General features: G+C 40.8%; 5 protein-coding genes across 8 annotated transcripts; 4 read left to right on the forward strand and 1 right to left on the reverse strand.

Moving 5' to 3' along the window:
• Positions 1–2,354: 2,354 nt before the first annotated feature.
• LOC110965928 (tubulin-specific chaperone cofactor E-like protein) lies at positions 2,355–22,326 on the forward strand. Its single transcript, XM_022215129.2, has 11 exons — positions 2,355–2,440; positions 3,843–3,966; positions 4,099–4,169; positions 6,264–6,443; positions 7,305–7,444; positions 8,072–8,253; positions 9,820–10,076; positions 12,941–13,067; positions 13,250–13,366; positions 13,479–13,590; positions 17,141–22,326. The coding sequence occupies exons 4-11, from the start codon at positions 6,296–6,298 to the stop codon at positions 17,345–17,347; spliced, it is 1,290 nt and encodes a 429-aa protein (XP_022070821.1). The 5' UTR covers positions 2,355–2,440; positions 3,843–3,966; positions 4,099–4,169; positions 6,264–6,295; the 3' UTR covers positions 17,348–22,326.
• A 1,438-nt stretch (positions 22,327–23,764) lies between these two features.
• On the forward strand, positions 23,765–74,501 carry usp2a (ubiquitin specific peptidase 2a). Of its 4 annotated transcripts, none has more exons than XM_022215125.2 (14): positions 23,765–24,008; positions 26,402–26,525; positions 38,085–38,904; positions 62,894–62,944; positions 64,210–64,333; positions 64,662–64,773; positions 64,868–64,978; positions 65,910–65,974; positions 66,150–66,253; positions 66,646–66,726; positions 67,696–67,774; positions 69,064–69,168; positions 69,991–70,111; positions 73,126–74,501. In XM_022215125.2, exons 3-14 carry the CDS (start codon positions 38,149–38,151, stop codon positions 73,208–73,210), a joined length of 1,794 nt encoding a protein of 597 aa, XP_022070817.1. In that variant the 5' UTR covers positions 23,765–24,008; positions 26,402–26,525; positions 38,085–38,148; the 3' UTR covers positions 73,211–74,501. The 4 variants fall into 4 exon arrangements, with proteins under 4 accessions (XP_022070817.1, XP_022070818.1, XP_022070820.1 ...); XM_022215126.2 differs by having other exon boundaries at positions 66,649–66,726; XM_022215128.2 differs by lacking the exons at positions 23,765–24,008; positions 26,402–26,525; positions 38,085–38,904 and adding an exon at positions 48,563–49,138 and having other exon boundaries at positions 66,649–66,726.
• Positions 74,502–78,792: 4,291 nt separating this feature from the next.
• On the forward strand, positions 78,793–86,134 carry LOC110965930 (TLC domain containing 3A). Its single transcript, XM_022215131.2, has 5 exons — positions 78,793–79,082; positions 80,996–81,079; positions 81,221–81,440; positions 81,525–81,620; positions 85,251–86,134. Exons 1-5 carry the CDS (start codon positions 78,967–78,969, stop codon positions 85,536–85,538), a joined length of 804 nt encoding a protein of 267 aa, XP_022070823.1. The 5' UTR covers positions 78,793–78,966; the 3' UTR covers positions 85,539–86,134.
• On the reverse strand, positions 85,782–97,254 carry gemin4 (gem (nuclear organelle) associated protein 4). The gene is made up of 6 exons (XM_022215130.2): positions 97,031–97,254; positions 93,444–95,504; positions 91,920–92,076; positions 91,540–91,810; positions 87,974–88,690; positions 85,782–86,750 (listed from the first exon to the last, which is right to left on the reverse strand). The coding sequence occupies exons 1-6, from the start codon at positions 97,041–97,043 to the stop codon at positions 86,529–86,531; spliced, it is 3,441 nt and encodes a 1,146-aa protein (XP_022070822.2). The 5' UTR covers positions 97,044–97,254; the 3' UTR covers positions 85,782–86,528.
• Positions 97,255–97,399: 145 nt separating this feature from the next.
• On the forward strand, positions 97,400–104,827 carry LOC110965937 (tapasin-related protein-like). Its single transcript, XM_022215137.2, has 8 exons — positions 97,400–97,806; positions 99,861–100,037; positions 100,937–101,212; positions 101,440–101,769; positions 102,810–103,157; positions 103,563–103,652; positions 103,848–103,867; positions 103,982–104,827. The coding sequence occupies exons 1-8, from the start codon at positions 97,761–97,763 to the stop codon at positions 104,012–104,014; spliced, it is 1,320 nt and encodes a 439-aa protein (XP_022070829.1). The 5' UTR covers positions 97,400–97,760; the 3' UTR covers positions 104,015–104,827.
• The last annotated feature ends 5,701 nt before the right edge of the window (positions 104,828–110,528 follow it).

Raw genomic sequence — 110,528 nt, forward strand, 5'->3', positions numbered from 1 at the left:
CATTTTTTAGAGCTTGTTTTTGAAAATAGCACCACCTAGTCCATGGAGTCATAATAGAAGGGCGTAGCCCTTACTATTGGTACTATGGCTTGTGCTTTACCTCCTGATTACTGCTGGACTTGTGTTTTTTAGGACTTTAGTTGGTCATTGATCTACATTAGTTAATGAGTAGAGCTCCTAATGAAATCTTAGAGAGTAGCTCAATTGTCAATAAGTGCTTTCCCAATAATTCCTAATGGCAGACTTTATGGTAAGTAGTAATGAGTCACCACTTGTGATGCTCAAAACCACTAATGTTAAAGGAATGAATGAGTCACTACTATTTTTGTGCTTTTTGGTCTTAAACAGAAACCTCTTACTCAAAAAGACATCCGTATGATCGATTCACAGATATTCATGAGCTAATCATTACCTAACGATCCATTAATATAGTATCTTCCAGTCTGTTTCCTAGTAGCTATATCTACCATGTAGTCTTCCATTGGAATTTAATGAGGAAGTACTCCTTGAAGATTCATTAATTAATTAATGTCTCAATTCTTTTTAAACCAATCATTATCTGCTCTATAGACTTTGATTAGAAGTTATTCAATAACTAATGGTTAACTACCAGTTACTTCCTTATTTGTTCCTCAGTAACTACTCAAAATGTGTGTCCCTTATTGTAAAGTGTTACAGTGTAAGTGATAGCATTATAAACAGCTGCTTCCATTACGCTTGTTTCAGGACATTAGCATTGTACAGCCTAGAAGACATTTTATGGGATGGAGTCTCACCTGTGATTTTCTTGCAGAGACTTAAACATAACATTTAACCCACTGGTCCATTACGTCTAGCTTTTCCAACATTTATTTTGAAAAACACACTTCTACCCTTTAGACACACAACTTTTAGCTTCATCATCTCGCATGTATTACTTTAAGCTCCATTTATTCAACAAATCGTTCCTGATTCATTCATCACTTCTCTTTTGATTAGTGACTTTTGATGGGAGATTTTCACAGCTAATGATTTACTAGCTGTTAGTGCCTCTATCATGCCCTGGCAGCCATTCAAAACCATCCATCCATCCATCCATTCTCTATACACTGCTTTATCTTCACTAGGGTCGCGGGGGGTGCTGGAGCCTATCCCAGCTGACTCGGGCGAAGGCAGGGGACACCCTGGACAGGTCGCCAGTCTGTCACAGGGCTACATATACTGACAGACAATCACACTCACATTCACACCTACGGGCAATTTGGAATAATCAATTAACCTCAGCATATTTTTGGACTGTGGGAGGAAGCTGGAGTACCCGGAGAAAACCCACACATGCACAGGGAGAACATGCAAACTCCATGCAGAAAGATCCCAGACCCACCCCGGGATTTGAACTGGGGATGTTCTTGCTGCAAGGCGAAAGTGCTAACCACTACTCCACTGTGCAGCCCCCATTCAAAACCAGTATCTGTTACTTTAAAATGTTTCCAATTACACCTATTTCGTTCCTACAATGACAAGCCAAACTAGCTCTGTTGTTTTAAAACAGGCAAGCTCCGTGTGAAAGCAATCAAAGCTTTAAGCATTTAAAAAACATTTCAACCTTTAAATGCTCCCTACAGTACATCACTAATTTGGTAAAAAAAAAAAAATCGTGCCAACAACAGGCCTAATAAAAGCTGAATAATGTTCAATTACTTCATCTATGATATTTCGACCAATCTAATATGTAACCCTTGGTGACTGGTCAAAGATGGTATATTACTGTTTTTAATGCTATACATAGGCTGAAAAGGGCACATACATCTCAAAAATTCATTATTTTTGAACAATTTGTCTTTTCTCCCAAAGCTCTTGCATAAAACTGAAAACTAACCATTAAAAACAGACCTCACAGTGGGAACTCAGTGCAACAAAAGTCATTTCTGAGGATCAGATCTCCTTTTTTCCCAATAAAAATCCAGGATTTATTTTTAATGACAGGCCCACACGGAGGATACAAAATTTGTGTAGATTTGATGATAAGGGCTTATTGTTGACAGTCAGGGAGCAGACAGTCAAGCTAAGACTCAGAGACTCTGACCTCCCAAACATCTATCATAATAACATCATATGAAGCGCAGCATCTGCAGAGTGTCAGGCAGCAGAGAGCAGACAACTCACACCATGAGGATTCTCATCAGTAGCTTAATGACATCATAGCTCTGCTGCTCTGAGCAGGCTGTTTCCTTTTTAGATTTCAGTAAATTCATTTATTTTGTACATTTGCTAGTGTTAAATAAACAGGCCTTGTAAAACACCCGTTGCATCAGCAAAACATATAAAATAAATTATTAAATTAAAATATTTTAAAAACTCGCTTTCGGCTACCAAGCTACGTCACTTCCGGGCAGTAGGGAGAGAAAATGACAGCTGGTTTGTTTTCATCAACAAGGAGAATCCAAAGTACACATTGAAGGTATGTAGAACCGACGCTTTCTGCTTTATCAGTCTGTGACACGGTCTTTCAGCGTGTTACCATCATCTAGTGGTAATTTAAAGTATATTTCCATCGTTGTCATCTGTAATCCATGTCGGGCTCCATCGAGCTGCTTCTGCTGGGGGTCAGACTCTGAGTCTGGACTGTCTGCCGACAACTGACGGCCACCGACGGGCATTCATTCAGGACTTCAACGCTGTCTCCTTCAGCTGCTGACATAAAGGAAAATGATGTTGTTATTGTCTGTGCAGTGTTCGCAAACGTCTTTGGTGATGAAGCCAAACTCCATTCAAAAATCTGCCAATTTTCAAACGAATGTATCTTTTCGGCCTATTTATAGCAGAACAACACTATTACAACATATTTGTCCAATCGCTGAGAGTTACACATCAGATCGGCGTGAATCTCACAGAAGAAGTGGCTCCTGTAGCAATAATTAAACTTTAATAGTCTGTCTGCCTCTTGTTGCCAAGACCATTTTTCACCAAATTGATGTAGTTGGTAAGGCACGTATAAAAGTTGACATTTTGTCTAAATAATTAATGTTTTGTCGAGTACATTTGTGCCGAATTTACATAAACTTCGTGCTCAATCGCGCACCTGACCTATTTTTTTCAAACTGTGACGTGTACGTTGACGGACGAGCAACGAAGAAGAAAATTACTAGACTTTTCAAGGGCGTTTGGTAAAGTGTGCTTCCCACAAAACAGATGAGCCAAACTCCATTCCAAAAGCAGCTAATTTATAGGAGCTTGTGCCTTATGGGAAAACCTTTAATGTTACAGCTCACCAAACGTTACACATCAGATCGGGGTGAATGTCATAGAGAAAGCAGCACTTACTGCAGTCAAATACTTCCTTTTATATTCACTTCCCCTATTAGAGGGACGATCATTGTTCATCCATTGACAGTTACTACCTATAAAAATAGTCATTCCGTCCAATTTAGTGTTGCTTTGTCCATATGGGGCATGCCGAATTTAACTAAAGTCCTTGCTTGTTCCTTGGCCATATATATTTTTTAAAACCTTTAACACATATGTTCACAACAAATAAAAAAATATAAAATTGTCAGAATTCTCAATGGATTTCGGTGTAGCAAGCTTCACACTCAACGAAACAAGCCAGAAGCTCTTTATCCCCCTGAGCTTTTTCATCATTATTTAAATGTTTTATTCAGTTCAGAAACATTACTCACTGAGTATATTTATATTGTCTATATTGAAGTTTCACTCTGGTTGTATCTTTGCTCCAAATGAATTCCAGCAGTTGCTGTCTGATTTTAAGGAATCCAAATGTGCTTCCAAGTTCTTTTCCTATATTCGTATTGTCAAGTGAATTCATATTCATAAAGTGATCTTTGACCTTGTTTGTTCTCCAGTGTCATGTGGTGAACGTCATCCATGTCCCTTTTCGGGCCTGCCTAGAGCAAATTCTGCCGGCTGACCAAAGAGGGACCAGCACTTTTCCTGCAGACGCCTGTCAGCCCTAACAGCCACTCTGGAGTAAGACCATGTAGATGATGCTATGGGGCAGTATTTCATCTCCCTTACCATTTAGTCTTGGGTAAAAGTTATAGTACTTAGTTTCAGTGGTTACAATGGAAACAAAATGAATCAGACCTCTCCTGATTACAGGCCACCGGTACAGAAACAGAAGAGGATAGTGAGCAGTGATAGCGGTCAAGTCAAGGGAAACTTCTGTTTGGGTAAGACGATTTCTGCTACATCCTTGGTACAGTTTAGAGGCAGATCTGACTGCTCAGTGAGGACTGGGTCAGACACATATATGTCTGATGCGTGTCTTACATCTGTGAAAATCACTCTGGTGTCACAGCACAAAGCTTGATTTATTAGCTAGAGAATAACAAATTGCTTTGATACATTACCACAATTTACCGCAGCCCAGTTTTGTCAAATAAGATATCGTAACAGGATCCTTTTATTTTTTATTTCAGCAAAACCACTACATAATTTATGTTTCCCTGCAGCAGATTCCTCTGCGAGGCTCTGCCCACCATGCACTTTAAAGCAGATGCTTGTCATTTTAATTATAGAAATTTAAGTGAGGAGTTACTTTAGAAGGGACTTCTTTGCTTTGTGGTTTATTTTTTAAAGTCCATCAGACAAAGATCAGCTTCATTGCTTCATCTCCTTGGACAAATACAAAATTTATAAAAGGAGCTGTGTCTCTGAGCACACATTTTGGTGTCCATTCCTTATCCAATTATTGTTATTCATATTTTTTTTATTTTAAAAAGAAATAGACACATTTACTACACTGGACAGCTTCTTGTCATTAAGAACAGACTTGCATTTGTGTGTCTGATGTATACGTGCAGTGATTATATTCTTCTTGGAACATATGTTCCTTTATGTTCCTCAGCTATGATGAAAGTAACACGGTAAATAAATTGCTGAAATAATTAGATCACTGTCATGTTCATCAGTTAGCACCATATTAGTGTTCAGTGACAGAACAATAGGGGTGTAAATAGTGTTTGCTGTGTGAAGCCTGTGGGCTGCAGTGAACTGCTGACTGGGCAGTTCTGGCATGTTAAGGAACAGACAGAAGGAGGAGGATTGTTGAGCTTTGGGATGTCTGACATAAGCAGTTGATTCATCAGACATCAACAACATTGCAGTTCATGGGGTTAACACTCACAGCAAGATGGTTCTGGGTTTGATGCTGCTGGCTGCTTTCTCTGTCCAGTTTTATGTTCTTACTTTGCCTGTGTGTGTTTTCTACAGTCTGACAATGTGCATTGGTGCAGTAGCTGCTGCTAATGTGGCTGTAGGTGTACATGTGTGTCTGTCTCTTTGTGTTAGCCCTGTGACCCTCCAGGGTGCATCCAGCCCCTCCCATGACCCAGATCAGTGGGTGTAGCTGAGGTAACTGGTTCATCCAAAATGTCTTAAAATATACCATCTGTTAACATAAATAGAGCTGAAGCAATTAGTAGACAGAACCTTTATCAAAGCAGTCTTGATGGCTGATTAATTGTTTGATTAAAGGTCAGTTGTCAAACCAGACTTTGTTGAAGCTTCTTTTAGGTGAGCATTTGCTGATTTTTCTCAGTAGATGCTTTTAAATTTTTAGTGTTGGTGAACATGAAATATTACTCACAAAAATCACACAGTGAAATTACTTTCTACTTTCTCTTCTGTCTGCTTATATTTCGGTCAAAAAAACACAACAAAAATGCCCTGCTGTGGCACAATGCTCAGTTCTTGACTTTTAAAATGAGTTTTTAACTGCTGTAGAGATAAACCTCAAGCTGCAGTGAACTAAAATCTAGACATGTAGGAAATGTCATTAACCATAATGTTTTTGCATTCACTGATTAAATATGGCTTTACCTTAAGAAGAAAGAGTTGAACTTGTACTTCTCAGTAGATGTGAAGGATAGACATGTGGAAAGATAGCAGAGGAATTTAATGCACATCATTCAAGGAGGATTCCACTTGTCTTTTCCATGGTGGTGAAGGTGGTTAAAAAGTTTAAAGAAATGGCCAGTGTCCTGGACAAACCCAGAACTCAGAAGTTCAATAACTCGCTGATTAATAGATAAAAGTAGTTTTTGGTGAGTAATTGTTCATCTAAACTACTGTTAATTAAAAATAAATGTTAGTTACAGTACTAGTCTTGGGCCATATTTGTCCTGTGCTGTCATTTGGCTCAGCTGTGCACAGTGTATACGCTCAGTAGTGCACAGTTAGAATATATACCAGTTAAAGTAAAAACATGTCCGTGCTGACAGCTGATCACTGTGGGTGTATGTTTCTTTTCCACGCTCGGTCAGCTGAAGGGGAGGCTGCTCAGCTGGAAGGAGCCATGGAGCCACCAGAGGACAAGGAGGGCCGTACGTTTGTGGAGGTGATCAGTGAAAAGTACAGTCCAGAGAACTTCCCGTACCGCAGAGGGCCTGGTATGGGGGTGGTGGTGGTGCCCACCCAAGGTCCCCAGGGTTCCCCTATGAAAGGTGAGCTAAGGAGGAGTGGTGACTGTTGTTGTCCGCTATCATGTAAATGTGGACAAAGGCTTCTGCAAAGTGAACCCAGGCTTGTTACAGTATTACTGTTTCATGTGTAGGTAGAGAGGGCAATTACACTTTTATTGTCAATCCAGCCGTGTATTCATCACTTTAAAATATAGCATTGCTCTGTTGTGACTGTCCTCGTGACATTAAACTCACAGGTCATACATCAAAAATCCTATAAACTATATATTGTGTCTAGTCTTACTCACTGATGTAGGCTCTGGGTGGACGCCTGCCGTTGGCTGCTCCTGTCAGTCAGCTTTCTTCTCTATCTGGATGTTACCGTATACAATCACAGTGAAAGTTTCAACTTTTGCTGTGTTTTTTCTGTGGTTTATCTATTTTAATTAGTGCTGTCCTCCTTGCATGCAAATGTTCCACCTTCCACTAGTTTAACAGAACACTGCTTTCTTTGCTTAGCTCCGCCCACTGCGACTGTCATTGGTTAAAGAAATACAAAGAAGCCAGAGTGTTTTTTCCCAACATGAGAATGATAGTGCAGCCAGACCCTTCTGTTCTACAGGATGTAGAGCTCATACATACTGCTATGAACTGTGGGCAATCTTAAATGTAAAGTCTGACAAGCAGAGACTGTAGTGACCCAAAGCTGCTGACATTAACACTGTTTATTGCCAAGTGGAGTTACACTTTATGCTGGGAACTGGCTGTTAATCATTTCCTAGAGGAATGTCGGGTTTTTATCAAGTGCACGCTCATTTACTTCCTGTTTCATCGACTTAATCGACACAACCTTTGCTTCTGTTGCATTAATTCTTCTTCCGTTGTCTCCGTCCTTCCTCTCAGACCGTCTGAACCTGCCCAGTGTGCTGGTGTTGAATGGCTGTGGGATCAGCAGGGCAGGAGACCAGGCTGAGATTTCTGCCTTCTGTGCTCATGTCATGGAGCTGGACCTCTCCCACAACAAGCTGCAGGACTGGCATGAGGTGCTGACTCTGGACTTATCACAGCAGTGTGTTTGATATTTATCTCAATGACAGTGAAAAGATCAAAGCCAAAAATGAGCTGATTCCACTAACTAAGTATTTTTCCCATTGAGGGCCAGTGATGTTTACAGTGAGCCACAGTGGTGTTCAATGAACACACACTGTACAGTTAGACTGTCCCACAGACACTGTCCTCTGCTGAAAACACTCATTAGGATAACAAATATGTTATTCCACGAGATTAAAAGGTCCTAACCAAATCACATTTCCTACTGTTCAGAAATATTTGATAAAAAGTACAATGCCCAACCACTATAAGAAATGACTGAGCATTTAAAAAAGGGACAGGACTATTTGGTCTTCACATGGTGATTACTTCACAAAGTAAAACAGACTGTCTTATGAAATAAACACGCCAAACAGAGAATTACAAACCTGTGCAGGCTGTTTATGATGGTGAGTTACTTATTCTGATGATCAGCAAACATCTGTGGCCACATTGTTATCCAAAACAGTGAAATTATTGGTCTAGTTTTCAGTTTCAATCCACAGTCGTACAACGTTTTTGCTGAAAATAAAGCATCAACCAAACCAAACCAACTAATAAACATCATTGTCTCATTTCAGATCAGTAAAATTGTGTCCAATATCCCCAATCTGGAGTTCCTCAACCTGAGCTCCAACCCCCTGGCAGGCATGACCCTGGAGCCGCGGTGTGCTGAAACCTTTTCTCGGGTGCGGCGCCTCGTCCTCAACAACACTCAGGTGTCCTGGGACACCGTACTGCTGCTCACCAGAGAGATACCTGAGTAAGAACAACTGTCACACTAAATCAGGGCTGCTGAGACTCAACAGTAAGATGGCTTTAGTCCTGAGCAGATGCTGCAGTATTTCATTGGCTAACACAAAATGCAGCCTATTTCTCAGTAACATGGACGCACAATTGAATACCTCTGACCATAAAGCAACAACTATAACAAACATACACTCAAACTTTTCTCACTGACCTTACTGGTATCCAGCCACATTACAATTTGTTAGCTTTATTTTTTTAAATATGTGTCCCTCTGAAATGTCTCTTACCGTGACAGTTTAATGGAAGTGAATAGAATTTTGTTTGTTTTGTTTGCATGGCAATAAAAGTTACTTTTTTTATATTTAACATACACTATTGCTCAAAGATTTAGGGTCATCCAGGCAATTTCATGTTTTCCATGAAAACTCACACTTTTTTCCATGTGCTAACATAACTGTACAAGGGTTTTCTAATCATCAATGAGCCTTTCAACACCATTAGCTAACACAATGTAGCATTAGAACACAGGAGTGATGGTTGCTGGAAATGTTCCTCTGTACCCCTATGGAGATATTCCATTAAAAATCAGCCGTTTCCAGATAGAACATTCATTTATCACATTAACAATGTCTATAATTTATCATTCATTTAATGTTATCGTCATTTTAAAAACTGCTTTTCTTTCACAAGTAAAGACATTTCTAAGTGACCCCAAACTTTTTTCCACCACTGTATGTCTTTACAGAACTGTGTCCCTGTTGTTCAGGGTAATTCACAGACCATGCAGTAAACAGCTTCACTGGAGCTGCTTTCTCGTTTGTTTGCAGTTCCTTGGCACTGAAAAAGAGTTACACAGATAAAAAGTAGTACCTAAAGGTTTGGAAAAAAAGCAAACATAAACTTTTTCCCCCCAGAACACTTTCAGCCAGAACATAGATAACTGGCACACATTTAATTTAAGATAAGTCTTTACTGAAGAGGGGAAATCTGGGTGTTGGAGCAGCACAAAGACAGAAAACTAATTTTAGATAAATGAAGAAAGAGTAATACATATTAAGTGAAACACAATGATAGAAGAATAGAAAAAGAATTACTGGAAGCAATAGACATTGTTACTTTTGTTAAATTACGTATAAACTCACTGAATGTATTCGGTACACCTGTGAAATGTAATGCAATCCAAGCAGGATATGGTAAATTGTACTTTTAAAAAGCTTTTACAGGTGTACCTAATAAAGTAGCGGGTAAATGTATAATGTATTGTAATACCTTTATAAGCAAGCATAAGAGCAATATATGATAAGCCAGAATACATAACTGTACACTAATATGCTGGTAATATAAATATAGAATCACATTTACTGTACAGTCATATACACAGTATTATAGCACAGTATGGTGAGGAGGACATACTGTATGTGCATTTTAAGTGGAGGAAGACAGGGCATGTAAGTGGGAAAGGCCCTGCTCTCGATTAAAAACTGTCCCTATGTTATTCTCAGAGGGACCCAGCCACTCTCTTTATGTTCTACCCAGCTGTGAGCTTGTCTTCGTCCTGCTCTCTGCTACGTCTCTGCAGGCTGGAGGAGTTGTTCCTGTGCCTTAATGAGTACAGTAGTGTGAGTGCCTCCAGCGTGGCCTGCCCCACCCTTCGCCTGCTTCACATCACCGACAACAGCCTCCAGGACTGGGCCGAAGTCCGCAAGTTTGGCTCCATGTTCCCCAGCTTGGACACTCTGGTTATGGCCAACAACAACTTGGCTTCCATTCAGGACGGCAAGGATATCCTGCAAAGGCTCTTCCCCAACTTACGCAGCATCAACCTGCACAACTCAGGTCAGCGTTGGCTTGTGTGTGTGTGTGTATTTTAGGTAAAGCTATTTCAACTGGGTGTTAAGTGTACCATGATGGTTCCTGGTTTTCAGCACGCTGTTTCGGCATCTGTCCCAAATTATAGTATCCGCATGATAACAGCTGATAAAATTAGCGCAAGCAAGCATGTCACTGTATCCTACAAGCTTTGTGTTATTTGTGGAGTATTACAACAGATTCCTCTCCTCGTCGGCTTTTATCTCAGGATTGGTTTCTATTTGGGGGTGTATCAGTGGTGGGTCTATTTTTAGAGATCTTTTGAGAGTACAGGGGATAAAAACAAAACCAAAGACGTGCTCAAATTGACTTCAGAGCTTCCATTTGTCGTATCCCTCCGTCTGAGGCGCTGGAAAACATTTTGCATCGTCTTACTAGTCATATTGTCTCAGATTCATCCTTTAACTCGTATTTTTCTTAAAGTAACGAAAATTCTTTGCTGCAGCCTGAGATAATTTCACGGTGCGTTTTCCATTATCTCAAGAAGTTGTTTTTAGAAGTGCCAGAGTCTTGGAGGCAGCAAAAGTTAGAACCTAGAATTATGCTTTCAACACCGCTAAAGGTTTTCTTTTTATACTGTCAACCAACTTTTTCTTTTATAAAGGTTTTAATCTTCCTTCAGCAGTAAGTTCTTCCTCTTGTCGCTGCAGGTTTTAGCAAATGTTGCTCAAACTGAGGTAAATATAAAAATGTAATTTGAGCACGACTTTCAGCAGTGGATTAAGACACCTTTGGTGTTCTACTGAGTACTTCCAGCAGCAGTGTATGTGTAACTGAGCGTGTGTTCATGGTAACGAGGTGTATTGTAACTCACTGATGTGTATTTAATAGTTTTTGGACAACAGTGGAGCTCTATGGCAAAGAGGAATACAATGATTGTAAGATTTGTTGAGAGCAAAACAAATATAGAAAAATATCCCCAGACTTATTTCTTAGGCAAAAGTTTATTTTCACTTGCTCCTGCTGAGACATTACCTGAAAGGACAGTTTCTGATGTTGAGCTCTGTCTGGGGGAAAGTTAATTATTTAAAGTTTCTTTTTATTTCATGGTCAGTGGGAGTCTTGGTCACTGTTGTGATGTTGTGGTAACCAGCTGAATCCAGTTCAGGCTGCCTGGGTTAGCAAGGAGTTCTGGTTAGAGACATTCAACATGACTGTGGGTCATCACCTAAGTTTACTGCCTTTTTATCTATCCTGTATCTGGTAAATCTAGCAGCAAGAGCAGTAAATCCAACAACCACATATGCTAGATATTAACTGTACAGCCTTCAAATCTGCACCGATCAGCACAACATTCACTGCCTGCTTAATATTGGGTAAGTCACCTTTGTACCGCCTAAACGTGGACATGGCGTGTCTTGGTGTGTTCTGTGGCATCAGGCACTGGGACGTCAGCAGTGGATCCTCTGCAGGGTGGGGTGTCCATCCATCAGGCTTGTTTCGGCACATCCTGCAGATTCTCAGATTGGGATTTTGTGACTTTGGAGGCCAGGGCAACACCTTTGGCGGTTTGTTGTGTCCCTGGGCAGAGCAGTATTTTCCTGCAGGATGAGGCTGGAGCGCTGTTGTCTTAATGAGGTGTGCTTGGTTTGATAAAGTACTTAGATAGGTGGCGCCTACCAAATTACCATCCACATGAATGCCAGGAGCCAAAGTATCCAAGCAGAACAATGCATTGTCATGACATGATTAACATTATACACGTCAGCCATCAGTGAGTTTAACCCAAGGACGCTGACGGTCACGAATTCACAACAGACTGCTTTCTGTCAGACTGCAGCTGAGATAGCATATCCATTCCTCCAGTGCCGGTTTGTGCATATTTAATACGTACCTCAGAACCTTTTGCACTCACTGGTTTCTGGTAGGACCGGTCGAAGTGGGACCTAATTATTATATGTTTGTTATTATTAATATTATATATCTACTCTATGCGCTACAGACAAATCTTCAGTCTCCGCTTAATTTAGCATCAGCTGGAAAGCAAAAACACAAATGATTAATTTTTAATAGATTTGTAAATAAATTCATGCATCAAGGCCTTAATGTACGAATCAACAGTAGAAAAAAGAATTTTACAATTGGCTTATTTCACATTCTATCTAAATCTAGTTTGTTTTCACAGTTCCCCAGAACAGCCTGGAAGATACAGACATATTCAACCTTACAGCTGCTTTAAGTTCTCATTTAGAGCCATGTTAATTGTGTGGTTCTGGGATTGCAGTTCTGTCACCTCACAGACTGAAATATCTCAACAGCTAATGGATTTGCTGCTATTAAATCAACCAGTTCCCAGCAGCTGTGCTTGCTTATGTCTGTATTTTTGTCCTCAATGAGTACTTCACTAATTTAGCATCATGCTCTTAAAGCACAGTCGGACTGTAAAGAAAGAATAAAGTCAATGTAGAAGAGCTAGAGATCACTTGTCTTTGTATTTCGATAAGTTGCATCTTTCTTGTCAAAGCCTGGTGCCTTCGTTCATTACCCACAGTACAACTGAGTAGTTCAGGTGTGGGTTGAGCTTGGTTTAACTTTAAGTGCACTACAGTGGTTTACTTCTTTCTGACTGCATAGTTCTAGTTTTGCTTTCATTTTTTTAACTTGTGTCTTCAGACTCAGTTGATGCTGATTCAAAAGGTATCACTTGAGGACATTTATGTGACTTCACAGCTCCCTCAAAAGGGGAATTTGTACAAGAAGACAGGTCAGCATCCAACATTTTCTACATCTGCAGTCATACTCCCCAACACCTGGAAACAGACTATAATGTGCAAAATTAATTGAGTTTCCTTGAACAGTTCAAAACACGTCTCGTCTTTGTGTGTTGCCAGGTCTCAATCAATGGGAAGATATTGAAAAACTGAATTTCTTCCCTAAACTGGAAGAAGTGCGACTGCAGGGCATTCCTTTACTGCAGACCTACACCAACGCAGAGCGACGCAGCCTCATGATAGCACAGTAAGTCATATCGCTGCCATTAGCACACGGAGAGCACCGAGGAGAGCTTGAAACTGAATTAGACATGGATCTAAGTGTGCCTTCTGAACTGTAGAAGTCAGTAATGTGATACATCTTGTGATTCATGCTCTGTCACAAATATCTGCCACTTAACTGATTAATGCATATATGCTTCCCCTCAGGCTTCCCTGCATATCAATGCTGAACGGCAGCAGTGTGACCGACAGTGAGAGAGAAGACGCAGAGAGGTTCTTCATCCGTTACTACTTAGACTACCCAGAGGAGGAGCTGCCTTTTAGGTGAACTGTACTCCCTGTTCTTGCTCTAGTTACAGTGGGTCAAGTGTTGGTGTCATGTGGAAGTGTGTGTGCTGTTGAAACACACCACTCACCCTGCTGTTATCCTCCTCAGATACCATTCCCTGGTAACCAAGTATGGGAAGCTGGAGCCGCTCGCCGAGATTGATCTTCGACCTCGATGCCGTGCTCAGGTGGAAGTTCACTGTGAGGAGAAAGTAGAACAGGTCAGTGTTTAACAAGACACTGTTCAGGACAGTTCCCAAATGCAGAAAAACATGTGCCAAGCCTTAAAGTGTTATAATTGAACCTTATTTTCTGTTGTTTCTTCTCCAGTCATACTTGACCTTGCAGTTAATTTCACTCTCCTACTTTTAAAAATGCACCACCATTCAAAAGTTTGGGGTCACCCAGACAATTTCATGTTTTCCATGAAAACTCACACTTTTATCCATGCGCTAACATAACTGCACAAGGGTTTTCTAATCATCAGTTAGCCTTTCAACACCATTAGCTAACACAATGTAGCATTAGAACACAGGAGTGATGGTTGCTGGAAATGTTCCTCTGTACCCCTATGGAGATATTCCATTAAAAATCAGCTGTTTCCAGCTAGAATAGTCATTTACCGCATTGACAATGTCTAGACTGGATTTCTGATTAATTTAATGTTACCTTCATTGAAAAAAATGTATGTTTATGCCTGATATTTTTCTCAAAATGTGGTCCTGGCAGCGTGAGCCAGTAGTAGAGCGTTTAAACAAGTGCTTAAGGACACTTTGTTTGTGGTGTGATTTAAAAACAAAGCTGTGAAATGAAAAAAAAATCTAAATCAATCACTCTGAAATCAATATCAAATATATAAATGAATAGCAGGACTAATACTGGCTAGTTTGTATTTGATTTGAGTCTTCTAAACCCACTAATTTGATTGACAAATTAAGTCTGCGCTGATTAAACAAAAAAAGCCCTTTTCTTGCTGCTTTCTTACAACTAATCCTCGGTTAGCAGAATGCTGTTGTTGTTATCAATCATTTGTTTGCATCTCTGAGCTTGTGCATAAGCTGAAAGGTGTGGTTACCATGACAACAAATCAAAGCCTAATCAGACATAATATGTAAAGATAGAAGCCCAGTTTAGAAGCATGTGCAGATTGTGTGTTGGGGTCAGTCTTTCAAAAATCAGGACATTTCTAAGTGGCCCCAAACTTTTGAACAGTAGTGTAGATACATTTAGTTTAGGAATCACCTGCCATAGATTTATCAGTAAATATAGCGTTTTGACGGTATGCTTAATATTGGTATCAACACAAACCCACGTCTAAATTACTCATGGTTGCACCAACAGATAAAGCTGTCCTGCTCCACCTTCATATATGTGCTATGGTAGGCTGTAAATATTTCTAGCAGTTTTCTAGTTATGCTCTGCACTCCCAGTTGCAACAGTACGGCAACCTCAGGAAACCCTTCATTGTTAAAGATAGTTCAATAAAACATGTCATGGAAGTCCCCATGCGGTTATTATTTCATATCAGCAGTCAGTGATTGATGTCAAAGCAAAGCATTGCTGTTTGTGGCAAATTTATTTGATTCAAGTGTCGTTAACCAACTCTGTCAGGCAGGATGCTTGTTAGAAATTTGTGCAGCTGATACACATAACTTTAGAAATATGTCTTGGGTCTTTAGTTTTCAACCAGAAATGAGAATGTGTGCATGCCTGATGGAGAAAATGAGTGATCATGTGTAGAAATATGAAAGAGTTATGAGACAAGCAAAAGGTGGAGCTCAATAAAACGCTTGTCTTTGAGCATTTCTCTCAGTACAGACACTATATGGATTTAATGAAAGTGGCAACAAACCAATATGTCTGACAGGAAGAGTGGAACTGAAATGAAGTCAGATTGTATAGACGTCTATAAGAAGATTACCCTATCTCTCATATGATTTGTTACCTCAGAAAACATGTTCCTAAAGAGTTCATGTTCTCAATCACTAGTTTCGAGACTTGTAGAATACGACATGATGCTCATTTAGTAAACTATGGGCCTGTCTCTCTAAAGTCCTGGAGCATAAGTAAATCCTGGTGTGCTTTGAATGAGAGAACGCCATCGTGTACGGTCAGCAGCAGCTCTTGTAGCCTTCAAGTTCCTGTGATCTCTTTGATGTCATCAAGCCCACTCGCTGCAGGTCTACCTCTCTTTCTCTTTCCATTAACCATCCCTTGAATGATTGTTTCCTCAAGGCAGTGATTCCCGATGGCGTGACCAAAATAGTTGAGTTTAGTTGCGATCATGTTAGCATGCAGTGTTTCTTCGACTCCTAGCTCCTTGAGTACAAATGCATTTGTTCTCTGGTCTGTCCTCGGTATCTTCAGGATCCTGCGGTAGCACCACATTTCAAAAGAGTCCAGTCTCATTTTATTTGCTGATTCATAGTCCAGGATTCAGAGCCATATGATGTCACTGCAAAGGCTGTTGATTGAGGTCTTTGTGCAGGATTTACTGCAGTCATTGCCATAGTTGTGACTGATATGGTTGTAGGTTGCCATGACACTGTATTCCACACAGTCACTCAAAATTGTGGAGGCAGCTTCTAGATACAGTCTTGGTGTTGAGGTCATTAAGCGTTGACATGTTTTTGACGATTCAAATATGCAGTTTAACCCTTGTGTTGCCTTAGCATCAAAAATGACCCGGCCACTATGTTTCATTGCAGAGAAAAACCCCTAAATGACTTTTTTCAACTTGAAATTGGATGATTTGTCCTTGTGTTCAGAGACTATAAAGGAGCTCCAGATGACAGTACCACCAGTTCTCTCTTTACTGAAGCCATGAGGGCAGTTTTAAGTTTTTAGTACCCAGCAGGTCAGAGATCAGATTTTTAAGAAGAAGGACTGTAGAACAAATACTGTGTGCTGCACATATGACAAATGCATTTGCAAAATCCGTTCACACACATTTGCATTCTAGCCTACGTACACTAATTAAAGTTTAATATGTTCTTCATATTTTTGTTTTACATCTATTATCATATTTTATTCTTAAGATTGTTGCAGGTTTTGCACCTTGTGGATGGGAGCAATGATTCAAAAGATGTGAGAAGACGAGTATTTTGTAGTTGAGTTCTTGTAGATGAATTCCATTGCACAATCTACAGTACACTGTGGTTGTTTCCCTTCAAAAAATACATTTAAAGTCACTTTCTGCACATTTGTGGTACTTTCTTAGCATATACAAGTACTATCTCTTGCTAAAAAAATAATGTTGGCATCCATGCAGTTTCTTTAGCAACAATAATAGTGATAGTAAACCTCTATTTTAGTAAAGAAAACAGTTATAACATGTGTGATGTAAAAAAAACAGTGGCGTCTACTGATTAAATACAGTCTTTATGAGAGGAAAAACTAGACATTCACAAAATGTGTGATGCATGAGAAGTTTTTTCTTCATATAAAATAGATTTTGGTGGAAAATTCAATTAAGCTGCTTTATTTTAGAAGCTCAGAGGAAGCTGGTCATTTTTGATGCTGAGGACAAGAGGAGGGTTAAGAGGATTCCCAAGTTTTTCATCCCTGACTTCCAAAATAACAATGCCAAAGACTCACAATGACCAATGTCTCCACCAGTGATTGAAGCAAAAACCTTGCACACGTAGACTGATAGTCACATCCAAACACAGGGAAACTGTAAACACAACAGCTTAACAACCACAATATACAGTTAGAACAATGCTAAGACTGGGTCTAAAATCCGTGTGTGACTGTTTGTCTTTGTGTCAGCTGAACATCCGTTTGGACCAGACGGTAGCTGAACTGAAGAAGCAGCTGACAACAGTGGTCCAGCTGTCTGCGAACAGCATGAGGCTCTACTACATCGACAAGGGCAGCGCCTTCGGCCCGGAGGAGATGAAGTACAACACCCGGGCCCTCCACTCCTACAGCATCCAAGACGGTGATGAAATACTGGTTGTGCCCAAGACCAAGTGAACAGCAAGCGTCCGGCGGGCTGACGAAAGAGAATTGATTAACTGGATTATTTGTTGATTGGTTTACTGACATTGCAGAATAAATTGGAAAACACATACGGAACAGCAGCACCCCACTTTCTGGAATGGAGAGAGAGGAAAACAGCAAAAGGTGAAAGTGATGCGAGCACCATCATAGAGACTGGACAGTGTGCTGCTGGAAATGCAGCCCGGAGAGAATTTTGTCTTTATTTATTTCAGCTTTATTTGAGGGAAACCACTGCAGCTAGTGGGCAAATCTGTCACACTGAAGAGCAGGCTGAGAGAGCAACTCGCAGTCAGCTAGCAGCTTTAGCGGAGGGGAAGGCGCTGCTGTACCAGCAAAGCTTTGCTGCAGCTCTATCTCTTAGCACACGGCATGTACCATAGCACCTGCATAGGCAAGTAACCAACACCACTCGCTTGCCTACTTCTCGCAAAAGCTACCCTGATCAGTAGTGACGCAGTGCTGCCGAGTGGAGAGGGGCTCTCATCTGCACTTTTACCTTAGGCACAATATCAGGAAGAGCAGCAGTTGTTAGAGGAACACTCTTGCCTAAAACACTGTTAAATGCAGGGCTGGTGATGAAACTTGCATTTTTTTTTGTGGGTCCATTTTGTTGTTAAGTGGTGTTAATTCCATATTTCTGTGGCAAATTGCCAAACTTGGAGGATAGTGCGTCATTTTCATATAGAACAGGTGTTCTTTCAGAGCCATAATGACACTTAAAATTAGAGTAAAATGTTAAGAATAAGCAGATTTTAAATCCCCTACAGACATGTTAAAGCTTGTGTGATATAGGTTTTCCACAAGATAATCTTTAAATGACATCATCTCCTTCTCTCTTATTGAAAAATACCAAATTTATGAATATGCAAGTATTATTCATTCTCATCTGAGCATAGGATGTCAGCTGTCCACGTCCCACTTCCACAGTAGTCATAAATCACTGCTTGTACAAACATGTGAAACTGAGAGTCAAGGTGAGAACAGAAATGCTTCCCCTTCAGCAGATGAATGTGAAAATGCTTCTCTACAGTCAAACTCACACAGTGAAGCTCAGACATCCAGGTGAAGTCATTATGAATGGAGGGAGACTTTAAATACAGCAAAAAGGCATGAAGCAGGTTAAGGGAAAACCGGCTGTAGAAAAAGCAAAATTAGGCCGCTTCATGGCAAAATAACTACGGCAACAAAACACTCACAAACTGATGACATCTAACAGAGAGCAGGCTCCTTATGGGTCTGTGATTTCCATTATCAGCAACTAAATTCTGACCTTACTGTCTTTCTCATCACATGTATACACAGGCTACCTTTAAGCTGCTGTTGTGTCGTGTTATGTGCCGCCCCCTACAGGCTTCATTGTGTCTTTGATTGTAAAAACAAAGTGCTCTGCCACCGCAGGTACCTCACTAGAGGAGATTCTTTGTGAGGAAAGAGTGACACAAACACACAGCAGGGTACCTACAAGACAATCTCCTAGGGAACAGTCTGCATCAGAGCGACAGCATTGTTGATTATATTCGGACCATGTTGTTTCATTTAGAACGCTCTTGGGTGAACTTTTTCATGGACTATGGTAGCAGTGTGGTTTTAGCCCCTGATTTTGAGCAAATGGTGTGGTAATATTGTCACATTATCATCAGGCATGTAAGGTAACCACATTCCTTTTTACCTTTTTTTTGTCATAGAAATTATGAATGCATAATGTCTTTAATTACGTCTTTAGCGATCCTTTAAATGCTTAATCAGCGTACTTTCTTTATCGCTTCTTTACACATGTTGAAGTATGTAATCATCCCTGAACAGATGCTGATCTCAGTTAAGTGCATTTATATGTGTCTTTGAACTGCACACTATCAGTGAAATATCCCCTCAAGTCATCTGACACATGCTACTCTACTATACATTTCAGTCCATCCTGCACAGAGATAGTTTCACCAAAGATAGCTCATTATGTTGGTATTGTTGTTATTATAATGTGGAATATATGCGGTAAGTATTGATTTTGATATTGAGCATCCATCTCGTATAAGAGGAGCATTGATGTTAGATGTCTGGTGCTATTGATTTTTCCTATAGCAAGCGGTTCAGCAGAGTAGGAGATTCTGACACAGTGTTACTGCTATGGAAACAGCTCATACATCTTTGGCTGTTTGGAAACAAATGTGTGTTTGGGCTGTAGCTCCAGTTCATCCACTGTCAAAAGAAAACTCGGCTCATTGTTCTTGAGCCTCTTTTTACCCTCCAAAAGTATCAGTATCTCAAGTATGTAAATACCACAACTTTTCCCTCCTTAACTATATTTTACCAGTGTTGGTTTTCTAACACTACTGCTATACTTGAACAAGACTATATATGAAGGTATATACAGCAGGTTAAATGAGAAGAGTTACAGTACTGAAGCCCTTTCTACCCATTTTACCACAGTAGTGCTGAATAAATGTTAGTGTAGCATGAACCACAGCCATAGAAACCAGCACACAAAGAGGCAGCAGTGCAGTGCTGGCACCAACATCAAGTCTGGACTGAAGTACTGAGCTGAAGTGTCTGTGCTAGTCAATGTGGGATTTGTTAGGAGTGAGAACATATAGTGTGTAATTGTTTGCAGAGTGACTGATTTAATGGTATGCATGTTATTTAGTATGTGTTTTCGAAGGAAGTGATCACTATGCCTGCTTAGACTTACGGAATAATGCACTTGATGGAACATTTGAAATCTTTTACTTTCAGTGCGAGAAAAATATTGGAAGTCTTGATGTAACTATTGTTGATTTCTTTTAGATTCTTATGTTATTTATTGTGATTCCTGCTTACTGTCCAAACTGCTATAATCTGAAAATCTTGGCTTAGCCATTTTACAGCCCTTAAAGACCCTGAAAATATAATGAAATATTTTAAGTATTTCTCTGTAACATCAACAAAGATTCACAGCTAATACATCAACCGAGTTAAAGTCAGGAAAAGAGCGTTTTTATTTTTTTATTTATTAACGATGTAACAGTCAAAAACTGACAAATCTGCTTCTTCGGGACTGTGTGGGAGTTCTTTTTAACAAATGTGATTGACAGTGGACTGGCAAAATAAACAAACAAGCCCAACACGCATTTTGATTTCAATTCTGATTGGTCCAAATCAGCTTTTTCTAGCTCAGACCCACCCACTAGCGAGAAGACACAAAACAGAAATAGTTCTAATTCTGGCAGAAAACGTGTTCATGTAGGATGCACTCTTTATAATCAGAAGCTGACTGTCAAAACAGCTTTTCAGGGCCTTTAAGGGAAAAGCCTTCCTTAACCTCCTTTAACCTTTTGTTGGCCATTTGGTCATTTGTTTTTGCATTATTCATTATTCAAATTGACTGGACTGTTAACTCTAAACACGAGGTTTTGGTGTCAGTCCTGCAGAATTATACTGTGAGTCTTTGTAGAATTGCCTTTTATTCGCCATCCAACAGTTCTCCAGGGAGACATACATCACAGAGACAATAAATCCACCAGCAGTAGCCTCAATAGACGACAATGCAGTACAGCCACAAGACATGCGATGGTTTGAGTAAGAAGTGACTCTCCTTTGGTGTTCATTTCTCAAGATTTTGCTGCCAACTTTATCATTGTGTTTTCTGCAAACTCGCATATAACCCAGAGATGTATATTACATGTAGAAGAATACTTGGAAAATGTACTCATCTGAATTCTGGTGAGAAGATTGGTACCATCGGTGTGTGTGTATGCTAAATATGAAGCTACAACCAGCAGATGGTTACATTACCTCTACAACGGGACTAGAAGAATCTGGACTGGCTGTGTCTAGAGGTTCAAAATATGCCTGCTAGCACCTCTAAAGTTCACGAAATAACTTGTTATATCTTGTTTGAGTGATCAGCACAAACAGTAAAGCATAAATATGACATGTTGCGGTTTACTGTCCAGCAACAACCTCTCAGACTGGCACATAACTCTGCGTAAAACTGCAACTTCATGTACACACACTGCTGTGTACTGTATATTTTACTACTTCTCGATGGAGCCATGCTAACTGTTTGCTCTTGTTTCGAGTTTTTGTGATAATCTAACCAGCTGCTTATGACTGCTTCTCCTTTAGCATACAGACCAAAGAGTTGTATCCATTTTCTCACCCAAGTGTAAGAAAGCTAATACACGAATATCCAAAATCTAAGGCCATAAGATCAAGGGAGTTCTTGGAGGGTGTCAGTATGCAACATTCCTGATTGAACACCTCCTGAAAAGTAACTGAGGGTGGATTTTTTCCTTCAAATTCAGTCACATAGAACCCATTCACTCCATCGACGCTCCTAAATATTCAGTCTATATTGTAAGAAGCAACTGAGGAAACTGAAGTTTAAACACTGCACAAATGTGATGAACTGATGTCGTGTCTTTTTATTTAACAAACTAGGCCTTGCCTGCTGAAATGAGGATAATTAATGCATTGAATAGCTCTATATTTCCTTTGCTTAGTTAAATACTCAACACATAATGCTAGACATCTGGCAGCTTTAGCACGGCACATCCTGTCTGAATGGGAACCTGTGAAAACTAAATAGATACGTGCTACTCTGGATACATCTCTAAATACACTGCTTGAGTCATCTGCCTCTAAAAGTAGTGCACCAGAGCTCACATGAATCTCAGAAGGCTATATTTGTCTTTGATTATAGCAGTATAGATTTTGGTTGGATTAAATGTGCAGGATGTCCAGGTTTCATCCCTGCTCATTCTTTTACACCAGTATTTAAGCTGATCAATTCACTCATCTATATGTAACACGACACTGTTCATAATCTGTGGCATTTAAAACATAGTCATGTTTTTTTGTAGGAACCTATATAAAGTTTTAAGTGGATCAGAATATCAGAATGAGTCATCTCTCTTGTAACAGTATATGCAGAGAAAGATGCGTCACTTAAGAGTAATAAATGGCAGTCTCCCTCCTCAGTGTGTGGCACTTTGTTGCGTTCAAGGCAGCAGCTTTGGAAGCATGTCAGAGGTTTCAGATGTGTTTCATTGTACAGATGGTTCTACTGCAGCATGACTTTATGAGTCATTCACGCAGTGCTCGCACACTTCAGTATGAATAACTACTTGAGTGCTGGTTCTTGGAGTATTTCAAAGAAACAGGCTTCGACGCAATTTATTACAGGATCTTCAATATTCAACCCAATTAATCACAGACAATAATATACAGTAAAAATAGAGTATTATAGGAGAACTGAAAGTCAACGTTGAACACAGTTGCAACTGACTATATGGAAAACGAAGTTAATAGAGAAAAAAATGTCAAATGCTTAATTCTTTGAAAGCATTTTCTTTTTATTGTTTTTCACATTTAGTTCACTAAAATCTCAATCTTTATTCTTAATGAATCTGTGTAAAAGAGCAGCAGTGTAGCCTGTACAGATCAAATGTATTTTCATTTTAATGGCAACAAATGATCCTGAGATATTTCTCTTTCTTTGTATTTGCTAAATTCGTACAACTTAAATCAAAATGACTACTGTTCCTATGCTTCTATTTAAAAAATAGCAATGCTTTTTCATTGACAATTAATTACAAAAGTGGACAAGGACCACAGTTTCATGTGTCTTTTTTATTTATTTTTTAAATGTTTTATTGTAAAGAACACATTCTCGTGAACACTAGGTACACAACTGTTCATACAAAAAATAAAATAAAGAAAAAAGCAAAGTAGTACATAGTCAGAGTAAAATAGGATATGTCTCTAGTAAACTCAAATGAAAATGTAATAAATTTTACTTTTGTTTATTTTGCTTTTCTTTTTTAAATGTATTTTAAAGAAACGGTCTATACTAGGGGAAAGCATATAAAAAGGAAACATAAAAATAAATAAAATCAGAAAGTAACACATAATTCAGAATAAAATATCAGCAGACCATAAGAAATCGATTGAAGCCATAAAACAGTTTTATTGTCTTATTTACAATTTCTTGTGCATTTTTACAGGGCAGATCCAGTTGCTAACAGTTGCATTTACTGTCCGACCGAAGCTTATGGTTAAACAATTTATTTGGCGAAATGAACTGAAACTGGACTTTTCCCAGTTGTTTCTAATAGAACAGATGCAAGATTGTTTTCTCAGTGACATTTTCCGCTGGACAGTTTGCCTCAACAGTATTCCTGGTGATAGTGAGCCTCCCGCCACAGAGCACTAGTAAAACTGAATTACTGGATTAAAGTCTTCATCTCTCCCACATGCCCGAACGTCGCAATTTTTCAATGAAAGAAATCTGTGGTGTTTACGTTCGTCACCATGGCGACGGTGTAGGAGGCGGTTCGCAGGTCCGGCCGCTGACGTTTACGGAGAGGAATGGACCAATCAGAGACGAGCTCTGCTGCCGGACTGACGTCATCGTTAAAGCGAAAAGAACCGTTACTTGGCTGCCGAAACTCTACAACTGCAAAGAGGACAGAAGATATGTCCGAATAGCAGCCCGGTTTGGATTAAAACACCCGGAGAGTAACTCTACTGTGTAAACAGTAGTGCTCATCCTGCTCGGTGTTTTAGGCAATGGTCTAAAAAGCAGCAGAAACCGGCCAGCAGGGGACTTTTGGGGGGCGTTTCGCTGACCGTTTGGATCGGGATGATCACCAACTGTGAGGTGAGTGAATGCAGTTACCTTCCACCACCATAACCCTATAGGTGCTCTCTGATGCGGACACAAGCACTAACCAAACTCCAGCAACGTTAAGTTTTCTTGTTAACTGGAATGAAAATCCACTTTAGTTGACTCGGCATGTATTAGAAGTCACAATGTGCCATTTAAATATTCGTTGACCGCAAAACCGCTTTTCATTTTGGTTTAATTCCAAATTTTAAATCAGCCACTTATTCTACTGTAAGGCGATCTGGACGAAGACATAACAGTGAAACCAAGCAACTCTAGAAGTTCGGTCCGCGTCGAATTACGTTTTGCTTATTCTGTTGGAAATAGCTCTGTCTGGTGGGGTAAATGTCCCCAGCAAGTTTACATTATTGTGTTATTACCAGTGAAATGTGTGGTTTGTCTGGAAGCAGAGCCACAATTTGCTTACACAGGAGTTTGGCGCGGTGCTCTGACACACCGCTGCTGTCTTGGCTACACCGAGACTGTTTACTGGCGTTAGCTAGCCAAATAGCTAGTTAAATAACCGACGTTCACTCCCGTTACACACACGAAATAATGAGTCCTGTTTGCTAATAAGCGTTTTATTCACTTTACGCGTCTCTTTCTCAGTCCAAGGGACTTGAGGGACGGTAAGTTTTCGCTGTTTCAACCCCTTCCCCGCCCCCCTCACGGGCAGCGCATAGCCAGCCTGCCCCGCTCCCATTACCAAGCAACGCTCCTGACTGGGTCTGAACGGTTATCTAATCATGCGTGGACTAATATTGTCTTGATACAGTGTCAGCATCATCTGAAATATCTGGATATTTGCATCAGAGCCGTCCGTTTTAAGCCACACAGACTGGGCTACACCGCAGTGCATCGAGTATGGCTCCTGTACCAGTGTCGTCCCATCTCCTCTCAGTGTCATGTAACGCTATACCCTCACACAGCGTCCACCACACCGCTACGTCTGTCTTTTTCCATTGTCTTGCACACATACGTCAATTGTGTGCCTGCGCTAGAAAATGCCCTACTTCATTTGGTAATTTACTGCTAATATATGTCGGTATTGTATCATATACATGTATGTCCAGAATAAGTGAGAGAAGGGGGTTAATATGGAAGAAATGAACATAATATGTAGCAGATTGAGTCACATGAAGCTGGACTGCATTTAGTACAATCTGTGTTAAAAATAATGATACATCTCACTTTGAAATGCTCCACTCCAGAGCCAATAAATCATTTTGTATGACAGTAGAGATGTATATAATATCTATACCATTTGCTACACAGTGGTACTATTCCTGAGGAGCTCAGACATTCCTCTGGATGAATCATGATCCAGTGAAGCTTGTCCCTGACTTCAGACTTTAATTTCTGGCAATGCAGCCAATCTGCTGGCTACAGCAGTGCAAAGGACTTGGTGCTTACCCAGCTTGGCTTATAAAAAACCCTAATGCTAGTCCTTTAAGAGCAAATTGGAATGCCAGTGAGTGTTGAGTGACCTGTAGAGGTCATAGGCGTCCGCTATATTTACCAGCTCTGTAACTTGATCTGTGGCATTCTGGATCGCTGTGCTCATACTATCCTCTCGCACTCTGGGGCCACAGCGTCCCAAGTAGCACCCCATTGCTTTCTGTCTGTTGGCCTGGCCGCTCAGAACAACAAGGGTGAGCCTCTTAAAAACCAACTAAACTCACCACTCTTGCTCCCTTTTTCTTCTTTTAGGTAACTGCTTGCCAGTTGAATGCATATGGGCTGTTTGCTCAGCTGTAGGATACGTCTTCCTAAGGAGACCGGGATAGAGGACATGAGGATAATGTTTCAGAAAGTTCAGGATGTTTTTAGCATGAGTAGAAGGACAGCTTTACAGGGTAGTGCATACACTAAAAGTTTTCATGTGACAGTGAAAATACAGTCTAAACAGTATGGTAGTAGCTGTAGTAGAAAAATATCAGCTTAGAAACAAGTGTTACAAGACCTACCTCGACTTCAAGCAGCTTTTCTGGATGTGATAGTGCAATCTGAAGGACACATCATCAGTGTTTAATGGTCGGGCATGAAATCCTGAGAATGGGTTGAGCAATGTATGCCTGTACATGCATTTCATGCTGTACATGTCTGCTGTAAAGTGGAACAGTTTGTTGTGAGAGAGCAATAAGATGTTTATTTCTGCTGTCTTTGTTAATGTAGAGTCTTACAGGCAGTATGATGGTTCTTACATGCTGCATTCGTTGTCTTCTGGTCCAGATTTTGTCACAGAGTTTTGTACCACACTTGCATGTTTCATATAACAGTTATCCAAACATGTTTCATCTGCCAATAGAAAATGATATACATGTGTTTTCATGTTGCTGCTTCAGTGTGTGTTGAATGACATGTGCCGTGTCTGTATGTTTCCACAGGAGTGATCAGTGTGACGAAGCCTGTGTGAGTCTGTGCACGCTGTGGGGTAGCAACAGTAGGATGAGCTGCCCCAGAGCCATCACTGTCTGTGGAGACTGACACACACCGCTACAAATACAGCAGGTAACTGTTTCACACATGCTCACACACACAAATGCTGTTCAGGGTGTCCGAGCAAACTCCTGAGTTCATGTCAAGTACATAACAGTCATAATGCATTCCTGTTGCCGTTTTAAGCCACCAGCTGCTTGTTTCAGATGTATCACAGTGGAGCTGATCAGCCCCCTTCTATCTAAAAGAAAGTGAGAGAAAGTTATAAAAATAAGTTATGTGGTATGTTTTATCAGCTTACTCAATGACTCACAGAAATGACTAAACTGGAGAATTGATGCTGCACGTCAGTTCGTTCTCAGTTTACAGCGTTATTGCTTTGTTGACATTTAGATTATGACACTTAGACGTTTAAATTGCAGCTAAAAGGTTTCGATGAGACAATATTCAACAGTTTTGTTCAGACACAGATTTTCAACACATATCCATTACATTAAACATTAGAAATAGCAGAGAAAATATGGGTATTCATGTGCTTTTAAAAGATGTGCAGTGATCTGTCTTCTTTGAGAAAGGGATACCTTTTTGACAGTTGTGAAGCAACAGCAAAAAGCATGATTGTTTTTAGTTGTCAGCCTTGACCTTGGAAGAGCCAGAGGTCCCTGCTGTGGTGAGATGTCAGAGAACACGACAATTCCTTTAAATACAGAGGTGCCCGACCATGTAGTGAGTGGTATGTCAGGGAAAATTCTATAATCAATCCTGTGATGACAGGGAGGCAATGAAGCCAATCTAGAACTGGTTAAACTGGTGAGCTGTTCAGGTGGTCAACCTGAACTTTGGTGGAGAAAGGTGAGCAAAGTGTTACAGTAGCTGAAACATGGTGTTTTGAAATCATGGATAAGGAACAGTCAGGTATTGCTCCTGAAGAAACCATGCCATGCCATTTCAGAGTTGTTTGTTTTTCAGTTATGGACAGTCTGGCCAGTTTAATTTAAGCCGTTGTACATCGGCGTATCTCATAGAGCTAGACCAATGAATCGATTAAAACAATGAATCAGCAATATTAGCGTCTTGCAGACATACAATATACCAATGGTATACATGTTGGTCGGTGAGTAAAAAGAAAATGCAATACAGAGATGCAAAACTAGTTTTGAGGTAGATCAATGACACAGTTCCATAGTTTACCCATAAGAGAGCACTGAAAAGATGATTTTCTGAAAATGACAAGTCCTACTTAGTATGTATTTGGTTGCATTTCTTTAAAGCAAGGCAAGTTTATTTGTATAGCACAATTCATACACAAGGCAATTCAAGGAGCTTTAGAGTGGCAAAGAAATACATTCAGAAAAATGATTTAAAAGTAGACATACATTAAAATCATAGAAATAAAACATAAAAGTAGACATTAAGACCTTAAAAGTGCATTAAAAAACAAGAAAATAAATTAAGCATCTAAGAGAAAGCTGCAGTGAACAATCTGGTTTTCAGGCCTGGTTTAAAAGATCCGACAGTTTGAACAGACCTCAGGTGTTCAGGAAGTTTGTTCCACAGGTGAGGAGCATAAAAGCTGAATGCTGCTTCACTGTCTTTGGTTCTGATTCTGGGAGCAAACAGTTAACCTGTCCCCGATGACCTGAGGGCTCTGGATGCTTCGTATAAATTTTATTTCAAAAAGCTGATATCAGTTACAGTCTCAGAAAACAGGATCAGTGCAGGATTCTCTACTAAAAATAGTTTGGTCTCAGTTAAGTTGGAGATATTATTGAGAGATCCTTCAACTGTGAGTTGCATTAGTACCATAAATGTGGAACAACAACCCATGTTCTAATGCACGACCTTCAGGCCATTTTAGTGCAGCCCCAAACTTTGTGTGTGTTCTCAGTGAAAGAACTGTCCCTGTAGAACCATTTTCAGGGATGTTTTTGGGGAGGAACAGCACCTACTCCATGCTTATTAGTTACACTCAACGAAGACAATGCTGATTGGCTAAATTCAGAGAAGACAACGAGTGCCAGTCTTTCTGCCATGTCCTTGTTGAATGCCAGACAAACCCTGTATTGTTCTATTTGCTACATAGAACTAGAGTTGCGTCTAGCTGTTGTTTTAATGCACTTGGAATTGACATCCCGGTCAAAGCTGTCGGATCCTATACCACAGTGGACATACTGAAAACAATTCTACAAGTGGACCAAGAAAAGCCTGTGGTACACCATGTGGTACAGTGTTTTGTTGTTGTTTTTTAATTGATTCCAAAACAGTATCATTCATGAAAACACAAACTGTTTGGTTGAACAAGTAAGATTTAAACTATACACAACAAATACAAGATTGTTGAGGCAGATTTGATAAACACAAAACTTTTTTTGTGTGTCTTTTTGTAATTGTGTGATACACTGCATAACACTGATATAAAGCAGGACACTTTATAGTGGAATAATCAATTTGTCAGTGCTCTCTGGTGGGCAGCATACGTAACAGTAACAGTGGCATTCCTATAGTGCAATTTGATGCTACTTATTGTCCAATATACATGCTGATATCATATATGTGCTAATATCAGCTGACATGTATCAGCCTGGCGTGCTTGTTGGATATATATAACTACAGGTGTCTCTGAGAAACACCAGTGTAATACCATGATTAGCAGTGTCAAAGTAAGTGCTGATGTCAAACAGGAGGGCCAGACAGAACAGTCACTACAGCGTTGATTTTGACACAAAGATAATTGAAAAACAGACGAGAAATAATCAAATGTGGAACAAGAAAAGCCCTCAGAGAGCACAGCGCTCCGCCAAGGCTGCTCTGTCGTATGATTTGTCTGAAAAATTAATAAGATCATCAGCGATTAAAGGGAAGCGAGATCAGTGCTGGTGTTTGTGAATGAATAGCAAGCATTGTGTTGAAAAGAAAAACTGTTCCACAAGCGTGAGTTGATGCTCTAAACGGCAGTTGCTCTAAGCCACCACTGTGTACCTAATGGATCTCTCAGCATCACTCAGCAGACTGGCAGAGATTGATAGGTGTTTGAAATGATAATGGTGTCTAATTGACCAAATGATTAGCTCAATGAATAAAGAATTATGCCAGTCAGCTGCAGAGGCTGGAACATCAATCACTGAAGCCCACAGATCCAGTCCTCTCTGAGGTCACTGCTGCGTTACGGCCTCTCGTGTGAGTCACCAACAGATGGTGGTAGTGATAAATGCTAATTGGCTGCTACTCCTCAGGTTTTCATATTGTTGGAACTTGATTGTGCAATGAACAATTGCAATGAGTGGTGGCAGAAAATATGAAGACATTAGCATTGTAACTGTTGAATGCAGTTATGGGAATGTGGCCTGTTTTCAAGAGTTCAGTAAGGTATGCTCAAGAATGGAAAATGAAAGGTGACAGAGTTGTAACAGTGAGGGTTTGAGAGCTTTCATAGCCTCTACTGGAGGAGCTAGGATTAGCAAAATCATTGATTATAAATCTCTTCTTTCATAGCATTTTTATGAACCAGATGTTTTTAGTTGCTACTTGACGGTCTGAATGGTTTTGTGCCAGCACTGTGCATCTCTCTGTTTTGTTTGTTTTTCTTCTTAAGGTCCGGCTATGTCTTGTCAGAATACAGAAATAGTTGAGGGTAGTTTTAATATACTTGGCATCGAGTTGTAACGGGCAGAGAGGGGGGCAGAGGCGTCAGTGTGGCCTTCAAAGACACCAGCAGTCTCTTTTCTGCTCACATTTCAGGGTATATATATGGATGCCTGTAACCCAGCACAGCTCAGAGATCTCATAGTCTCCATGTTGATTTCTAACATCATTCCCCGTGAGAACAACACTGCGTCTATGTTGTGTTAGTTTTGCCTGGTGGTATGAGTTCACTTGTGCTGCTCCAGCTGTTTTCTTTTATATTAAGGTGATGATGACAATGGAATGTGCTGTGGTTTATTTATATATTACAGGGAAGGCTGAGCAGATGTCAGACAACATGACTTCACATAATTACAGTTACTGTGCTCCTGCATGTTTTTTGAAGGTACACTGCCTTTCAAAAGTTTGGGGTCACTTAGAAATGTCCTTATTTCTGAAAAAAAAAGCAGTTTATTTCAATGAAGATAACATTAAATGACTCAGAAATCCAGTCTAGACATTGTTAAGGTGGTAAATGACTATTCTAGCTGGAAACGGCTGATTTTTAATGGAATATCTCCATAGAGGTACAGAGGAACATTTCCAGCAACCATCACTCCTGTGTTCTAATGCTACATTGTGTTAGCTAATGGTGTTGAAAGGCTCATTGATGATTAGAAAACCCTTGTGCAGTTATGTTAGCACATGGATAAAAGTGGGAGTTTTCATGGAAAACTTTAAATTGTCTGAGTGACCCAATCTTTTGACTGATAGTGTATGTGGTTTGTGGAGTCTGTCATGGGTCATTTTTAAAGCTTTGACAATTCAATTCCAATGCTCAAAAAAGTCATCCCCTGATGGCAGCTAGACTCAGAGCTGCACTAATGAACATTCCTACATTAACAATGAGTTCGGTGTATATGTATAACTCCAAAAAGTGTACTTGTTGTGACAAACTCACACAGACTTTTCATACAACTTTCAAGTTGCCCTGAGCTGTAACACTATGTTTTATTGTCTTCCAGCTAATTGTTTTCGTAGCCATTAAACTGATTGTTTGGTTGATGTTTGGTTTCAATGCCACCATATTCCTAGTAGAAGCAACCTGCTGTTCACTACCTAGACAAAGTTGGTAAATAGATGGTTAATACAAAGGCAAATTTAGCTACTGAAGAGCTGGATATTTCAATCAGCATTTGGTGGAGACTAAAACAGGTAATAACCTCGTTATTGACCAGAAGCAAGTGAATGCCTGTGTGAAAAGAGAATATTTTGCTGACATTTTTGGCCCATGAACTTTATAAGTTGATAATTTGTCAGTGTTCTGTTTGTTGCCTCCAAGTATCAGAAAAAATCAATAAATAGAGGTTTAACTGTCTCTACATACTGTTTAGCAACTCTATTGCATCTTGTCCTGGGTTTAATCTCTCAGTAGAAAGTCAAATCAATTATGTGACGAAACTTTAACATTTGTTCAGCCATCCGTCACGTGCTACACTCGATTCATAATTTGACTTCTGTAGTCTGAGTTTGCATGATGGCATAGCAGCATACTAGAAGTAAGCTGTTGCACAGGTTTTTGCATAGCCTTCTGTATGAACATTTGACCCAGAAAATGCTGAAATGCATTTCTGCATACCAGCTTTGTTCCATTGTGAGAGCTCCAGTGATGGTAACCTCACATACCTAAAAAACACCTTCAGGAATATGATGGAATTGGACTGTCACAGCTGATTAAGTGGCTGTAAATTGACTTACAGAAATAAATAGTCATTAAACAAAAGCTCCCATTTGGTCTAAAAGTAATGGCAGTGGGGGAGATATGTTACTCACTTGTGATTGATTTGACCAAAACAAAACTTCTCCCCTCCCCAATGTGAATATTGTAGTCTGACTATGATGTTAGGCTGAATAAATGAATAGTACTTCACTCTGATTATCAGGCTTTTTATAACATCTGGTGTTTTTACTTTTTTCCTTGAAAATTAAATGTGTTGCACTCCAATTTGGTGCCATGTAAACATGGCATGCACTCTCGGGGTGTGAAATATTCTGCTCTGTGTTGCACCTTCATTAGGCTACATGCATTTCTTTGCATCTTTATATGGAAATAGGCGTATCTAAGCCAGCACTGGACTTGACTTTTACAGAGAATCATAGTAGTCACCTCAGAAGCACACTGACTCGAGGCAAGATTGAACAAACTATTTACTGTAGTAGAGTATTTCTCCACACACTCACAAACACACACACAGGCGCATCGCTTCTCACTCAAAATCACCAGAGAGCATTCATGCTGATGTTACATTCATGCATTGTCACCTCAGGGCACGTTGGCTGTGGCATCCTGCGTCATCACACACTCGCCTAATGCACTTGAGATGGGCTCAAATCTCCAATAGACCGTGGAGGGTGGGAGGACAATATGTACTGTAAGAGATCTGACTCACTGACTCATTTAGAGGAAATGATTTTCAATGAACCTAGTGAGAAAACCACTATTTATGCCTTTTAAAAGTTCTTTAAAAAATATTTTTCTGTGTTAGAGAGGCTTAATTTCAAGGTTTGTTCATTGAAGATACTTGAGGTGCTTATAACTATCAAGTCAATCTCTTATCTAGCTTGTTTTTCTAGGCCATTCAAAGCTAATTAGTTTTTGCCACATACTGATTAAGCAGAGAATTTAAGTCCAATATTCAGTAGCCTAAGAGATAACCAAGACATTGAAGCTACTGCCATTGAAACCAATCAATGAGCGGAAAGGTGCTAAAATGTGCGACATAGTTGTATGATACGTATCTCTGGTCAACAAAGAAAATCCATTTTACATGACACATTTACTTCATTCTTTATATATAAGTGTTGAAAGTGAAGCTTTAAAATGTAAAGAGAGTGACATCACCAGTGATAACCTATAGCATTACTGGTGAATTATTATTTTTCTTTTTATTGTGAATGCTGGTCCTGCTGTGTAAACTGCTGCTTTATCCACCAGGTGCTAGTGTTTTGTCTTCTTGATTTTTTTCGTTGTTGAGTTGCTCTTTAAGGCAGTTCCACGTATTGAAAGTGAGGTTCCTAAAAAGTTTTTCACTTGGTTGTCTGAAACCTGCCCCTCAAGTGAAACCTCATCTGTTGAGCTCTTTGCCAGCAGGATGCCAACAGTCAGCTGCTAAAATCTTCTCTTACACTGCACTCATGCACTCACTTCTCCCACTCTGTTGACAGCTTTCTTACTACAAATTTAGTAGAAACATGTCACAGCAACCAGCTCTTCACAGTAGTACAATGTTGTTGTCATCTGATCTCTCAGATTTGATTCTGTCTTATCCTCCTCTGTCATTTTCCAGTTGCTCAGAGGCTTGTTAGACAGATTTTTCATTTCCTTGATGGTTCTTTTAAAGGAAGAAAAGGAAAGCTGAGCATGAAATGCAGCCACCACTCTCTAGCTCTGATAGTAAGAGTAAATTGGCTTTGGAATATGCCCCGCTGCTACTTTTAAGTCCTTTATGCGTTGGTAGCAAGAAAACAAATGCAGCTTGTTGCCACGGTAGCTATGGTAACTACTGGTTAGCACAGCCTCAGGGGAGGCCGAAAATGCAGAGTAGCCAGAGTGTGTTTGTGTTTGTGGCGCACGCTCGTGCCTGTGCGTGTGTTGTTGTTTCCGTGGAGACATCTCCTCTCAGATTGGAATCCGTAGTTCACCATCATCTTATCAATCCATTGTGCCCATGTTGTATGGTGTTACTCCCACGGGTGTGACTTGCTGTTTGCACTTCACTCTTAGCAGCCCGCCCACCAGGCCAGCCTGAGCTTGTTTCACTCAGCTGCCCTTTGTCTTTGGCCATCACACAGCTGTGGGAATACAGAGAGGTGCATGAATGTGGCAGCTGGGGTGAGGCTCTTTTCAAGGTTACACTGGGAAAAAAATGCCCCTCTCAAAACAAGAAAAAAAAAGCTTATTTCAAGGAAGTTTTACCTTAAAATAAGTGAAAAAATCTGCCAACAGAATAAGTGAAAAATGGCTTGGTCAGATTTCTTGAAGTAAGATGTGATATTCAGAATACTGAGATCTTAAAATTAGCTGGAAAACTTATTTTGAGCTCTATCTCACCAGGATTGTCAAGCTTAGGTGTCTTTAAATAAGACATGCTTAAAATTAGCAGTTTTTCACTCCATAATAACTTTTTTTTGCTTTCATGTAACCTCCTAATTTGAAATGTATTAAACTTATTTTGAGTTTTCTTGTAAAATTCAACTCAAAACAAGATAATTTCAAGATTGTTTGACTTAACAAGATATTTAAGATGCGTTGTCTTAAAACAAGTCCCTCTGTCTTGCTGATATGTCGCTTGTTAAGAGAATTTATCTTAAATGAAATGAGATGAGACATTTTGACTAAAAATAAGGCAAATAGACTTGGTAAGATTTTGCGTTTATGCAGTGTAAGAGGGTACAGCTAGGGGTTTAAGTACATAAAGCTTACCCTCCTTGAAGAATTTAGAGCCACGGATAAACCTAAGAAAACCACAAACATCTATTTGATAAGAATTTATCTTAGATGTCATGATTGGGTGTTTTAGAACTGTGAATTTGACAAGCGCTACTTGAGCGAAGAGCTGTGTTTATGCAGTTTGTCTTACTCCCAGTATTTCAGGTCATCCAAGATTTTCACTGCAAATTCACTCACATTTTTTAATCTTTGTGTTCACATAGTGTGAGGGGTCATTTAGTGAAGGTTGGAGCTACTGTGACTCAAACTCTCACGCTGTGGCAGTCACTGGTTTGCCCCTCTTCAGTTCCGGCTTGTCTTCCTGCCACATCTAACTAACCTGGTAGGAATCTGGCTCCAGTATCGGACAAAGTTGGTGTTGGAGAGTAAATCCAGACCCAGGCTCCATCCTGTCGGAGAGCTATTGGGTGATGTCAGACACAGTGTCCGTGTTTTACTGCTGCTATCTGACTTATACTGCCAAAACCAAAATAACCCCAAAACACCAGCACTGCTAAAGTGTAGAAACAATCCTCTACAAAGTCTGACTTTAGCTGTCTGACTTAGAGTGAGGCCAGGCTCTTGATGCTACTCGTCCTGCAGGCTTAGCAGTACTCAACTGAATGGTTGCAGCTGCCTGGCCTGCCTCTGTGTGTTTTGGCCAGCGGTGTGTGTTGGCCTGTCTCCAGCACGTTGCCTGTCTGCCTACTCCAGATCCATATGCTGAATTATTGATAAAGCTGTGGTCACAGAAAGATAGAGAGAGAGAGCAGCAGAGGGAGAAAGCGATAGAGACCCAGAGGGAAGGGAAATTACACTGAGGAGAAGTAGGAGCACTCAGAAGAGAGGCGGTGTGCTGAGGAGGAAGAGAGAGATAGAGACTTTAGGAGGGAGTAAGAGAGAGGGGGAGAGAAGAGGGCAGAGAGACAGATTAAAGAAATAGGAGCCTCCCTCACTGAACTCAACACGGATCAGCAACACCAGATACTTTTATTTATTCAGACGCTGCTGTGCATGTGAACAAGGGCCTCTCTGCCTTGGCTACAACAGGAACACACTGTGCCGCTTGCCTGGCCTTACCTCCAGCACCCAGCTGTACTGTCCCATTATAGCTGTGGGAGACAGACGTTATACCGAGAGAGACACTGGAGCGGTGCTGCTGGGGCCCTGCAAGAGAGGGGATTAGTAATTAGAGAAGTTAAAACAGCCACAAGATATTCTCTTCCATATTTCTGCATGTCTCGATTTTTTAGCCTGTGTTTAAAGTTGCCAGGAAGAGGAGGGTTCCAGTTGGTTTTTCGAGTGAGTGGGTTTTAAAACCTGTTTGAGGATGTTGTGCCTTCCATGAGCATCAGATCACCCCTACATAGTGTATCAGCAAAAGTGCTAGCTGGTGTTAACTGTGTCGTCACAGATCTCCTCTGGATTGGGTATCATGCTCGTTAGAGTTACGTAATGTAGAATCATGGTATAGTTACCATGTTGCAGGCTGCAGCATGCTACACTTGATAATCTCAGGCCTGGGTAACCATCCATTCACTGTAAAGCATGTAGATGCATTGTATAGGCCGTAATGCAGGGCCTTTTATGTCACTGTGTCCTAGATAGGCACACAGTGTTCTTTTCACGTAAGGGGAGTAAAAGTGGGAACAATGGCACCACATATGATTATATATATATATATATATATATATATATATATATACACACATACATATACATACATACATACATACATATATTTATATTTGTATTTATGTATATGTGTGCATTCACATTTCCCACTGAGACGGCCAACATGCTGTTTCACGTCTTCCATTTCGAGCTGCTTGGTTGGATAGCCAGAGATGTTTCAGTGATTTTGAGTCATCCTACGCTGCAAATGAGTTTATTGTGTTAAGATTTTTAATTAATCAGAAAAATTTCTGATGATGGATTAATCCACGTTAACGCTTTAATTACATATACATCAATCAGCCTCAGCATTCTGACCACTGACAGGTAAAGTGAATAACATCAATCAATCTTGTTATAATGCAATGTTCTGCTGGGAAACCCTGAGTCCACAGGTTGGTTCTGTATATACTACAAGCAAATAACATAAATCAGATAGAATCTTTGTAGCTATTCTTTCCAGAGTTTGGAATGCCTTGCCTAAGGAGTTTGCTGTTTCAGTCTTTTTCACTTTCAAGGGCATACTTTTATTAAAGTGCATTGCATTAGTTTTCATCTTTCTGTTCTTTCTGTTGTAGTAGTTTTTTTTATTAAGTATTTTCTTTCTTACTTTCCTTATTGAAAGTCTAAGGACAGAGGATGTTTTCTGACTAATGGAATAGACTTTGTAACTATGATTTGAAAAGTGCTATGTACTGTATCATTTATGTTTTATTAGCCCCAACACCACACCAAGCATTGAAGGAAAGCCTGCTTCCGCACATATATTCATCTTTAAAATAGAGCAAGTCACTTCATACAGCGACTAAACACAAATGTGATGTAAAAAGAGATGACAAATTTAAGGTTCTTCACTGTTCACTCAAGAGAGTTCCAGCTATGAGTTCAAGCCAGACCTCATTTGAAATCCACCATCAAAACTCCAGGTTGTATAGCATTGTTTTAGGCTTCTGGTCGTTGTACGACAACATTTTTTGGTCTTAAGTAGATACTGTTGAACAAAAGTTTTTGTTTTTTTAATCCAGTTGGAGCAATTAAAAACAGACAAAATCACATTTGTCTGACTCTAGGAGCAACATATCAGCAAACTGCAGATTTTTCTCAAATGTTCAGCTTTAACAATAAAGACTTTTTAGTTCAAAAGGTGTGGCCATTTGAAATATAAAATCCATGGATATCAGCGCGTGTGGAAGTGTGTACTGCTGTGTCCTGCAGTGATTTTACTCATAATCCTACTGAGAGATGCCAGGCTCAGAAATGGTCAAACATGTACACACAATTGCTTTAAAGTTTAAAACATTTCCATTTTTTTGTAGGTTAATAAACTGGAAGTATTTCATATTAGTTAGCACTTTCTATTGCATTATGTACCATGTTCACTCTGAACTGATTCAGATTATACAGTGCATTGAATGGAAGCTAAGTGCTGCCTGTAAGTGTGAAAAAACACTGAAAACACTACAACATGTTTTGAAACTGGGTTGCAGTAATATAAGGGAAATGTTATTTCTAGTGTATTGGTTTAAAAACAACAAAATGCTGATATATTACTGTAAAGGGCACGTGGACAATGAGTGAGTCATTGTGAGTCTGTGTTTGCTAATGTGCAGTACAGTAATACCACCATATCACAGACTTTAGTGTAGTTTTTTCAGTATTATGCCTCAAAAGTTGATCTTTTACAAAAAATGATGCACATTTTTTAATCATTTTGTCTCTTTAAAACTAAGTGAAGACTTGGTGAAGCACAGATAGCTGCTGCCTACATTGTTGCTGTAGTGTAAGTATTGATTTGATTCTTGCTGATGAACTAATACAGAGCTCGTGTCTCTTTGCTGTGTCTGCAGTCGATGCAGTCTTCCAGAGATTCTCCCTCCCTGTGGCTGAGAAACCAGCAGCAGCAGCAGCAGCATGTCTCGCGTCTCCTCCACCGCCAAGCGCTACGCTGGCCCCTCCTACACCAGCCACTACAGCTCCTACAGCTCCTCCCTGACCCCGGGCCTTAGCTCCTACGGTGAGCGGGACAGGCTGTCCTCCTACAAATCCCCCACCTCCTCCTCCACCTCTTCCTCAGGTTACTCTTCCTCCAGCTATCTGAGCAGCTCTGCCGTCCGCAGCCGTAACTACAGCACCTCCTCAGATCCCGACCGCGACAGGGGTCGAACCATCCCACGCACCGACATCCTTGGAAGCAGCAGCAGCAGCCGCCGGAGTGAGAGCCTCAGCAGAACCCCTGTCAAAACCTACGGAGGGTCGGGGCTGAGTGGGGGGTCAGCCTACACTGGCTACAGTTCCTACTCTTCATCCTCGGCCCAGTCCAGCTACCTCTCCTCTTCACCGGTGGCCTCCAGCATCTCGCTTAACCGACGAAAATCTGTATCCCAGAGTGACTTGAGCAGAGATCTGGCCTCTCTGGGTCTCAGCGATGCCTCCTCCTCCTCCACCCCATCTTCTTCCACCAGTGCCCTGCGGAGCTACCGCAGTCGGACCAGCGATGTGGCTGACTCATATGGCAGTAGTTCCCGCCCCGGCTACTCAGGCCTGTCACGGAGCTCTACTCAGGAGGCCTTTAGCAGCAGCAGCAGCAGCAGCAGCAGAGCATTCAGCTCTTCGACTTGGGAACCAAGCAGCAACGGGCTGTCCGACTCCCCCACCCGGGACTCCACGGTAAGACAAAGTCCTCTGTTCTTGTTCTGCTTTTATTGGGGCGGTGCTGCCCCAGAGAGGATCAATAGCCAGGAGCTGAGTAAGGCTGAATGGGATCAAAACTGCAGTCATCACCACTAAGGCCCACTGGTTTCATTTCCTGAAGTCCACACATGGAAGAGAACCACAGTGCTTTCCTGCTGCTACTGTTCTTTACCATATGGGGGCACTATTGCTCAAATTAATGACAATGGACTAAGTCCAGTTTACAATCATCAGCTGGACATGTTACACTCTCTCCCACTTTCTTACACTGACTGATCTATTTAGTTAAAATCAAAACTACAATATGGTCATTTTTCTACCGTAATAAAAACAGTCCCATCATATGCAAATCAGACGTCAGTATTCCAGTGTGTGTAAGTAGTTCCATGGCTATGTGACAAACGAGCTCTTAGCATGGTTATCTGACCCCTTCCAACCCACCAGCAATTAGCTAGCTTATACCTCTGTGAGGGTGCTGCTCAGCTGTGATTAGCTGGGTCTGCAGGTCACTAGCCTCATCTCTAAGATCAGTATTAATGGACCTGAGTTTCCTCTATGCAGGTCAGAAAGCACAGCTGACCCACTTCCCCTCTGGATTAGCCCTGATAACCGCTTACATGAATGGAGGAGGGAGGGAATCGGGGAGGATAGGGGGGAAGTGGATGGTGGCAAGAAGAGCAGGAAAGAGAATTACAGACAATTTGTGAACAATATTTGCTTTAATGCGTTTCAAGTGAATTCTCTATTTCATTACAACATTGATATATATGCTTTAAAAAAAATATAATCTCCAAAAAAATCACACACTCTACATTACACCCCCTGTCAAAAGTTTTGAGACGGGTTCTCATTCAAATGAATGAGAACCCGTCTCAAAATTTTTGACAGTGGGTGTATGTGGTACATTTTATTCAATATGAGTTGTTGCTCGTCATGTTCATTGCTCGACAACCTCCATGTTTATTAGTTAAATAACTAAGTATTTTTCAATGACTTTAGGATAAGAATCATAGTAATGTGCTAGCATATTAGATTACACCAAAATAATGACACAAAATGTCATTATTTTGTGACAATACATTTAGAACGAGACTTTCAAGAAAATAGTCCTCTGATTTATTAATAATCTCAACAAAACAATGTCCTAACTTGACACAGGTCCATCTGTTTCCAGCCAATGCCGCCTGTTGTTTTTCCTCCGAGATATGACATAAGTTTAATGCTCCGTGGATATTAGGAATTTCTAATCAAACATTGCTTTCTCATTTTAAAAATACATCCACACAGGTGTTTTCACTTATTCTATCTGATTATAGCTTAGAAATGTGTGTTGCTGTACTGCAGAATTTTAGCAATATGAACTAATTTGTGTTTGTTGGGGCTACCTGCTGTCATTAGGAGGTCATTTGAAAAACTACAACACTGTACATTTGTAATCAGTCTCATGAGTTTGTTTAGCTCGTGTAAGTCTCTCTTCAGAAACAGATTAAACAGATGAACTGCGATGCTCATTAGAAAATCCTGAGCTCTCCTTAGTCAAAGGTGAAGATCACTTTTGTACTGTGGGACCAGAACTAAACTAAAAGGACAGTGTCTGACATTCCACTTAACCATGGACCATGGGCTAATGTCCACATATCAATATTAGTGAAGCCAACATCCTAATTTCATAATGTCTTAGCCACTTAAAAACAATTCACTCGTAAGTGGGAGACAGCAGAGCAGAAGTTACCTTTTCCCTGCAGTGGAACTATCAAGCCTGAACTTGACTTTTATTCTCATTAACCAATGATGTAATCAACACCTGTCCATCACACATGCACTGAGAGGTCCATGGTTTTAAGTGGATGTCACCAGCTGGGCTATTTGTACTGTTAATGAGCCAAAGGCCTCTGTTGCTCCGGGCACACTTAATCACCCTCTTCTCTCAGGGCTGGGTGTCTGCACTGGCAACACACTCTGCAAAAGGTCCAGAGTTTGATGTTTGTTATGTTTGTTATTGTGGAAATGTGTGATACTGTCAGTTATAGAGAAACTATGCTGCTTTTGCTCAACAGCCACTACTTTATCCACTGATGAAAATTATGGGATAGTGTTAAGAGAGGGGAAGAAGTATTCCAGTCAGTGAAATGACTTAGTGATGTCTGTCCTACGAGTCGATCAACCATAGGTCTGCTAGCATTAGGTAACACGTCGTAAGGTGTTGTGTGTTTAACTGAGAAAGAATGCACTTTATTTCAAATGAATTTGCATTTGCAATAATAAAGGGTTAAATGTGTCACATGTTCTTTAGCAATGACATACTTGCGCTTTAATAGATTACCTGATTAATGTCAAACATATTGTCACTTTACTAATGTAATTATCAGCTTATCATCAATATTAAATATGAGGTCATGTGCTGAGAGCAGCTACCAGGCACCTCCAACTCCAGGAAGTAATTGATGCCAACTGAGAAATAGTGTCCCCTTAAAATGAAGATCACCAGCTGCTTGTGTATTTAACCATATTCATCTTTGTCTCTAACACTTAAAAAGAACATACAGATATGTTTTCAAAATGTCAGACAATTTCTTTTCGTAAAAATAACTTGAAACTAGTCAATATTTAAGATGTTTCAATGAAAACAACAACATAGTAGTAAGAACAGTAATCAGTACAGTTTTCAATAGACTACCTATTAACTGTGGACCTAGTTTGGCGTGTTAGCATGGATATACAGTGTGACAGTCCCCTTTCACATGTACTTATTAACAAACAGAACTTTGAGTGAAAAAAAATGGCACGTCAGACGTGTGTGTTTTTGCCTGTACACGTGCAAGTACAGTATATGCCTGACATTGTCTCACCCCCGATGAAATGAGGTGAGCGTGCGTTGTTTCCTCTTTCCACGTAGGGCGTACCCAATGTGTGCTGCGTGACACAATTTGGAATTGTGGGTGGTGTCACACATGATCTCATGACTGATGAGCATCACGATGACAGCAGCTATGATCATTTCCTGACCCCACATCGTGTCATTTTAGCTCACCAGCCTCAGGCAACGGAAGGGAGGGGTGTGCTGTTTTCCTGAACTGAGGAAAGTTAGAGTGGAGAAAAACTTCCGTTCGTTGATATTGATTATAGGAATCCACCCACCACCGAGCAGTGGACCTCAGGGCTGCAAGTGTTCGTTATTTTCAATATCAAGCTACCAAACATTGAATCATTTTGTCTATAAGATGCGATCAAATGATACATTCATCCATCATCTATACAATGCTTTATCATCTATCAAACAGTTTTTGATTATTGATAATTGATTGTTTGCTGTTGATATAAACACATTCATGACTGATAGAAAAACATTTTACAGGTGATGACAACTGGACAGCTGGAAAGAAACGTATTTTTTCCCCTTTTTTCTGCTGTAAACTTATGTCACGTATGTTGAAACAATGGCAAAGAAGCGAATAAGGTTGCGGCTACAATAATAAATGCATACACAGATAAAATACTCTATTCCATAACCTGTGTCACTGGTCTTGTTTAGTATATGAACAACAATATATCCATACTGCCCAGATTGATTCTTTTTTGTCCCACTTGCTTTCTGTTCTTTCCAGAACAAAAGTGACAGAACTGTGTAACTGAGCACAGTGCAGCTCATGTAATGCAGCTAATGCAGTGTAAGGCAATCTTTTTTTATTGTTCTGACTTAATTTTAGCCTGAAGATGTAACTTATATGTCTATTTATTTCTAATTGTTCCACTTTCTTGGTGTCATTGACAGCAGTGATACCAGTACTTCAGAATGACTAGACAGCTGCTTAAAGATCATTCCGCCTGTTGTTGTTGTAATATGATTATTAAACCTTAGTTATGTCAAAAGGTCTCTTGAAATAGTGTTGGCAAAGCAAGGTGAATCCTGATATTTTCTCAGAAACTTGCAACACGCAAATAGCAGCTGCTGTGGCCTCATGGTCTTGTACATCTTGTGCCATGTTTGTGAGTAAGGCAAGCTGGTTAACAGGACTGTCATCATCCTTGTTTTTTTTCTGTTTTCACATGTGTCATATTCAAATCAAACCAAGACACGTTAAAGGGAAACAAGCACATTGTAAACATTTCTGTGGATTCCATCTTGTTTATGACCTGTTGTGCTCCTTTAAATATAGAACTTTCTTAATAACAAACTGCAGCTTGTTTGCTGCTGGTAGGTTGTCTTGCGTTAGCAGGTTTTGAATCATGTAGCTGACAGACTATAGACTCTGACACAATGCTTCATTCAGATAACAATGAACAGGCCTTTGTGAGTTGGCCCAACACTTTAAGTTATTAGTATAGAGATAAAAATGGGTCAGGGTGGCGCAGTGCTGTTGTGTTTACCACCGTCACCACAGCTGGAAGGTTCTGGGTTTGAAGCTGCTGGTTGACCATTTCCTATTTGTCTATTAATGTGAGAATCATTAAAGGTTGAACAGTGCAAGAAGATCCAAGTACCAGGTCATATCCAGGATGTAAACAAATTCTCAGGTTGATCATTTGGAAGACAACTGTAATTTTACTAGCCACATTCTGATCTTGTGTAGTTGTCATTGTTTTGTGTGTTTTACTTTGCAATGTGATACTGTTAGCAACATTAAGCATTCACTGTACTTTAAATCATCCTTTCAAACAAATGCTTTAGATAATCTTACTAATTAGTTGGCTTGTTTGCAACCTTTGTCTTTCTGCATAAGAATGTGTTAATAGTAGCATTATTCAGACTTTTCAAGGTTTTTTCAAAGTTTACTATTTGTTCCCTCACCTTGAATTTAGAGCCAGCTCTTTAAAGAGACAATAACAGCCTTCACCCACATTTTTCTCCTGCAAACAAACAGCAACAGTCAGGCCAGGTGGTGTGCCTGGGTAAAACTTGTCTTGATTTTACCCCAAGTAGATCTGTTCATGCTTTGTGTCTAGACTTTTTGTTGAGTCAACAGTATTTTTAGACTGTCTGGCTCTCCGTTTGCCACCTTGGTCAGACAGCTTATGGTTTGATAACAACAAAAAAACAACAAAAACACACACACACACACACAGTCTGGTATGAGATGGAGCTTTTCTTGGGTCTTTGGCAAATAAGGACTAGTACTTTAGTAGTGCCGTTTTGTAAGCTGTTGTGGGCCTGTGTGATTGGTAGGGTTTGTGGGTCAGTGTGTGGCATGTCTGCCAGGACAGCTATTTTAACTGAGCACCCATTCCATGGGTGTGCTATTCAGCCTCCAATCCATGATGCCCCATTATCATTTATACTTTCAGATGCACAGAGAAACATTTGTGCTTTGAGGTATGCTGTACAGTATCTGTCCATACCTCTATCCATTTCATTTTCAAGCTACCTGTTAATGTTAGGGTGACAGCAGGGTGTGCCTCTCAGATGTTCTCTTTTGGCTTCCCCCACTTTTTCTAAAGGTAGAGGCCCTTTTTTTACTTTTGCTTTCTGGCCATCTGTGCTTGTTAAATGTTTTTGTCTGTCCCCCAACTACTTAAAGTAATTTCTTAGATGAACAAACTGAACCCTGAGTTTCTCTGAAATAGCGTCTTCACACACTTGTGCACAGTGAGTCTAGCCAACAGCTTAGGATTCTTATCTCATCCTCTTTGGGGCACTTCTCCAAAGCTCATGGCGCTACTCAAGAGCTGATGAAGGTAGCCCAATAAACCAGGAGCTTTGCTTTGTAGGTCAGCTTTCCTTTCACAACAAACAGCTGATGCCGTCGATACAATACACCTAGATTTTGTTGTTTTTGGTCCTAGCCATAGTGAAAATATTAAGATTTAAAGTTTATCTTTCACTCCAGCCTCACGTACTATATTCTTTGCAGGCTTTCAACCACATTTTCATTTTTATTATTGCAGACAAACAAATGTTATGTCCATTATTTAACTGTAATTTAATGTGCAGTTATTAGCTATTGCTCGGCCCTCTAATGATATTTAGACCCTATACACCCTAGTGAGGACTAAGCGGTGTATAGATAATCGATGGATGGATAGCTCTCTAACTTGTAGCTTAATAGCCGCATCTCTGCCAAAAAGTAATCAGGTGGTCCTTGTGTCATTTCTGACCTTCCCTCAAAATTTGATCTAAATTAGTTATTGCAATTTTGAGTAATGTTGCTAACAGATAAGCAGACAAACGTACACCGCTCATCACATAACTCTGCAGTATGCCTTGACAGAGTAATAAAAATCATAAAGTCCATTTGCATTGTACATTTTTTTTCCATACTATGTATTGGAATGGCTCATCAACATGATTTTTATATCCCTGGAGCACTGACATCCCCCTCTATCTGTTACACTTGTTTAAAACCTCTGAACATACAGAAAAATGAATAACAGGGCTTGATGGGGGATGTTTGTAATTATGAGCAGATCAGCGTCTGGTCTAAGTAACTAAAGGTCAGTTAAAAAGGTCTTTTGATAGCTGTTTTGTCGTAAGCTTTGGGCTTTATCTTCTTTCTGCTCCTGTAATGACTGTACAGAAGAGTCTGTCCTGTTCTAGAACAGTGACACTGAAGGTTTCATTTTGTTCTGAACCTCCTTCCTCCAAAGATACCCACATTTAGCATCATGAGCTAGCACTTCAGAATGCTATGTGCTAGGTAAAAAAGTAGGAACAGCAGTCGATCAGCAATGAATTGTTTTAATTGCCCTCTAAAGGAGTATGTTATGTGTAGGTTAGATTTACACTTGAGTGAAGAGATTGTCAGGCTAATGTGCCTAATTTAGCATAGGGAATAGAACAGCTGTCCCAAGGTAATTGTACTCTAACTTCTCCTAGATAACGTGGCTCAGAAACAGCTTTTGGCCCATTTTATACTAGACTGCTTAGCCTTTTGCATCAGACATCAGACTCTTTGCCCTCCTCTCCTGTTGTAGTTTTCCACCTCCAGGATTTACACACTGAGGCACACACACACACACACACACCCACACACGTTTAGCCTCCTGACGGAATGTGCTCCTTGGTTATTTGTTGTGTATACATGCTTGAGCCCGGGTCATGAGGCTGCTGGGAACATGCTGCACTTCTTTTGCTTCACACATCAGTTCAGCTAAAATTGCCCACATTCTAAGCCAGTCATGTCTCTGAAGAAACTACAGAAATGTACATTGCATTGACATACCTGATTATTTAAGGTAAAGAAAGCAGAGGGCTATCTTTGATTGAAAGGGCTGGCAAGTTGCATTTTTGTTGTTGTTGTTGTTAGTTTTTTTATGTTTGATCCTATGGTGACTGAGGTATGCTGACAGTAAGTGGGATGTGAGGTATGCCACGTTCTGTTGTCTCTTTTACAAATTAGCTACATTTGTTGGGAAACTTCTCTCCAAACCCACTGCAATGCCATGTGTCAGGCCTATCAGTCGTTAAGACTTGTGCAGCCAGCAGTACTATAAAACGCTACTCTTAATATTTCCTCAACAATTCTATTTTGGACTGTGTGAAATGCTGAAACATCACCATCATTTACTAAAACTGTCCTGTCCTGACTCAAACAGCTTAAATCACACCTTTGTGTATCACCAGGCCGTGGTCAGGGAATTTAAAACCACGAATGCAAGGCCTGTTTCTTATCTAAAATTTTGCTTTCAGGAGCTCTAGCGATCAACAAGATTTATGGTTTTGTTCTAACACTGGCAGGAAACCCCTGTCAACACACTGTCTTTGTTTCCCTCAACAGTGAATGTTTTAGTCATTGCCACTGATCTTTATATTAAATTTTATGTTAATTTTTTTGAGTCAACCAGGAAAATACCTGAACATTTATCCCTTCACCTGCTGAAATCAATATTTTACATTAACAATGGATCTAAAAGTCAAAAGTGATTTGTTTTTCCGGCCTGCAACTTTATTATTTCATTTCAGGCACACAGCTTTCATTAATGTCAGCAGCCAGACAGCAACTAGCTGGTGAACATAGCAGAGTATTTATCAGGAGCTGTGGGAACCAAAAATGGACATTTATCCAGTTTCCAGAGACACAACTCTCGAATAACTTCAGTGTTGCTTTATGCCTGTGGGATGCAAAAAGGAGCATGTTTGGTAACTAGTTTGCTATATTTAATTAAAGGTGATCGTACTTGATGATCAAACATCTGGTTTTCGCTGTCTGCATGAAGCAAAGAAAATGTCATGCATGATTAAGATAACCAAAAATAACATAGGCCTTAGTCAACATTATTGTTCACATTTAAAATAACTTTCTGTAACTTTCCAGTGTCTACTGTTGTGCAGTATAAAAGGGAATCAGGAGCTTTACTTAACGTTGACTGGAAAAGCACTCAGAGAACGCCGTACTCCGCCAAGGCTGTTCATTCCCCCATATGACATTGTCAGGAAAACAGCTTTTGTTTGTTAGTTATTGATAATCAGAAATCATAACAACATAGAATGCGGCCATTTGATATAGATGTAACCACAAACAAAATGACCTTGCGCTGAAGACAGACGTGTGTTATGCATGTGTACGTTATGTACGGATACCGAATCATGTGACCTAAATATGTAGCAGAGGCGGGAATTGATGGGACTCAGAAACACCTCCACAATTTAATCAGTTTTTCCTTGTGTGATTTCCAGTGGATAAGTCCTGATAAGTCCTCAGTGGTGGATTTGTAGTAGGATCACAATCATGTGATCGTCAGCAGGCAGCTGATGTAGTGTTCACTTGTTGTCATGGTTACAGTGACGCCATGCTGCTATCTCGCAATGATACAGAAATCTTTAACAAATCTGTGGATCCAGACTATAAGCTGCATCACTGTCAAAATCTGATCACTTGGTCCTTGTGTCATTTCTGACCTTCCCTGAAAATTTCATCCAAATCCGTCAGTCTGGTTTTGAGTAATGTTGTACACAGACAGACAGACAGATGTCACATAACTCTGCATATTCCTTGGTGTACTAATTACTGTTGACGTTTGTCTCTGGTGCAACAACAAAATTCCAAGAGCTTCAGTAAAAAGCAACTGCATGAGAGGTGAAATGTCTTCAAGAATCAAAAAGAGAAGTCTGTTTTTTGACTCTCAAAGACATTTCTCCTCTGATCCACGAGGCTCAAGAACCCTCATGGACTAGAAAGTGAATTCTATTTGCTTTTTTCTGAAGCTCCTAGGATTAAATGACCTGAAAAAAGTGAAAATAGACAAATATAGTCAACGTAATGATATTTTAGCGGGAAAAAAATTCAAATGATAAAAATAAAAAATAGCGTTACAAACGGTCAAAAATGTTCAGATTTTCTAGTTTGTGTTCACTCTGCTGTTGATTCATCAGATCCTCATTAGAACTGTTAATTTTAGATCCAATGGGCCTAGCTGTTGTCAGCTCCTATAGTCACAGTTAAAGCTGTCCTCCCCACACAGCATGTATATGTCTGTCCTGCAGCTGTAATGTGCTGTTAGATTGTGCTTAATGTGCTCATGCTCCACGCAGCCTAGCTGTGTGTCCTGATGATTATGGAGATGAGAGTCTCCTTGGGGCGCAGTTAGTCCTTCAGAAGATGTGACGGCAGCGTGGCGAAGGATGATGGGGTGTGACGTAGACGGCGCGGCTGGAGGCGGTGCTGACGTTTGTTGTAGGACGAAGAACCGAGCCAGAGGAGGCGGAGCTCCGCTGCTGTAAAACCCAATGTGAACTCTATATGCAGTTATTGCCATTTACAGAGCACTGAATGGAGCCGCGGTGTCCACCTGCCTAGAATGATACAGCAGCTGGAGCGTCTTTCATCAGTAAAGCCTCCGTGTCCGCTGCCGCTCTCCTTCACGGTTATCACACAGCAAGTAAGCGTTTTACCGGGAGAGCCACAGGTCCTCTGTCCGGCGTGATTTGTGAGCTCGGTGTCGCTCTGTGAATGAATGAATGAATGACAACAGGCAGACAGCCTATTAGCAAGCAAGCAAATCGTCTAATTGTCCTTCCCGCAACAGAAATCGATTGAGTAAGTGAAGAGCAGGAGCGCTCAGAAAACCTCCGCTGTCGTCCGAACGAGTCGCTCCGGTAGTCCGCTTCATCGCCGCCAGCATGCCGAGCATGCGACAGTCGTACACGGTGACGGTACCCGAGGAGCCGCCGGCCGCCGCTTTCCCGTTTCTGAAGCAGGAGATGCGGAGGAAAGGCAGCATGTCTGGCTCGGTGCTGGTGTCAACTTTCGTAGGGCTTCTGATAAACCAAGCCAAGGTAAGAGACAGAGGAGCGCATCTCACCAGAGTCCATTCAAAAAGCACACTATTTAGTGTTTGTCTGCATGGCTTTAATTTTAGCAGCGCTGTGGACGGACTCTGTGAATGGATGTTAAGTGTGACAAGCTCCAGTAGCAGCAGTTAGACAATGGCTGGTGATGCGTGGTATCTACTGTCTTATGTAGGAGGTATCACGGTGTGTGAACGTACAGTAACAATAAACCGTCCAAGTGCTGCTTTACAGTTCATACTATACGACATTTATTACATGTTTAATACTTGTCTGTTTGAAAGCTTCTATTTAGTGTTTCACGGGGTTATTGTCAGCTCACATCCAGAATGTGGACAGCGGTTTATAGATTTGGCATTTGAGTTATTATTGCCTGCAGGCAGAAATGTGGGGGCTTTGTCATTAAAATGGGACACAGATGTTTGCATCACAGACAACGTTATGTATCTTGTGAAACATGAAGTGAGTTTAGTGTTGAAGTGAGTCATTTGCAGAGGTAAGCCGCTCTCTTAAGCCGCTGTACTCTGCTGTGCCAGGATCAGTAGGCCTGCACTGGCAGGTCACTGCTTATATAACCAGCCTTTAATCCCCTCACACACTACAGCTGCTCTTACTATACTGCTCTTATGTATCCTACTGTAGGTTTATCATGGAAATAAATACAGAAATAATCCACTGTGACAAGGCTTACTGTGAGCATTATCTAGGATATGCATGTTGCCCCTGGCTGTTTCCATATGGACATAGCTACATATTCACATATATGTAGGTCTGAGTACATAATGTATAGAAAACTACTGCATGTCAGGGCATCATTTAGACAAAGGACACAGGGGAATGCTTTAACATGAAAACAGCCATTGGTTTTTGGCAGTTTAAATTATGTTTGCATTATTTGGCTGAAGGTGTGCGATTATTTCTTCTACATTTTGTTTTAGACATAGTTGCAATTTTGATAAATTCAGGACATTATGGCAGATTTTGCTTTGGGTTTTATACGTAGTTTACTGCTCCTATAATCACATTATTTCTGTGTTTACAGGTCAAAAATGAACTAAATCGATAGATACATTCACTACATACTTTAAGTGTTCACATATGATAAAAACAAGTTTTACCAAACCAACATATTGACCCAAACCAAGTGATGCACTCAATGCAGCTGACAATGACAGACACTAAATTTCAATATGTGTCCTTTGCCAAGACTCTTATTATTATCTTCAACCTTGGTAGATAAATGGAGGTTGAAATTACCCATGCATTGTTTATAAAGTGAGATTTAAAAGCCTGCGTGTCAGCCACATTTTTCCTGATATGACAAGAAGAAGAGGAATGACATTGTGTGCGTGTTCCTGGGCTGCAGCGTGGCTGGAGCTGCTGTGTGCCAGCTTCTGTTATGTAATGAAAAATCACATTAGAATACACTTTAGAGCTGGCCAGGCCTGGCAGCTTGGCACACTTGTCTGCTTTGTTGTCACAGTCCACCTGCTCCTCCTGTCCTGTCCTTCTCCTTCTGCTCTGCCTCATCATCTGTCCTCTGCTCCTCCCTCTCTACAGACCACCATGACAAAGAAGCATGTCTTTCTCTTAGTGTGTGTGTTTATAAGTTTGTACGCAAGTGAAATGTGTGTCCAAGCGCGCATAAATGTTTGCATGAGCTTGTGTTGGGCTCTGTATGTTTATCAGCGATCATGCACATGTTTGTGCACAGCAGGCTCACGGTACAGCAGTGCAACCAGCTGTAAGGTTAAAGGTTGTTTTCTGCTGCAGCTTTCTAACTCATCCTCAACTGCTCACTGGAATCAGACTCATTCTGAAACAGTTACTTTAAGAATGAACCAGTCATTTGAATCATTTATCAAGCAAAAATTCGCTAGTCACAGCTTCTCCACCTGTGGTGCCTTTCACTGTTTTCTACATGGGCTAATTTATCTGTAGTGTTTTCAGCAGTATCTGTGAAAGATATTTCAGCAGAGAATTGTAAAATTAGAGGAAAAGCTCTCGAGTCCCAATGCAAACATCTGACACACCACGTCTTGACAGGTCATATTTAGGACAAACATACATAGGAACAGCCGTGCTGTCACACAGCACGCTACGTCTGTGTTGCTTCAGTGTAAACCATGTTTCATTATAACTTTCTATTGCTTTCATTAGCCAGGGTATGTTTTTAGCCCATTGCTGAATTTGTTCAAAGTGCACCCGGATATTGCTTCCATGTCACGGGTTTTACTCAAGCTTTGGATTCTATGTGATATAAGTAACCTACCACGTGGGTAAATCCTCACAAATCTCTCATTTTGGAAACGCTCATCTACATCCTGCTGCTGAATTCATTTTAATCTGTTTTTGTTTGCTGAAAACTACATCCTAAGCTAGTTAATATTAGTCACTTTGGAGCAATGAAGGCTTTTTGTTCCATCTTTGATTGGCTCTGAGTGAGTGAGAGTTATAGACGTTTTCCACACTGTTTAATCCGACATCTCTCTCTGGATCCACAGATTTGTTTGACATTTCTATATAATTGCAAGATAGCAACATGGCGTCACTGTAACCATGACAACAAGTGAACACTACATCAGCTGCCTGCTGATGATCACATGATTGTGATTCTACTACAAATCCACAACTGAGGACTTCTTGGGACTTATCTGTCAGAAATGATACAAGGAACAACTGATTAAATTGTGGGGGTGTTTCTGAGTCCCATCAATTCCCGCCGCCTGCTACATATTTATGTCACGCTATTCAGTATCCGTACATAACGTACACATGCATAACACACACCTGTGCTCAGTGCTAGGTCTTTTTATTTGTGGGTACATCTATATTAAATGGACACATTGTATGATGCCGTGATTTCTGCCACAACGTTTCTCAAGATTTCAGCTGTTAGAAATGATACGACTGAGCAGCTTTGACAGAGTACTGCGCTCTCTGAGTGCTTTTCTTGTTTTTATATTTGATAAACTCAGTGCTTAGAAAACCATCAAAACATATATTATGCTAAAATTCATCCTTAACCTCAACGTGTAAATAACTTTTTCGTTATGGTACCAGTTCCAAACACACCAAAAACAAGGCTTTTGCAGCTTGTTCAATTTTTCATTTAAATGTTTTACAAGATTATTCTTACTTCAGTCAGAAAAAGTGTTCATTTACATTTGACTTATTGGTGTATTAGACTATTCCTGTTAATGTAAGTCGTTCCTTTTCTGATTTTTCAGTGACAGAAAAAAATGTGATATGCTCGATGAGGATTCATTTCAGAGTCTAATCTGTCTACACAGCGTTCTTTACTTTTGTGGGAGTAACTTGGCAGCAGATCTTTCACACAAGTATGTCATGTTTTTTACACATGACTTTGTGGATATTTTCAGCACATTTGTCAAGCCTTATGGAGTGAACGTCCAATGTAGCATGTTGTGATCAGACACAGGCTGACCTAGGATCCCAGGCTTCAGTATCATGTAAACATTAGCCTGTTTGCTACCTTTGCTAGCACAGAGGGTGAATATTTATCCTGGTAGAGAATTGCATACCAGTGGAGATGTGTGAAGGAGAACAGAGCTGTTACATAAGAAGCCAGTGGATTGCTTTATGGTCACATGTTCTCTTGCTGTTATCTGAGCAATGTGGGATCTTAGTGCGATACCCCCAGTGGGTGAAGAGAGTGTGTGAAGAGTGTCTTCTCTCACTCTTTGACCTGACTAAACCAACAGGCCAGTTCAGAGGATCATGGGCAGTATTTATTTATGTTTCGCACAAAGACAGAAAGACAGCCATTGTTCTAAGTAGGAGGATCCCACTCTTTACTTGTTTGCATCTAAGTGTGCGTGAGGAAGACGTGGACGGTGACTCAGCCAGCTCTGATGACTGATTCCATCCCTCTGCGTGCTGTTCAGAAGGGAGAAATAAATAGATTGTCTCTCTTTCCCTATCAAGTGCCAACACTGAGCATGCATCTGTGCGCTCTCACACACGTTTGTACTTCTATCTTAGTGAGGACATCCATAAGCGTAATGCATTTCCTAGAGCCTTACCCTAACCTTAACTATCACAACTGATTGCCTAAACGTAATCCTTACCCTAACCCTAACCAAACCTCAATTCATACCTGTTCTCTAAAAACAAGTCTTCACCCTCAAACATGGCTGTTTCAAAGTGAGGACCGGCCAAAATGTCCTCACTTTGTAAAAATGTCCTCACTTTGATAGTTAAATGCAGAAAATGGCCCTCACAATGTAGCAAGTACAAGAACACACACACACACACACAGCATCGTACGGGAGCCAACACGTCACTCTTGCTCACATGGGACAAACTCGACGGTTGCAAATAAGGTAACTCATAGAGGGTGAGAGAGAGATTGTTTATGAGAGTCTGCCAAACACAGACACAGGTCAGAACAGACTGTTCTGCTGCTCACTGTCACACTGTTTTGCCAGCCAATCAGTAACTGGCATTCTGCGCTGCCAGGTGGACCAAGGCATCCTGCTGCTGGTAGTGTGAAGTTTAGTTTACAGCCCCAGGAGATGCAGGCGGGGGGGATGGTGGTACTCATTATTGCCTCAGTGTTGGAGGCATGCTGTAACAGTATCACCAATATTGCTAATTAGATATTAGTCATCCACATTGATTTTGATTTAGATCTCATTTGGGCTTACATTGTTGTGCATGAATATTGTGTTTTTATTGCTATTTTGTCTCACTGGAATGTCGCGGTATTCTGTCCTACTGTAATAACGTCAGAGCTCTCAAAACGGTTATATTTCTGGAAATGTAATGCCATGAAATTCAGGCGATAGAGCAGTACACAATGTGAGATGCTGCAATTGCATCGCTGTACTGTGGCAACTATCCCTTTTAATATCTTCTTGTGGTAAGTCACTGGGGGCAGTGTTGTAAGTCAGCACACAGGGCTGCTTTGTTGCAGTATCACATATTTTTAAGATAGTTGCACGCAATGAAATAGAAAGAGTGAATTTAATTTTGCAGGATTATTATTAGAAGCAGATATTACTGGCTTGCTGTTTTATCAACAAATAGTTTCTAAGTAGATTGTCCAAAAATATTACCATGTCACAGTAGATATTATGAGATTAAATTCTATATCATGTACAAGCATACCTCTATTTAGAAGTCAAAGACAATGTAAAGGTAAGGTAAAACAACATCAGCAAATGATTTCAACCCTGATAATGAGTAGCAGATTGTTAAAATATCTAAATTGTCTATTTTAGTATTTTTAGTAAATCATTTTGTGTTTAAATTTAATTACAGGCAATACAGAGGACGTCAGAGTGCTCCTGTGCCTTCTTTTATAGTCTGGAATATATTCCTCAGTGGGGCTTCATTAGGCTGGATCGCTGGTGCTCCGTGCTTGTTATTTCCTGACACCATCTCCAGCCTCCACAAGGTTTGGATTACAGAGGAGCTGCTGCACCAACAAGTGTTCAGAGGGTCGATTAAGGCAGTCCTTCTTTAAAAGCCTTAGTCTAATATTACCTTTGCCTTTATTCCAGTGGGAAAAAGAAGTTTTTCGTCCGCTGGCCTTAGTGGGTATTACATCCTAAAATTCACGAGCCAGTGCATTTTTAAAACATGATCGGTGCTTCTGAATCATCCAGACACAAACGCTGAATGGTAAAGTCTTTTTGGTGAAGTAGCCATCAAAGTTCCCCTTTAGAGTTTTATTTTTTTGTAAATTAACAAAACTTGTTTGGTGCATTTTCACACATTATAGCTGCCAGATGTCAAGCAGCAGAATAGTATGAGCCTGTAGCAACAGTAGATGCACAAACAAATACAGGGATTCTCCTAGACAAAATGGCCACAAGTTAACTTGATCCTAACCCATTGTATCACTTTCCTGAACTCATATGTCCTTGTCCAGTTCTTCTAATGAGTGATTGGATGCATAGGTATACAATAAAGGCTTTCCTCACAGTGTTGGAATGGCTTCAGTGTTCATCAGACAATTGTACATCCATGAACACACAGACAGTCCTCAAACTTTAATTTATTATTCTCATACAGTTAGTTCCTTATGATAAGAATGTGGCATTAAACATCCTCCCATCAGCTGAGCCTGTCCGCCTCGTCATCGCCTTTTGATCAGTATCAGCTGACGTCCGACGCTAAATAAAAGCACGACAGGCATTTGTTCTGCTGGATTGCTCAGATTATGCCTGATGTAAACACAGAATGCGTGCAAGAGAGTTTAAACACCCTGCTGTGGAGCAAAGTTCATCAAGTGGCCAGATGAACATTTGTAGGAGGAGTAGAAACCATTTCAAAAAGATTACGGTTTCTCTTTCTGTTGTTGTCTTCCTTTGCTCTCCTATGAAGTCACCCTTTCCAGCAGTGCCAGAATCAGGGATTATTCTTTCCTGCCAGCCTTCTCACCTTGCTTTGACCCATTTCCTCTGTCCCAACACCACCCTCCGTCCCTCAGGCCAGCAGTGCCACATCTTTGAATTAATTGAGCACAGTGGATGGACAGATTTTAGCTCCACCAAGCTGGGTACACGCCAAAAGAACATTTCCCCTGTCTCTTATTTCCAGCTTTAGGGAGCAGCTCTGCCTGGCCTCTGGAATGCTATTTATTGCGGCCTCTCTGTTCCTGATGCTTTCTACCCCCAGAGGAGTAGGGTTTCAAAAGTAGCTTGCACGTTGCCTGAGCTGCATCAGACATTTATGAATAGAGCATTTATCCAAATATCCCCCTGGGCTGCTGCTTTTGTGTGTGCGGTGTGTATCAGTCCGCTCACATGGAATAACTGGGAATATGTAGAGCGGACATATGCTCACTTTGGTGACTGCTGGTTTCAGTTGTCTTCTCTTCTTTACTGTCTTTTTTTCATCCTTTTCATTCTCCCTGTCCTATTAATTCTTTGGTGAAACCTCTTAGTCACGTGTCATTAGTACACCATCTTACTGCATTGTAAAATACACGAGAGAGATGCAGGGAATTGGTAACGTTGGAACCTAAATGGTAACCTAAGGATTTAATGTGTTACTTTAGAGAGTGAGCAGGTATTCAAATGATGGGATTGTTTCCAAGCAGCATGTGATGGAATACAAGGAAAATTTAGAGGAGCATTGTTGGTGGAGTGTGACTGAATATACTGTACTTGATTAAAATGACGTGATGGTTTGTAGTACTAAGGGGATTCGAATCTTGTAGCTGCTGCTTTTGCTTTGAAAAGCTGAAGTTTATACCCAGCGGTATGTAAAGTGCGTAGTATTTCCAGGCAGTTTTTTACAGAATGCAAACACTGGACAGTACACCACCTTAAATATCCCAAAATGCAGCATAGTAGTGATGAACATAACAAACAGCAACCAAGGCAGCTCAGCTCTAGTCTGATACTCTTCAGTTTATGTCTGTTTGTAAGGTTTCACTTTACCAGGATGGAAAGAGAGTGTAAAGATTTGTCAGTTTTATCTGAAATCAGGCAATCAGATGCACCTCTGACAATGAGACTTTCAGGGAGTGATGGGTTATTATGCAGAGTAGTGCATCTGTAGAACAGTAGTACGCATTTTGAATATGTAGTGCATTCAGAGAAAACCAGTGTTACAGGAAGCGTAAAAGAAATATGCCTCATAATTTCATTCCTCTGCCACTCTGACACACCTTCAATACATATGGAATTATGTTGTAAACAAGAAAGAGTGAATCTTAAATAGTAATCTGCAATGTTGAAAATAATACTAAAAATATGTACAAAAATATATATAATGTGATTGTGATTTGATTTGTGATAGTTAGGCTTCAGTTCAGTATATACAGTGTAACAGATTTATAACCATCAAGGCCGTGACTGTCTAACAAGGAAGATGACATGAGTTTGCAAAACCACTGACAGAACAGTTTATACCCTGGCCTAGATGCACTCTATCCTGGAGTATCCTAAACTGCTGCCTTTGCGGTTGACTAATTGCATTGTTTAAAATCTTGGTTTGGATTTGAAATCGATTAATTGTTTGGTGCTGCTTACACCACCACCCAAACATCCTCTCCGTTCAACTGTGTCAACATCAGCAACAAATGCTAACGGGTCCTCCAGCAAGAATCTGTGGGATGAATGAATGCTAATGTTCAGTTAATTGTATTGAATTTTTAGCGACCTGATGTACACAAGCAGAGAACATTTAGGAGGTTTAGGCAGGAACAGGCCACCATGATAAAGACTTCAGCGATGGTTAATGGCTTCAGGATACAGTCTGCTAGTATCCGCTGTACTTAGTTCACCTTAGTAGCATTATCACTACATTATCAGTTATCTGATAATGTTCCCTTACACACTACAATGACTTTTATCACCAGCAGCTCAGTTTTTTCCACTTCTTCATAGTGCCACATTCTGTGTACCCTGTTGAGATGTCCAGAAGGAATGAAGAATAATAGTAGACAAGCGTACTTTTAATCATCCTGTGATTGTAAAATGAACTCCTAACTGAACACCCCTGTACACTCTCCATTTGAGTCCTACTGTTTCTTATGGTGAGAATGCTTTGCTGGTACAGCCTTATTGTTAGTATGACTTTAATCCCACACACTGTCTGTTCTGGTTTGAACCGCTTATAGAGAAGAACCATAGCAGAAAAAGCATAACAGAATTAGCTGTCATTATAGTGGTGATTAAAGGGATGCTACAGGCTGGGATCAAAGCTCAAGCCAGTGATTTCTGGAGTGTCACACACACATTTAAGAATCCTGTTTGACACACTGTTTTAGCAATGAAGACTTAATGACATTGATTGTAATTGCGTTTTACACCATATCTGTTAAATGAATGGAGGTAGCAGGAATAAATCTGCATTTATTTGTGATCTATTGCTACTTTAGGCAATGAAACAAAGCCACTAAAACAATAAATCTTATGTCGTTTACTGTCAAAGTCAACAATGCTCCACTCCTGCTATTGCTTGTTGAAATCTCAACAGTATCGGTTTGTATAATGCAGAGAGTGGAGATGTCCCTGCACTGTGATTTGGGAGATTTTTCTCAACAGTTTGTAAAAGCCGCAATAAAAGCTGCTTTACTCAGCCCTCAGAAGAGCCGCTAACTCACCAAAAATAATGCCATTAGTGTGGCTTTTAGGGGACGGCTTTACTGTCCCATAATGCACTAAATGCAGCTTCTACAAAAAAAGAAAAAGAAAAGAACAAAAAAAGGCTTGACTTTAAAAGCAGTGGTGCTCTAGTGTGTCCAATAATCATACATCACATAGTTATTAATCAATCAGTAATATCAAATAATTTGAGAAATTAATCAAACTCACCTTAGTATTATAAAATATAGTTTTATCACTATTTTTCTACTCTTGACAAGCTTTTGTGGGACTTAATTGTATGGCATATTAGATATTTTTCTTTAGGAATTCCCTCCTTCAAAAGTCTGTTTATTTCATAATGTCATGTTTCATTCCATTATGTAATTATTCACGAAAGCTAGTCACATGAAATTTGATTTAATTATGCTAGTGTGGGAAGGTAGACCTGAAATGCTGAATATCAGAGCCAAATGTTTTCTTTTTTCAGCTTCAATCTAAAAATATTCCCAGTGTAAAAGTCACATCTGCTGCAAGTCGTTCACTGCCAGTTCCTCACACAATAAACCCTCTCTCTTACACACACACACAATGAGTCACACACTCCCTCCACACTCAGCATCGTCACTGTGATGTCACAGTGTCCTCTAGCATTTTCGTCCTGCAAAAAAGTAAGAATAGCGTTGCTACGGAGACAGAGCCGGGACGTTGTGTCATCATCGTGACGTAGGCCAGGCTGGCCGAAGGATCAGCCAATTGAAAGTGGACAAGCCGGCATTATTAAAAGCAAATCTGCTATTTTTGGGACCGTGGCATTACTCAGCAGAGTGCAGCAAAGTCAGACGTACACATTCCAGTGGTGGAGGGAAGAAGCTGTGTGTGTGTCAGTGTGTGTAACCAAATAAAATCTGAGGTGACTAGGGAGGATTTGTCCTGCATCCTGCTATAGTAGAGCTAGTGATATATCCACCCCAAGAAGTGTGTTTGTCTATGTTATATGACTGTGGCTAATAAAGTGCCATGTTCACTACGCTCACTCCTGGGGAATTTACAGAAAGAGGGATTTAGATAAGCTCCAGTTAATTAAACTGTAGATTTTCCCCCTCCACATGCTGTATTGACTCTGTAGACAGATGGCAGGGGTTTTTTATATAATAGTAAAAAGCCCTTCCTGTATCAGTACACATAACAAGATAAGCTGCAGGCACACGTTACTGGTGAACAGACGGAACATACTTCCATTCATGTGAACCTCCAGAGGCCCAAAAGCAGAGCTCAAAACAGGAAAGTGCTCACTTTGGCTTTGTCACATGCAGTGTCTTTCCTTACACAGGCAATGCAAGCAAAGCTGTTCTGTGTAGAGCTGAAATGGCTAAAAAATATCAACAGCAAGAGTATTTTGGGTATCAGTTGAAGCTGCACTATCAGTATATTGTTATTAGCCATAGATCAGATGTGCAGTGTGTTTATTGTTCAGTATGATGAACCCATAAACAATTAGAGCCAGATTTTTTTCAGCTTTTTAGCTTACTTTAGCTGCTGTTTTGTTTTTTGTCCACGCTTTCATCCTCCGACATTGTTTCCAGCCACCACAAGCAGCTGTTTTTGGTGAAGAAACCATGATGACCCCGCTGTACACTGCTCAGCAAACACACCGCTGAATGTAGTGAAGCATTAACCAGCAGCAGAGCCAGATATTTTTCTCAGGAGGTGGTAGAGATGAAAAACAGTGGAGGGGGAATATTGGACTTAAATTTGTCAAGTGGGCAGAAACTTGACACTAGATGAATGATAATGTTGTTCTAATGTGTCTGCTGAATGTGTACGCAGGCAACTGTTAGGTAACACATTCACCAAAAGAATTTATTAAAGGAATAAAATGCCAATGTTGTGTCATTTATTGTTTTGCTGCCCCCTAGTGACCCAAATGATTGGTAATTGCAGCTTTAAAATGCTGACTACAATAAATGGGCTTTAAGTCAAGCAAAAATGTCATACATTTGCTGTTTGCTGGCTAAATGTAAAGTTATTGCACTGACAGTTGAATAGACTTGTTGTCCAAACATGCAGTTTAAAAACCTCTCTGGGAAATTGTGTTTTTCTTGCTCAGTCAGGTATTTGGAAACCGACTGAGAAATTAATCAGCACTGAAAAAATCACTACAGCGGGTACAGGGCTACTACTTTGTGTTAAATCAGTCAAGAACTGTGCTAGTCCCACTGCTACAGAGTGGGATTAACACAGTTGGGGCAACGTTCTGCTTGAGTAGAAATTATTTAAGCCTAATACTGGTAGTTTGATTATTCATGGTGATGCACAACAAGCTAAGTCCAGTCACATAACGCATTCTGATACCTTTATGAGTGTCCATCACGTAGGACTATCCCTTGGGTCACAAGGTCATTGAATATGCAAACTGTGGTCAGTTGTGTTCGTAGCTGGATCTTTGCAGCCTTTTGAACTTCCAGGGTGTGGTGAGGCTGCTGACCACAGTCTCACCGTGTATGAGCTGTTTCTGGTCTCTCAGGCACGTATTGCATGTCATATTTGCATGATCTAACTTTGTGTTTTACTGTGTTCAGAGCCAGAAAAATATGATGTCGAGCATTTCAAGTCATCAAATGTTGTCCTTTTTCTGATGGAGAATTGTCCCCATGCTAAGTACACATGCTGTAAACACCACTTTTACATTTTACATGCAGTCAGTAAACAGCTAAATGATCATGTTTCTGTGTGGCCTCACTTTGGATTTGGCCTATTTTCATGGTGGTCCTGATATATAGTACTCTCAGTGAGTGTGCTTAGGCTCAGGCTTCAGCAGTGCTGAGGGTAGCAGGAAGCACGCGGGTAAGATATATTTCAACTGCCAGCGAGATCAGGTGACTGGTGTTAGGCTGCCGGCCCTGCAGAGCCGCTCACCACCTAAAAAATGCAAGTTTAATTGAACACGCCTTTACTGTCTGAGTTGAGCCTCTAGTTTGCTTGTTTGTGTGCAGCTGAAGCTCTCGTTATAATTACTTATTATATTATAACACAGCTCATTAGGAGGAAAATAATTGGTAGCAGGGTCCATCTAATTACAAAGGTTGTGCCAGTTTAGTCTTGAGGTGGCACAAAATTGCACAGTAACTAAAAACGTGATCAATAAGGCATGACTCTAGTTGGTGCTGCTGATGGGATCTTGTGCAAAAGGAATTCAATCTGACATAGCTCGTGTTTTAAGGCATAACTGTCTGCTGTTTCTGCTTCATACTCAAGGGCACCAGTGCATTCCTTATCCACCCCCGCGTTCTTTGTTAGTTCTTCCTCTAGCCACTCAATTATATAACAACTTATGTAATGAAATTTAACCGCAGCAAGCGATGACATAAGTTCTCCAAAGCATTTTGTACCATTTTAAGATTTTCAAATCATGATAATATGCTTTGCCATCTGTTGTGTTTCACTGAGCTCGAATGTTTCAGACTCCCTTGCACTGAGACTTTTCAACGGCAAAAGCAACAGTGTAAATTTAAATCGTTAGAGTACAGTGCTGGGGTGTTATCTACTGTTGTTGATCATCTCTCTGCCATCTGGGAGCGATTACCAGAACACTGTGAGAAAACAAAAACAAGTTTCTTTCTGAAGATAATGCTCACCAGGACAAACCGCCTGTCTGCCATTCCTAGATGGACGCAACACTTGCATTCCACCGCAGAGTCACATCTTTGTCACATGGCAAGAGGATGTATCCAGTGCTAGAACCTTTTTCACACAGCTGTCAAGGAATCATTGTTGTTAAAGTTCTTCATTTCTTAAATTTATTCTTCCTCCTCTGGTATTCCTAAACACAATTATGCATACGTATGATTAATTTATTAAATTCTAATACTTACTCCAGTCTCAGCTATTCTTACGTAGGTTCTCTGTGGTTTCTCCAGAGACATTTCTAGACAAAACAATATCTTGAGTGGAAGCCGAGCATTTGGGAGAAAAAAGTTATTCATCACAGATTGTGCTTGTGCTTTTTTTGTATTTTTAGTCCAGTTTGAACTACTTTAAACATCTCTTGGTGATCAAGTTACAGCAAAACACTGCAAACAGCAGCTTAAAGTTCACATTCCATTCATTCACATTAACACGGGAAGAAATACAAACAGAGATAAAAGTGAAAACCACAACTTAGTACAGTGCCGTTTGTTTGTCTTCCAAAATAAAAAACAAGTTCCTGAGATTTAGGCAATTTCAATCAATCAAGATTTATGCAAAAGAGCACTTTACAACACTCAAAGGTGATCAAAGTGCTTTCCAGTTAAAATCAAACAGTAAAATTAGAATGAAGTTAGAATAAAAGCAAATTAAAAGAAAGGTAAGATTAAAATAAAGTAAGATCAAATAAAATGTCACCACATTACTGAGTATTAAAAGCCAGTCTAAAAAGATACGTTTTGAGTCGGGCTTTGAAAAGGCCAAAGTCGGTGATGGTGCGCATGTCAGGGGGCAGCTTGTTCCAAAATCTGGGCCCAGCGACTGAAAAAGCTCCATCACCCCAATGTTTGTACCTGGCCCTTAACAATTTAGTTTTTTTTCCAGTGGTCAAGGGATGCATTGTGGTAATATGGACATCTCTTCATCACCAGACTTACAGGAACATTATGTGGTGGACTTTCATCTAAATAACATATATTTTGTCTTTCAGAATTCAAAGAGTGCCCAAGGCCTGGTGGGACTGAAGAACTTAGGAAACACTGTAAGTACAGCAGCCACACACCGAATGTCTAATTACGTCTGTCTAGAGCCAAAAGTCTGCAGTCGTGTCATCTTATTCTCCACTGATTTAGAGTGGCGCTCCCGAAATCTAGTTAGAGAGCAGCTTGTTGATATCTGGTGGTGGTCCAGCATAGTATCTGCCAGGCAACAGGCAGAAGAACAGCTCTTAAAATAAACAGAGTGTGTGTGTGTGTGTGTACAGTAACCTAATCAGAGAGCTCTGAACTATGGACCAGGCAGGACTCGTTTTCTCCCTCTCTCACTGGTTTGATCTTACCAAAGCTCACGTGTCTCATGTGCACACGTGATGTGAAGAGTATATACACAGACAGTGCTGTCATGCTCTCGTGTGTGCAATACTTCTTCAGGCCCAGTAATTATACTGGGGTTCTCTCACTTTGTATTGGAAGCCTGTAAAAAGTGTGATGTTGTCTGTTAGCATTAGCATGTGTCACCATTTTTCAAAACGAGGAAAAAGGGTTTTTTGGGAAATACAATTAATTCCATGTCTGTAGGGTAAATGTGAGATTGGAGCCAACAGGTTGTGAGCTTAGCTTAAGAAAATGAATGGAAGCAGGAGTGAAAACAACACATACGTGTGTGTCGGACTATTCCTCGGGCTGTTGTGGTAATTTCTTGGAGTCTTGTCCTTGCTGTGATGTTGCTGGGCAATCAGCTGAGATTTTAGAAAGTTGCTGTGCAAGCCAAGAAATAATCACAAACATAGCCTCCTGTATAATCAAAATAATTGTTCTAATGCTTCCATTTATTTACTAAGCAAAGAAGATACAGCATGCCAGTCAATGAGCTTCAGAGGTGCTGGGAGGCAGATTGTGTTACTTTTGGACAGGCTAGTTTGCCCATGTTTCCAGTTTTAATGTGAAGCTGAGCCAACACATCGCTTGCTGTAAATTCATGTTCAGCATACATATGTGATGGTAATCATTTTCTACAGTAACACCTGGACAATAAGTTAACTAGCTTCCTGTCCAATATGTTGAACTGCTCCTCAATAAGTAGTCTAAAGAGGGTTGTACAGATACTGATGGGTTTTATTAGCTTTAAACATGTATGTAAGTCATGCACAGCCAACATGTTTCATTGTATATGTGACAAACACAAACTGGAGTCAAATTACTTGCGAAAATCTCGACTTACAGGACTGTTCTAAGTATAAAGATATTTTAGGTGAATGAAGGGAAAACTGTTTCATTTTTAAGGTTTTCGTGTTCTTTTTCATTGCAGTGTTTCATGAACAGTATCCTGCAGTGTCTCAGCAACACACACAGCCTGCGAGACTACTGCCTGCACAACTCACACCGCAGAGACCTTAACAACAACAGCCGCACCAACACAGCCCTCATGGAAGGTGAGAGACGTCACACAGGCCCCCTAGAGTCCAAAGCAAACACTGCTCACAGCTGTCGACAAACAACACACTCATTCCCTCCTTACCTGGGAATTAGATTTACATCTACTAGAACATGTGTTAGGAAACGAGCTAGCCTTCTTTTGGATGTCAGGAGAGGCAATGGGAATATTTTTCTAGGTCTTTAAGTGTTTGTGTTTGCATGAAAAAATCTGACTACGAGTAGAATAACAAGTTGCATCTTTAGTTTACCATCAGCCTCAGCACAGTGCTACCATTGTAACAAGTTCATTTTATCTAAGTGTCTTAATGTTTTCTGTGTTGGTAGAATTTGCCAAGCTGATACAGACCGTGTGGACATCGTCCAGCAGTGAGGCAGTCAGCCCGTCTGAATTCAAAACTCAGATCCAGAGATATGCTCCCAGATTTGTGGGATACAAGTAAGCTTTGATGCACTTTTTTATACACAGCTGCAAGACACAAGCCAAGAGATCAGAAATAGGTCTGACTCATATTTGTATTTCTGTCTTGTAGCCAACAGGATGCTCAGGAGTTCCTGCGTTTCCTCCTGGACGGCCTGCACAACGAAGTCAACAGGGTCACCGTCAGGCCGAGAGGAACTGTGGAGGACTTCGACCATCTACCGTAAGATATCAGACTGACAGACTGAGTGTGTATGCGTGCGTGTGTGTGTGTGTGTGTGTGTGTGTGTGTGTGTGTGGGGGGGGGGGGGGGGGGGGGGTAAGTGGTGAAGATCAGCAGACCTGCTACATCTCTAGATAGAGAGAAACATACACTATTGTGAAAAGTCTGTCCTGTAACTGGTAATTTGTTTGGTGCCAGACAGGGAATACTAGGGAGTAGAATGATATAAATGAAATATGGCACTATGTGTTATGTTTTATTGGTCATTTTTAGCTGTTGAAAACCTCTGTGCCCAAATAACTTGGTAATGGAAGAACATGAAGGCCGTTGTAGGCCACTGTGTGTGTTATGTGTGCTGTACAGAATGTAAACAGGGCCCAGATGAAGACAACATGAGTCAGTAAGGCTCCATCATTAAGCTTTAATTTAAGGCTGCGTGCGACAGTTTCACCTCCCGTGTTGAGCTGTTGCCTCTCTGGGGTCCAGATGAGCTTAATGCTCCAATTCTTCTTGGATGTAATTGTCAGTTATCTAACCATGGCTCGTTTAAGGGTCACGGGTAATCTCTGCAACTTTCAGTTTTACCCTAAAAACAGGTCTACTGTGCCCAAATATTAAAAACATTCCAGAGAAATATGTATTTCCAGCTTAAAAATTGTTTCAGGGATGAGAGTGTTTTTGTCAAATCTTTAATCCCCTAATACCGTTTTCTGTCACCTAGATATTTAGAGTAAACTAGGTCAGCTCCTTCATCCCTTATTTTACCAACCTTTGACTGTATCAGAACAGCTGAGTGATCTGTATATCTTCCTCTGTCTTCACTTCTCAAGGTTTGTTAGAACTTAGCTTTGAAGCAACTTGAGAGAGAACAAAATGGGGAAACTATTAAAGGGTAATAAAACCTTAACAATCAAATGTTCTCTTTGCTCAGGGACGAAGAGAAAGGGAAGAAGATGTGGAGTAAATACCTGGAGAGAGAAGACAGTAAGATAGTTGGTGAGTAGAACGCTGTCAATGCTGCTGTCACTTATTTGTAATATTTGAGTTGGACACATTACAGTAGTCTTTAGCAGATTAAATGAAAAAAAGTGGAATATAAAGCTTCTCTCTGTCTTTCATGCTGTGCTTGTTGATAGACTAATCGGTCATGTTTTTCTGGATCCTCTTGCAGACCTGTTTGTGGGCCAGCTGAAGAGCTCTCTGACCTGCAGCCACTGTGGTTTCTGCTCCACTGTCTTCGACCCCTTCTGGGATCTCTCTCTGCCTATCGCCAAGGTTAGAAAACACACACCCATTAAGATATAACACAGCTAGGTGAGTGTTGGTCACCCTTATGTAACACGTCCCAGAGGGTCAGCAGACACAAATGTCAGCACAATCAGTGGTGCAGGGGTGACTTTGTTTCTGTGTGTTTGTGTGAGTGGCTTTTTTCTGCCTCATCATGATTTGAGCTCTCTGCTCCACAGCTCTTAACATGAGCTCTTTGGTTTCCTCCCTGTCTCTATCTGTGCTTTGCTTTGCGTGTGTGTGTGTGTGTGTGTGTGTGTGTGTGTGTGTGTGTGTGTGTGTGTGTGTGTGTGTGTGTGTGTGTGTGTGTGTGTGTGTGTGTGTGTGTGTGTGTGTTGTGTGGTGCGTGCTAATGTGAATGCATCTATGTTTGTGCTCAGAAGGGCTACGGTGAGGTGAGTCTGATGGACTGCATGCGGCTCTTCACCAAAGAAGACGTCCTCGATGGAGACGAGAAGCCGGTAGGTTTCCACCACAGGAGCCAACAGGAGGGTAGTCCTTCCTGATGTCACTTTACCCTCCTGCTGTTTGGTGAAATACAGCACATGCTAATCAGCACGTTGGCATCGTGGTTTTACTATCCTCTCTTGAGTTAGCACAAATAATACCACTCTAGTGAGAGCAGTGTGCTGGTTATATATTATATCTTCCTTTGTAATTAGACTCAATGTTAAATTTATTAATATGCATTCAGTACATGCCTATTTTTTTTAATCTTAGCTCTGCTAGTTAGAGACTAGCAAAAATAATTTCATTACAGAGGATAAAGGTGCCTTACAAAATTTGTTTAAGAGAATTAGTTTCAGTGTGATTAGTATTTACAGTCCATAACATGAGAATCAAGTGTGTCAGAGTCCGTCTCAGTACTGCCAATATTCCTACTGAACTCACCACAGCACATGTATCTGTTTCAGTATGTGGTGTAAAGGTAGCTTAACCATCATACTTAACTATTTAGTTTTGTGGAAAGACAGAATAACCCAACTCTCTATTTGCCAAAGTTGATATTTTCGACCTCACACAGCAGCTTGTGAAAAATGAAAAGCTAAATGTAATTTTAGTGACAGCTAGTTACAGCTGTCTGAGCCACTAGCCTTGACTTGATCTGATCCTCTGACTTGAAATGCATAGTCTGCGTTTGTATGACACAGAGTTCAGTAAGTGTTCAGATGAGTCACAGATTATCAAACCAGCCTTCAGCGACACAGAGATACAGAGCATCTCTACAGATGAAGCACAAACACCGTGGTTAGCTGCTAGCTATAAAGCTGCACATTTTCATGACAAAATGTTTTTATGTAGTGAAACATATCTCAGAAAGTCAGACAGCAATGATTACAGTAGGTTTCAGCCTGCATCTTGTTATTGTGCTGAATTGAAGGAAGCTGCTTGTGAACAGTGAACAAACTAACTCCATTTCTGCTCCACAGACGTGCTACAGGTGTAAAGCCAGGAGGAGATGCACCAAGAAGTTCACAATACAGAAGTTCCCCAAGATCTTAGTGCTGCGTATCCTTTTCCTCTGAACACCAGGCTGTGATACTGATGTATTAGGTCTGATGATTACACTGAGCCTGTAGCTGACAGTGTTCTGTGTAGATTAACTAATGTGAGGTGAAGCAGATTGTTAATTTAAATTGTTTCCTACTGGACTGGGCTCTATTTGTCCCCCTTCGACCTAGTATTCACCTCCGTTCGTACATACGTACGTCCCGCATCCTTGTCTACGCGATATCTCACGAAGGAATTGTCGGATCTTCTTCAAATTTGATGTCAACATGTATTAGGATGATCCCCCGGCGCCAGTCGATTTGGGTGACCTTCGCACAATTTTCAAGGTCACAAGGAGCTTTTGTCAATTTTCACGTTGAGTCTGCGTGATATCTCACGAAGGAATTGTCGGATCTTCTTCAAACTTGATGTCAACATGTATTAGGATGATCACCCAACACCAGTCAATTTAGGTGACCTTCGCATAATTTTCAAGGTCACACCGAGCGTTTGTTGACTTTGACTTTGAAATCCTTGCCTGCGCGATACCTCACGAAGGAATTGTCTGTTATTACTAACATTTCCTTCCAATAACATCTGTTAAACATTGCGGCGGGGGACATAGACACGTTAGTGTCAAACACTTGTTTATTTAAAGTTTCTTGAAATGATGCCTGTCCTGGCCTTCCTGGGATCTTTCTGCATGAAGTTTTTTTGTTCTTCCTGTTTTCTCCAGGTACTCCGGCTTCCTCCCACAGTCCAAAAACATGCTGAGGTTAATTGGTGATTCTAAATTGTCCGTAGATGTGAATGTGAGTGTGATTGTTGTCTCTATATGTAGCCCTGTGATAGACTGGTGATCTGTCCAGAAGGTCCCCTGTCTTCACTCTAAGTCAGCTGGGATAGACTCCAGCCCCTCATGACCCTAATGAGGATTAAACGGTGTATAGAGAATGGATGGATGGATAAAATGCTGCCTCACATAGAGATTCATACAGAATAAAGGATTCAGTAAGTGCTTGTATCACAGCTGCTGTGACAATATAAAAGTTCTTAGAGTAATTATTATAGGACAGCTCTGACACGCAGTCAGGAAACTGTCATGAATTAGAGGCCCAGTAGAGGATAATCAGCTGTAATGAGCAGCGGCATCACAGATGATCAACTGTTGGTGACAACTGCGAACTGGCTGTAATTAATTTGTCAAATCAGTGAGGTGATGGATATCATATTTTGAAGCCTCAGAGCACATAGTTGTTCTGGGTGTTTTGTATGGTATACTGTCCTTGACTGCCCTCCCTCTCCAGACCTGAAACGCTTCTCTGAGGCACGCAGAACCAGCAAACTGTCCACCTTTGTTAACTTCCCCATGAAGGATCTTGACCTGCGAGAGTTTGCCTCTGAAAACAGCAGTAAGTAACAATCCTCATGATAACTTTGGAATTAATATTAACAAAAGGGGTACTTCAGACATGTGTTTAGAGCTGTAAAACTAAATCATATGACTGTACAGTGATGAAACACATACATGCTGATTTTAAGATTGACATTCTACCATTTTTTTTTCAAAACGACATCAATCTTTTCGAATCATCCTTTACCTTGAAAAGTCAGCCATTGGGAACTTACACATTTCATTAAAGCTTGAGCTCTTCAGTCTAATATCATACTGATTCACTCATGTTGATTGAAAATCATCATTTTTAGAATTTTAGGCTTTTTTTGCAAATGCGTTACAGAATATCTTCCAGTTTTGGCCTAGTGTTTTGGACTTGTGCTTCTGAGGACTGTCTGTGGTGCTGCTTTTCTACCCTCCTGCTAACAAACATTACGTTACCGTTCAGAGACTTCCCTCATCCTCTCTTGCTCTTGCATTGGCTCCACTCTGACAGCTCAGACTGATACATCTCAGGACCACCATGGCCCTCCACCACACTGATGTCTGCTTCTTTTCTGTGGCCTGAGGATCACTCAGCAACTCACACATCTAAGATACCCCTTCATAAAGCCCCCTACTTACTTTAGAACATTTTTCAAAACTACATAGAGGTTAGACATGAGTGGGTTTGGAAGACGTGATGTATTGCATGAGATAGGGGCAATAATCTGAATATTGAAGTAAAGCTTTTAGTGTCACATCATTAAAATACTGCGCTGTGGGAAGAATGCATTATACAAACCTGAACTAGTAGCTGAAGGATTAACTTGAGTTATTGTTTCTGTTCTCTTTGCAGTAAATGCAGTGTACAACCTGTATGCAGTGTCCAACCACTCAGGCACCACTATGGGCGGTCACTACACAGCCTACTGTCGCAATCCCAACTCGGGAGAATGGTACACATTTAATGACTCCAGGTAAGTTTCTGAGGGATCAGAGTTTATCCTTGTAGTTTAGATCGTACTAAATTATGGACCACACAGAACATACAGTACTGTTCAACTGTTAAGGATCACTTACAAATGTACTTTTTTTTTTAAAGAAAAGCATTTTTTTCAATGAGGATGGTATTAAATGAATGGTAAATCCAGTCTAGACATTGTCAATGTGGTAAATGACTATTCTAGCTGTAAACAGCTGATTTTTAATGGAATATCTCCATAGGGGTACAGAGGAACATTTCCAGCAACCATAGATAGATAGATAGATAGATAGATAGATAGATAGATAGATAGATAGATAGATAGATAGATACTGTTGTTTTAATCCTGAGTGAGATTCAAGTATTCAGCAGTTTACATACAGCAACAAAAATAACAAAAAGACGAAACAGGCAGGTTAGTAACATTAAAGGTTAGTATATAGTCTTTAAAAATTTGCTGTTCAATACTATAAACAAAACACTTCTAATTTTAAAATCTATAGAAATACAAAATGTATTAAAACTTAATAAATAGTGTTTACACCTTTCAAAGCACTGTGATTTACAGTGATTTCTCACTCCTCACTCCTTTCATCACTCCTGTGTTCTAATGCTACATTGTGTTAGCTAATGGTGTTGAAAGTCTCATTGATGATTAGAAAACTCTTGTGCAGTTATGTTAGCACATGAATAAAAGTGTGAGTTTTCATGGAAAACATGGAATTGTCTGGGTGACCCCAAACCTTTGAACAATAGTACAAAAATCATAAGTCATTACTTGTGGACATTATTGATTGGATTATGTTGACAAAAAATAGTTTATTTCCAAGTTTCAATGCTATTTCTAATAAAGGTCCTAAGATTCATGTAAAAAAAAAATTATAGCTAAGAATTTTAAATAATAATTTATGCAGTCATTTATGGCTTTCTTATTGGTGGCATATGGGAAATAAATCCTTTCTAATGAGTCTTCCACCACGTAATAGTACAGTGTACTATTCAGTCACATGAATACATTAGCAGTTACCATGACCACACTCTGGCTGAAAAGATAAGAAAAAAACAGCAGTGGAAGAACACTGAGTGATTATTACTGGGAGAAATAACGGTAGGAGCTGCAGATAATCCTCCTCTCCTCCTTTATCTCCTCTGCTGCCTCGTGAGCGTCCACTTGCTCTCTACGGCTTTCTCCCTGCTACGCTGCAGTCATTCAGAACACACCACTCTGCCTCTGGCTCTCCTTCTGACTGAGCATTACACGTCTCATGCATTTCCCCAATCACTATGTTGTTGCATCCCGCTGTAACAGTGCAGCAGGAGTACAGGGCATTACCATGCACAGCCAGGCTGTTTTTACTTCACTCCACACATCACATGATGTTCTGGGGCTCTGTTTGTAAGAGATGGCTTAATATGCATTATATAGCATACGTGCTGTGTATACTGAAACCCCCTGAGATCTGAAAAAGAGATTAATTTAGTAATGACAAAAAATTTAGCTCAGCTTTCAACTGGTCATGCAAAGCTAAGCACAGCAAAGCAAAGCAGATTTGATTCATTCTATCCTTCACATCAAACATGTATGAGTAAACATGTACAGTATGTACTGTCTATGCGTTCAGATTTAGACATGTACACGTCTATAAACTCATGCAGTATTTATGCATATGTGATTTAAAAATGTCTTTCTTTTTTTTAATCATCTGTTGTGGAAAATGTCAAAAAATAATAGAAAAAGTCCATCACAGTCACAGAGACCAAGGAGACCTCTACAGATGTGTTTTTTGTTTGTCAGAAACCCAAAGCTGTTAAATCTGTATGAGAAGAGCAGCAAACAGTAACAGCAGAGGAACTGGAACCAGTGGGAACTTTCTGGAAAGGGATAAATTTCACATTAGGTGTCTAAATATTTGAAATTATTCACATATTCGGTTAGATATTATGCTGTTCTTGCTGCTGTATGTATTAGTTTCAAACATTTAATGCATTAGTTTGAAACCTGATGAAGAATAGATTTAATTTGAGTTCTGCAAATGTTTTTACTGTGGAAATTGCTCGTTCAACTCAGATTCTAACTGGAAAACACATGCATAGATTGTACTTGCTGCTGGAGTCAGCATCACTCACTTTAAGCATCAGTAAGTAACTTTAATAGACTTAATATTATTATCTTGTCCACTGGGAATAAATGTCAATTAATCCGTTTGGGAACAAAAAAAGCACTCAGAGAGCTCAGGACTTCACCAAGGCTGCTCAGTCTTTGTAACTTTTACGACAGATGAAATCTTTAATGAAAAATGACCTTGCGCTGAGCACAGGCGTGTTATGCATGTGTACGTTATGTACGGATACCAAATCGTGTGACGTAAATATGTAGCGGGTGGCAGGACCTGATGGGACTCAGAAACACCCCCACAATTTAATCAGTTGTTCCATGAATCATTTCGGATGGATAAGTCCTGATAAGTCCTCAGCGGTGGATTTGTAGTAGGATCATAATCATGTGATCATCAGCAGGCAGCTGATGTAGTGTTCACTTGTTGTCATAGCAACAGTGATGCTGTGTCGCTATCTGGCAATGATACGGAAATCTTTAACAAATCAGTGGATCCAGACTATAAGCTGCATCACTGACAAAATCTAATCATTTGGTCCTTGTGTCATTTCTGACCTTCCCTGAAAATTTCATCCAAATCCATTGGTCTGTTTTTGAATAATGTTGCTGACAGACAGACAGACAGATTCACAGAACAAACCGATCATCACATAACTCTGCTGCGTTCCTTGGCAGAGTAATCATCTAACAGGGACTTCCTGTGGCTTCAGATCTTTCCTCATAATCACCAGGTTTAGACTCAGGAGCATACAGATAATGCAGAATGACCACCACAGGGTAAAGAAGCACAAATGTTGCCCCACTCAGTGTGTCCTAAATCCACAGTTTATACTAAGCGCGTTTGTAGCACATGTCAGGGGTGAATTCTAACTTTCTTCTCTGTTTATTTTCAGAGTAACGCCAATGTCCTCCAGCCAAGTGCGCAGCAGCGACGCCTACGTCTTGTTCTACGAACTGGCTTCCTCCTCTCGGATGTGAAGCCTCCTGGAGGACGGCGGGCCGCGGCACCACTCTGACTGATGGACGGATGGAAAAATCAGACTGTTGTTGGTGCCTGGCCTATTGTGGACTTGTATTTGGACATATATCTCACACACACACACACACTCACACACACAAAGACACACACCCCTCCAGCAGCTGGGCGGCTGCGTCTCTGCAGAGAGAGCTGAGAGGGGAACACTCTGGAAACCACAGGAACCTGATCAACCAGCCCTGCTTTCTGTCTCTGTCTGTCCCCTGTCTCGCTCATTCTGAGTGCGCGTGCGTTTGTGTGCATGTGTGTGTGTGTGTGTGTGTGCGTGTGACACAGGGCAATAATCCCATCTGACCGACCAACCAGGTGAACCCGTGTCCATCTCAGACGTCCCTCTCTATGCACTGCAAACAGAACTCTCATCCTGACTGCGCCTTCGCTGTTTTTCTGCTCTCGACCTTCTTTTTTGCCTCAAACCATTAAAACTGACTCGTTGCAATTTTTTGTTGACTTTTTCTGCTTTGAATTCATGTTTTTTTTTTCTTCTTTCGGGGCAGGGCGTTATTAGCAGAGCGCCGTGAGCAGCATCGCCACTTTGGACTGTGGATAAAGTGTGCTTAGAGTGTGACTGTAACAGGATTGGTCGCGGTTACGAGCAGCTTACAGCCCACCGGCCCGCTTGCTTTTCACGGCTTTCCCTTCCACTTCACGGTAACACTCCCATGTCTCTGTTAGCATCTTCTTCACTCTCCTCCTTTCTCTGAAAGTGGTTGGGAGGGCCGGTGGCACTGTGAGCGTTACATGTTTCAGAGGACAACCCTCTAACTTGTGTTTTATTTAATTTGTTTCTCCCACGTGTGGCTGCTACTGATGTTTTAAAAGTGCTGTGAATGGATGAATGAACAGTCCAGTGCAGATCTGCTAAGGATTGATAGTAGAGACGACAATAACGGTAACAATCCTCATCGTCAGTATGGGGTCTTTTCTTCCTCTCTTGTTTCATGCCATTGAACAACATGGAAAGAATGTTTTAAAGAAGAAAAAACACTATATCTGTATATTTTTATATCCTGATGCAATATAGAGAATGTACTATTCAATGGTGCTGAAAATGACCCATAACTGTTTTCAGTTGGTTTATTTACCAGGTTTCAAGAGAGAAAAAAAAGTTATTATTTATGCTTACAGGTGATAATGTGATGAGTCACACTTTTTAACAGTGGCAGTCAAACACATGAGTATATAAATATATATATATATATATATATATGAATAAAAGTCAACAAAACAGTGGTTTTACTTTGTGTCTTTGTCTTTTTGCTTTAGTACAGGATGTCCCTAATGTTTGGACTCATAGGAGATCTCTAACTATAATGTTTTGCCTCCACAGATTTAATATGACTTTGTCAAAAGAAGAAGGAGTTGAACTGGGACTTCTCAGTGGATGAAGGTGAATTTAATCTTTTGACAAAGCCATATTCAATCTGTGGAGCCAAACAAACGATAGTTAATGAGATCTCCTATGTGTCCAGACTTTAAGGACACCCTGTATTTATGATGGAGAGTCTTCACTAACGCAGGGGTAATACTTAGAGGGGGCAAACACAGTGGAGACCAGTGGTCAGGGAGGGAATGGCAGAACATCACTTTCACACTAAAAGCACAGTTTGCTGGTTGTGATGAGCACCACTGAGTCTGTAAAAATATCCGCACAGAGTCTTTAGTAACTTTTTATCAGAGTATGGATTGTACACTGACGGTCCGGTCTCTGTGAAGGTCTGGGGTGACCCATCGCAGGCACTGAAAGCTTCTGCTGCTTTCGTTGTAACATCCCTTTTTTAAACATGTCAACTTTCTGGTTTTGGTTTCTTGATTATTTTTTCCATAAATATTACATTTGATTACAAATTTCAATGTGAAAGGCCCCCCTCAAGTCTTTTGACTTGTTACCATGCCAACATGGTGTCATTTATATGCTCAGTAATCAGTCAGCACTGTGAGTATTTCCACCTTGAGGCTGCAGTGTACCGACGACAGTCTACAAAACACAGACTCAAATTTCCAGAGTTTCATTTGTACCAAACTTACAGAAGCAATCCTGTCAGCCTGCAGGGTGGGACTCGCTGTAGTATTTTTCTTCCCAATCACTTTCTGGGTCGAACATGTGAAGATGAGTCACTCCAATATTCTAACTGTCGTTTTACAGTCTTTGAGCAGAGTTGTAGGTGAGCTGGTGTGCTGAGCTGCAGTGAAGAGAGAGGACTTTATAGATCTACATCATCTGAAGGCAGCAACAGTTACAGTAACATCTAAAGGATTTTAGCAGGAAGGGAATATTTTCATGAAGAAAAATCTAAATATGTAACTTCAACACACAAAAATGACTTTCTTGGTGTTAAATCAGTGACTAGAAGGACACATCTGGGTTTTTATTTTTTCAAGGTCTAAATATGTGATTTGTAAGGAAAAATCATCTAAAACATTGTGACTTTACAAAATCTGTGTAGTATGAGGAATACTGACATGTATTAGAAAAAGTATTCAATTAATTTTACATGGTAGCATGTATCAAACAAGAAAAGCACTCAGAGAGCAGTACTCCACCAAGGCTGCTCACAGAAAAGTCCTGGTAAGTCTGCAGTGGTAGATTTGTTGTAGGATCACAATCATCAGGAGGCAGCTGACATAGTGTTCACTTGTTGTCATGGTTACAGTGACGCTGTGCTGCTATCTCTCAGTGATACAGAAATCTTTAGCAAAACCGTGGATCCAGACTATAAGCTGCATCACTGTCAAAGTCTAATCACTTGGTCCTTGTGCCATTTCTGACCTTCCCTGAAAATTTCATCCAAATCCATCAGTATGTTTTCAAGTAATGTTGCTAACAGACAGACAAACGTGCGCTGAGCATCACATATCTCCACCACGTTCCTTGGTGGAATAATAACTTTTTTTCCCAATTATCTTCGATTTCCTCCTTAAGTAAAAGTACACATACCACAACAATACTTCATTACAAATCAAGTCCTACATTAAAAATATTTCTTTAGTCAAAGGCCACACATATTAGCAGTTAAATATATTCAAAGGTTAAAGTACTGACTGTGGTGAATGGGCTCTTTACCGCTATCAAAGGCACCATTATTACTAATTCATTAATGTGTAAGCAGTATTCTGTAACTACTCAGATGATAATTTCCATTACTTTCTGTATTGCCGGGTAGTTAACCTGCAGCACCCAAATCCTACAAAGATAAAAAAAAAAAAACGCCCGTGTAGTGAGAATATGTTGACCCGTTTGTAGATTTGTTGATGACTTTTTCTCAATATTGGTGTTTGCATTTGAAGAAACAAAGAATGAGGCAGATTGCTGCACTACAAGGACAAAAAGGATGAATCCTGACTTCAAAAACAGTGACTTAAACTAATCAGCTGCAAATAAAAGTTGGTTGAAAAAAAGCATTAACAATTTCAAAATAAGATGTTAAGGATGTTCCAGATGAAAACAATGAAAGCTAGGTGTTTTCACTCAACAATGCACCATGCTTTGGTGTCAGATTAAAAAGTATTTAAACATAAAGAATAATCATTAGTAAATGGTGTAAATCGCAACGTTTAGCCTGTTAGGAATTCATAACAGTCTAATCTGTGAGCTCCATCCACCTGCCAAGTGTTAGTTCTGAAAGTGAACTGCAGCACAGAGTGAAATCACACTTTGGTGATATCATAATTCATCATGGGTGCAGACAGCCCAGCCGGCTCTCTCATCAGCTTAACAGTGCAGAGACACACACCATTTTCTTTTGATGGATCACTCCGTAATCATTGTGGAACTGCGGCGGCATGGCCTACTTCCTGCTGCTCCATTATCCGTGTGTGGCCTATTTCTGTGGTCCGAGCCTCGTAGAGCCATCCCACACCATGGAAAGGTCCAGCAGCCGGGAGTAGATGGAACTGTGGGAGTTCCCCCGATTCACAGACGAACCACTCATCTGCTCTGACACGTGGAATAAAAATAATACATGTGGAGCCCGGTTCTAGTGAAACATGAAGTCAGTATGCATTAGATGATGTTCAGGGAGGAACACTCATCATATCATCAGGCTGATGTTTTGGTGTCACTTCACGTGGTGACACATAATCTGCAGAATTGGAAGCAACAGTGTTTAATTTTCCATAACAACGCTTTCGTCATGTGAAGCTCTCTCTTTACGCTATTTTAATGCACAGTGGATGAAGCTAACATTTAATATGGCCACAACCTAGAAAGGTCCATTCAGATTCAGATTCGGAAAACTTTATTTGTCCCCAGGGGGCAATTGAAAAGGCACATAGAGCAGTCAGTGCAACAATGACATAATACGAAATAGGGGATAAATATATGTACAAATGTAGAGCAAGTAATAATAAGAATAAAAATTAAAAAGAGAGCAATAAGAAAAAATGCAGCTTGATAACATACTTTGTTCTCAGTCCTCATATTTGACCATAGATGCAATAAAAGCAGGGCAATAAACGTTTGCTCAGCAGTGTTCTCTGCTACAGTTACACACTGGAAAAAATGCCCCTCTCAAAACAAAACAAAAAAAAACCTTATTTCAAAGAACTTTTACTTTGAAATAAGTGAAAAAAAATCTATCAATCAAACAAGTCTTGTCTTGGTGAGATTTCTTGAAATAAGATATTATATTTAGAATATTGAGATCTTAAAATTAGCTGGGGAAACTTATTTTAAGCTCTATTTTACCAGGTTGTCAAGATTAGGTGTCTTAACCCTCCTGTTGTCACCAAAAAAATATTGTTTCCTTGTCTAAAAAAAATCCAAAAATTCAGCAAAAATTCCCCAAATTTATAAAAATTTGCAAAATCTTCTGGGGAAAAAATTCCTTAAGTTTCCCTTAAAAGTTTTATTGTTATTACTCCAGGGATAAGTAATGAAAACATATATTTCTGGAACACTTTATGATTATTTTAGCCTTGTGGTGAACTGCAGACCTGTCCGGGGTACCTCGCCTCAGCTGGGATAGACTCCCAAGGACAAATCACACTAAAGCATATTATCAGTGCAAATATAAGCATAAATAGATAAACAATAAACACAACAATCAATAAAATCCTTGTTTGTAAAGGTGCTTATTGCACATTGTGAGGGTATTATTGCACATCTGTCCATTATAATGTGTGTGAGGTTGCGATATTTTGATGTTATGCTGTGTCATAGTACCTCTCCTCCCTGATGTCCAATGCCACTTGTCTGCAGTATTGGACATCCATCTATTAGCAGGTACTGTTAATGGATGGATGGATTATGTTTATTTTTGTTTCTTTCCTCTTAATTATGTCTGTCTGTCTATGTGATCCTACAGCTGGGCTTCAAATTAAAACGGTTCAGAAAACAGTGCTTTGTTGTGACTGCTCCCAGCTCCTGTCATTTCAGGTTATTCCGGGTTCACGTTGTCCTGAATGAACCTCACAATCAATTTGCTGCATTCACCCAGCATGACCAGTCAAAGGTTATTTCAGGTGAAGGCTTCCTATTGGCTGACAGCGCTGCCCATCTGACCAATAGCAGCTCAGTTCAAACTTGACAGGAAGTTAACAAAACATCAGAGGACGGGCTAACAGGCTAACTAGCATCTGTCCAGAAATACGCAGCTGCTTTCTGCCGCCGGGACAATTTTGATTGTTTTATTGCTTTTTAAATTTGTTTTATAAGGCGGTACAGCAGCTTCAGGAAGAGGAGCGGCTCTGCTACATCATGCTTAAGGCCTTGCTGTGCGGAGCTGCGGTGTTTCCAGGGCTTTTCTGCAGCTTCAGGACGATACTAAAACTCAGACAGTGGAGTGAGAAGGACGCAGTGGTAATCAGTGAGAGGTCAGACACCGACCTGTAGTAGGAGACACTTTCACACTGCCTCCTTCATAAATAGAGGTTTGAACTCGTTATGGAGGTGTAATTACAATGTCAGATTAATGAAAAACAACTGGCCGTAAATTCTGCACACCTTTAACTTTAGGTTTCTGCACATTTAAAAAATAGGAATCCTTTCATTCTCTTCCTCTAAACACACAGAGAGGGCAGTAATTAGCTTATTAATACACCTATGAGTTATTTGGTGATATGTGTGACACTACACTAAACTTCTGAGAGGGACAGGTGCTAAAGTAGTATGTATTATAGAGTCATGTAAAAAAATATTAGACCACCCTTGTTTTCTGCTCTTTCTTGTTCATTTTAATGCCTGGTTCAACTAAAGGTACATTTGTTTGGACAAATATGACAACAAAAATAGTTCATAAGAGTTTAATTTCAGACCTGATATCAGACATTTTCCATGATTTTCTTGATAATAACCAAAATACCTTCAATTCTTACATCAATAACTTTGGCATTGTTCTGCCAAAAACAGCTTTTAGGATTCCGTGTTTTCTTTTCTGTCTGTTTTAGTGGCTTGATCCACAAAGGAGTTAGTACTGATTCATAACCATTGTTTCTGATGACTGCAGCCATGCATCTTGGCATGCTCTCCACCAGCTTCTGATCACAGCAGCCCATTCCTGTTGGACTAATTCAAACTAATCTGCTTTGTTTTGGGGGCTTGTGGTTGTCCGTTTTGTGTTTATTTTCCACAGGTTTTCTCAGTTGGATTTAGATCTGGTGATTGAGCCGCCAAGGCATGGTTCCAATGTTCTGGTTCTCCATCCAGGCTTTAACTGACCTTGTTAGAAAATCCAGTCATTGGAGGCAGGAAAGAGTTTTCCAGCTGATGGAAGAAGACTGTTTTCAAGAGTAGTCCTGTACATGACCTGGTTCATTTGCCCTGTTCCACCCAAACTGAAACTACCCCAGATGGTCACTGATCCACCCCCATGTTTTACTGTAGGGGCAGACAGTCTGGTTTGTAGCTTCTCCAGACTTCCACCTAAACAGTAAGTTGGCTAGAGTAGACATCAACTGAAGATTGAATCCATCCCTGAAGAGAACCTTAGTCCAATCATCAACAGTCCAATCCTTGAGATCCCAGCAAAGAGTAACCGGCTTTCCTCTGTCTTTCCTTCATGAAGGGCTTCTTCCTGCCCTGTGTGACTTCAGACCAGCTTCTAGAAGTCAGTTTCCAACTGTCCTTGTCCAACAAGTCCCATTTCTCTGCAGTGTTCACTAATTTTTAAGGTCCCTGGAGGTCTGATGACGATTCCTGACAGGAACAGATGAGTGACGGTCATCTGGTGGGTAGAAAGACGTTTCCTGACCAGCTGGCAGTTTGGTAGAACCCTGTTGGGATTGTTTTTTCTTGGTGTAATGAACGGCTGTCTTGGAGATCTTCAGTTTTTTTCATTACCTGTCTCTCACGCATGATGGCTGCCGTTGTGGCTTCACATAATTCTTTAGTTTTAGGTGTTATGCGAGAGCTGACAGCTTCTGAGTTGGGCTACAGCTTACGGCCTTTACATGTGCGGTGCTGCTGATGACATGAAATGACCTCTTATAGACCCTGGGAATACAATGAAGCTGAAGCAGGTCAAACAGGACATAAAGTATAATGGAACCAGCTGCATTTTTTCTCATGTTCATTATATTCTTCAGGTAATATATCTTTGGTTGTAGCAGGCATTAAACTGAACAAGAAATTGAAGAAAACAAGGGTAGTCTAATACGTTTTTCCATGACTGTATGTGCATTGGTGCTAGCATGTGCCACATAAATATTCATGAACTTACGCCCATGAATAATCTGCAGTCTCCATTTTCCTTGTTTCTGTGACAGCATTGGTCTGACTGTCTCCTCAGGCTGGTCTCCTCCATCCATGCTACTCTGGCTACAGCAGCTGGAATCACAGTCGTGGCTTCCTGCAGGGACGTGATGACTGACAGGTGGGAGAGTTTAATCAACAAAGACTACATTCAGCAACAGTAATGTGGTTAGAATGAGTGCATTGGTCAATGCTTTGAAGCCTTTGACACAGAGCAGTCATGCAGGGTTCCTGTCTGTCTCCTTGCTGTCTCACCATGCAGTCACTGGCTGGTCAACTGGTTTATTTTCTTTGGAGCTCCCTACATGGCCTACGACATCTTTGCCATGTATCTGTGCCACTACCACACCCAGAGGGTCAGAGGCGTCTCCCCGGCAGGCAGCGGTCACTCCCTGCAGTCCGTCAGAGCGTTCCTCATCAAGGACTGGATGCTGGTCCTCCACCACGCTGCCCTGCTGGTCGTTTTCATGCCCGTGGCTCTGGTGAGAACAGGGATGGATGCCTGTCATGATCATAGTGTGTTTACACGTGTGATAAAACTGACAGCGCAGTGTGTCTGGTTTTAGTTCTTAAGAAGAGGGCTGGGGGACTTCTTCATCGGCTGCATGTTCACCACAGAGTTCAGCACTCCTTTCCTGTGTATTGGACAGATTCTCATCCAGGTAAACCTCTGACACATTTTGCTTGAATGTATAAGAATGAAGAATGCTACTGTTCCCATCCATCTCTATCTATAATGTCTGATTGTACTACAGTTGAAGAGGCTCAGTTCTATCTAAATCAGGCTGAAATGCTCATGTTGACAGTAGCTGTCTTGAAGATCAACCTCTCTGTTTTTTTCCCACTTTATTCCTGTCAACATAGTCCTTCAAATCATGTCATTACTTGTGTCAAAACAACCTGAAATGTGTGATTCAAGGACAGATTCCACTCCAGAAACATAAAATCCTACAGGCCTTCAGTTTAACACTAGAACAACCAAGAGTGGATCAGTTGGTACATATCACTATTGAACCCAGAGAAGGGTTATTTGACCCTAATCAGCATATCTTTTGTGAGCATTGAGGTCCTTATTAGTCATTCGCATTCACACTAGCAAAAGCAGGGTTTTTTGGCTATAAAGCAAACCCAGAAAGTGGTCAGAAGACCCCGATACCAAACTGACGACTCTGGATAGCTACAATCAGCATCTGTCTGAATATTTGCAAATGTGGCTGCAGGGCTACCTTGGCTTTGTCAAACAATAGAGCAATCAAGCAGATGACCTTTTTACATATTCCTGTGGGGTCACTGCCTGTGTGTGGAACGGTGCTGTTTACAGATCTGCAGGTTGCCTACCCCTGCTCTATATCCAGGATACAGTGTAACTAAATATTCAGACAGAGAAATTGAGACAGTTGTTCTTTTGTAATGTTTTCATGTCAGACACTTCTTCTCAATAAATCCTCAGCAAAAAAGAAAAAAACCCGAGTTTTGATATCTAACCAACTTATTTTTATATTTTTTGTCATTTTTAAAATATGACAAAGTAAGAAATTTAAACTTCTTGACTAATCCAATTTATTATTTGGTTTATTAGAGACTCATCAACAATTAAACTACAACTAAACAACAATTTTAATCAACAATTAAAATAACTTTCTCCACTAAAACTAATAAACATGAGGTCAAATAGAACGAAAAGTTTTAAATCCTAGAGTCCCATGATGACAAGAATAAAGTTTCTCAACAAAAACTAAATCTGCTGGTGGATTCCATTAAAGTCCTAATAATTGATACTAAAGGTTTGTGTTTGCTAAAAATCTCAAAGTAAAGATATCAAGTTGAACATCTGGATGGAGGTTAATAAAAGTTGACCTCCCTTCATTTTTCTGGAGCGACTCCATGGATTTTAGGGATGCTGGTTAAAGACCTGCTCTTCGAGTTGTCTTTCTTCTAGTCGCTGTAAAAAGTCACTCCATCCTCACCAGCTTCAACACCTCTTCATGACAACTTGTTCTGCCTCCGACCTGGTGGAAACTCCAGAAACTCGGGAAACCCGTCGAGACTCAGATTTTCGAAAAACTCGTCGGGCGGGGGAAGGTGTGGTGGGCGGTGGGGGAGGAGAGGGGGGCAGTGGGGGGGTAGAGGGGGGAGGCTGCCACCCACCTCCCCGCCTACTCTCCGCCCTGACTCCACCCAGACTCTGCCTTGGCTCCACCCATGTGATCACTTTATTAGGAACAGAAACTATGATGTTAAAGGGACGACGAGTTTATTTATTTTTATCTGATCTGTAGCTCAGTGAGTTAAGGATATGCCTATAAAGCTGCAGGTTGCTGGTTCAAGACCAGATCCTTCTTAAATTTTTTGAAAATCCTGACAAAGAAAAAGACTGGTGGCAGGTCTTGAACCCGCTACCTCCCACTTGGTAGTCTCTCTTCTTACCCCCTGAGCTACTCACTCAGATACTAATTCTTCTTTTTTTTGCGCCTTTATCATCGATTTTTTTTGCCGTTTTTGAGTTTTTTTTAACTCGAGTCTCGACTCGACCGTTTTTTCAGGAGGTTGGACTTCAGCCTTTGTGCTGGAGGGTTGAACCCTCAGGTCCAAGACTTTCCAAAGCCTCCAGACCTCCTGAGTCCTCAGGACCTGAGCTTTCACACAGTCTGAGAACTGAAATTTTCTAAGTCCCACAGCAGATGTCTGTCAGTTTGAACCTTTAGACAGTCTGAGGGGTCAAATCTTTGAAGTTTCACAGTAAACAGTGAAGTTTGTGGAGATCAGAAGGTAGCATTAGTTTGATCGATGCCTTCAACTACTAGTAGACTTTATCTGGAAAGCAGTTTTCTGAAATGAGTTCTTAGTAAATCTGTCCACAGTCAAACCAAGAACATAGAAAGAGGAAATGTTTGAAGAAACAACTTGATGTTTTCATTTCAGACTAGAAAACACTTTAAGACCTTTATCTGTTTTTGCTCTTTTTGATCGTTTTATCGTCTCTTCTGTTTAATTTGATCTTCTAAAGTCTAACTGGTGTCTTTTCAAATGTTTTGTCTTTAGTTTGATTCTTCTTAAATGTTTAGTTTTGCTCTTTTCTCACCTTTTATTCTTTTCTAATATCTAATTTGATTTTGAAATGTTTTGTCTTTTTAATGTTTGTTGTTTTTTCAAATGTTTTATCAGTTTGTTTGAAAAATTTCCCTTTCCTTTTAATTTTCTTTTTAAATGCTTCATTGCATTTTCTGTTTAATTACTATTTAAAGTTTGTCTTTAAAATGCAATTTTTTAATTAAACATTTAATTCTTTAACTGTTTTGTCTTTTTAAAGGTTTAATAATCTAATATGTTTTGTATTTTTAAAAAATGTTTAATATTCTTCGTTTAATTGTATTTTTAAGTGTTTAAAATATTTCAACTTTAATGTTTAATGTTTTTGTCTAAAAAATTTTTAATTTAAGTTTTTGTCTTTTTTATTGACTAAACTTTTCAGGAAGTAGATGAAGAATAATTAAACCTGCAAAAACTGTAAAAATGAAAGAACCAGGGCTTTGTTTATAGTACGATCTACGTAGTTTGTAGCAATAGGAGGCTGCACTGAGTGACTGTTTGAATGTCGCAAGAAATTAAAGCGTTCAACGGGTGCCTGAATCCTTGCTGGTCTGAGTCCAATCATGTCCACCAGGTGGCGCTGCGACAGAGTATTTGGGCTTATGGATGTGATGAGGGCTGGTCTTTGATCACACATGTGAAGTTTCAGGCTGATTGGAGCATGTGCAGGCAAGTTTTACATCACTTCCTGTGTCATGGTGAATTGACGAAATTCTGCCAGCCGTCATTTCCACACCTTCAGACTTTTGCGGAACATTTTGATAACTTTTGATCGTCCACACCTGCTGTACATCCTGGCCAAATTTCAGCTGTCTGGGTTACCCTGTTTGAGTTTATAGCTTTTGAAAAAGTGCAAAAATAAGTCCAGAATTGTCCAAAACACGACACATAATTCAAAATGGCCGACTTCCTGTTGTGTTTTGGGTATGGTTGTCAATTATATTTTTGTGCGTCTTGATGAGTTACATAGGTATACCAAATTTAATTATGATTCCTTGCACCCAGACACCAGTAAAGCTTTGTCTCAGGGACGTTTCACACCTTTCTGAGGACAGATTTTAGTCAAATGAAGTTTACCTTGATTCATGTCTGCATCTTATTTTGTGAAGTTAGATAAACTAAAACATGCCCCGTCTTCTTCCACGTTCTCTCATCCGTCTCTTCTTTGCCCCGTGTCCTCCTTCACCTCTCCTGACATCCAGCTGGGCCTCGACAACACAAAGCTGCTCAAAGTCAACGGCATCATTCTCCTCCTGAGTTTCTTCACGTGTCGGATCCTGCTCTTCCCCTTCATGTACTGGATGTACGGCCGGCAGTTTGGGATTCCTCTGCACAGAGTTCCCTTTCATCTGCCTCTTCAGTGCAACCTGGGCAACCTGGCGATCCTGTCCCCTCAGATCTACTGGTTCATCCTGCTGCTGAGGAAAGCCAACAGACTGTACCTGAGACAGAGGAGACGGGGGGACGAAGACAAGCCCAAGACCAAATGAAGAGCTCAGCTGTTGGCAACAAAAAACACGAAACAGACACCAATGACATGATCAGGCATTAGTGCCGCTGTTAGATGATGGGGGGAGATTTTTAGATAAGAGTTTTAATGTTTTAGGAGTCAAGCCATAAGTTAAGAGGAAAACAGTTTGTATTTTGAGAATAAAGCAATAATATATTTTCAAATTAAAGAAATATCTTAGAGAAAAGCATTAATATAACCATATTTCATAAAGGAAAATTAGTCTCATCAGCCTTTTTATTTATTACAATTTTTAGTAACATTTCCCCCAAAATATACTTACATTTGAATTTTTACTTAAACTTTACTCAGATTGTCAGATTTTTTTTACTAATTGCTCTAATACATGTTGATCAGTGAAGTGTCAGCAGTTGAGTGTTTGTTGTGTACTGTGATTGTGTGGATTTATCTGTGATTTATGAGTTTTATTAGTTGCAGTGTGAATGTTTCCTCTTAGCCGTTACGATGACACAACTGTCTGAAATTATGTGTCACAGTTTGAACAAATCTTAAGCGCAGAGACTATTTTTGTACAAATTAAAGTCTTGTTTTTGATGAATAAAGTTCTAAAATGAAGTACTGATTGTGATGCAGTGCTGCTGAAGTGTCTGATGATGGTGAGCAGCAGATACACAGGGTTCATGTCCCGGGTGTACAGTAGATAAATCTGGAATTAAATTGCAAATGTATCCTCTAGTACACATTAGCATACCATCTGAGCCTCCACATCCTTTTAGTGGAAATGAACATTACCGAGGCAGCACGAGAAGACATTTGCTCTGAAATACTGGATTTTTATTCACTTCCATTCTGAACCCGTCGTTTTGTAATAACTTTGTAAATTAGCCGAGTACACTGTGCGGCATTAGCAACTATAATTGCCCTCGTTTCCTCACCAAACGTGCTCAGAATTTTAAGCATTTCAGAACTTAATCTCAAGTGTAAAAGACCCCAAAAGTCACAGAGGGTGTCAGGCTGCTGATGACACGAGCTGAGCGATCTTCTGCTGCAGCACAGCCTTCATCTCCTGGTTCTCCAGGTTGTCTGTGATGGTAGAGAAGAAGTGGCGGATGTTGTCGCTCTCCAGTGGGCTGCAGCTGTCCGGGAAAGCAGTCATGATGGCCTCGTAGTGACTGAGGATCTCCAGACTGGACAGGAAAAGAGGCTCACACTGACCTCCAGGCATCATCACCTGGGAGGGAGAGAGGTCACCACTGACACTTTAACTGTGATTTAGGAAAATACATGCACCTCTGCTTTTTTTAAAGACCAGTGTAGAGATAAAACTCAATCAAAAGGCATCTGTGAGCAGTGGAACAGATTTTCCTCTAAACATTTTACAGGAACATTGTGACATCAAAATATTACATCAAATACACAACTTTAAATGTGTGGTTTTGTTAATGAGAATCTAGAATTCTCACTGACCACTGAATTTATCTTAACAACAGGGCTTCAAATAGCGGTTGTTACTCCATCAAGGAACGCAGTGGAGTTATGAGATGATCGGTGTGTCTGTTATGGAATGTGTACTTTTACTTAAGGAGAAAATCGAACATAGTTAGTAAAAAGTTATTACTTTGCCAAAGAACGCGGTGGAGTTATGTGACGATTGGCGTCCGTCTGTCTGTCTGTTCACAACGTTGCTCAAAAACGGACCAACGAATTCAGATGAAATTTTCAGTGAAGGTCAGAAATGACACAAGGACCAAGTGATTAGATTTTGGCATTGATGCAGCTTATAGTCTGGATCCACTGATTTGTTAAAGATTTCTGTATGATTGTGAAATAGCGGCACAGCATCACTGTAACCATGACAACAAGTGAACACTACATCAGCTGCCTGCTGATGATCACATGATTGTGATCCTACTACAAATCCACTGCTGAGGACTTATCAGGACTTATCCGTGAGAGATGATACAAGGAACAACTGATTGAATTGTGGGGGTGTTTCTGAGTCCCATCAATTCCTACCACCCACTACACGTTTAGGTCACGTGATTCAGTATCCGTACATAACGTGCACATGCAGAACACGCGCCTGTGCTCAGTGCAAGGTCATTTTATTTGTGGGTACATCTATATTAAATAGTCACGTTGTATGTTGCCGTGAGTTCTGATCATCAGTAACTAGTAAATGCTGCATTTCTACAAAAATCCTGCATTTCTGACAATGCCATATGGGGGAATCAACAGGCTCGGTGGAGTACTGGGCTCTCTTCGTACTTTTCTTGTTTTCATTGCTAATTAATTTACAGATTGTTTGTTGTTAGAAAATGTTGGAATATGTCAATCAGTGTTTCCCAAAGCCTCAGAGTTCAGTTTACTGTCACAGAGGAAGAACAAGACCAGAAAACCTTCACATTTAAGGAGCTAAATCAGACATTTTGCCCTCTGCTGAACTATTCCTACCTGGACATGCTGAACGTGGCAGAAGAGCTGGCTGAGAACAAACAGAACTTCCTGGCTGGGGGCTGTCTTCTTCTCCTCCATGTGGGACTCTTGTGATATTACAGGAGAGTCTTCTGTTAGATGGTCTTCAGACACGATAGAAGCTTTGACTGGAGTGAGAGAGGGATTTGAGCCTCTAGACGCTGGTCTTCTAGGAGACACTGAAGCAGAGACGGCTGAGGCACCAGATGAAGGCAGAGGCAGCTTGGCTCTCACCGAGTTGATCACGTCCCTCACAGCGTGGGAGTATAACCTGCCAACGTGGGCCCAGCCATCCACAGACAGCCAGTGGGAGCAGCTGGACCCACAGAGCAGCTGAAGGACTCGGAGCAGGAGGACAGACAGGCGGAGCTCATCTGAAAACCTCCTCAGGTCCAGGAGGGGCAGGTAGTCCACGTACTCCAGAGAGAAGGGGACGTGGAGGCGAGAGGAGGAGATGAGCTCCTTCAGGGCTTTCAGCAGTCTGCTCCACTGGGAGACAGAGCACCAGGGCAGAGTCTGGGTCAGAGCCACCAGCAGGCCTTTGCTGAACATGCTGACGTGGTCGGGCTTGTGCTGGTCCAGAGAGAGACGGGACAGCATGGTGGACTGCAGGGAGTCAGATATGCAGCAGCACTCCATCCAGGCCAGCAGACCCGTTCCTGGACCGTATGAGAGCAGATCCAAACCAGACCACTCCTACAGAGAGGACACAAAGAGAGACATCGCTACAGAAGCAGAAACCATCCAATCTGAACTTACCACGCTAATGATACAACTTCAGGAAAACCACTGTCAAATGTCCCTTTTTGTACGATGACTAACAACTACTGTCTGCAATCCCGTTTAATTTCATTTCTGAAGTTTATCACAATGTATTGTGTCCCATTAAGGATTATATCGCTGCACATCTACAATAAACACTGCATAGAACTCAAAGAATATCAGGTAGTTTACTTCAGAATTCCAGGGCTGAGTTTGTGAAGGGATGAATACAAAAGGACAGGTGGCATATTTCTACATGAATTCTCATATTTTTGGCAGTGAACAACAATAAATCTATGTATTATATATCTGTCTGCTTCTACAAATATGTATAGGTTAATTTGCAGGCAGAAATGCCCCCAGAATGCCAAACAAAGTCTACTATATTCCTCTGACAGGAGCTGTGGAGCAGTAACTGGGGACAGATGCAGCCACCAAGCAGAGATGCATGTGTTTTTATTTTACCTATTAATCTGCCAGTTAGCCTGCTCAGTGGCATAGTGGTTAGCACTTTCGCCTGGCAGCAAGAAGATCCCCGGTTTGAATCCTGGGGTGGGCCTGGGATCTTTCTGCATGGAGTTTGCATGTTCTCCCTGTGCATGCGTGGGTTTTCTCCGGGCACTCCGGCTTCCTCCCACAGTCCAAAAATATCCATCCCCTATACACCGCTTTATCCTCATTAGGGTCGCGGGGGTGCTGGAGCCTATCCCAGCTGACTCGGGCGAAGGCAGGGGACACCCAGGACAGGTCGCCAGTCTGTCACAGGGCTACATATACAGACGAACAATCACACTCGCATTCACACCTACGGACAATTTAGAGTACTCAATTAACCTCTGCATGTTTTTGGACTGTGGGAGGAAGCCGGAGTGCCCGCAGAAAACCCACGCATGCTCAGGGAGAACATGCAAACTCCATGCAGAAAGATCCCAGGCCCAGACCGGGATTCGAACCAGGGATCTTCTTGCTGCAAGGCGAAAGTGCTAACCACTACTCCACTGAGCAGCCACCAGTCCAAAAATATGCTGAGGTTAATTGACTACTCTAAATTGCCCGTAGGTGTGAATGCGAGTGTGATTGTTTGTCTGTATATGTAGCCCTGTGAAAGACTGGCGACCTGTCCTGGGTGTCCCCTGCCTTCGCCCAAGTGAGCTGGGATAGACTCCCGCGACCCTAGTGAGGATAAAGCGGTGTATAGAGGATGGTTGAATCTGCCAGTTATTGTTTCTCCATGAGTTAAGTTTTAAAAATCTAATAATAAAGTTGAAAAAATGCCACTCACAGTCTTAGAGAGCCAACAGTGACATCCTCACTTTGTTCCGTTTGACCAACAGTTCAGTTTCCTGTCATACATGAACAACTACAGCAGCAAATCCTCGGATTTATGAGAAGAATATTTGGATTATTGCTTAAAAATACCTGAAAAATGATTTAATTTTCAAACCATTTCCATCAACGACCTGAACATTGTGTAACGTCACATTTCATTTGTTAAACCACTAGTTGTGGGTGAATGCAGCTACACGCCCAGTGATGGGCTGTGGACACTGATCAGGAATGCAAAATATGGGTTTGATTAAATACAAAGCTCATGGCTTCACTACTAATATAATGTTTCTCACTATTAAGCTTCTGTGATAGACTGGTGACCTGTCCAGGTGTCTCCTGCCTTCACCTTAAGTCAGCTGGGACAGACTCCAGCCCCCCCCACGACCCTAGTGAGGATTAAACAGTGTGTAGATGATGGGTGGACTATTAAGGTTTAGTAGAGAAAAATTCAACTAAACTGAACAGTTTAAAGTGACATTTTCTACAAGTGACTTCTCTAAAAGTAACTAAAGTGAAGCCAGTTTCAGACATGAGAAGCAGAACGGTGCAGCTTCATCTGTGTCTTAAAGTAGCAGGATTCAGTCCTTCAGACATTGGTCGGCTTTATGTTAGCGCTCCTTACAGCGTCATTCAGACAAAGACTGAGCACAACATCAAATGATGTATAATGCAAAATAACGCAATTAAATCTGCTGTGTAACACATCATTTCACAGCAGCTGACCTGTCTGAAGTGAAGAGAAGCAGTGGGACTTTCTGTTAGATCCTTATTGACCGTCTCCATGTGGAGGATCATTTCGTAATTAATGAGGTTACTGCTATCGTTCACGTGCATAAATACACCCAGTTCTCTCTCTGGAGATGCTCATATGAATCCAGCAGCTGTCTGATGAAACCTGGATTTCATTCAGTATTAGTGAGTCTCACTGATCCGACCTGCTCCGTCTTCATCACAGTAGACTTACATTTATATGGACAGTTTGTAAGAGATGTGAAATGTCAACGTCAATGAGAAAGATGCTTTGTGATTTTCTGGGTTTCTTTTCCTCTTTGTGAGGTTTTGGACCAATATTAGTGGTAAAATGAGAAAAAAATATTTTCCTTAATTGGTTCAAACACAGTATTTTGTTAGTGCGTGTCTATCCAGTAGTTCTGACATGTACCATGTTAAAAGTGATACAGAATGTGATCAGGTCTGACACTGATTTCCTCCAGGACTTCTTTATAGAAAAGTAAGCAGGGTCCTCATTCAGACATTTTCAGATCCCATCAGACTAACAGAAGGGATGCGTGTCTGAAAGGCCCTACAGTCAGTGGACAAACTGCCATTTAGATAACACATCTGCTTTTGTTGCCTTCCTTTGCTGCTGAGGTGAATTATTCAACCACTGTGGTTGATGCAACACCTCAGCATTTGTTCTGTAAATAGGTTTAAATCACTTCAAGAGTTCCTACCTCTTCAGGTAGATCACACACAGCCAGCAGGGACGACGGCACCTCATTTTTAAAGTGTTGCCGCCACACAGGCTTCAGGTGGAACCGAACGGTCCAGTCCAGCTCCTCCATCTTGCTGTAGAGCCAGAACAGAGCTCTGGACCAGCTGCTGGGGTCTGCTGCCACCTCTGCACCCACCACCTGCCCCAGTGAGGTCAGCACCGTCACCAGCAGGTCTTTGGTGTCCATGGAAAAAAGATGGACAGCGCCCTCTGGTGGCTGCTCCCAGCATCTAGCAGAGATCAAATGAATTTATGTTACAGTGGTCAATTTACTGTACTGGACTCTGTATGGGAGGAAAACTAAGGATAGCAGCACAAATAGACACTCTTCATCCAAACCTGAGAGTCTGGTGGTGCAGCTGGGCCAGTACGTAGAGGAGGGAGAAAGGAGAGCAGTCCAGCACCCAGTGAGGAGAAGAGGCTGGACCCTGGACCTCCACAGACAAAGCAGTGTGGAGAAGCTGCAGACTAAGCTCTGGATCAACAGAGCAGTGACCTGGAGGGAAATACAGAAGAGAGAGTCAAAAAAAATCACTGCTGTGACAGGGGGGAGGACATTGGAATTTGTGTATATTTCACTACATTCATCTGACAGCTTAAGACTACTAATTAAAAAGAAATCTAATCAACTCAGTAAATTACCTCAAGGGAAAAAAGGCATTTGGGCGGTTCCTACAAACTCTTGCTATCTGCATTCTCTCATCATTTTCTGGTGTGTAGGAGGTGTTTTTATGCATGTTGATCTATCGTCTTGAGCACAACCTGCTCTGGAAGGGTTAGGTGTTCAGTGTACGTTACCATGGTGATATAAAAACCACCGTTGTAATCTGTAATGTAGCTTTACGTTTGTGTTTTCCTGCTATTTCACTCCCTGTTAGAAATGTCATTTCCATTTTCTATGGTTCGTGTTTTTTCCCCTGGAAGATATGGGTTTGTACAATGTCTGGAGGTAAACCAGAGACACATGACCGACCGATTTGTAAATGCCACGTTCTATCTTATTATGCTTCTTCTATCTTATCAGTCAAAAGTTTGTATTAGAAATGTCATTATTTTTGACAGAAGGGCAGCTTTATTCAGTGAAGATAACATTAAATGAATGATAAATCCAGTCTAGACATTGTTAATGTGGTAAATGACTACTCTAGGTGGAAACGGCTGATCTTTAATGGAATATCTCCATAGGGGTACAGAGGAACATTTCCAGCAACCATCACTCCTGTGTTCTAATGCTACATTGTGTTAGCTAATGGTGTTGAAAGGCTCATTGATGACTAGAAAACCTTGTGTAATTGTCTGGCTGAGCCTAGACTTTTGAACAGTAGTGTACGTCCAGCCACCAGATATCAGAGCAGTGTTGGCAAAATGACTCTTCTTCTGGGACATCGTTCATTGGATTCGAATCACTTCAAAGTATTCATTTGACATTATTCAACAACTCATGCAGCAGCACTTCCTGCACATACATTGGATGGTGTATGTCAGTCCTGAGGCATGGGCCTCTTTGTTAAGTCATGACAGACTAGCCTGAGTGTCTTGTTCATCCACTTAGCCACTCCTTTATCTCTGGCAGCTTTTAACTCCTAGTTTAGCTTATAGCTCCAGGTTACATAGCTCAGTGGCTCTCACTGGCCATAGTAAAAGAAAAAAATGAACATTCAAGTCATATGTCCAATGAGACAGAGGCAGAATGAAAATAACTCCTGTGTGCAGGGAAATGACTGTACACCTTTGGCATCATATTGGTTTAAATAAAGTATCATTTGTCGTTGGATGACTGCAGATGATTTTTAAACCCACACTAAGCGTGCCACATCAGTGAAGTGATGCTACAGCGTGACCAACCTACAGAAGGATACTGACCCATAGCAGAGAGGTTCGGCAGGACGAAGGCATTCACGACCTCCTGAGGAAGCAGGAAGCTTTGCATCTCTTCTTCTCCCTCACCTGCAGCGACAGGCATCATCAGCAGACCCAGAAACTTGAGCAACTGTTCTTTTTCACTGGCTGTCAGAGACTTGGCCCTGATCATGTCCTGTAAACACCGGCAGAGGAGACTGCTACCACTCACAGCATCCCTTCTTTCAGCTGTACTTTCCTCTCCAGCCTGTATTTCTTCCTCATTCTTTTGAGCTTCATCTTCTCTCCCTCTCTGACCTCCCAGTCCAGGCAGCTGCTGCAGGATCTTAGCCATCAGAGAGAACGCTCCTTTATTGAAAACAGCTGAATGACAGCAGGACCTCAGAGCGGCCTCTGGGTTTTGAAAAGCCACTCTGGCTACTAAAGAGGCGGCTGTGTTTAGATTGCCCTGCGACGCTGCTGCCGAGGCTCCGGCCCCTCCTTGGATGATGCAGTTGAAGGCCATGTTGAGCTCCTGTTCGAAGCCTTCAGTCACAGCGGAGGGCACAGAGCAGCCAAAGAACCCCCTGCTGGACAACCCCAGCTGGGCAGCCAATGCTCTGTTCTTGTCTTCTAATGACAGCGCAGAGAAAATATCCGCAGTGATTTTCATCAGCTTCCTGCACTGGCTCACGTTCGAGCTCCCGCTGTGGAGCTTCCTCAGGAGGGTGGAGGAGAGGCTGGTGAGCGTGCCGTGCTGCCGGAAGGCCGCTTGGTTCTTTTCCAGACAGTCCAGCCAGCGCTCATCACAAGCCGCCCATGACGCCTCACTGGCAAACAACGCTGCAAAGTTCTCGTAGTCTTCCAGGCGGTGTGTGATGATGGTGGTGGTGACCTTCAGGCTCACTTCAGCGCTGCTCTCCATGTCAGGGAGAGCCAGTGACTGCAGCAAACCCCTGAGTGTTTTCTTCACAGTCTCTTGATCATCATTTTCCCCCACAGCTGCTGGTGTTTGGTCCAGAGCTGTCAGGAGTCTCTGAACACTTTGCTCTAGTTGGAATGCAGTGTGATTAGGATTAGAGGTGTCCTGAACTGTCAGAAGCCCTCTGCTTTGCCAAAACTGTGCAAGTTCTGTTATAATCTTCAAGGCTTCACTCAGCTGCATCCTGCTGGGCTGAAACTGAGAGGGTGTATGAGAAGCATGGAAGTCTCTCAAAGTCTCACGGATTAGTTCAGGGCTCAGTTCCTCATTGTTCTTTTCTCTGATGCTGATGATTTTACACAGGATGTGCATCTTCTCTTTGATTGGAACTACAACTTTCTGGTCTATGAGGAAAGCTGTGTAGAGAGCAGTGAGGGAAACGGACAGGGACTGAAAGCACAGATCTGCTGAGGATACGTGATCTTTCATGTCTTTGAGTGCATGAATCAGAACGTGCAGAACATCAGCGTTTGATGCTGGTAGATCTGGTGTGTCCAGCTTCAACCTCTTAGCAGCCTGAGGGGACAAACTGGCAGCCTTTGAGGACAGTCGAGCACACTGGCTGGCAAACATCATCTCCATGTTGTCCTCTCCTGCTTTCTGATCATCTCTGCCTTTCCATAGTTCCCACCACACCTTCAGGAAAAGCTGGACATCGTCTTCCCTGGTGGGATTGCTCATCATATGTTCAGTCAGCTTTTCCAGGTCTGAGCACATCTGAGGTTGAGGAAGACACAGGAGAAAACTGGCAAAAATATGAGCAGCTGATGTTGACTTGACTAGTTCCAGCAGGATGACACGGCTGACCTCAGGGAGGCTGGTCTGCAGGGAGAACAAAGGGTTCTCCCTCCATGTCACCTCAACATCCTCCTCTGCCTCTCTGGACAGCAGCTTCAGCCACACAACACAAACTACCGTCTTTTTCCAGCTCACAGCTGTCGGGTTGGGACGACCGCTAAGTTGATCCTGTCCACAGATTTCTCTGACGGCCTCCAGGATCGGCTGTCCCACCCGACTCCACTCATCCTTCTGAACTGAGGCCAGGGATGAGGGGAGGCACAGCTTGTCAGAAAGGAGGAAAGCCCCCTGAAGAAGTGCTGAATCTGAAGGCAAAGAGAGCAGACGTCAAGCTAAACAAAGAACACACAGAAATAAACAGGCAGGGAAAAGCCTGTCAGCTGTCTTATTCTGATACCTTGTTACCTCCTACAGATGAGAGGACGGGAAATTTAAAGGATTCAACTAATCATTAATGTTCCTTACTGGTTGTTGATTAAACCTCTAAAAAACGAATCTCTGTGTATCTGAGTGATGTTGAGAAATTTCTGTTCATTAAAATAATCTGTCCCTGTCTTAAAATGGCTTAGATGAACTCTACATGGTTGTTGTCTCCTCCCACCCCTCTGCTAGTTGTTTAAGCTCGAGCACACCAGCTCACCGACTACTTTGCTCAAACACTGTTTTAGGATTTATTTTTTTAAAGGAAATGCTAGCTGAACACTGAAACTCATATCCCATATGAGTATTACAATATTGATATTAACCATTTAATGTGGAATTAATGCATGGATCGTGTGCCAAGAGACATGAACATATCTGTGCACCAACAAACGGAGTACTAAGTCTAAACCATGATTTATCCCCACCTTTAGCCAATCACATTTTAATATCTGAATGATATGCTCTATAACCGATCACATTTCACTGTACTGTATAAAATGTTGTCATATCAGACTTTATCCCTTTTTGGGAGCCTGCCTCAAACAGAAAAGGTCCTTGGACAAGATTATTTTGAGACACTGATATTAGAAAATAAACAGTTTAACTCTTTGATGCACAACATGGGTAAAAAGTGACCCATATTCAATGGAAAATGGTTATCTCTTGACTCATGTTGTGTATCAAAGGGCTAATTGGAGAGAAGTAGTTTGACACTCAGCAACTGTAAAAGTAGCCCACACTACACAATGGCAAGCTGTCATATTAGAGTAATTAAACCATACAAGTCTGAACAGGAAACAGACTCTGAGGAGGAATAATCATGTTGACAATGATGTCTAATATCCTTGTTTATATTTGGAAACTAGACTGTAGTTAACATTATTACAGATAGGTTTAATAAATATAAAAAATATCCTCTAAACATAAATGAATGAGTAATTTTCTTGTATTTCATCACATTTCAGTCACAATGTAGGAGCAGCAACCCCTTTTTGTTAACTTGAAAAAGCACTGGGTGAGTTCACCTGTTCTTTTAAATCCGTTTCAACCAGTAAAACTACTGGACAGGCTGTAATGTGGGGCACAGAGCAGGTACAATAAGGCAGACACACGGGGTTGGATTTCCCCTGCATCACTTTGTGGCATAACATAGGATATAACATGTCCCACTACGTTGTCGGAATTCTTCAATTAGCAAAGGACTAATTAACACAGCTGATTCTGTGTTTGGTTACTCTCAAAATCTTCCTGGAGCTTCGTATCGAAACTTCGAGAAATGTTATTTGTTAGCAAATGTAACATAAGCTGGGAGTCAGTCAGTTTGAAAAAAGAAAAAGATTTTGAATTACGTGTACTGACATGCTGTCCATAAAATAGAGATTAGAAGTGTTCAAAAAGTGGTCGTTACCTTTGTTCATCATCAGTCTCAGCTGTTTAAAGGAGCTAAATGCAGGTAAACTCGCTGTTCTGCTAATTTCAGTCGGTTTTTTATTTCTCCTCCATAAAGTGCAGCTCCGTGTGTCGTTCAGAAGACTCTGTTTAGTTCTCTACTGCAGCAACTCCTCACACTTTACCGCCATAAGGCTGACAGTCTCTATGAACTGCTCCTCTCGTGTCGTCATGTCAACAAGCTGAAGCACTTCCGCTGCGTCACTGACAGAGAAGAACTGCTGCTGTTCACAGCGCCTCCTCAAGACACCACCAGTACTGCATCCTGCTGGACGCTGATCAGTCTGATCCATAGATATGAAGTTTCTCTCTTCATATCTATGGTCCGATCGATTAGATGAAAAGTGTCTCTGGAGCTGCAGTCAGGGAACACATGCCAGATTCCAGACTTAATGTGTACCATCGTTAGTTGCCTTTGAATCAGTAACCGAACAGTAATCAGGACGCAGACACGCCGTATCGTCGTCAAAATGTGGCAGTTGCGCAACATGTTTCACACACTTTGACGTATTTTGTCATATTTTGTTGTGATCTTGTATCATGGACTACATTTGTCTGGCATCTGCTCATCACGTGATGTGAGCTGAAAGCAAAGCAAATTTATGTTCAACTAAAATGAAAGTGAAAGTATCCTGAGTGACTCGTTCTGCGACACGAAGAACCAAGGCTCGGTTCACTAATGAATAGTCATGGCTTTAATCTTAAAGATACTTATTTACTTCTATCTGTCTGCAGGTAAGTTATTTCTAAAACTTTGGTAGCGATTGTGGCGTTTTTGGAGTCTGTGTGGTCAGTAAGTAGAAACTCATAGAGATACTATCAGGGGTGAAAGAAGTACGTACCAAAGTAAAAGTACCAGTACAGCAACGTTAAAATACTCCATTGGAGGTAAATGCTGCTTGAGCAAAAGCAGACAGCAGCAAAATGTTGCTAAAAATGTAAGTACTGCTTTGGTCCTACTGACTGACGCAGTTGTATGCAAAATTATTCAACCCCATTGACATTTTCGGCATTCTGTCAAAATGAGGAACATGACAATTACAGGCGACTAAATCATATAAGAGGTGAACAGTTAGTTTATTGAAATATAATAATATTCAAGAGCTTGGAAATCTTCTTGTACCCATTTCCTTTCTTGTGAGAAACAACGATATCCTCTCTAAACTTCAGGGACATTTCTCTGGTCTGAACCATGTTGCTTGCAAGAGGTGTATGGGGAGTGCTGACACAAAGTGTCCCCATTTTACAGACATGAGTATTACTCAATGTTTAGCATGTGTCACCATTGTATTCACCTCATAATGCATACATGGAGGTGTAGCGCATTTGAGTTGTCCTGCAATTATCTGTATTTAACTAGCCTTGTGTATAGGGGGTTGAATAATTTTGCAACCTGCTTAAATCTTGATTTTTGCTTTTGTATCATTTTTCAATAAACTAACTGTTCAACTCTTATATGATTTAATCACCTGCAGTTGTAATGTTGCTCATTTTGCCAGGAATTCAAAAATGTCAGGAGGGTTGAATAATTTTGCACGCAACTGTACTGGACAGTAGGTAGTTCTGAGTTCTCAGATGAGGAACAAGTCTGTTTTCAGCTTCTAGACTTTTTCTCTAATCTTTGATTCTTGCAGATACACGAGATCACTTAAAGCAATTAGACCTTTTAACAACACAAAGAAATCTGAACTCCCCACTGCTTTTTTTAGGAAGCCACAACTTTTGAAAACGACTGCTTTAATAAAATCAAATCAAATCAAATCAAACTTTATTTCTAGAGCACTTTTCATACAGTTTAAAAATGCAACACAAAGTGCTGTACAACATTTAAAAACATTAAAAACAAGCAAACCCATCCCTCCCTCCATATATACATATATGCACACAACTGCACAAACACACGCACATACACGCCCACACACACACATACGCATGTGCACACAGACGCACACACACGCACACACACTCTCACCACTTACTGTAGGGAGACATGGCATGGCACTGATGATTGTGGAAAACACCTCCATTGGGGCCGTCCACACTGGGTGGAGTCGCAGGCCATAACCACCGGGGGTGCTGGCACCCAGATCCCCCGATCTCGACAGACAGAGGGACCCCCACACCGAGGTGGGGAGCACCCCAATCAGCCGGGGTAAAAGCGACCCATGGACAGCACCTCAAGCAGCAGACCTGACACACCACCAGTGTGGAGGACCCCCCTGAGGAAACACTGGAGTTAAAAACTAAAAAATTTAAACTATAACATAGGATAAAAGACCTGTAAGATAAGTAAAGGTTTGGAAATTAAAAGAGTACAAATACATAAAGCAATAAATAGAGAATGATTAGAGCATAAGAAAGGATTAAAGGTTAATTAAAAGCCTGATTAAAAAGATAAGTCTTTAAACGTCTTTTAAAAACATCGACAGTCTCTGCAGTCCTGAGGTTCTCCGGCAGGCTGTTCCACAGGGTCGTAGTTGCTAAATGCCGCCTCACCATGGGTTTTTGTCCTGGCTTGTGGTAATATTTCACAATGTATTCATTTGAAAAGTGTTTCATTTGATCCCTTCTGTAAAATCTTCATCTTTAAACAAAACACAGTAACCTAAGCTGTCAGATAAATGTTAGAACAGATAAATATAACATGCATTTTCCCTCTTTGATGGAGTGGACTGGAAATGTAAAGCACAATTACCTCAAAAATTTACTTGGTTGCTTTCCATCACTGATAACTACTATACAATTTACTCCACTAAATGATCATATTGATGTGTGTGTCTGTCATTCAGGTGTGCAGAGCGTCCATCAGATAACATGGCTACCCTGCCATTTCGTTGATGAAAATGTGACTCTGAATAATAAGAGTCATGTTGTCACTCAGACACTCCACAGAGTGGCCACGCTGCAGTTTGGTGAAACAGGAAACTCTCCTGTTAATCGAGGAGCTGTCACCTTCCTGGTCACAGGTAAACTACTGCAGCCGACAGACAGAGAACACTGAAAACAATGTCTTCATTTGTATTTTATTCTATTGTAGGATTGTTGAGCATGTTCATTTTTTGAGTTAGCAGAAAGGCAACTTCTCTCAGTTAAAGTTGGTTATTCTGCAACAAATAGCTTGATATCGAGGACCATCACTGTTCAGAGGACTATAGTTAACAAAGGTGTTAATCTGAAGGCATCTTCCCAGTAATGGATGAAATTCACAGTGAACAGAGTGTATTTATGAAAATGTGCAAAAATCTCATTGGTCAAAAACTGTTAGAGAAGGGCTGTGGTTGAGATTAGGCTCTCTCTCATTGGTGGATAGCCTTGTCCATAGCTTCTCACCATACGATCCTCCAATCCGTCAGTTCCAGGTACAAAGAGAGAATCCCTCCTTATTATGAATGATGTGTGTGTTTGTGTGTTTAGGTCTTCATGATTAACCATGGTCTATTATCACAGTCATGTGCATTAGCTATAGTCTACTTCTGCAGTCATGTGGTATCATTACTTTAATTAGAGTGACTGCATGTCTCCGGTCTCATGTATTTTATCAGTTTTAGGTTCTTACCATGATGTTATTATGTCTTAGAGTGGTCCAGAGTATTCAGTAAGTGTGTGTGAGCGTGCAGTAAGCATGTATGGGTGTATGTGTGTCTGCAGTGCATGTTCCTGTGTCTGATATGTCTTGAGTGTCAGTGAAAGTGGTTTGCCCTCTGTCTGACTTGTTACCATTCATCTTTATTGCTGTTCAGTCAGACCCTCTCATTCAGTCACAGATCAACACAACTCTTTTATTTAGCACATAATGCAATCTATAAATCAGTATGAAGCCAGCAGTATGTTTAATAGAAATAATAAAAATACTCAATCTTAACAGGATCCAAGCTGGACCTGCGGAGGTACATGGAGGGGGTGGGGGCAGAACAGGTGGAGTGTGAGCTGCGTCGGTACAGTACAGAAGGAATCCATGTCCGCTGGCCTGTCCAGGGGGCTCAGGGCTACAACCGCTGGTTCAAATGCACCCTCAAACACATTAAAGGACTTTTCACCATCACCGGCTTCCTCAGGCACCCATCGGACCAACCTCCACCAGGAGAGCACGACTACCTCCACTGGCCGACTATCGCAGATGGAGAGACACTTACTACGACAGGTAAACTCAACACAGCGTCCTCAGTTAGACTGGAACAAAGAAAAAGTGTTTTTTATGGTTATGTGTTATGGTTATGGGACACTGAAAAACATTGAAATCTCACTCAAAAACTCTGACTCTAACTTCAAAGTTAGCATTGGTCCTACACATCTGCTGAACCTGTCTTCATGAGTAAGAACTAAATGTGTGTTTGTGTCTCACTGTCTTTGTAACACCTGTTTCCACAGTTGCCATGGTTGTTAAAACACAGTCTCCTTCAGTGAAAGCAGCCCTGAAGTCCCAACAAAAGCTCCACTGTCAGTTTGCCATCGACCACAAAGCACCAAAGTTCACTGTGGAGTGGCACCGACTGCTTTATGGAAAAATGGTTAAACTGTTCAGCCATAACAGCAGCTCAGGACGGACTGATGGGATTGGTGTTAGACTGAAGGATCTAGCAGATGGAGATGCCTCCTACAACCTCCACTCCGCAGAGATGAGCAGTGAAGGCAAATACATTTGTTCAGTGTCAGTGGCTCCAGTTTTGGTAGATCTAGACGTAAATCTGGACATTGAAGGTGAGAAAATGAACATTTTACTTTTTCAAGTAGGAGGTCAGAAATTTCTGTTGTCTGAGTTGAGTCAAAAGCTTCAGAGGTAAAAGGAGACTTTTTCTGGATACTTCTATAAAGAGAGACATCAGAACATCTGCTTCTCTTCTAGGTCTGGGTGCAGGACACACCATCCTTCATGTAACGCTTTAGTTTAATGTTGTAGCCACTAGTTTTAATATTTCAACCTTGTTTCTAAAAAAAAATCAGATTTTGTTTGTCATGTTGACATGGCAGATGGGTCTAAATATTAAAAGACCCATCAAACTTGTAGTGAATCAAGCTGTAAATTGTATTTTTAGTTTTCTCAACAGCATAATCTTTAGCTTGTCTGCTGTTAGCGACTCACAGAATTAGACAATTTGTGCCAAAATTTACCAAAAACATTCCAATACAGGCTTGTACTTTTGCTTTTATTGAACAACCAGATATTTTGTAGTGTGGGTGAGTATTATAGAAGTAAATAAAATTTGTAGATGTTTTCATGTGATCATTTGACTGTGATCATTGTCTTGATGTGTAGTTAGTGTGGACATTGGTACAAACCCTTATCTTGTATCAGTTTATCAGCTTACATTTGCAAAATATAGAAAGTCTGATGAAAAAAAGCTGGTTGCTTTTAAGATAAGATAATATAAACTAAGATAAGACTAGCTTTTTGATCCCACAGTGGGACCATTACAGCAGCTCAAAAAACAGGGGTATAAGAGCAGTATAGAATATATTAAAAACACAGTGAGAACATTATGAACACAAGATGAAATTTTGAAGAACATTATATACAGGATGAAGACGTTGGAACAGTTATTGCACATAAATCACAGGAAAGTGTGGAAAAAGTATTGCAATAAATGAGGTTGTTATGCATGCCTTGAGTTCTGAATGAGAATTTACAATTTTGGCATGTATTAAATCAAGAATGTACTGCTTTTTAAATAGCAGCCCAGTGTTTCTCATCAATATTTACTGTCACAGTTTCATTTCTTTTATCCTCCTCCTCTCCTCAGAGCGTCCCAGAGTTTTCCTCAACGTTGAACCCACTCTGTCCATGCAGGAGGGGAAAGCCCAGAAGATAGTTTGTGAGGCAGAGGGCTACTACCCTCTGGATGTGCACGTAGTTTGGTACAAGCAGAGAATAGTGATATCAAATCAGACGGTCAACACTCCTCTGCCCAAAATGCTGGCAGTCTTCAGGCAGAACGGCCACAAACTCAACAAGGACCACACCTACTCAGTCTCATCTTTCTTCTACCTTGAGGCTTCGCTCAGTGACTCAGGGAAGGAGTTTACATGTGGCGTCTTCCATCAGTCTCTGAGAGAGCCCATCAAAATTAGCTTCATCCTGAATGTTGAAGGTCAGAGGAGAATACAGTTCCTGCTTTCCAGATCACATACTGTTTATTTTTTACTTGAAGCAAGTCCTGTTTAACATAGTATGCACGTAATCATGCTTTAAACTAATGATGCTTTAAGCTGTCATCTGTCTGTGCACTCTTTGTGGTTTATACATGTGATTTTATACATTTATGCCACAAACCTGCACAGAGGATTGTGGGTCAAAATAGCTGGAAAAACATGCTGGTTTGTAGACTGCAAAATCTGATGTAGTAACACATCCTGGGATATTTGACCCACTACATTTGACGTACTATGTATTGGGGTAATACTCAGTCTTTTTGTGTCAAACAACGCATTATGGAAGTAAAATACTGGCAGCAGATGTACATATGTAATATGTGTTGTCTGTTTCCTGTGTTCAGAGCCAATCAGCTGGTTGTTTAACATCATTCTCAGCCTCACTGGGATCACACTGATTGTCTTTCTGTATAAGACGCGCTACCGTCGTTCAGGTGAGTTTGTATGAGGTGACCCTCATAAAAACAGGCTGCTAGCTAACTATAACCAACATCTTCCATTATGGTCCTTGGAGACAGATGTGTTTAGATGACAGTGAGATAAAAACGTGTGGGATCCTGTGTTATTTTTACTGTGACAAGTGAGGTGTTGATGTCCAAGAGAGTAATGATCATTTATTTCCCCCACAGGAAGAAGACAGACATCACAGGTAAAGTTATGTAAAAAAAATGTTTTTTCATTAATCACTCATCTTGAAAAACTAGTATTTAATCTCTGCTTGTTTACATCTGCATGTGTGTTTCTGTGTGTCTGTCCTGAACAGAAGAGACCATTTGGAGGAGTCTCTGTGGTCTGAGAAGAACATCACGGTGAAGGCGACTGTCTCCATCACTCCTCTCCTCATTCATTGCTATCTCAGGTGCTGCAGGTGTTTGACTTAAAAAAATTTTTGGTGAAATTGGGTTCTTGGGTTCCTGTGTAACTGAAGATTTGTTTGTATGTTGCACTGATTTTATTTAATTGTATGCATTGCAGTAGCTTGATGTTGAAGTATAGTAATTGTATCTGTGACAAAGGCAATCATTTACAAAACTGGTGTTAGTGGAACACTTGCAGTGTTTTGTTTTGTTGTTTTTTTTTACCACCAGTAGTGCCATGGTGCAGTGGTTTAGCTGTATCTGCACACAGGAAACATGACACTCATTCTGATCTACAGGTGGTAGATCAGGAACTGATCAGAGAATCAAAGCAGTTCTCCAAAATAACTGCTGGGTACTAAACATGAGTGTCAAAACTGGAGGAATGAAAATGTTTATAAAGATTAGCTTTGATGGTTTTTACTAGTTCTAATATTTAAACAAGGATGTTAGACCTTACAGCCACACAGGATGTGTTTTGGTCAGAAATCCTGAATGTAACTTTATTTATTTACAAGAAAACTTCACACGTCACCTTTGATGAAATTTTGCTGAATACATATAAAATGTTACAAAATCTGCTCAGTTATTGTCAAACAATATAAAAAGAAAAGGTAGAAAGAAGGTGTAACTTCTCAGAAATGAAAGTAATTGTACTAATAACCGGATTGATTAATACAGTTATTTTATTTTCGCGTGTTTTTCCGACTGTTTTTGTAAATAATAAAAGGATTCTTGGGATAAGAAAACAATCCGTGTATGGTTCGTTCATTCGTTTTTCCGTTTCAAAATAAAATGTAAAAAAACGATGAACCGCGTTGTTTTTTTGTTTTTCAGTTTCTAAAACCTAAATGTAGAAATGTGTTATTTAACTAATGGAAAAATGACGATGTTGGATTTTTGCTCTAGCTTTTTTACCTGAAATACAAAATACGGCTGTTGTTTTAGTTTGTTGCAACACCGGAAGTTGCTGAGGAAGAACTGTTAAGAGCTGGTTTGGATCGTGAACACATCTAGAATGGCTTTGATGGAGCGCTTTTCCAATTTTATTCTCTTGAGAGTGAGAAAACCCATGCAGAAATCACGGAGTTCACATTGCTCTATATTATATTATATTATATTATATTATCAGGAGGTTCTGCATGGAGAACAATTTAAGACACAGTCATGTGTCAGCTGCTGATTTTGAGAGAGCTGTCATTTGTTCTATATTAACGACATATGTTAATTTCAGTGCCATACTTTATTAACTGTAAAATGTTATGTTTCACTTTTGTGTGTTTTGCAGACAGGCCCGACGTATGGGCGAAAGTTTTTGTCATCTGTTGGTGCTGCTGTTCCAGTTTAACTGGTGATCAGGTTAACTGGTGATAGATTCAGTTCATTCAGTTCCAGATGATTCGTAGCAGATTTGACCAGACCAGACCTGAGTCTGTGTGAAATTAAGATGCTAGATAGAGAAGAGCTCACCGAAAAACACCATCACTGCTGAATAAAGTCAATATCCATGTAAATATCACCTACAGACAGTAAAAGGAAATGTCCTGGCGAAATAAAAAACGCCTATTTTTATGAACGGTGAGAGGAAACGATGGAATCCAGAAATAATAGGGCTGCAACTAACGACGCGTCGTCTGAGCACGATACGTCATCAAAAGCGGAAGTGAGCGTGCAATGCAACAGAAATCTTCACCTTCCGACCGGAGCGCGGAACACGGACGAACGTCGGTGCTGCATCGTGCATATATTGTGTATGCACGCTGCAGCGCGGACGTCAGCGTTTACTATACAGCTGTATCTAAACGCGGACGTCCGCGCTGCAGCTGTTGTGTTATGTCGTGATGTTCTTGTGGGTTTTCCCATCTCTGAGGCGGTAGACGTGGTCAGTGGGTGCTGTTCTGTCCACCATGTCCCTCGGCAGCCCGCTGTTCCCTCAGAGGTGTCAGTATCGCCTGGTATGCCCTCCAGTGTTGTAGGATTTAAAAGCACAGCTTCATGTTGAAAGTCAAATAGATACAGGAGTGCCTTTTATGCTGATGTAGCTGATATTCTCTGTTGAAATGAAGACGTTGGTGGAGACTCTGGGTCACCCGGAGAATGAGCTGCTGAGTGAAGGCCTCGACACCCAGCTCTATTTCAAGTTCATGGAGCACACATGGACACTGAAGGTATGGAAGCCTGTCCTGCACAGAGTTCTTTGACATTTAGCCAAAATGAATGAAGTTGTCTTTCTGTTTGTAACATATCTAATACATTCTCTTGTTGATTGTCTGAACATGGAAATGTTGATTTCAAACGTGCGCTGTTTTCAACAACCATTAAATCTTTTTTTTTCCAATTGCAGCTGTATCCAGATATGGACAGTGATGACAGCAAACTGTTCGTCAGCCTCCTGATGAAGATGCTGCATCTGAATCCACAGAAACGAATTTCACCAAGCAATGCTCTGCAACAGTCATTTCTGAACCTCAGCAAAGAGGACAACAGTGACTGCAGCTCTCAGTCAGTGATGGCTGGATGGAAGCTGGATGCCTTATTTGATGGAATGTTCTACTTGTTGATGGATTAGTTGAATATTTCATTCATTTCTTTGTTGTGGTTCTTCTTTCAATGACATGGTCTCAGCTCCCTCTGTTTCGTCTGCCACTGCCGCCTCCTCTTCAGATGACACTGTTCTACTTCCTGATGAGGCTTCAGAGAGCTCTGCTTCAGATGAAGCTACTGTTTCGGCCGACGCTGCCGCCTCCTCTTCGGGTGACATGGTTTCACCTCCTGATGAGGCTTCAGAGAGCTCTGCCGTACTGGACACTGAGACAACTTCTGCAAAAGAAGATCCAGCAGAGTCTCCAGAAGCAGATCAGAATGAGGCTGCGGTCACCTCTTCTTCACCCATCACTGTTCAGACTGACCTGAATTACGCTGTTTCAGCTGATCAAGGTCCAGCAGAAACTCCCACTACTGCTGAACTGAATGATGAAGTGGTGGCTGAAGCTCCTGACACCTGAAAGGCTCCGAGGAGGCCTCTGAAAAGAATCAGGAGATTTTTTTTGGCAGTGTTCAGATCTCTGTGCTGTTGTTGCTCTGTACAAGTTATGGAGTAATTCACTTTTATTGTTATTTCATTGATTGTTTTTCCTTTTTTTCCATTTTGTTTATTGTTTTCTGTTTCATTTCATGTTTATTTTTCCATTTGTTTGTTTTTCTTTTGTTTACCCTTTTGTTTGTTTACGGGTTCATTAAATGTTTATTTTTCCCTTTGTTTATTTCTTTTATTGTTTACCATTTTGTTTTGTTTTCTGTTTCATTTCTTTTTTTTGTTGTTTCATTCCTTGTTTATTTCATTGATTGTTTTCTGTTTCATTTATTCTTTATTTCATTTATTGTTTGCTTTGTCCTTCATTTTTTACTATTTCATTTTCATTTATTTCTTTACTTCCTTGCAAAATAATCAAAAACAGCAGCTGAATGAAATGTCCTCAGTGGTCTGAGTGTCAGCTGGAAAAGCAGTGAGACTTTCAGCAGGGATCACAGCTGTAGCAGGAGCAGCAGTGGTATGAACCACAGAAATGGCAGTGGAGTTGTAGTTTCAGCAACAGTTAAAGAAAACGGATTATATTTAGCACTTTGTTTCAGAAGCTTGATTTATTCATCTTTGTCATCATGTGTTACGATCCAACCTCTCGGGGTTGGCTGGATGTAACAAAAAAAAACAAAATGTTGTTTAGGTGAAGGGATGTATTGCTTAGTGGCAAAGGAACATAAAAGTGATAAAGAACACAAGACTGGTGAGTGTTGCTAAATCAAAGAACAGAATAAAACCAAATGCTTTCTGGTAACATGAGATAAGATAAAATCTCTTTATTAATCCCACAGTGGGGAAGTTTGCAGTTAGTTTGAGGTGCAGCTTATATTCAACTTAAATGAAAAAGTTTGTTTCAAATAAAGAAACAGTGATGTGATGCGGAGGGGAAGCTGTGTGGACGTCACATCTAATGTTGTACATGTGGTCCAGTGTGTTTCTCAGTCTCAGTAGTAGTTGGTCGTATTCAGACAGCACATGTCTGGAATCACAGAGGTTAAAATCTATTGGATGTACAGTTCACTTCCTGCTTCAGAGCACATGGTTTGACCAATAGAAACTGTGGAATCACAGATCTAAAAAAAAAAAAAAAAAAAAACTCTTCAGCTCTTTTGGCAAAAAAACTGCTGCAACACATTTTCCCTCAGCTTCTCTTTTTCCTCATATTTACCGTCTGGTTCTGATCAAACATGTGGCATGCAGTGTAGCTCTACTCGTTGCTTCCTGCTGTAGCCACTGTTTCCTGTGTGCGACAGCTTCCTCAGTTTAGCACAAAGCAGAGCATCTGAGCTAAAGCTAACCGTTAGCGGTAGCATATTGTTGGTTCTGGATGTTTCTGTCGCTGCTGGTGAGGAGGTCAGAATAAATCTCACATCAAGTCACCTCCAAGCAAATGTTTTTAGAAACAGGCAGAAAGTAAATGTGAGTGTTTCTGATCAGCTCAGATTTCTCTGTGACATAGGCCTGAATCTGTAAAACTTCAATACAGAATCACCTGATGCTCCCACTGATCTCATATCTGATACTCCTGGCTTTTGTTTCCACTTCTTTTGACTATTACTGACTGAGATGAGCCTGAGCTTCCCTAAAAGCGGCTCTGACTTCTGTACTGTCCACTTAGCTCGGCTTGGTTTTGGATGGAGGTGATTTAGGTCGGCATAAATTCAGGAAGGAGATGACTGAACTTTAGGCCCAGAAAGACAATGAACAGCTCTGGATGTCTCACTGCAGAGCTCCAGTTCACTGATCACACCTGAGAGAGTTTGATCCTCATCAGTGAAAACAGTGGTGTGCACAGACATTTTGGGGGGCTGGTGCTCAGTGGAAAAAAGGGCACTTTGTGCAGCGTGTAGAACATTAGGCTACAACAAGGCAGAAAGCTACTTTTTCCTTTTGTTATTTAGCAAATAAGTCACAGCAAGTGTTGCCTTTACCTAATGTAGGCTAATAATAAAAATACACAAACTAAATATTCAGTTATAGCATACTGATCATATGCTGTACCAATTCACCAAATAACACTGGTTGTGTGGTCATTGTCGTCACAGTAATGTCGATTAATTGATTGGTGTGTTTTATCTGATTCCAATTTGTTGTTTTTCATTTTTCACAGTAAAGATCAGGGGTGTCAAACTCATTTTAGTTCAGGGGCCACAGAAAGTCCAATTTCCCAATTTGATCTCAAGTGGGCCCCAGCAGTAAAAACAGCATAATAACCAATAACTCACCACAACTCCAACTTTTCCCCCCTTTGTTTTAGTTAAAAAAATATATATTCTGAAAATGTTCACACTGAATGAATTACCTTTTCACTAAACATTGTAAACACATTCAAATTTCTTAAGAAAAACCTCAATTTCAACAGTATTAATCCTCAGTTTATCATTTACACGTTACAACTGACAGATCAGTGTTGACAAAGACACAAAACATTCAGTCACAGATATCTGGAGCTGAACAATCTAGTATTTTACTTTATGTTGAAAACAACTTGTCAATTTCTAGAAATTATTTAAAATTTGCAGTTTTAGAAATTGAATGCCTTCTCTGTAATTCTTTTTATCCTTTGCAAAGTCGGGCCGAAATGGATTGTCTGGCGGCCATTTTTGGTCCGCGGGCTGCATGTTTGACACCCCTGGAAAAATAATCAGAATAGATGAGCCGAGGTGAGGACGTGATCAAGTCAGACTGTACAAAAAGTGAGAATGGTTTTACAGTCAAAGTTTATGTTGCAGATTTGGGACATTGTTGGCTGTGTTGTTGTCAGTTAAATAACCTTAACTCCTGTCTGTCTACAGTCCTGAAAATACAGCATTAAAAATAGATGAGACAGACTGGGCAAGACCAGCTCATTCCTTGCTCATATCTGCATCAGTCTGTGTGCACTAGATAGCATCTGTTTTCCTCTTCTCCTCATCGTTCTTCTTTCAGTGATGGAACAACTGCAACAGCAACGCGTCTCTGATCAGTCTGTAAACAACTCGTAAATGTGTCTTCAGCTGAGCAGCATCAGAAGATATGTGGAAACCCTAGGAAACCCCACACTGAGCTGGAGTCATAGTCATGTGATTTCTAGGAAACGGGGGATGAGCAGAAGAATGAGGAAATGAACAGTTCAAATTCCATTTTACAGTCGACAGGGGAGGAGGAGGAAGACAAGGTGAGAGTTGGTTTACCGTTATTCTTCTTCTGCTGTCAGAGAGCTTTGTTTCTGTTCTTGGTGTTCTTATATTACAGGAGTGTTTTAATACTGACTGCCAAGGAAGCTTTTTATCTGGTGAAAGGATCGTTACTGAAAACTGGTTGTGTTCCTCCTTCACACGTTTAAACTTGTCAGATATTTCATGGCGTCTCAGTTTAATGGTCTGTTGGTG

The sequence above is a fragment of the Acanthochromis polyacanthus genome, chromosome 13 (assembly GCF_021347895.1).
Source record: "Acanthochromis polyacanthus isolate Apoly-LR-REF ecotype Palm Island chromosome 13, KAUST_Apoly_ChrSc, whole genome shotgun sequence".
Lineage (NCBI taxonomy): Eukaryota > Metazoa > Chordata > Actinopteri > Pomacentridae > Acanthochromis > Acanthochromis polyacanthus.

What these genes read in the sequence shown, in the direction of transcription:
- LOC110965937 (XM_022215137.2), top strand. Translation starts at nt 97,761, where the DNA reads ATGGCTTTAATCTTAAAGATACTTATTTACTTCTATCTGTCTGCAG. An exon ending in AGAGACACTTACTACGACAG is followed by an intron (nt 101,213 to 101,439) that starts GTAAACTCAACA and finishes CTGTTTCCACAG; the next exon opens with TTGCCATGGTTGTTAAAACA. An exon ending in GACGCGCTACCGTCGTTCAG is followed by an intron (nt 103,653 to 103,847) that starts GTGAGTTTGTAT and finishes TTTCCCCCACAG; the next exon opens with GAAGAAGACAGACATCACAG.
- usp2a (XM_022215125.2), top strand. Translation starts at nt 38,149, where the DNA reads ATGTCTCGCGTCTCCTCCACCGCCAAGCGCTACGCTGGCCCCTCCTAC. An exon ending in CAACACAGCCCTCATGGAAG is followed by an intron (nt 64,334 to 64,661) that starts GTGAGAGACGTC and finishes CTGTGTTGGTAG; the next exon opens with AATTTGCCAAGCTGATACAG. An exon ending in AGAAGACAGTAAGATAGTTG is followed by an intron (nt 65,975 to 66,149) that starts GTGAGTAGAACG and finishes ATCCTCTTGCAG; the next exon opens with ACCTGTTTGTGGGCCAGCTG.
- LOC110965930 (XM_022215131.2), top strand. Translation starts at nt 78,967, where the DNA reads ATGCTTAAGGCCTTGCTGTGCGGAGCTGCGGTGTTTCCAGGGCTTTTC. An exon ending in GCAGTGGTAATCAGTGAGAG is followed by an intron (nt 79,083 to 80,995) that starts GTCAGACACCGA and finishes CTGTCTCCTCAG; the next exon opens with GCTGGTCTCCTCCATCCATG. An exon ending in AGGGACGTGATGACTGACAG is followed by an intron (nt 81,080 to 81,220) that starts GTGGGAGAGTTT and finishes CTCACCATGCAG; the next exon opens with TCACTGGCTGGTCAACTGGT.
- LOC110965928 (XM_022215129.2), top strand. Translation starts at nt 6,296, where the DNA reads ATGGAGCCACCAGAGGACAAGGAGGGCCGTACGTTTGTGGAGGTGATC. An exon ending in CATCAACCTGCACAACTCAG is followed by an intron (nt 10,077 to 12,940) that starts GTCAGCGTTGGC and finishes GTGTGTTGCCAG; the next exon opens with GTCTCAATCAATGGGAAGAT. An exon ending in GTGAGGAGAAAGTAGAACAG is followed by an intron (nt 13,591 to 17,140) that starts GTCAGTGTTTAA and finishes TCTTTGTGTCAG; the next exon opens with CTGAACATCCGTTTGGACCA.
- gemin4 (XM_022215130.2), bottom strand. An exon ending in GCCGAACCTCTCTGCTATGG is followed by an intron (nt 92,077 to 93,443) that starts GTCAGTATCCTT and finishes ATTTCCCTCCAG; the next exon opens with GTCACTGCTCTGTTGATCCA. An exon ending in GCCACGTTCAGCATGTCCAG is followed by an intron (nt 86,751 to 87,973) that starts GTAGGAATAGTT and finishes TCTCCCTCCCAG; the next exon opens with GTGATGATGCCTGGAGGTCA.